The sequence below is a fragment of the Anabrus simplex genome, chromosome 4, assembly GCF_040414725.1.
Source record: "Anabrus simplex isolate iqAnaSimp1 chromosome 4, ASM4041472v1, whole genome shotgun sequence".
In the NCBI taxonomy this organism is placed as follows: Eukaryota; Metazoa; Arthropoda; class Insecta; order Orthoptera; family Tettigoniidae; genus Anabrus; species Anabrus simplex.
In genome coordinates, this window is record NC_090268.1 from 198,420,712 (window position 1) to 198,564,890 (window position 144,179).

At 42.8% G+C, this 144,179-nt stretch overlaps 21 non-coding genes across 21 annotated transcripts; 10 read left to right on the forward strand and 11 right to left on the reverse strand.

Annotated features, from left to right (window-relative positions):
• The first annotated feature begins 34,436 nt into the window (after positions 1 to 34,436).
• On the forward strand, positions 34,437 to 34,508 carry TRNAQ-CUG (transfer RNA glutamine (anticodon CUG)). The gene has a single exon. It is a non-coding gene; the product is annotated as a tRNA-Gln (tRNA).
• An 8,582-nt stretch (positions 34,509 to 43,090) lies between these two features.
• Positions 43,091 to 43,162, forward strand: TRNAQ-UUG (transfer RNA glutamine (anticodon UUG)). The gene has a single exon. It is a non-coding gene; the product is annotated as a tRNA-Gln (tRNA).
• Positions 43,163 to 44,563: 1,401 nt separating this feature from the next.
• On the reverse strand, positions 44,564 to 44,669 carry LOC136872977 (U6 spliceosomal RNA). Its single transcript, XR_010860129.2, has one exon. It is a non-coding gene; the product is annotated as a U6 spliceosomal RNA (small nuclear RNA).
• An 805-nt stretch (positions 44,670 to 45,474) lies between these two features.
• Positions 45,475 to 45,546, forward strand: TRNAQ-CUG (transfer RNA glutamine (anticodon CUG)). Its single transcript has one exon. It is a non-coding gene; the product is annotated as a tRNA-Gln (tRNA).
• A 2,278-nt stretch (positions 45,547 to 47,824) lies between these two features.
• Positions 47,825 to 47,896, reverse strand: TRNAQ-CUG (transfer RNA glutamine (anticodon CUG)). Its single transcript has one exon. It is a non-coding gene; the product is annotated as a tRNA-Gln (tRNA).
• Positions 47,897 to 48,301: 405 nt separating this feature from the next.
• On the reverse strand, positions 48,302 to 48,373 carry TRNAQ-CUG (transfer RNA glutamine (anticodon CUG)). Its single transcript has one exon. It is a non-coding gene; the product is annotated as a tRNA-Gln (tRNA).
• Positions 48,374 to 49,638: 1,265 nt separating this feature from the next.
• Positions 49,639 to 49,710, forward strand: TRNAQ-UUG (transfer RNA glutamine (anticodon UUG)). The gene has a single exon. It is a non-coding gene; the product is annotated as a tRNA-Gln (tRNA).
• A 2,293-nt stretch (positions 49,711 to 52,003) lies between these two features.
• Positions 52,004 to 52,108, reverse strand: LOC136872975 (U6 spliceosomal RNA). The gene has a single exon (XR_010860127.2). It is a non-coding gene; the product is annotated as a U6 spliceosomal RNA (small nuclear RNA).
• A 2,393-nt stretch (positions 52,109 to 54,501) lies between these two features.
• On the forward strand, positions 54,502 to 54,573 carry TRNAQ-CUG (transfer RNA glutamine (anticodon CUG)). The gene has a single exon. It is a non-coding gene; the product is annotated as a tRNA-Gln (tRNA).
• A 1,900-nt stretch (positions 54,574 to 56,473) lies between these two features.
• On the reverse strand, positions 56,474 to 56,545 carry TRNAQ-CUG (transfer RNA glutamine (anticodon CUG)). The gene has a single exon. It is a non-coding gene; the product is annotated as a tRNA-Gln (tRNA).
• Positions 56,546 to 56,988: 443 nt separating this feature from the next.
• On the reverse strand, positions 56,989 to 57,060 carry TRNAQ-CUG (transfer RNA glutamine (anticodon CUG)). The gene has a single exon. It is a non-coding gene; the product is annotated as a tRNA-Gln (tRNA).
• A 1,295-nt stretch (positions 57,061 to 58,355) lies between these two features.
• Positions 58,356 to 58,427, forward strand: TRNAQ-UUG (transfer RNA glutamine (anticodon UUG)). Its single transcript has one exon. It is a non-coding gene; the product is annotated as a tRNA-Gln (tRNA).
• Positions 58,428 to 60,680: 2,253 nt separating this feature from the next.
• On the reverse strand, positions 60,681 to 60,786 carry LOC136872980 (U6 spliceosomal RNA). The gene has a single exon (XR_011018224.1). It is a non-coding gene; the product is annotated as a U6 spliceosomal RNA (small nuclear RNA).
• A 760-nt stretch (positions 60,787 to 61,546) lies between these two features.
• TRNAQ-CUG (transfer RNA glutamine (anticodon CUG)) lies at positions 61,547 to 61,618 on the forward strand. Its single transcript has one exon. It is a non-coding gene; the product is annotated as a tRNA-Gln (tRNA).
• Positions 61,619 to 63,325: 1,707 nt separating this feature from the next.
• TRNAQ-CUG (transfer RNA glutamine (anticodon CUG)) lies at positions 63,326 to 63,397 on the reverse strand. Its single transcript has one exon. It is a non-coding gene; the product is annotated as a tRNA-Gln (tRNA).
• A 459-nt stretch (positions 63,398 to 63,856) lies between these two features.
• Positions 63,857 to 63,928, reverse strand: TRNAQ-CUG (transfer RNA glutamine (anticodon CUG)). The gene has a single exon. It is a non-coding gene; the product is annotated as a tRNA-Gln (tRNA).
• A 4,535-nt stretch (positions 63,929 to 68,463) lies between these two features.
• Positions 68,464 to 68,535, forward strand: TRNAQ-UUG (transfer RNA glutamine (anticodon UUG)). Its single transcript has one exon. It is a non-coding gene; the product is annotated as a tRNA-Gln (tRNA).
• Positions 68,536 to 70,930: 2,395 nt separating this feature from the next.
• On the forward strand, positions 70,931 to 71,002 carry TRNAQ-CUG (transfer RNA glutamine (anticodon CUG)). Its single transcript has one exon. It is a non-coding gene; the product is annotated as a tRNA-Gln (tRNA).
• Positions 71,003 to 72,365: 1,363 nt separating this feature from the next.
• Positions 72,366 to 72,472, forward strand: LOC136872972 (U6 spliceosomal RNA). The gene has a single exon (XR_010860124.2). It is a non-coding gene; the product is annotated as a U6 spliceosomal RNA (small nuclear RNA).
• A 1,102-nt stretch (positions 72,473 to 73,574) lies between these two features.
• TRNAQ-CUG (transfer RNA glutamine (anticodon CUG)) lies at positions 73,575 to 73,646 on the reverse strand. The gene has a single exon. It is a non-coding gene; the product is annotated as a tRNA-Gln (tRNA).
• Positions 73,647 to 82,068: 8,422 nt separating this feature from the next.
• Positions 82,069 to 82,140, reverse strand: TRNAQ-CUG (transfer RNA glutamine (anticodon CUG)). The gene has a single exon. It is a non-coding gene; the product is annotated as a tRNA-Gln (tRNA).
• Between the last annotated feature and the right edge of the window lie 62,039 nt (positions 82,141 to 144,179).

A 144,179-nucleotide genomic window follows, 5' to 3' on the forward strand; every position in this document is an offset into this window, starting at 1 on the left:
CCTTCCTTAGCGAATGAATTTCTAGATCGATGTAAAGTTCCATGTTGTGTTTGACTGATTTACCCCTCTTATACGGACAACCTCTATTACGGACACGGACACACCATAGCCACTAAAAACTCCATTGAAACCACTCCTAAATGGGCAGTAGTTTTCAAAATAAATTGGTATGTGCGCTGATTTTGTATGAAAATACTGTATTAGTACAGTATTCACTTACTTTTTACACAGACGACATTTCCAAGAATTGCAGTTACCGTAACAGGTTGTACACATTCCTGGAAGGCAACGCTAAGCCATGCTCTCACCACTTGCAGTTCAGTCATCTGAAAAGGTGGACAATACTGGAATTCGTACTTTTGCTGTCAGATTATTTTTAAATTGACTCGTAGGTTTTTGATGCCTACTGTGAAAGAAATGGTAGGCATAATAAATACAGTATACTATCATAAACGTGAGAAGTGAGGTGTGCTTAAACTGTCCGAAGTGTTGAAAATGGTTAAGACATAGGTAGCAGAAATTGTGAAAAATCTAGAGAAACTAATGAAAGAATGGCATTGAAATTTATTTATTTATTTATTTATTTATTTATTTATTATGCCTTTGTAGGTGGCGAAGTTAGGACTCTCTACACTTAACCACTGCAGTGATACATCACCGGGAGCAGAGCGTAAGAGTACATAGTAATATATAGTAAATAATAATCTACACAATAATATATTACACTTTTCTAACTCTCAGTCATTCACTCATCCAGTCATTTTCAAAGAGATAGTGGAGCTCTTATTGACAAGGCAACCCTAGAGAGATTCGATAAAGTAAGAAACCATACGTCCCTGTGTCAGGATCAATGATACCAAGCAAAAGCGCAAGAATTCTCGGTAGAATTAAGTATTGGGGATTTCAAAGCCGCGAGTGGTTGACTAGCGTACTGCACATTCCAGATATGTAGTACAGTATACTGAGAATTGTGTACATACTACGATTGTCCTTAGTCCATAACTATATCCACATAATTATAACTTATTTAAAAGGATATCCGAGACTTCGTATACGCCAAATCTTGAAAAAAAAAAAAAAAAAAAAAAAAAAAGTAAAAATGTCGCGAGTGAAGGAGGATTTCAACTTTCGCTGCTGCGATACGCCATGTTCTTAACTGGCTTAATTCCACCTAGCTATCTGAAGCGTGCGTGCTAATGAATTATAATTCTGTATTCGCTAGGCGACTGAAATTCTCGAATAGAAAAAATGTTCATGTGTTACAGCCTTGCGACCCGGTTTAAAGGCTTCGTTGAAATCTTTAAAAACATATCAATGTCGGTGTGACGAGACTGTGTAAGATTGTGGTGAATTGACATGTTTGTAATTGGTCCTAACCCAACAGGTTTACTATGATTTCGGGACTGCTCCTTTTCTCTCAAGAGGAAATGGCCTCTGGACCAATCAGATGCGCACTTCTCCAGCGAAAACTATAGGGGTAGATTTTGTTTTTACAGCACAGTAACAATTCATAAAAATGATCAGAGAAGTGGACCTCGTTGCATATAAAGAGGTAGGCGTACATTATTTTTAAGATGGACCTCATTTACTGTCCCTTGTAACGGTTTGCATTTACGGGGAAGCCTATACTGTCTCAAGCTCTATGCACATAATATTGCTGTAAGTAGTCGCTTTATAAAAGCCTCTGCACACGACCCAATCTGCTTGGTCCGATCTTCAGGGACCGTGCAGATTGGGTGATGAGTAGGCTTGTCGGGACCGGTCGGACGGAGACAACTCACGTCGGGTGGTTGGTCGAGGTGACCACACAATCTCCCAACTCACTACTGCGACACTCTTCAAGTTGGGTCGTGTGTAGGGCGTTTGTACACTCGGGCCGAATAGCCATTGAGCAGTTCATTGAAAGTGCCTATATCCATTCAGAGAAAGTTTCTAAAGTCGAATATTTTATGAGTAAATTCTTTACTATGTAACAACCACTATTTAGGCCAGTATTTACTATTTCGTAATTACTTCATTTGACAACAATGTTAGGGCGATTCGAATTTTTGGAAAAATAGAAATGAGCCATGTTCACGCGTGTTTTCAGAGAAGAGGGAATCAGCCTACTGCAGATTGTATCGTGTGTAGAGCAGCATCCTATTTATCGCGCCAACTGCCCAACAGATCGGGCTCAGCAGAATGTGTCGTGTGGAGAGAAGCACCCGATTTACCGCGCCAACTACCCAGCAGATCGGTCCCAGCAGATTGTATCGAGTGGAGAGCAGCACCCGATTTACCGCGCCAACTACCCAGCAGATCGGGCAGATTGTGTCGTGTGTAGAGCAGCACCCGATTTATCGCACCAGCTACCCAGCAGATCGGGCCGAGCAGATTGTGTCGTTTGGAGAGCAGCACCCGATTTACCGCGCCGACTACCCAACAGATCGGTCCCAGCAGATTGTGTCGAGTGGAGAGCCGCACCAGATTTACCGCGCCAACTACCCAGCAGATCGGGCCGAGCAGATTGTGTCGTGTGGAGAGCAGCACCCGATTTACCGCGCCAACTACCCAGCAGATCGGCCCGAGCAGATTGTGTCGTGTGGAGATCAGCACCCGATTTACCGCGCCAACTACCCAGCAGATTGTGTAGTGTGGAGAGAAGCACCCGATTTACCGCACCAACTACCCAGCGGGCCGATGACCTTCGATGTTAGGCCCCTTTAAACAACAAGCAACTACCCAGCAGATCGGGCCGAGCAGATTGTGTCGTGTGGAGAACAGCACCCGATTTACCGCGCCAACTACCCAGCAGATCGGCCCGAGCAGATTGTGTCGTGTGCAGAGGACCGTAAGTTACGACTAAGGGTCATTTCTAGCGAGTTGCATATGTGCAAGAAAATTTAGGCGCAGGTGATTCATATACAGGTATCACAATGTGAAGCCAAACTAATAATTCAAGAGGACAAAGTGGGGCAAATATTCGTTTATAGGAAGAGGAGTTAGGTATTGGGATAATTCTGCACGGGAGAAGTTCAGTAAATTTGTAACTTCTTTGAAATTATTTGGTTGGTTGGTTGGTTGGTTGGTTGGTTGGTTGGTTGGTTGGTTGGTTGGTTGGTTGGTTGGTTGGTTGGTTGGTTGGTTGGTTGGTTGGTTGGTTGGTCGGTCGGTTGGTTGGTTGGTTGGTTGGTATGTGTGGACAGGGTCTCGAAGGTCATGTAAGCATTTATCACTCTTAAAGTATGAAAATATATCGAAGTTTAGGGGATAAGATGGCGGTGGTGATCATTGTTTTAAGTACAACTAGGTAAGGGTTACCTTCTATCTCTAATCTCAGAGAAAAACAAGTAATCTGACGCCTTGAAGAATAAAGCATCAAAAAAGAAAGGGAAAAGTCACAACTGGGGGGCGAAAACGAAAGACACCGTAGCCTTTACAAATCTAATACCGTCGGGGTCAGAAGAGAACAAATATTAACCAAAGGAGGTTAAGAAAGAAGAACATGATGAACCAGGTACGAGTAAGTGGAAGGAATGCTATAAAAAGCTAGGACCCCGTGGTCGCTCCAAAGTTGAGCGCCTCTGTCGTTTTCCACTTCAATCGTCTCTTATGGCAGGCGGAATATACCGTGAATGTATTCTACAACCCCCACCCGTAGAGGATACTTCAATCAATCAATCAATCAATCAATCAATCAATCAATCAATCAATCAATCAATCAATCAATCAATCAATCAATCAATCAATCAATCAATCAATCAATCAATCAATCGCCTCTAATATTCATTTAGGGCAGTCGCCCAGGTGACAGATTCCCTATCTGTTGTTTACCTAGGCTTTTCTTAAATCATAGCAAAGAATTTGGGAATTTATTGAACATCTGCCTTGGTATATTTTTCCAATCCCTAACTGCTGTTCCTATAAACGAATATTTGCCCCGATTTGCCCTCTCGAATTTCAATTTTATCTTCATATCGTGATCATTCCTACTTTTAAAAATGTATTCGTCTACTAATGTCATTCCACGCCATCTCTCCACTGACAGCTCAGAACATATCACTTAGTCGAGTAGGTTGTCTACTTTCTCTCAAGTCTTCCCAGCCACCCTAACGTACATAAATTCCGCCTCAGGCATACCTCTGCGGATGTTCGGTTTTTCGGACCTGCCTCCGGGCAGAATACACCCTTACCTTACCTACACTTTCGTCGGAAATCATCAAAAACAAATCGAGCTGCTTTTCTTTGTTTTTGTTTTTCCAGTTCTGGAATCAAGTAATCCTGGCCAGCAGGGTCCAATACACTAGAACCATACTCTCATTGGGGTCTTATCTCCTACACATCCTTTACCACAACCCTGAAATACCCTCGTAACTATGTGGAAAGATCTGTAACTTTATTTACAATCCACCGAGCTCGATAGCTGCAGTCGCTTAAGTGTGGCCAGTATCCAATATTCGGGAGATAACGGGTTCGAACTCCACTGCCGGCAGCCCTGAATATGGTTTTCCGTGGTTTCCCGTTTTCACACCACGCAAATGCTGGGGCTGTACGTTAATTAAGGCCATGGTCGCTTACTTCCCACTCAATGCCCTTTCCTGTTTCATCGTCGCCATAAGAACTATCTGTGTTGGTGCGACGTAAAACAACTTGTAAAAAAAATTACAATCTCGATTATGTGATTACCCCAATGACGATCTTTCCTTATATTAACACCTAGATACTTACAGTGATCCCCATAAGGAACTTCCACTCTATCAACGCAGTAATTAAAACTGAGAGGACTTTTCCTATTAGTGAAACTCACAATCTGACATTTAACCCAGTTTATCATCATACCATTGGCTGCTGTCCATCTCACAACATTGTCGAGGTTTTTTGCAGTCCCTCACAATCTTGTAACTATACAGTACAGCATCATCCGCAGAAAGTTCTTTCTCTGATTCACGTCCTTTACTCATATCATTTATATGTATAAGAAAACATAGTTTCAATAATACTGCCTTGAGGAATTCCCCTCTTATGGTCTACCTTGCCGCCTCTGTGGTGTAGTGGTTAGCGTGATTAGCTGCCACCCCCGGAGGTCCGGGTTCGATTCCCGGCTCTGCCACGAAATTTGAAAAGTGGTACGAGGGCTGGAACGGGTTCCACTCAGCCTCGGGAGGTCAACTGAGTAGAGGTGGGTTCGATTCCCACCTCAGCCATCCTGGAAGTGGTTTTCCGTGGTTTCCCACTTCTCCTCCAGGCGAATGCCGGGATGGTACCTAACTTAAGGCCACGGCCGCTTCCTTCCCTCTTCCTTGCCTATCCCTTCCAATCTTCCCATCCCTCCACAAGGCCCCTGTTCAGCATAGCAGGTGAGGCCGCCTGGGCGAGGTACTGGTCATACTCCCCAGTTGTATCCCCCGACCAAGAGTCTGAAGCTCCAGGACACTGCCCTTGAGGCGGTAGAGGTGGGATCCCTCGCTAAGTCCGAGGGAAAAACCGAACCTGGAGAGTAAACAGATGATGATGATGATGATGATGATGATGATGATGATGATGATGATGATGATGATGGTCTACCTTGATAGGGAAGCGCTGTGTTGAAATTATGAAGAAGATACTTGTCCGCAAATGTACATGTTGTGAACGCCAGACTGTTTACGAAAGAGTGCAGCACATGCCCTGATTTGAATTAAATAACTTAATTCAGCGAAGTTCGAATGATAAAGGACATACAAGACAGGTTCCGATAATTTATTTATCTAAACAGATAGCATCGCGAAAGAAGTTGTTCGTTTTGACCTTGATTTCACATTTCTTTGAATTAGTGAAGCATAAACCGTGGCGGGGCATGCCGGACATGCTAAGGAGGCTGCCAGATGACATTGACTTCCGGTGATGAGAAACTACATAATTGGTGGCGGTGTCTTCTGAAGCGTGATTTTGAATTAAGTACTAGTAGCTAGAGGTTCTGATAAATGGACCATCATTCTTTGATCTAAACAGCAACACATTTAACATCTTGGAATTTTTTTGAAGATATAATTATTTGTTACAAAATAATTTTCTAAACAGTTTTTGCTACTTGTTTAACGTCGCACTAACACAATGAAAGATTTCGGCAACGGAAGGAATAATTAAGGTACATTGAATTTTCCTGGCGTGAAAATGAGAAACCACGAAACGTCACCGGACAGGTTTGCTGTCGGTAGGATTCGAACCCACTATCTCCCGAATTCTAAATACTGTATTGATTAATGCAATATATCATGGTATCTCCCTTCTAGTCGTAAGAGGCGACTAAAAGAGGCCCCAAGGTCTCTTAACTTTTGAGCGTGGGTTGGCGACAACGGGGCACTTAGCTGAGTCATGGCATTGCTTCCACTTAATTCTGACACGCTCCTCACTTTCAACTAACCTATCTATCCTCCCTTTGTGAATACTTGTTCTTAAGTGCGGCCAGTTATTCGGGAGATAGTATGTTCGAACCCCACTGTCGGCAGCCCTGAAAATGGTTTTCCGTGGTTTCCCATTTTCAAACTAGGCAAATGCTGGGGCTGTACCTTAATTAAGGCTACGGCCGCTTCCTTCCCACTCCTAGCCCTTCCTTGTCCCATCGTCGCCATAAGACCTATCTGTGTCGGTGCGACGTAAAGCAAGTAGCAAAAAAAAAAGAAAAAAAAAGAAAAAAAGAAATACTTGTTCTCTTCCGATACCGACGGTATTAGATCATTCGAGGCCTATTTTTACGTCCTTCGTGGTCTTTGACTTTCTTAGGACGATACCTTCATTTTTGGAAGTGTCGGATCCCTCCCATTTTCTCTCTAATTAATATTAATAGAATATGGATGCCCCGTTGTACTTCCCCTTAAAACAATAATCACCACCACTTAATACAATTTGTAACAAGTAACAAGCCTGTCTGTGTGTCCAACCCTTGACCCGTTTCTCTACTGGGTCGGTATGGGGTGAGATGAGTCTTCGTGGAGAATTGTTATGACCGGATGCCCTTCCTGACGCCAATCTCATCAGAGGAGTTAATGAGACGAATGACGTGATATACAACAGTAGAAATGAAGAGGGTGAAACACTGTATCGATATGAAGCCTACTTCTCTGGAATAGCTCCAAGGCTTAACGTCACCATCCGGCGGACTAATCACAATCAAGGGCGTCAGATGCCCTCACTGCATATGAGGCTTCGGAATTTAATCTATTCTTTTGTACGCGATCAAGTGATAAGAAATTATATACCACCAGCATTGTGATAGTAAAAATGTTTTCGGCCAACGGGATTCGAACCGACCCACGGTGTCAGACCATATGAGAAGCTTATTTTCAGAAGGTATCAAATCCGAACACAAAATTTTAGAGAAGAGAGGAAAAGTGAAAATGTATTTTAGCACTTTTTCCATCTCCAGATAGAATAAATGCATTATAGAACAATGTGTTTCTGTTAAAACGTTTGCCCTTTACGAAATAGGTTTCTTTCTTTCTTTCTTTCTTTCTTTCTTTCTTTCTTTCTTTCTTTCTTTCTATCCTTCTTTCTTTCTTTCTTTCTTTCTTAATCCGTTTATAGTCCAAGGTGTGTGTTTCCCTTGGATTCAGCGAGGGATCCCTTCTGTACCGCCTCAAGGACAGTTTCCTGGAGCGTGCGACTTTTGGTTGGGGATACTACTGGGCGGGAGGACGAGTACCTCGCCCAGGCGGCCTCACGTGCTTTGCTGAACATGGACCTTGTGCGGGATGGGAAGACTGGAAGAGACAGCCAAAGAGCATAGAAGGAAGCGGCTGTAGTCTTGAGTTGGGTTTCATCCCTGCATTTGCCTGGTGGAGAAGTGGGGAAACCACATAAAAACGCTTTGAGGATGGCGGAGGTGTGAATCGAACCTACCTCTATTCAGTTGACCTCCCGAGACTAAGCGGACTCCGTTCCAGTCCTCGTACCATTTTTCAAATTTAGTGGCATAGCCGTGAATTCACCCGGGCCTCCGGTGGTGGCATCTAATAACAGTATTCGCTACACCACACCGGCGGACGGTATTTGGTACTTACTGGCATCAAACATAATATATTGTTAATGCTCTACTTGAACATGGATTTGAGCAGTTTAGACGATTTCTTTTTATTTCATGTTATGGTGCTTCTTACCAAGGTATGTTTTTCATCATCATCTCAATTTGAAGTTTTTGAATTTGGTACCATTTGGAAATTAGCTTCTCATTTAGACTTGACGCCTAAACGATCATGGCTACGAGGCGGACCTTATAAGTCAATCAATCAATCAATCAATCAATCAATCAATCAATCAATCAATCAATCAATCAATCAATCAATCAATCAATCAATCAATCAATCAATCAATCAATCAATCAATCAATCAATCAATCAATCAATCAATCAATCAATCAATCAATCAATCAATCAATCAATCAATCAATCAATCAATCAATCAATCAATCAATCAATCAATCAATCAATCAATCAATCAATCAATCAATCCTGATCTGCAATTAGGGCTGTCGCCCAGGTGGTATATTCCCTTTGTTTACCCACCGAGCAAGTTGGCCGTGCGGTTAGGGGCGCGCAGCTTTGAGCTTGCATTCGGAGATAGTGGATTCGAACCCCACTGTCGGCAGCCCTGAAGATGGTTTTCCGTTTCCCATCGTTGCCATTAGATATGTTTGTGTCGGTGCGACGTAAAGCAAATTGTAAAAAAAAAAAAAAAAAAAAAAAAAAAAAAAAAAAAAACAGCTAAACTTTTCTTAAATGATTTCAAAGACGTTGGAAATTTATTGAATATTTCCCTTAATAAATTACTCAAATCCGAATTCCTTTTCCTATCAATGAATTTTTACCCTATTTGTCTTTTAAATTCCAATTTTATCTTAATATGATGACTTTCTTCCTTTTAAAATTCCATTTTCAAGCTTATTCATCTGCTGTTGTCATTCCACGCCATCTCTCAATTGACAGCTTGGAACATACCGCTTAGTCGAGCCGCTCGTCTCCTTGCTCCCAAGTCTTCCCATCTCAGAGTTTAATTCAGGAGTTGGTCTGTCATTCGAAATAATATTACTTACAGTGATTCTAAGAAACGTTTCAAAGGAGACCTCTATAACCAAGTCACGATAACGGCAAATTCTTCACCAAGCCAGGCCTGAGATGTGTTGGGGAAAGAAGAAAAACACCGTTTGTGTCTTATCGGCAAATAATAAACGACTCCAAGCACGATACACTCTCACCATGGAACTGTAGTTTACTGACGCCCGGTCTGGGCGAGTTTGCCATTGAAGCGCTACAGGCAACATGTGGCGTGAATCGGAAACTTGGAAGACGTTTTGTATCCGTTCAATTCTTCGCCGCTAGATGACAATCATACTTTTACTGACATGTATTCGTTATCTGATGGATTTAGATTGTTGACAGAAAACTCAAACAAGTGTACAGTAAGGAATATATTACATTTCTACTTTTGCCGGTGGCAACACCGACAACGTAGACGCCACGTCCTTGGATAGGTGTTTATACAGATTTTTTTAAAATATATATTTTCCATCACTGGTGACGTGGTTTCCACATATTAATACACTCTGAGTATTATGGTCTTCGGATTCTCGTTTGACTATGACACGAAGAGAGCTTCTCCTTAGAGTTAGGCAGCACTTCAAACATACCGAAACTGTGAAGTCTTGTTGAGACAAGCTGAACTTCGTGTTACTATATAGTTCTGAAGCCTGCCAATAGATATCACTTTTTGATATAGGGTGCCACCTAAGAGCTCATACTTGAACTTTCTAGTTACTGCCAACATTAAAGAGAATTGTTCTGGTCAGGGTTTAGTACTCCGTTTTCCTTCTTATAGTTCTGCAGTTTCCCCTTTTACACTTTTAAATGTTAATCAATCAATCATTGCTGAGCTCGCCTTTATAAATAAGTCAGTCTTCTGCCTCTCAGGGCCTATCTTGTCTGGTGCTTCGAGAAGTGAGTGTTACTTCTCACTCAAGCCAGTTGGCGTGCTGGGGCAGCGTACAAGGTAATCATGTGATTTCTAGAATCCTTTTGTGGCGACGGAAATATACAGTAACAGCTTTCCCCTCATCATGTAAACTTCAGGGTCGTGCCGAACGTACCGTGTTTGAATGTAGAGAGTTTCTGACATTAATTTCTAGGTTTTCAAGCTGCGAATGTAACCACCCCAATGCGTGAAAATATACTAAAAGAAGCACGATTGTAGACTCTCATTTCCCTTCGTCATTTTGATCTTATCACTAAGTTCCCTGAAAATGCAAATTCTTTTACTAATTTCAGACGTTAGTTTCCTCATTACCTTAGCCACAGTGTAATATGGCTTAGCCTCTGTATCCCTGGGCTTTCTGCCCCTTTGGGTTTTATTGCGCTGTCATGCCATTGCGAAATGTTGTTCTGCATCCCTTTCTACTTGTGCTTGGGCTATTTTAAAAATTCCCTTTGCATTTAACTTTCTTTTGGCCGATTTTGTAGCTTGAGCGTTAGCTCCTGTATCTTTTTGGATGCTTCCGATCCTATATATTTTGTTGGCTTCCCTGAGGAATAAAGGGCAGTGAGTGTCAAACGTGCCTACGAAATTGAGATTTCATTCTCTGTGGTTGTTACTGTTTTGAGAGTATCTTGACAAATTAAGGGCTAATAGGCCCTGTAAACTTGAATTCCTAGTCAGTATCAAAGCTCTGAGAGCACTTGATTTTAACTGAAGATTCCAATTGTTGCTACTGTTATTTAATGTGATCAAGCACAGTTGTGCTCTCCTAATCGTTAAATAGTTGAATTTGATGGTTCCAGTCGTTAAATTATTTAATCAAAAAAGAAACAAGAAAGAGAGGGAGAGAAACAGAAAAGTTGGACAGTCCATTTAATAGCTCATTTTAAAGTAGTAATTTATTTGTCCAGCCCTACGGCTCTGTCTTTTTACCTCCGGCATACCGCCATAACAATAAAACTATTTCCTTTCCTAAATTAAACTGCTCTCCTTGTAATTCGCGAGAGCTATGTACTCAAGAGCACTGTGAATAGGGCATTAAAGTGCACTGTGGAGATAGTTCCTGATGAAGAGTGTCTGTATTAAACCCCCACACAGTAAAAGACTACACTCTGCAGAGACTCACAGATAATGAGATTGTTGGCTTATGACTATTGCTCTCTCCTTCCACGTGTGAGTCTACTAATTGCCAGCCACCTTCACCGTCAACGGAACAGAAATAATAAGGGCGAGTTGAGAACGAATCCTTAATGAGCCCTCATGGAGCGTGACGGGCAGACTTGAAGCACGAACTGCTTCAGCCATCGGCCCCTTTGATTCTACCGATATCTAGAACGTCAATAATTTTTCATTAAAAATGAATGTTATTCGACTGGTTCCTTTACACATACGTAAAATATTGATATACATATAAAATACCATTAATTATTTATGAAAATAATATCTACTTCCATATTGCTGAAAGTAGAGTAGGGTCAGCATTGTAATTCGAGAGCAAGACAGCTCAGCCTAAGAAGTCACTTTCCCCTCACTACCTCTGTCGTCACAACTAATGAGAAATACCCTTAATGACGTCAGAGCATTGGTGACTTATACCTATTTCTTCCTTCCCGTAACTTTGGAATGAGATTCTGTGATTCATTGTATTCAATCGGGAGGTCGAGGCCTGGGACGAAGTCTGTCGTGCTGTGGAATCGATTATTTTTAACAACAAGATCAGTGCAACCTTGCCATACAACCAATTATATCGACAATGGGATAAGCTCTAATGTGAACTGGAGTCCATATAACATCAATAAATTTCACTAACTTTAATCGGCCTAATCTGTTGTCTTGTGGTAGAAGTATGATTTTATCGCATTAATTTATACACGATTTCGCAAAAATGAAACAAATTATCGCTTGAATTTCGCTGTAATCATTTTCTAAAATTATTCATAAAAAGTCTCATTCCTGCGATTTGTGAACTGATTATATGAAAGATAGATATATAAAGAGAAACAATGAAAAAGGAAAACCTACAACCTGTTTTCCAGTCATTGACCGCGTCAGGGATGGAATGAATGAAGCAGATATAGGCCATTAGTACGATGGGGTCGCCACTCCCAAAGTGATTTATTAATGACTGATAGACGCTATGAAATGAGAATGGAGAGTGTTGCTGGAATGAAAGATGACAGGGAAAACCGGAGTACCCGGAGAAAACCTGTTCCGCCTCCGCTTTGTCCAGCACAAATCTCACATGGAACGACCGGGATTTGAACCACGGTATCCAGCGGTGAGAGGCCGACGCGCTGCCGTTTGGGCCACGGACGCTTAAAGAGAAGCTATTGATAATAATTCGTTGTTTCTTATGTAATCTTGATTAGGACTATAGAATGATAAAACGAACAGGTACTTCTGTCGAATTGAGTTCTTATTTTATCTTCCATTTCTCTTCACACACGTAATATTGGAATACAGTTTCAACCTCGCTGTTTTCCATGAATTTCGATGCAGTTTCACACTTACAGCAAAAGAAGGAAATGTCGCTTTAAACTTACCTTATCCCTTTAATTTGCTGTAATTCGCGAAAACGAAATCACTAATTTCTTAACCATAACCATATAATTCGTTATCTAAAAATTGCCTTAAAACGTTTCTGTCGAGTTTATCGCTTATGCGAAAAAAAAATCCCTCTAGCTATAGGTATAAAAGTTGAGTCTAAAAAGTAAGGTTAATGGGCTGATATCTCAATTGGCAACGTGTGGCAACACTGCGTGCATGCACGAGTGACTACAGAAACATCTCGAAAAGCGCCACATAGCGTTGAACACACGGAGTTGAAGCAGGTTTGTCTGCTCCGGCCGGTCGAACGTAGTGCGTGTGGAGACTCGTATCATAGTGCAATGGAACAACGCATCAACATTACAGTTTTTTTTAAAATTGGAAAATACGGAAACGGAGCCACGTGCGATATTGGTGCAAGTGTACGGAAGAAAAGTCGTTAGCATAACGGACCTGGCGCATAATCAAGAGTTTCCTGTCCATGCCGAAAGAGTTTCTTCAACCTCTTCTTCTTCTTCTTCTTCTTCTTCTTCTTCTCCTTAGGACGCAATCTCCCTGTGCAGGTTGGCGATACAATTGATTATGATAACTCGTGAAACAGCGGCTCGAAAGGTTTCAATGGAAGTTGGTCCATTCCAGCGGCGCAGTTCTTTAAGCTAAGAATTTCCCCGCTTCCCCGCACATCAGTTTTCATCCATTTTCCCGTAGATGATGAGTTGGAGACGTTCATATCGTCCAGTTCTCACGATGTGCCCGATTTACCTGAGCTTTCGCTCCTGGATGGTTATTAGAATATCTTTTTTCTTATTTAACAAGTTGAGGACTTCCTCATTTGTCTTTATTTCTACCCAGGATATTCGAAGCATTCTTCTGTACAAAAACATTTCGAAGGCTTCAATCCGCCTCTCCAACAAAGGGCTGAGCGTTCAGTTTGCAAAACCCTACAGAAGGGCAGGGACAGAGCATCGCAACATCCGAACTCGGGGATGAATGTTGAAATCTCTACTGGATGGCCCTCATACTGTTCAACAGATTTTTGGTTTGTCCAATCATGGCTAGGATTCCATTCTTGGGATCGCAATACTCAGTCACTATATTCCAAGGATATTTGAAAGAAGAAGGTGTTTACGAAAATAGAATCAGCTTGGTCTTCCCAATATTCATGAATAGACCAATTGCTTCACTGATCCTTACAATGTTATCTATAATAATAAAAGGAAGTGTTTGTCTGTCTGTCTGTCTGTCTGTCTGTCTGTCTGTCTGTCTGTCTATCTGTCTATCCGTCTGTGCGCGATGCCCAGCATAATCTACAGCACGCAGATATCTAAACTTTTGGACATAGATAGATGAAAGCGGGGTCCAAATGCACCTCGAAGCCAGAATTTTCATTTTCGCTTTCGTTGGTGAGTTATGAACGAAAAACCATCGGAAAACGTGTATTGGGATATGACAATCCAACGTGCTGTCACCAAGATCATATGCATAGAGTCGCTGTCGCTAGGCAACGTACATAAGGTAGGTAGAGAACACAATTCAATGAGCTATTTTACGTCCATGTCGTTTTTGGTTTTATATGGTGTGAGGGCATATGACACTGTTGATGGTGATTCGTCCGTCGGATGGGGACGTAAAGTCTTGATCTATTCGAGAGGAGTCGGCTATGTGCCGGCGCCGGGTTTCATCCTCTTCATTCTTACTATCATGTATCATGTCTTTCATTTTATCTCATTAACTCATCTGATTAGGTTCATGGCTAAATGGTTAGCGTGCTGAATTTTGGTCCAGAGGGTCCTGGGTTCAATTCCCGGCCGCGTCGGGGATTTTAACCTTCATCGGTTAATTCCAATGGCTCGGGGGCTGAGTGTGTGTGTCGTCTTCAGCATTAGAATTCATCAGAGGTAGGGCCCCATTCTCATAGACGCGCAGGTCGCCTATGCGGCGTCAAATAGAAAGACCTGCACTCGGCCTCTTCGGAAACCACACGCCATTATTATCTGATTAGGCTGACGTCATGAAAGATATCTGGTCGTAAAAACTTGCTACGAAGATTCACTCCACTTCATACCCAAACCGCGTAGAGAAAGGGGACATGTATATATTTAGAGGAAATATATAGGGCACAAGATAGACGATAAGAATAAACAAGGAATAATACATCTACATGTCAGTCAATATGCCATTTTAAGTCCGTGGAATAGGAAGCCGTTTTCCTTCGGTCCATGTCTGTCTGTCTGTCTGTCTGTCTGTCTGTCTGTCTGTCTGTCTGTCTGTCTGTCTGTCTGTCTGTGTGCATGTGTGCGATGCCCAGCCAAATCTACGGCAAACAAAGATCTGAAATGTTGGTCATAGGTGAGCACAGGTTTACATCTAAGACGCATGGCTGTGTCTAAGAGCAATTTTTGCACCAAGACATGAAGCTGTCAACGTCATCAATAGGCAACACACACAAGAATTATCCGGTTACCATGTTTTCTTTCATCTAACTCAATCTCATGTTTTATTATTTCATTTAGAGAAAACATAGGCTATAGTAAAGAAGATTAGATTATAATAAACACGCACAGATCTGAAATTTTTAACATTCGTGGCAACAGCATTTCACCAATTATGCATGGCTATGTCAAGGAGCAATTCTTGCTCCAAGAAGTGAAGCTGTCAACGTCATCAACAAGCAACTTTTACAAGAATTACCCGATGTTCCACAAAGTTACAAGTCTATCGACTACACGGCAGAGCTTTTGAAACACTTGGAGGCACCTGGAGTACCCTCCAACATCTTAGAGCGGACGATTGTGACACCGATTATCCTTCTTAAGAATAAGAATCGCGCCTTCTTGCAATGAACACGACTCTGAAAGTGATGACTAATATTATTGCAGCCATTCTCATGATTGGGCATGCCGCGAGCGAAGTAATATTCATTCCTCGGATTCGAATAATTTCTTCGGATTTACAGTTTAAGTTTAGATGTCTGCAGTTCCTATTTTGTTTCAGTTTCGCTATGAACATCAACAAGGCACAAGAGCAATCTCTTAAAGTTGTAGGACTCCATCTTCGAAAAGGCTGCTTCTCCCATTGTCAACTGCACGTGGTTTGTTCAAGAGTTGGAAAGGCAAACGCACTATATATCTTAGCTCCATTTGGAAGGACACTAATATAGTTCAACGGAAGCTCTATAAGGAAAAAAATAGTTTTTTAAATAACAGTTGAATTAATAAACGCGGGCAAACCCGCGGGTACATGCTAGTTAATACTAATTTGAAGTTCAGCAAGATTACAGGCCGACACAACGGTATCATAAGCAAAACGGATGTTATTAATGGCATTGCGACTTCACTATCACTATCAATCAATACTGATCTGCATTTAGGGCAGTCGCCCAGGTGGCAGATTCCCTATTTGTTGTTTTCCTAGCCTTTTCCTAAATGATTTTCAAAGAAATTGGAAATTTGTTGAACATCTCTCTTGGTAAGTTATTCCAATCCCTAACTCCTCTTCCTATAAATGAATATTTGCCCCAGTTTGTCCTCTTGAATTCCAACTTTATCTTCATATTGTGATCTTTCCTACTTTTATAAACGCCATTCAAACTTATTCGTCTACTAATGTCATTCCACGCCATCTCTCCGCTGACAGCCCGGAACATACCACTTAGTCGAGCAGCTCTTCTTCTTTCTCTCAATTCTTCCCAACTCAAACATTGCAACATTTTTGTAACGCTACTCTTTTGTCGGAAATCTCCCAGAACAAATCGAGCTGCTTTTCTTTGGATTTTTTCCAGTTCTTGAATCAGGTAATCCTGGTGAGGGTCCCATACACTGGAACCATACTCTAGTTGGGGTCTTACCAGAGACTTATATGCCCTCTCCTTTACATCCTTATCCAAACCCTAGATTAACATCCTCGACAGCTTCTCTGAACACAACCTTGGAGTTCTGCCAAGTTCTGCTACATTGTCACGAACTCCTGGATGGTGAAGTCTAACATGCTTCTATATTAGAAAGAGTTTTGTGAAACGATGACGTTCGTCTAGGAGTACTAGGTGTTTTTTCTGTCATAGACAAGTCGGCGAATTGCAGTCTTCCTCCAAGTCGAATGAGATCATTCTTAAAAAAGGGGTGATAGGGTCTATTGCAGTGATGAGAGAAGGGCAACATTGTTCCGAAGCGCTGTCAATTCGTTGGTGAAGCATTCTTCTTGGACCTTTCGAATCCAGTAGTTTCGAGCAACTTCCAGTTCGGCAGCTGTCAAAGCGTGGGATGTTATCTTCTTCTTTGCTGCGTCTATAAAGCGAAAGACCTAAGCCATGACGTGAAGTAATTTCCAAGAGGAATTAAACTGTTCAACGTTCACAAGTAGTTCTCTCATTGTTATCTCCAGAACTTGTGAGGAGTATTGATTTTCTTGTGGTAGCATCATGTCGGAGTCACTGATGCTATGAGGCCAGGAAGATTGTTCCCGAACCAGCCAGTCTTGTCCATTCCACTATTGATCAAGTGAGAGAAAATCATAGGCTCGAACTCCTCGGATGAGATGTTCAGATGGTTTCTGGGTTCCCAGACAGTATCTCCATTGATTCGGGGTAGTGTAGTGTAGTATTTCAGTTACCCTATTACACACACACACGTCTTCCATTGTTGGGATCACTTCTTACCCAACCAAGTATCACTGTTGTGTCATTCCATAAGACAGCTTTGCTGACGTCGAAATCAGTCACCATACGGAAGTAGTTCAGTAGACCTGAACCAATTAATGCGGCAAGTAGTTCTAATCTATGAAGTGTGATTTTCTGTACAGGAGCAACGCCAGTCTTGCTGAAGACTAACTGTATCAGGCACGAATTCTCAGTCGTGGTTCGCACATATAGTACAGTTCCGTAGAGACTTTTGGACGCGTTGTAAAACTCTTGAATTTATTCTTGCCCTTTGGAAATGCCAAACTTTATTGGTGCTTGTAACGCTGAAAAAAATGGGCAGTTTTGCCATCCAGGGCAGAATTCGTTGCGTGAGATCTGGTGGTAATACTGTATCTCTTCCGAGTCGATTCCTCTGATCCAAATGTCTTGAAAAAGAATTTTACCGATGAATAAGACTGGAGTGAAGAAACTAAGAGGATCGTAAAATTTGGATGTTGCACGGAGAACGTTCCGCAAAGTTCCAGATTTTTCTAGTAGGATCTCAGTGATATCAGACCGATCAGTAAAGATGTAGTCTTCCATGGTATTCCAGGTCATTCCTAAAGTCTCTGCCTTTTAGTAGTGGCTTTCACCTCGAAGCAGTTCGTGGGATTAGCTGCCACTCCCGGAGGCCCGGGTTCGATTCACGGCTCTGCCACGAAATTTGAAATGTGATATGAGAGCTGGAACGGGGTCCACTCAGCCTAGGGAGGTCAACTGAGTAGAGCCATCCTGGAAGTGGTTTTGCGTGCTTTCCCACTTCTTCTCCAGGCAAATGCCGGGATGGTACCTAACTTAAGGCCATGGCCGCTTCCTTCCCTCTTCCTTGTCTATCACTTCCAACCTTCCCATTCCCACCAAGGCCCCTGTTCAGCATAACAGGTGAGGCCGCCTGGGCGAGGCAATGGTCATCCTCCCCAGTTGTATCCCTCGACCCAATGTCTCACGCTTCAGGACACTGTCCTTGAGGCAGCAGAGGTGGGATCCCTCGCTGAGTCCGAGGGAAAAGCCAACCCTGGAGGGTAAACAGATTAAGAAGTAGTATAAGAAGAAAAGGGTAGGTTCCATAAACTGCATTTAGTTCTACGTTTTATACATCATGTGAGCTACAGTGCGGCCTATACATGACAGAGGCGGTGTTTGTAGCTACATAGTGATCTGTGAGGTGGTGGTGGTGGTGGTGATGTTGGTGATTAATTGTTTTAAGAGAAAGTACAACTAGGTAACAATCCTCTATATAACACTAATCAGAGAGAAAAAGTGGAAGGTATCCGACACTTCAAAAAGTGGAGGTATTGGCCAAAGAAAGACAAGGCCCACGAAGGACGCGAGAATGAAAGAATCCCTAGGCTTCGAGTGCTCTAATACCGTCGGGGTCGGAAAAGAGCAAGAGTTGACCAAGGGAGGCCGGATAGGATAGATGAAAGTGAGGAACCTGGCACAAGTGTTTGGAAACAATGCCAGGACTCAGGTAAGGGCCCCATGGTGGTCTACCCACGCTCCAAACTTCCGAGTTCCTAGGACCCCTTACGACAGTCAGAGGATACCGTGGGTGTCCTTCTACGGCCCCCACCCACATGGTTCTCATCCGCGAGTTCTTATGGTGTAATGGTTAGAACTCCGGGCGCTGAATCCAGCGATCCGAGTTCAAATATCGGTGGGACCTGCTATTTCTAATTTCTAGGTAATGCCAGTTTCGTAATTGAGGCGGTTAGAGGCAAAGGGGTGTAAGTGACAATACTGAATATTTGGAGATATGTACACCACGTTGAAGTGGAAGAACCGATTTGTTTGGTGGCTAAGGACAAAGATGGTTTCAGCTGCTTAGTAGAGATTATTTAAACAACTACTTAGCATAAGTTTAGGTTCCATAAACTGCGTTTATTTCTATATTTTTATACATCATGTGAGCTACAGTGCGGCCTATACATGACAGAGGCAGTGTTTTATGTACATTGTCATCCGTGAGGAGGTGGTGGTGATGATTATTGTTTTGATGATGATGATGATGTTTGTTGTTTAAAGGGGCCTAACATCTAAGGCCATCGGCCCCAAGATTATTGTTTTAAAAGGAAGTACAACTAGGCAACAATTCTCTATATAACACTAATCAGAGAGAAAAATGGAAGGGTTCCGACCCTTGGATAAATGAAGGTATCGGCCAGAGAAAGACAAGGGCCACGGAAAGCGTGGAAATGAAAGACTCCCTACGCCTCGAATGCTCTAATGCCGTCGGGGTCGGAATAGAACAAGACTTGACCAAGGTAGGTCGTGTGGGATAGATAAAAGTGAGGCGCCTGACGCAAGTAAGTGGAAGTAATGCCATGAATCAGCTAAGGGCCTCATTGTCGTCTACCCACGCTGCAATGTTCAGAGCCCCTGGGGACATTTTAGTCGCTCCTATAGCATAATATAGTTCTGAAGTTTAAAGGTGTCATCTACCTCAGAAAACTATACCGGTCCTGTATTCTACCGTACAATCCTTGGGCTGACGTTGCTATGGTTACGGCCTGCCATTTCTTTATCCGATTCCTACAGCGGGGTAGTGTGATGCCAATACATCAAAACCGGTTGGTTTTAGGGCCCGAACCTTACCGAGTTTCGTTTTCGCGTCGTGAGACTTAGAATGAGCTTTATCTCGCCCTTGTACGACAAATTCAATATTTCGCTTATATTAGCCTATGTTAATAATAATAATAATGATATTTGTATTACATCCCACTAACTACTCTTTTACGGTTTTCGGAGACGCCGAGGTGCCGGAATTTAGTCCCGCAGGAGTTCTTTTACGTGCCAGTAAACCTGCCAAGTTGGAGTCAGAAGGCCAGCGCCTTAACCGTCTGAGCCACTCAGCCCGACTAGCCTATGTTAATGCGCCAAAGGGCCTAAATCTAGAGGAAGGACAGGGTTGTTAAAATTTCTTGTAGTTGTAGACAGGTCGTAAAGTGTAAGTATACAATATTCGTTCAGATTGGTGGAACAGTATGAATATGTGTAAGGAACAGACAGACGGACAAACAATTTGCTTTATATAGATTAATTTCTTGGGGACAAGGCAGCGTATTCCCAATATTACTTAACCAAAGGAAAAACACATATCTAGGTTCACTTGGTTACTGAACATATATATTACTTTAGGGCTTGTTCTAAATCAGCCAGTGGCGTATGCTGCAATCAAGACATGGGCTATCACTAGACTTAGGCTACCCATTTTCGATAGTTGGTTTAGTCAACGTCAAGCCTTAAGGGTTTTGAGCTGCAGCTAATAGCCATCAGAGTAGCCTGCTGTGTTAAGGATGATTCACAAGCCCTAGCCTCTGCTACTGCCAATACTCAACACCTGATCAATGTAGATGGTAGCCAACGAATCAGCCTCTTCGTACTCTTAATTCCCCTAGCTCGGGGACTGGGTGCTTATGACGTCTTCACCATTCATTTCATCAGGTCACCATCAAGCCTTTCCAGAGGCTATGCATTATTATTATTATTATTATTATTATTATTATTATTATTATTATTATTATTATTATTATTATTTTGCTAGTTGCTTAACGTCGCACCCACACAGATAGGTCTTATGGCGACGATGGGACAGGAAAGGGCTAGGAATGGGAAGGAAGCGGCCGTGGCCTTAATTAAGGTACAGCCCCAGCATTTGCCTGGTGTGAAAATGTGAAACCACGGAAAACAATCTTCAGGGCTGCCGATAGTGGGGTTCGAACCCACTATCTCCCGGATGCGAGCTCACAGCTGCGCGCTCCTAACCGCACGTCCAACTCGCCCGGTATTATTATTATTATTATTATTATTATTATTATTATTATGTCAGTTGCAAACAATAAGCATGGCCAACAATAAAGTTTGTGAAGTTCACTTGAGCCACATAACCACAAATACTTTTCATACTTAAGTTGAAATACCCTTTGTATGGATTCTAGTTTTTCTCCTCCTGTTCACACTGTAACTGAGTAAGAGGTGGGGTAGGCTTACCATTTTTAATTATCAGCAATTTATCTTCGTATTTCAGTTGCGTGAATGGTTTATCCACCAACTTACACACGGTTTAGCCATTTCACAAAAGTAACATCACAAGGTCACAGTCACTTTAAACACCATAACTTCAGATAAACTAAAATTGTTCTGAGATCAACTGAAATATAACAATAATTTCCAACTATAAGCAAGCCGTAAGATGTCCTGCACATGCAGAAACAAACTCGTGATACTGTAGCACATGGGTGAATCCCATGAATTTGGACGCTTCCGGAGAACTTCGAGTCTTTCGGCCTTCTCTTTTCACCGCTGTCGCTCTCGTTAGCGGTGGCGATTTGACGGACCGAAGCCTAGCACAGCTGAAGGTTAGTATCCCCTCGTTCCCCGCACCATTCCGACATTCGCCAGCAAGCCTCGCGTGGTGGTTCGAGGGGAGTGGGCCGAAAGCTTGGGCTGCGATGTTAGTCTCCGGTGCCTTGCTTTCAGAAATACGAGCGACGTTCTTTCTCAATGCTTTCAAGTTTTGTAAATGGAAGAATATGTCAGATGCTTACATTACAACAAGAATTGGATTTTCATCGTTCTCATTTGAGGCTTGGGCTTCACTGATAGCCTTGGTAGCCCTCAGTATACGCCACTGAAATCAGCAATAAAACATTTTTATGAATCTATAAGGCCGCCTCTGTGGTGTAGTGGTTAGCGTGATTGGCTGCCACCCCCGGAGGTCCGGGTTCTATTACCGGCTCTGCCACGAAATTTGAAAAGTGGTACGAGGGCTGGAACGGGGTCCACTCAGCCTCGTGAGGTCAACTGAGTAGAGGTGGGTTCGATTCCCACCTCAGCCATCCTCGAAGTGGTTTTCCGTGGTTTCCCACTTCTCCTCCAGGCGAATGCCGGGATGGTACCTAACTTAAGGCCACGGCCGCTTCCTTCCCTCCTCCTTGCCTATCCCTTCCAATCTTTCCATCCCTCCACAAGGCCCCTGTTCAGCTTAGCAGGTGAGGCCGCCTGGGCGAGGTACTGGTCATTCTCCCCAGTTTTATCCCCCGACCAAGAGTCTGAAGCTCCAGGACACTGCCCTTGAGGCGGTAGAGGTGGGATCCCTCGCCGAGTCCGAGGGAAAAGCCGAACCTGGAGGGTAAACAGATGATGATGATGATGATGAATCTATAAACGGAGTAGAAAGTAAACGAATTCCGCCATTTGGCCAGATCATTCAAGTGAAGTATTAAAGCACATCACCTCATGGCAGAGAATGACTAAATCATGTTACGATAATGTTTGAGAACGGAAATAAACGCCCCGAGAATTATGAAGCTGGTTATACCGGGAAGTTAAAATTTTAGGTCCCACCGAGATTTGAACTCGGATCGCTGGATTCAAAGTCCAGAGTGCTAACCATTACACCATTTTTTTTTTTCCAACTATTTTTATTTATTCTATACTTCAATATTTACATTCACACATGAAATAAATCTGCACTTGCCAGGTATTGGGGAAATAGTTCATTTGTTCATGCACTGTCTGGTATGTAAAAAAAAAAAAAAAAAAAAATCACTGATACCTTCGAGGTGTTCATTCAAAACTAAAACGTAAAAACACAAAGACACATTATATATCAAGACAGTTCAAGTAATGGCCATATCTATCTTCTAGCTGTCCACTTTCACTCAGTTTCCATCTCTCTTTCCTTAGGTGGTACAAGAGAGCCGGTAGTATGACACCATCAACACTGTCCAACATGTATGTAATGTAGTGACCTAGGAGCCATACAATCGCTTGCTGTTTTATCTGAGGAAAGGCTGTTACAGACAGGCGAATCAGTTTCCTGTCATCGATGTCTCCAAGAGGAAGGTTCATGAGGCGACACACCTGTCGTTTACACCAGCTCCATGTGCGCTCGGCATGTGTGCATGTTGTCAAGCGATGTATCACTGTGTCCATCTGACCACACACCGTACACCAAGGCGATTGTTCCAGATGTATTTGGTAGCGACGTTGTGCTGTTGGTACCAGATTGTTTAGGAAAAGGAATATTTGGGAACGTGCGTGTGACGAGAGTTTCATACGGCTAAAGTTGGCCCACACCGTTGACCAGTGGGCGTAGAGTGCCGTGGACTCAATCCGCGGGGTGAAGTGCACAGCTCGTCGTAACATAGTGTAGACGGTCTTGGTAGTAGCATTCGTTCCAGACGGGAGTTCACTGACGAACTTGTGGAGTTTCAGTTGGTGATCTCTAAAAATTTTCGGCAAGGAACTAGAGTCACAGTTATCTGGGCTCCAAGTGTCTTTGTACAGTGCCTTCGAGAAATTGTCCGATTGTAATAATGTAGAAATATCATTTTTAAGAAGTAGAGCTTGGCATTTCGTTCCGTGTGCGATGAGTCCTAATCCACCAAGTTTACATGGGAGATACAGCTGTTCCCGTTGTACTCTAAATAAATAGCCTTGCCAGATGAACCAGCCAATATATTTTGAGAGCTGGCTTTCAAAGTTGTTGGGTAGCGGGAACACTTGAGCTAAGTACCAAACCTTTGAGAGAGCATAGATGTTTGTGACCACAATCCGTTGAGTTATATTCAAATTTCGTGTACGAAAGTTCATCATCACACCCCTAACATTAGCAATAACAGTAGCCCAGTTGGTTTCCTAAGTACCTATCACAGTCTTTGTCCATTTAATACCAAGGATCTTCACTTCATCAACAATGTTAAACCAGTCCTTCTGTACGATGCCGGGCCCATCGTGTAAGTTCAGTAAAGTAGTTTTCCTTGGATTGGCTTTTGCCCCTGAACCGGCGCTGTATGTGCTGAGAGCTTGAGAGATATGTTGAATGTCCTGTTCACCTCTGACTAATATCGATATGTCATCTGCGTAAACACACATTGAAAAGGTATGGATATTCACTCTGTATCCTTGTAACTTTGGTTGAAGTGTCCTAATAAATGGTTCCAGGCCTATGACGAAGAGTAACATGGAGAGGGGGCATCCCTGTCTTACTGATCTTTCTATCGGTATGGGCGTCGAGAGGAAGCCGTTAACAAGGATTCGAGATATAGAGTGGCAGTTTATCATTCGAATGTAATCGATCACTGTGTCAGGGAATTGGAAGTGTTTTAAAACGATGTAGAGGTACTGATGGCTAATACGATCAAATGCTTTATCAAGATCTATATTCAGGAGACTGAGGTGGTCACTCGGCTGAGAGGCTGTTTTCAGATGGATATCACGTAGGGTTCTTAAATTGGTCAAAATTGTACGTCCGGGAACGCTGCAACACTGTTCGGGTCCAATTATATCTATGAGGACTGTCTTCATACGACGGGATAACACTCTGGTTAGTATTTTATAATCACTGCATAGTAGAGTAATAGGCCTGAAGTCCTCCACCTGAAGGGTTCCTTTCTTTTTGGGGATGAGAACTATGATACCTTCATAGTGGGTTTTACATAGGGAACGACGTCTCAAGATAGTGCGAATAACGTCACAAAACTCTTTGCCAATAATAAACCAGTACTGTTTATAAAATTCATAAGGGACCCCGTCGATTCCTGGAGAGCGATTGGTCGGAAGATTTCTTATGACGGCTTGAATTTCATCATCAGTAATGTCCATGCCAAGCAGTTCTTTACTTGCTGGAGTAAGGTGGGCATCGCAGGACTGAAGCAAAGTATTGACTTCGTGTACATCGATAGATTCCCTGGCATAGAATTGTTGATAAAATGAGGAAATTTCTCTTCTGATGTCTTCTTGTGACGTCACCTCTCTTCCATCGGACGATCTTATTGTATGAATGTACCGGCATTGTTGCTCTCGCTGTGTACGTGCAATATAATAGACACTTGCAACCTCATCAGGTAGTGCCGTTTGATCCTTCAGGGTTACGTTGAATTTTGTGAGCGTCCTCTGCTGTACCGTCAACAGTTTATCTTTAACATCTGTAATCTCATGGTAATTTCGTTCGCCAGCGTTATTCCTCTCCTGGAGCTGTCGGAGAACCCTGTAATAGAAGTCAGCTGTATCGCGTCTCTCTTGGGCCTTTTGATACGCAATATTTTTGAAGAGTCTTCTTATCCCCGGTTTGATTAACTGGTCCCACCATTCTGCACTATCGCTATATTTACATTTCTGAAGTAACCATTTGTTCCATTGTCTTAGAAAAGCTTCCGTGCATTGATCATCCTGTAGCAGTGAGCAGTTCAGTTTCCAGTACCCTCTCCCTATATAGTATACTTTGTGTGGGAAATTTATTTTACATACAACTGCGTGGTGATTGGTGAAGCTAACGGGGATCACCTCGTAAGTTCTAGGGTGAATGAGTGTTTGGGAAACATACATACGGTCAAGCCGGGAGGAGGAGTTATACTGGATGTAGGTATAGTGGGGAAGGGGTACATGCAACTTATCCACAACATCGATCAGTTTTAATGAGGTTATGAGATCATTTAAGGCAGGGTTGGTCGCATAAGTTTGCCCCGTCGAATCTTCTGTTCGTTGAACACAATTAAAGTCCCCGGCGAGGATTGTTTTTTCTTTCATATTATGCAGGTGTTGGAGTATATCGTTCTGAAAGAAGTTCTTACGTTGAACACGGTTGTGGCTCCCTGATGGTGCATAAATATTTATTAGCGTAGTGTCATTAATGTGTCCAGATATGATCCTTCCTGAAGGGTGACTGTGCACATCTTCCAGTTTCAGGTCGTGCCGGGTAAGGAATCCTGTTCCCCTACTAGCATTGCCAATGTTGATATATTGATTGAAGTATGAGGATATGGGTAACACAGGGAGTGCGACTTCTTGTAAAAAAGCAATGTCAATATCAGTAGAACGAAGAAATCGTTCAAACACTTGAAATTTAAGGGGGCTTTGGATGACATTGATGTTTACAGTAGCGAGAGTCAGAATCTGCACCATCAGCAATATAACCAACTCCCTTGTACACAATATCCCATCAAAAGTGCGTCCCATTATCAATCTATTTACGAGCCTCTGGAGATTTGCGGCGGCTTCGGGAATTACTGCGGGGTTGTGTACGATACGGTTTAGCTCCCTCTCGAGCACTATTTTTACTGGCAGCTTTCGTTGTTAGGGTGAACGAATCTTTAGGAACTATAGGCGTGGGTGTCTTATGATCCAGATTTCCAGTAGATAATATTCGTTGTTCTACGGCTACTAAGTCCGTCCTCAGGTCAGGTGTTAGTGTAGACTCAAGTTGCTGTACGATGTCAATATTAGGAGGTGCGACTTCAGTGTCTTTAGTGACATCTACAGGCACTAAGTGGTGTTGGTGTGACGGCATCATATGGTTGGCAGGCTCATGATGAATGTCCACTGGAAGGAGTTTATGTAACTGGGGCTCATTGTCTTCTAGGACGTCCATCTGTTCCGCCCATGAGGAGGATTTCACTACGGTAGCCGCATTAACATTAAGTTTGCTATCCTCTTGTCCCTGTTCAACAGTCTGGCCTGTCACTGTGTTATGTGTGTGTCCCTCAGCGGAAGGTTCTAGTACTACTTCTTCAATATCCTGTGTATGTGAAGCTGGTTCATCTGTGTTAATGTGCTGTACGGCTGGTTCCATGGTGTTGTCTAAGTCTGTGAGATCTGCATGTGAAGTAGTAAGGTCTTCTAAGCTAGGAAGGGGTGGTGAACTAACGTCTCCACCATCCGCAGTAATGTTATTTATATTGCCAGTTCCGTCAGAAGCAGTCAACACAGTGCTGTATGTCGGCTGCCTGACGTTCAAAGCCGGTCGGCTTCTACGATGCGGACAATCTACTTGTAAATGTGTCGTTTCCTTACAGTAAAAACATGATTTCATTTGGCCCTCATACGTTAGGAGAATTCTACAGTCATTAACAGTTAGTTGAGTGGGTATAGGGTACTTAAGTTCAATATTGACAACACGAATGCCGTTACTCACGTCAGAAAATTCGTAGGGGTCACTCCACTTCTCGTCCTGAATGTCCTTGACCAGCCCGTAAGTTGACAGCACGCGGGCAAGCCGTTCGTTGTTTACTTCAGGTGGTAAGTTGAATACACGCACTCGCTTAGTAGAGGTGTCCGCAGCAGTAATTGTCACATTAGTTGAAAGACCAGTAGAAAGACGGAATACTTTCACACCTTCATGCCGGGATAATAAGTTTTCATATAGTACAACAGAGACTAATTTAATATACACTGCATTTTCCCCATTATGAAGTTGAATGGCTATAATTTGGTCCTTGTTAAGTCTGAGTTCTGTTCCTATCCAGCGATGAATTTCCAGTGGAGTAGGCCTATTATTCCTATCCTCAAACACACATTTAATAGTATTTTTTCGTATACTTGCCATATTAGTACTGAGGCTATTCCAAAGATGTAACGAGAACACAAGTCGCAATGACTTTCGCCCTAGCGCACTGTCACCGCTTGGCTGCTTGCCGTGTTACCTCGACCGAGGTTGCGCACGAACTAATGGGACCACACATGCAGTATCGCATCTGCTTTCACTGTCTTTGTCATGTACAGGTCGTACTGTAGGACCACTGACGTCATACAAGGAGGCGAACTGTTGTAACCAAGGTTGAAGTTTACAGAACACAACTTTATTTGCTTCACTTTATGATATTTACACAAATAACTGAAATTTATTTTGAAGCAAAAAGGAATATTGAATCTTGAGAAAAGTCTGTCTTTATACAATATGTACAGGTTTGCAGTCTTTATATACACTTCTATCTTGAAAAGATAGTCTTTGTGAATTGACACTTTGATAGTCGAGAACTATCTGGCACACTAACATAAATGTTATGAGAGTCTTTGTTTGTTGAAGTGCCTGAATTCCTAAAAAGCAAGTTCAATTGATTGAAGAAATTCCACCTAGCGAAACTAAGGGAGCTTGCATAAATTAGGGAATGAAAATGGCTTGTAAAAGAATTACGGAACATAGGCAGCGGAAACAGGTAAGGGAGCGGTGACCAGAGGTGAAACCTCGTACTGCCAGAAATTCAGTCCACCTGGTCGAAGCACATTTTCAAGAGGAGTAGCCTCCGTGCTCGACGTAGGGTGTATTCTGGAGTTGGACACCGGGGCAAGTGGGCAAGTGAGCAGGCCGGGAGCTCCTATTTATAGTACTCTCGATGGTCAGGCACGCGCACTGAGGGCTGCGCGTCGAAGCTAGCAGAATGATACACAGGCGCGCGTGCAGCTGGCTGGTGGAGCGAGAAGGGAGCGCCGGACATACAACACGAACAGTTTCCTCCGACCAACGCGCGCAATGCAAGCACGTGATAAATCTGTGTCTTGTAGTTAATAAATATTCACAAACGTTGCGTTAATGGTAACAGGTGAGATCATTAATAGCCGAAATATCACGAAGGCGCTGCTCTATCTTAGTCTACAAAGACAGTGAAGGTTGTGAGAGGAGTTGAAAGTATGAAGCGTGATCGCTAATCGTTATCTTAATTGTTGTTAAGGCTAAATACTGTCTACTAGCAATAGATAATGTGATTAGCTGCCACCCCCAGAGGCCCGGGTTCGAATGCCACCCAGCGGCGGCTCATGATGATAGAAATGGGTGGGGCACATTCAACATATTAGGAACACTAGGAATCAATTAAATTAATCTTAAATTAATCCGCCATTGAATATATTATTCATTGTACAATTCCTCTGTATGAGCCTTTGGCTCGTTGGAATTAATTATTGAAATAAATATCTATCTATCATCTACCTTCTTATTTCTTGTATATGAAACTGCGATTGTAGGTTCTGTTTTTATCTTTGAACGATTTATGCTAAGCTCTGGTCTTGGTCGGCCCATTTCTTTAGCTAATAATCTGTTTTCGTAATTAAGAGATTTTGTTTGTAAGTAGTTAACTTGATTCATTTTAAAAACACTTATGCTCGCAGAGGAATACACTCAGATACATCACACTAATCTTCACACACTTTTCAGACTTACAATGAACATCGACACCGATGGACACGATTAATCTAACAGACGTACAAGGTAAGCACAGGTTTGCTACAAACACTACTTTTGCGCGCGTTAATAATACATATGCCGATAAGAAAGTATAGCTGGGTGCTATCTAGTAGGCTGTAGGAGAAGTAAGTTCAAAATACGAACTAGCGCTGAAGTGTCACGTCGTAGAAATACTGTGACCGGGTCAATGGAATTTGCCATAACCCCCTTTACCCCTCACAGCTCGCAGAATGAGGGAATGATGTTCAGGTATAAGAACGAGTCGGTCCCATCCGGGATTAGACCTTTACTATGTTGCCTAGTTTAGTCCAGGGCTGCTAGAACAAGAACAACCATGGTGAATCATAGCCTCTTGAACTCACTGAAGACGGTCGTGACAGTAATCGTGCATAATGTTGTTCTGATTTTTATAATAGTTTTAATCGGTGGAGGGGCACACGACCATGTGACCTAAAGGCAGAAACGCGCCTGATGCCACCTCTGCCACGAAATTTGAAAAGTGGTACGAGGGGCGGAACGGGGTCCACTCAGCCTCGGGAAGTCAACTGAGTAGAAGGGGGCTTCGATTCCCTCCACAGCCATCCTCGAAGTGGTTTTCCATGGTTTCCCACTTCTCCTCCAGGCAATACCGGGATGGTACCTAACTTAAGACCACAGCCGCTTCCTTCCCTCTTCCTTGTCTATCCCTTTCAATCCTCCCATCCCTCACAAGGCCCCTGTTTAGCATAGCAGATGAGGCCGCCTAGACGAGGCACTGGTCCTCCTCCCCAGTTTTATCCCCCGACCCAGAGTCTCACACTCCAGAACACTGCCCTTGAGGCGGTAGAGGTGGGATCCCTCACTGAGTCAGAGGGAAGAGCCAACCCTCGAGGGTAAACAGATTAAGAAGAAGTAGTATAATAATGAAGAAATCATTTAGTAGAAGGATAGGTGGTCCGCCTCTGTGGTGTAGTGGTTAGTGTGATTAGCTGCCGCCCCCGGAGGCCCGGGTTCGATTCCCGGCGCTGCCACGAAATTTGGAAGGTGGTACGAGGGCTGGAACGGGGTCCACTCAGCCTCGGGAGGTCAAATGAGTAGAGGAGGGTTCGATTCCCACCTCACCCATCCTGGAAGTGGTTTTCCGTCGTTTCCCAATTCTCCTCCGGGAAATCCCGGAATGGTACATAACTAAAGGCCACGGCCGCTTCCTTTCCGCTTCCTCGCCTATTCCTTTCAATCTCCCATCGCCCCACAAGGCCCGTTTTCAGCATAGCAGGTGAGGCTGCCTGGGTGAGGTACTGGTCATTCTACCCAATGTCTCACGCTCCAGGACACTGCCCTTGAGGCGGTAGAGGCGGGATCCCTCGCTGATTCCGAGTGAAAAACCAACCCTGGAGGGTAACCAGATTAAGAACAAGAAGAAGGATAGGTTTTATAAATTGCATTTAGTTCTATATTTATAAACATCATCGGAGCTACAGTACGGCCTGTATATGACGAAGGCTGTGTAAGCAGGTACTTAAAAAATCTGCGCGGTCACGTGGTGTAATAGTTAGCACTCTGGATTCTGAATTCTTTTTTTTTTTTTTTTTTTTTGCTATTTGCTTTACGTCGCACCGACACAGATAGGTCTTATGGCGACGATGGTATAGGAAAGACCTAGGAATGGTAAGGAAGCGATCGTGGCCTTAATTAAGGTACAGCCCCAGCATTTGCCTGGTGTGAAAATGGGAAACCACGAAAACCATCTTCAGAGCTGCCGACAGTGGGGTTCGAACCAACTATCTCCCGATTACTGGATACTGGCCGCACTTAAGCGACTGCAGCTATCAAGCTCGGTAGGATTTATGGAAAGATTAACTGTACTCATTTGTTCTAGGTGGTAAATGTAAATACCACGAAGTTTTTCTTAATAGGGATATAGGTTCCGAAACGTAGATTGCTATATCTTTGACCACATCAAGCGGTGTCAGGACTGCGTTAATTTGTCACCTAATTTTCTTGTTACAACGTCTCCTAAATCGAAGTTCAAATTGATAATAGTACATTTTCATTTTTTTTTTTGTCGAGAGTTATTCCGGCAAGTTTTGGTATAATTAGGTAAGGAAAGTCTACATTTTGTTATGTCGTTGTGAGTAAAATGGTCTTTAAATTTAAGCTCGTAATGTAAGTAACGTGTGTGTCCGGTTCATTGGCTGAATGGTCAACAGTGAGGCCTTCGATTCAGAGGGTCCCGGGTTCGATTCCCGGCAGGGTAGGGGATTTTAATTGCATGTGATTAATAATTGTATTTACACTAGAAATACTAATAACATTCGGTGAACGTTAAATTATAGTCAGTACAACACTCCTGCCAGTTGGCCAGCCAGCATCCTCTCTGTTCATCATCATCATCATCTGTTTACCCTCCAGGTTCGGTTTTTCCCTCGGACTTAGCGAGGGATCCCACCTCTATCGCCTCAAGGGCAGTGTCCTGGAGCTTCACACTCTTGGTCGTGGGATACAACTGGGGAGTATGACCAGTACCTCGCCCAGGCGGCCTCACCTGCTATGCTGAACAGGGGCCTTGTGGAGGGATGGGAAGATTGGAAGGGATAGGCAAGGAAGAGGAAGCGGCCGTGGCCTTAAGTTAGGTACCATCCCGGCATTCGCCTGGAGGAGAAGTGGGAAACCACGGAAAACCACTTCGAGGATGGCTGAGGTGGGAATCGAACCCACCTCTACTCAGTTGACCTCCCGAGGCTGAGTGGACCCCGTTCCAGCCCTCGTACCACTTTTTCAAAGTTCGTGGCAGAGCCGGGAATCGAACCCGGGCCTCCGGGGGTGGCAGCTAATCACGCTAACCACTACACCACAGAGGCGGACCTCTCTGTTCATACCCGTAATATTAAAAGAAGCATTTCACCGGGCGAGTGGGCCGAACGGTCAGGGGCACGCGCTGTGAGCTTGCATCCGGGAGATAGTGGGTTCGAATCCCACTGTCGGCAGCCCTGAAGATGGTTTTCCGTGGTTTCCCATTTTCACACCAGGCAAATGGTGGGGCTGTACCTTCATTAAGGCCACGGCCACTTCCTTCCCACTCCTAGCCCTTTCCTGTAACATCGTCGCCATAAGACCTATCTGTGTCGGTGCGACGTAAAGCAAATAAAAAAAAAGCGTTTTGACAGATGGGGTTGGAGGGAGAAGCATTGCACGGTGTTGCCACATTCCTTTCTCCTTCCCTTCGGTTTCGGTTCATTTGTTTGTTCGTTCAGACCGCTGTGGTATGTTGTACGTAACTCAGAAATGAGATGTTTGACAACTCCAAGCAACACGAGCAGGCCAGCAGGCTTATCTCCATGGCAACTGCAGTGGGACCGCCCTTGTTTCCATGGAAACCATACCCCCTTCTCCCTTCCCCCCACCCAGGCAGGCAGTAAACGGACCTCCCTCTAAGAACTCCCAGAACTCGTCTTTCAATATTACGCTTATAATTCGCCATAGTGCTAATAATAATTACTGCCGATTGGTCCATTCTTCTTTACGGTTTGATAGCATTTTAGCACCTAGAAGTATCTCACACAATTCACTGCACACGTAGAAACCATGTTTGTAGTATACATTTCACAAACAAATATACCCTTCTTATTAGTAACGCTTTTCAAAAATAATCCTCCCAAATCGGAATGAGATTATTAACAGTTTATACGCCAGACAAACTCCATCGGGTGTACCTGATTGTTATTCAAACTAGTTTTATGAAATGTTACTGGAGAAGCACGCACTTAAAATAGGCTATGATTTATGTGATTATTATTGTAAGCTATCAATATTTACTAACGTCGTTTTGCCTCTTCCTTGAAATAACACCAAGTCCCGTCTAAATCCGTACACCAAAACTAATCAGGGTCTCTAATTTTACTTGGTGAAACACGAAACCGTCAACAGTCACGAACACCGACTCTCCACTGACAAATGGGAGTGACCATTTCCCCTCGACACCTATTATATAATCACCCCAGTGAAGCCTAGATTTGGCTTGTAAACACAACTTTTCTTCAACGGCAAATTCCAGTCCCAAATCTGGAGCATAACACTGCAGTTTATGATGATAACAAGAGTCTTAGTAATTAATTTACTACAAGCGTTCCCAAGATATCACGTTCGCCTCCATGGGATCCATCAGGTGTAACACGTACGGTGTCTTGAGTGCGATGTTCCCACTTGACCTCGTCATCTTTCAATACAGTCTAATGTTCGTAAATTATTTTAAAAGGTATTGGAATTTCTCACGTTGTGACTTAGTTCAATGTCTACTCAATAGCAATCCTCTGAAGAAAGAAAAAAAGTTTCCTACACTGAGAAAAGGCTATCAGAACTGCTGCTATTTCTTGGAGTACCATCAAGGAAAACATATTCTTGTATTGTTAGACAGTCCGAATGAGGGTAGGAATTCTCTCTCTCTCCGTTGCAAATCCAAAGTGATTGGTTCTCTCTCACTTACAGCCCAGAGACAATGGTTACAGAATGTAGGTTCTTCTTATTCTTCTTCTTCTTCTTATTATTATTATTATTATGCAACACGACGATTTTCTTTCTTTCTTCATTTCTTTCTTTCTTTCTTTCTTTCTTTCTTTCTTTCTTTCTTTCTTTCTTTCTTTCTTTCTTAATCTGCTTATCCTCCAGGGTCGGCTTTTCAATGGGAATCAGCGAGAGATCCCACCTCTACCGCCTGACGGGCAGTGTCCTGGAGCTTCAGACTCTGGGTCGCGGGATGAAACTGGGGAGGATGACCATTACCTCCCCCAGGCGGCCTCACCTGCTATGCTGAATAGGAGCCTTGCGGGGGAATGGGAAGATTGGAAGGGATAGACAAGGAAGAGGGAAGGAAGCGGCCTTGGCCTTAAGTTAGGTACCTGGAGGAGAAGTGGGAAACCACGGAAAACTACTTCCAGGATGGCTGAGGTGGGAATCGAACCCACCTCTTCTCATTAGACCTCCCGTGCCTGAGTGGACCCCATTCCAGCCCTCGTACCACTTTTCAAATTTAGTTGCAGAGCCAGGAATCGAACCCGGGCCTCAGCGGGTGGCAGCTAATCACACTAACCACTACACCACAGAGGCGGACAATACGATGATTGCTAGAACTATCACTCTGAATCAACTTTATTAGCCTGCAATCATCAATCATATCATCAATTTTGTATAACGATCTGCGATCTCGCCGGATAATTTTCCCCTCCAATTACAACTTTAGAAACCTTCTTAGACTGAGACAGAACAGTGCTTTGTTGGGTCGGTTGTAATCGGTGAGGTCCCATGGTGTAATGGTTAGCACTCTGGACTCTGAATCCAGCGATCCGAGTTCAAATCTCGGTGGGGCCTTGAATTTTAATTTCGAGTTTCTTAATTCTCGGATGCATTTCTTTCCGTTCTGAAAGATTATCGTAACATTGACATAGTCCTTCGCTGTCATGAGGTATTGTGCTTTTCCTGAACCTGATGGCGTTTCAAACATCAATTTTTTTACACACACAATTCTTCCTGTCCGCCTCTCCGGTGTGCTGGTTAGTGTGATTAGCTGCCACCGCAGGAGGCTCGTGTTCGATTCCCGGCTCTGCCACTAAATTTGAAAAGTAATACGAGGGTTGGAACGGGAACGGCCTCGGGGGGTCAACTGAGTAGAGGTGGGTTCGATTCCCACCTCAGCCATCCTGGAAGTAGTTTTCCGTGGTTTCGCACTTCTCCTCCAAGCAAATGCCGGGATGGTACCTAACGTAAGGCCACGGCCGCTTCCTTCCCTCTTCTTTGTCTATCCCTTCCAATCTTCCCATCCCCCACAAGGCCCCTGTTCAGCATAGCAGGTGAGGCAGCCTCGGCGAGGTATTGGTTATCCTCCCCAGTTGTATACCCCGACTCAGAGTCTAAAGCTCCAGAACACTGCCCTTGAGGTGGTAAAGGTGGGAATCCTCGCTGAGTCCGAGGGAAAAACTGACCCTGGAGGGTTAACAGGAAAAGAAGAAGATGGAAACTGCATACTGATTAACCAAAAATATCTACAACAAGAAATGTATCTTCAAGCACACAAAACTAAAACATTACAATACAGTCAAAAAACCAGAATCTTTCTCCTGAAGATGTCACTGTATGAATTTCGACTTGTTTTTGTTTACTATTTATCTAGAAGTTTGAACATTCTCTCATAGATGTCACTGCCGAAAACGTATGATCATGCACCCTGGTGCGAAGTGAAGGAACTTTATTTGAAGAAATTTTGTATTCATAAGTTTGTTCTTTACTAAATTTCGTTCATTCATTTGTGGGTTGGCAATATTTCGAATTTAGCCAATCCAGAATTTCTGTAATTATTTTTTAGCCAATCACCGGCTTCTTCTTCGATTTGGTGTGTACCTGTAAGGTATCCAATAAAATTGAGAGGGTGTGGCTTAATTATTCTTGAAAAGTCTCGAACCTTCCCCGGGGGTTTATAAACTGCTGATTTTCACATCTCTGGGCCACTTAATCTATGTCTAACTAAATGTGGGGTTGTAAAGCAGGGGGCGGGAGGCGCTTCTTTTATCAGGCAGCAGGTCTTTATTAAGGTAATGGCCATTTAACATCCTTTTTTTCTTGCAAGCTCAGCAGTTTAACCCGCGGGAAAGGTGCGAAACTTTTGCCATGTAACCTATCTTTCTGTAATGTAAATTTCTGCCGGCTTATGTAAATATCTTTAATTGTAAATCGGGGATAGAGAGAGCTTTACCCTCTCGAGCTCCCCTTCATTTTGGTTTGAGGTGACTACGTTTTGGTAACTGATTTTCTTCTCTTCCTCAATGTCTTAAATAATTCTTATACGAGTCACCTCCATACTTTGGGAATAGCCCCTGTTTCATCGGCCTAGTGCCTTTTAGGTTTTAAGAAGCTACATAGAGGAGTGTAAATATTCGCCTCTTCCTTTTGTTTGGGCCATTTATTTAATGGTTAGTCCTTTTACTCGAAGGCCCTGTAGGTTGTGTACGAGATACCCCTGTTTCTATTTGTAAGCTAGGCCATGGAAGGCCAGAAAGTATAAGACATTTTTGGTGTTGCCTTGAATAGGAGTGAAAAACTGAGAGCGTGTCAGCTCTTTTCATGTGTTGTAAAAGTGCAACCGAGAGGCTTGATATTCTAATTGTGAGCAAGTGCTCTATGTATTAGGGGTTTTCTGCCCTTTTGAACAAATTGTTGCTTGGTTAAAGTTGAACTAGGAGCTCAGAATTGTAAAATTAAGGCTTGCTACCCCAAGAATGCTTAAAGGTTGAAAGCTCGGATCCTTATAAGTCTTGGTTCTAAATCGCCATACCAGTGTTATTGTTGATAAAGTTTTGTTATTCTTGTTTATTAAAATTTAGAAAATATAACCTTGTTAAAGTTTTATATTAACTTCGATTTGGTAGTTAGACCCATTCACCCCGGCACCTTCTTTCACCTCTGCTGTTCGACAGATACCTCGGAATAATAATAATAATAATAATAATAATAATAATAATAATAATAATAATAATAATAATAATAATAATAATAACAACAAACAGGCAAAAGTAACTTACGGAACGTTATTAATGTCTGCTTCAATAATGACTTACGCCACTGTCATTCTCAAGGGGTCAATTATGTGTGAATTCAATGTTGCTGGTGTTACTTTACGATACTTCTTCATTCCGTTTATTGCCAATATACACTTTGTCTTGTTTCTTTTTTGTATTTCTGCCATGGGAACGCGTAAAACTTAACACTAGGATCGCTATAAGGTTCTGAATTAAGGCAGTTCACGGCACAAGAGTACGAGGACTTTCCATATTGCCTCTACAGGGCGGTCGGAAACAACGGGCGCCTTAGAGTGTTGCTCATACTGATAAAATTAATTTACAGGATAAAAACGATATCTCGCACCGGTGTCTTTTTGTCAGCTGCACAAGTTAGCCGATCAGAATCGCTGCGTGGGAGAATTAAAACTGGATTTGCGGGGTGGTGTTGCTGAATCTGTACGTGGCATAGAAACAGCTTGAGAGCCATGCCGAGAAATCATCATCAAACACAAACACACCGCCGGTTTCAACCAGTGTTACCGTAGCGTACTCGCTTTGGCGCGATCCTATTAGCTCGGCGAAGTTTCATTCGTCGCCCGGTGCTCCAACACAACCTCGCAAAGCCTATTTGAATTCGCTGTCGATGCGATCTTATTGGCTCAATCCAGCAGCTGATAAAATGCGATATATGGAACTATTTATTTCGAGTCATCTATCAGTGTGAACAACGCTCTAATACTCATATACCGGTTCACGCTCTTTCCGACCGCCATGTAGGCATATGTGTATTTTTTTTTTTTTTTGCTAGTTGCTTTACGTCGCACCGACACAGATATACTGAGAGTCAGCTTAAGACCTTAGCGGTCCCTTTGATGTAAGTCAGACTTCTGGTCGGTGAAAAGGCTTCCGCAGCGCGAAATAGTTCCCTAGGTTTGTTACTTGTTCCTGAAGTCAGGAGCTTCCTTCAGTTTGGTTAGATATTCTGGTGAACTGACTTGATGAATTAAAATTTTTGCCCTGTATAAATATGGAAAATATATCACAGGTTGTATGTTATTCGGGTTCGTTACCAACTCTTATATTTCATACGTAGATGGTTGTGAATAGTTATTGTTCTCAGTGGTGTATGTAGCAAAATAATAATAATTTAATATGATATTGATATCTTATTGCACTGTGTACTTAGTAAGTTTGTTCGAGTTCATTCCACTGTTGATAAGTTCGCATAATATGTGGGACGTTGAAGATGGATCCAAGAAAACTGTTGGCAATACTGGCTGCAACAGCGTGTTATATTCATAATGGCTGCCAGCTGTGAGCAAGACGTGTGTGATGCCGTGACGCTTGAGTCCCCTGTGAAATACTTTAAAACTAACAAAAGTAGAGAAAAATAAAGTAGAAAATCTAAACCAAATTGTTTTAAACGTTTACAGTAGCCTACGAGATTAGAATCCACTGTGGACTGTGGAAGACGTGAAAAAGTCCGCGCAGCTGATCGGCGTTTCTGTGTACAGTGTTTACGCCGCTCGCTTGGAATGGAAAATCCAAGTCTCCAGGGAAAGAAAGATGTCAGCTCAGCACTCGCCGTAAATAAAACAGGAAGGGCCTTAACACGGTATGGGAATAGGATGTTTGGCGTATTCGACGATGATAATAATAATAATAATAATAATAATAATAATAATAATAATAATAATAATGTGTACTTTACTTTATATTCGCAACCGCACTCTACCTACAGAAATGTTGTCATGAGAGGATCATGAGTTCGTTTTTACCTTCCGAATGACGAGACTACAATATTTACAACATTCCTGGAAGCATTGTATTTTGCAATCCCACTCACCGGTGGGTTTTTCAGCTTTTTTAACTATGAGAAACTGCCACTGACAGTCGTTGCAAGAGAGCGGGATCGTATACGTATGTGGTAAGTCTCCATGTGCCTCACACAAATCGCATTATGAAACAAAAATAATTCTTGCTTCTCTTGCCTCGGAATTCGTCAGTAATCTGTAGGTTTTATATGGTCAATGGAGGAATAAATAGGTATGGTACGTAATCAAAGTACAGCTATGTGAAAGGCAATGATTTCGTTTGATGCTTCACTATTTCAGAATGAAGCACTGTACTTGTCAGATGGACGCACGGCGTTAATGATAAGCTGGTTGTGGCGTAGATGGAGAACCACGATGAGACGGGAAGGGGGAACAGGGGACGTGCTCACATGCGGAAGGATACTTTTCCTAAGCTCTTAACTTGAATTTCAGTATAGGTCTTATGGCGACGATGGGACAAGGAAGGGCTAGGAGTGGAAAGGAAGCGGGCGTTGCCTTAATTAAGGTACAGCCCCAGCGTTTGCGTGGTGTGAAAATGGGAAACCACGGAAAACCATTTTCAGGGCTGCCGACAGTGGGGTTCGAACCCACTATCTCCCGAATACTGGATACTGGCCGCACTTAAGCGACTGTCGAGCTCGGTATTATGTGTAATTTACGTGTTCGAATATCCTCTACTATTATACAGACAAATAACAATACATTTTTTGTCAGTTAACACTGCAGTTGTGCGTTACATAAACCACTTTGAGCCTTATTCTTCCGCCACCTTTAGCACTACTAGTCACTTGCACGTTCCTCATAGCTCGACGCTTGCATGTGGACGTATTCCTGGTCAACCTCATTGGGATGGTTTCTATGAAGTAGTTTACTCATCCATTTACTCAATATTTCTTCATTGGTAGAGATGTTTCTTGGGCTTTGATCTTTCGTAAAGCACAAGCAAAGTGAGTTGTGTGCTTTGTATATTACCTCGTGTAATGTTGTGTCTTTCTCATTGAAAAATGCTCTAAGTCCACTCACTTGTTGCGTGCGTTGGTTGTTGATATTCACCAAAAAGGTTTCTGGGGAGTGGTGTTCTTCCTACTGATGTCTTGGGATGATAATCTACTTGCTTTAATCATCAAAACTCTACAATTTCATTATAAAGCATCCATGTCAGTGTTACTCCTATTTATAATACCAAATGAGTATCCCAAAAGCGGAATAGCATAGGTGTTGATCGCATTGATCACACATATTACATCGAAGTTTGTTCTTAGGGTCTTCTGAACACGTTTGCAAAACACGGATAGCTTGCCTCATTCCCAGGTACTTGCATGCATCATCAGCATCCATAGCATCGATTACCCTTCCATCTCCAAATGTGGGGCTTCCTTTAATATTCTCCTGACTACATTGTGGGTCTTGGATTTATTAAGTCCAAGTCTTTGTTGATGTATCTTCAGAAATTTTCAATCAGTCTCAGTAATCAGGCAAGTTGCTCTTTATTCCATGTGTAAATCTATAAAAACACACAACAAGAGGTCATGCAAAGCAAGAATATTTTATCCCCGAGATCTAAATTCGAAGCCACATTTGGTTGAATTAAGGAGGCTAGACAGTTAGTTCGAATTTAAAATTAACCAAGTCGGACTTTGTGCATCTCCATGAAGAATGCTTCCCCTAACTTGAATCTCGATGATTTCAGTATATTACACCGGTGTACGCAATGGGAGCTTTGTCTTCCATTTCGTCATTACGTTTCAGAAATGAAACGACTGTGACATCAGCTTTGCAGAGCTGAAGAATCTTTATCAACCAATGATTGGGCACTTTTTTGTTGTTATTTGCTTAACATCGCACCGACACAGATAGGTCTTAAGGCGACGATGGGACAGGAAATGCCTAGGAATGTGAAGGAAGCGTCCGCGGTCTTAATTAAGGTACAGCCCCCGCATTAGCCTGGCGTGAAAAGGGGAAACCATGGAAAACCATCTTCAGAGCTGCCGACAGTGGGGTTCGAACCCACTGTCTCCCGGATGCAAGCTCACAGCTGCGCTACCTTAACCGCACGGCCAACTCGCCCAGTGATTGGGCACTGCATCGAAATATTTTTGTAGTCAATGTAGGCCATACACAGATGTGGTGTATGCCTGTTTGAACACCACTGAATTATTGACAAGTTGTTCTTTGCGTCCTTGGAGTCCATTCCGCAGCCTTTTATGTTGCCCAGCAATGATGTTACTTACGTCAATATGTTTGAAAACGGAAACAGAAGCACCCCAGAATTCAGAAACTGGTAGCAGCTTGAAATTAGAATTGTAGTTCCCACCACGATATGAATCGCATCGCAGAAATCAGAGTCAAGAATGCTAACCATTACACCATTGGACCGCATCGCGGTTTAATACTACCTTCGTCGTGATTGTATACGGTTCATGCGTTCATGAACGTAACATTTGATGATAATTTTCGCTGTTTTCGGTACCTTTCATATTTCTCTAAATTTAAGTTACATGCTGTTCTTACCTTAATTACTTTTTTCGATCTGGCTACTTTTCGTTGATTGCTTACAAGTTTCCTTCGATGTGCACTCATGTTACCGGTTAAACGAACTCTGTGCACATATTTTCCTTCACTTTGCGCTGCCCTACGTCATTCCTTCTTGGTTTCTGATTGGTTGCAGCACCTTAACATGACTGCTTACGTCACTGGTAACTTTTCTCTTGATTGGTGCCGAAAGTGTATCCTTCCGCGCTTTCTTGTTCTTTTATTGGTTCTTTTCGTTATTTGCATTTAGTATTTATTATATTTATTAATTGTAAATTTTAAGGATATTCTATCTGGGTTTCCCTTTTCTTAGTGTTTGGTTATTTTTTGTTAAGATTTCCATGCACAATTTGTAAATTACTTTTGTTAGTTTTCCAGTACTATGTTGCGTCGCATCTGGAATCTTCCTTTGTGCTATTTAAGCGACATGCCTGCCTGTATGCTTCGCCTTATCATTCCGGATTTGGCCGGAATCGCCGCCTGGTGTTCCGCAGCAGTTACTATGCTGTACCTTCTTGAGAAACATATTCGCTGCACGCATATGTAATAGCAACTTCTCTTCAGCGTGCATCTTTGCTACAGTCAACTCGAGGTTGTTTACCTCCCCTTCATCGCTCAGGTCTTGTTTGCTCTAAGCATGTTAGCCAGCTAGCTGCACCGACATGGCATTGTCGGCCTCGTACTTTACATTTGAACATGATAACAACACCGGCTTAGGCTTGGTCTTCGCACCAGTATCTATTGAATTATTTTTTAATGACTGGTTTTACCTAATTTGTGTGTATAGACATGTTTTGCCCAGATATCGGCTGGTTCGTCTGCAAACTCATTTACTACAGCTCTTAAACGAATAATGAAGATACTGGACAAAAGGTTCCCCTTTTTCTTGAACTTATTACTCCCCGGTGGAGACTTGTGTGTTAAGACTCAATTTCAGCACTGTTGTGCTACACTGTAAATTTTTCAAATTTCTATCTTTAACCTTGTTGTTTTGATAGCTTTACTTTTCAAGTATTTATAATTATTCCACTTATTCGGTCTGGTATTTTAACCAGCCTTCAACGTGAATTAATTATTTGGAGATTGTAATCTCATTTCACAGCTATAGTAAGACACAGTCTTACCTATTTGTTCTTGTTCGCACAGCCTGTGGCAACTTTCAGCTCAAGGCCAAGTGCTGAAATATAATATATAATCATTGTTCGAATTTTTCTAAATTTTCTTGTTATTTCTACATTATTTATTTAATAAACATTGTAACTGATGATTTCCTTTCTTATTTCCCGAGAAACCTTGGAAACACCCCTCCGGCTTTCCATTGTTTTCTCCAGTATAGGACGTAAGGTAGCTCCGATGACGTATAAAATATAGAACTAAATCTTCTATATTAATCTGTTTACCCTCCAGGGTTGGTTTCTGGGATCCCACCTCTACCGACTCAAGGGCAGTGTCCTGGAGTTTTATGCACTGGGTCGGGGGATACAACTGGGGAGGATGACCAGTACCTCGCCCAGGCGGCCTCACCTGCTATGCTGAACAGGTGCCTTGTGGGGGGATGGGAAGATTGGAAGGGATAGACAAAGAAGAGGGAAGGAAGCGGCCGTGGCCTTAAGTTAGGTACCATCCCGGTATTTGCCTGGAGGAGAAGTGGGAAACCACGGAAAACCACTTGCAGGAGGGCTGAGGTGAGAATCGAACCCACCTCGTGGCAGAGCTGAGAATCGAACCCGGGCCTCTGGGGGGTGGCAGCTAATCACACTAACCACTACACCACAGAGGCGGACGTAGAACTAAATACAGTTTATAAAACCTAAATTTGTATTAAATTATTTCTTCATTATTATGCATGCAGTTTAAACAATTATAACATCAAACTATTGCCGGTAGACAGTATTTAGATAACTATTAGTGATCTCACTTCATACTGCGGGCATTCGTCGCAGGATAGTCTTTGACTCTTTGCGTGACGTCATCGGAACGAGAGTACGCTACGCACTTAACGTAATCATAGCAGGTGCTAGTGTGCATGTGAGGTCCCATGGTGTAATGGTTAGCACTCTGGACTTTGAATCCAGCGATCCGAGTTCAAATCTCGGTGGGACCTGCAATTTTAATTTCGTGGTATAACCAGTTACGTAATTCTCGGGGCATGGCTTTCCGTTCCCAAAAATTATTGTAACATTGACAATCATTCTCTGTCATGAGGTAATTGGTGTTTACTGAATCCGATGGCAGCTTAAACTTGAGAAGTGTATATTAACGAGGGTTGGAGCAAAAGTCATTGCAACAACATTTTTCTTTTTACTAGCAGGTATTTGAGCGGATCACAAACTGCTGTTTGTCGCGAGGATACTACGCAGGCATAGTGTGTATTCACAACAACAGATGGCTCTGTGATTGCTGGTTGTAACACAGTAAGCGCTGTGAAATCATTTGTGCGGTGAGCGTCGTGCGAGGTGGAAGCCACGGTCACAATCAATTTCACGTAGGAAGGAATTTGACAGAACTTCTGTCGCCTTGGTGATCTGGTATGTCGCCACTCCGTGCAATAACGTTTGAGTTGCGGTTCGTATGCCCCGGCCCAAAAATCATCAATGGCAATTAGTCGTGACAGGAAGTGGTCGCCGTCCTCTTGTCAGTGCACTAGGTGGTCGGAGCTTGTTGAGTATCGCTTCCACTGTTGAACTTCCGTCAGAGCGTGCGATTGTGCGCATTTTGCGCGTTTGGAGCTCTGTCCGCAATATTGGTGGGTTTTTCGATGCCACTTGCCCTAACTCCACTGGCGTCCATCGTCCTCCTTCCTCCGGAGGGTGCTCAATGACGGCACGTGCCACGTTGGTCCGCACACTGACAGGTCGTTCCGATGCTGATCACCGGTTGCCACACGTCCTTGCTGAAACTATCCTACACACCATGCTACTGTGCTTTATTCCCAAACACTTTCACCAATTCAATGCGACAGTCTCTCGCATTTCCCTCCGGAGAACGACTGTTTTGATGGATGTGCGCTGCTCAACACGAGTTACTTCCATCGCACGACCCTCGCCACGCAAGTGATTTTTTCAGTGCTCTCTGTGCTACTACCAGCAATCAGAGCCATTTGTTGTTGTGAATACACACTATGCCTGCATAACTTCCACGCGACAAATAGCACTTTGTGATCCGCTCACATACCAGAGAGAAAAAGAATAGTTGCAATGACTTTTGTACAAACCCACAATATGTGAATGATCTTGCCAAATTGAGGAATGCGTTGATATTGTGAAAACAAATTGGATTACGTCGCACCGACGCGGATATATCTTATTGCGGCGATGGTAAAGGAAATGGATACAAGTGGGTAGGAAATCACTGAGGCCTTAACTAAGGTACAGCCCCAGTATTTGACTGGTGTGAAAATGGGAAACCACGCAAAAGTTTTGTGGCAGAGCCGGGAATCAAACTCAGGCCTCCGGAGGTGGCAGCTAATTACACTAACCACTACACCGCAGAGGCGGACAAAAAGAACAAGCTGGAACGCTTCACAATTTTCCGTGTCATCCTTGCGCAGGGGCTATGCTAACCTTCTCTGCATCGTTCCATTTTAGTATATGTACCGCTGAAGCGAGTACTACATATTGCAATATTTCTGTCATAAAATCCACTTGGTCCGCCTTTGTGGTGTAGTGGTTAGTGTGATTACCTGCCACCCTCGGAAGCTCTGGTTCGATTCCTGGTTCTGCTGAGAACTTTGCAAAGTGCTACGAGGGCTAAAACAGAGTCCACTCGACCTCGGAAGGTGAACTGATTAGAGGGAGCCATCCTCGAAGTTGATTCCCACTTCTCCTCCAGGCAAATGCCGGGATGGTACCTAAATTAAGGCCACGGCCGCTTACTTCGCTCTTCCTTGTCTATCCTTTCCGATCTTCCCCATCCCCCCCACAAGGCCCCTGTTCGGCATAGCATGTGAGGCCAATTGGGCGAGCTACTAGTCCTCCTCTGCAGTTGTATCTGCCCGACCAAATGTCTCACGCTCCAGGATACTGCAATTGTGACGGTAGAGATGGGATCACTCGTTGAGTCCGAAGGAAGAACAAATCTTGGACGGTAAACATATTAAGTAAAAGAACAATAATAATAATAATAATAATAATAATAATAATAATAATAATAATAATAATAATAATAATAATAATAATGATAATAATAATAATGATGACAACTATGCGCCTCTGTGGTGCAGTGGGTAGCATGATTAGCCGCATCCCGACCGAAGCCCGGTTTTCCTGCCACAAAATAACGATTAGCGATCTCGATTCATACTGCGGGCATTGGTCGAAAGTAGGTCTAACTGTTTGCACCTTTGCATGACGTCATCGGAACTGCAGTAAGGAAACCTTACAAAGGTACTCATAGGTGATGCAAGTGCGGCTGTGCGGTCCCATGGTGTAATGGTTAGCACCCTGGACTCTGAATCCAGCGATCCGAGTTCAAGTCTCGGTGGGACCTGCGATTTTAATTTCGAGGTTTATTACCACTTTCTTAATTCTCGCACGCATTTCTTTCCTTTCTGAAACGTTACCTTAAAACTGACCTAGTCGTTTTCTGTCATGAGTAACTGTGATCCTTCTGAGTCGGATGACGCGTTAAAACTTCAGAAGATCTAGAATTTTACATACATAATACTTCTTGCGAATGATGTAAAAGAATGGGGTAATGAATGAGTTTCGGGAGCACGGGTTGGTGACCTCGGATCCCCTTGGCGAATCTGGGTTTGCTTCCACTTACTTATTTCAGATTCGTCACTTTTATATATCCCGTTTGTCCACCCTTCGTCAACTCTAGTTCTCTTCCAACTCAGGCGGTATTAGAGCCTATATTTGCGAGACCTAGGGAATCTTTCATTTTCACGCCCTTCGTGGCCTTACATTCCTTTCGAGATATCTTTATTCCTCGACACGTCGGACTTCTTCCATTTTCCTTCCTATTAGTGTTCAGAGAGGAAAGTGGTAAAATACGCCAGCCTGTGTTGGTAGGTTTAATGGCACTTGAAATAACTCCTGCGGGACAAAATATCAGCACATCGACGTCTCCGAATACCGCGATAAGTAGTTAGTGGGACAAAACAATATTATGATAATTATTAATTTTATTATTATTATTCATCATCATCATCATCATCATCATCATCTGTTTACCCTCCAGGTTCGGATTTTCCCTCGGACGTAGCGAGGGATCCCACCTCTACCGCCTCAAGGGCAGTGTCCTGGAGCTTCAGACTCTTGGTCGGGGGATACAACTGGGGAGTATGACCAGTACCGCGCCCAGGCGGCCTCACCTGCTATGCTGAACAGGGGCCTTGGGGAGGGATGGGAAGATTGGAAGGGATAGGCAAGGAAGAGTGAAGGAAGCGGCCGTGGCCTTAAGTTAGGTACCATCCCGGCATTCGCCTGGAGAAGAAGTGGGAAACCACGGAAAACCACTTCCAAGATGGCTGAGGTGGGAATCGAACCCACCTCTACTCAGTTGACCTCACGAGGCTGAGTGGACCCCGTTCCAGCCCTCGTACCACTTTTTCAAATTTCGTGGCAGAGCCGGGAATCGAACCCGGGCCTCCGGGGGTGGCAGCTAACCACTACACCACAGAGGCGGACATTATTATTATTATTATTATTATTATTATTATTATTATTATTATTATTATTATTATTATTATTTCAATACACACATATTATAAAATCTTTGGCTGATTGGCGTTTCTGTGTTGAAGTACCCATGAACTTCCTCACCATCCTTGTCGTCGCTGTTACCACCGTCTTCTGCACACTTTACCATAGATATTTCAGCAATTCCCCCTCTCTGAGCCCATCATGCAGGGTCTTTGGTGTTTATCCCGTACTGGAAATGGGGATTGGGTTGATTCTCACTTGTTTTTATGTCCCACTTACTATTTATGACGTCCGACCCCGCGGTGTAGGGTGAAATGAGTCCGCCTGTCACCCGGCGGCCCCGGGTTCGATTCCCGGCCGGGTCAGGGGTTTTCAGTTGTAATTGGTGGTTGTGTGGACCTCACATTCAACACTTTACACTTCCACCATTTACAAAATACACGCAGGTTCCTCACATATGGTGTAAGTAGCGTCAAAATATCTTTCTAGAACGACGCCCCGAACAAATAGCATTTTATTTATTAAAAAACTACTCATGACGGTTTTCGAAGATATCGATGTGCTGATATTTTGTCCCGTAGGAGTTCTTTTACGTGCCATTAAACCTACCAACACAGGCTGGCGTGTTTTACCACCTTCCTCTCTGAACACTAATAGGAAGAAAAATGGAAGAAGTCCGACGTGTCGAGGAATAAAGATATCTCGAAAGGAAAGGTAAAGCCACGAAGGGCGTCAAAATGAAAGATTCCCTAGGTCTCGCAAATAAATTCCCTAATACCGCCGGGGTTGGAAGAGAACTAGAGTTGATGAAGGGTGGCCGAGCGGCAAATATAAAAGTGAGGAATCTGAAATAAGTGAAAGCAAACCCAGACTCGCCAAGGCGATCCGAGGTCACCAACCCGTGCTCCCGAAACTCATTCATTACCCCATTTCTTTTACATCATTCGCAAGAAGAATTATGTATGTAAAATTCTTAAGTTTTAACGCGTCATCCAACTCAGAAGAAGCACAGCTCCTTATGACAGAAAATGACTAGATCAATGTTAAGGCTATGTTTGAGAACGGAAAGAAATGCGTCCGAGAATTAAGAAAGTGGTAATAAAAGAAATTAAAATTGCAGGTCCCACCGAGACTTGAACTCGGATCGCTGGATTCAGAGTCCAGAGTGCTAACCATTACACCATGGGACCGCACACCAGCACTTGCATCACCTATGAATTCTTTTGGAAGGTTTCCTTACTGCAGTTCCGATGACGAATTGCAAATCGTTATTTTGTGGCAGGAAAACCGGGCTTCGGTGGGGATGCGGCTAATCATGCTAACCACTGCACCACAGAGGCGCATAATTATTATTATTATTATTATTATTCTTTTTCTTTTACTTAATATGTTTACCGTCCAGGATTGGTTTATCCTTCCCACTCAACGAGTGATCCCATCTCTACCGTCACAATTGCAGTATCCTGGAGCGTGAGACATTCGGTCGGGCAGATACAACTGCAGAGCAGGACTAGTAGCTCGCCCAATGTTTGAGAACGGGAGGAAATGCGTCCGAGAATTAATAAACTGCTAACAAGCGTCGAAATTAAAATCGCAGGTCCCACCGAGATTTGAACTCGGGTCGCTGGATTCAGAGTCCAGAGTGCTAACCATTACACCATAGGACCGGACACTTACGCTGGCACCTGCTATGAGTAGGCTACCCTGGGCATGTTTCCTTACTGTAGTTCCGATGACGTCATGTAAAGATGCAGACAGTTACTTCCGACCAACGCCCGCAGTATGAATCGAGATCGCCAATCGTTATTTTGTGGCAGTACCCGGGCCTCCGTGGGTGTGTGTCTAATCATGCTAACCACTGCACCACAGAGTCGAGTAGTTATTATTGTTATTATTATTATTATTATTATTATTAATCTGTTTACCCTCCAGGGTCGGATTATCCCTCGGACTCAGCGGGGGATCCCACCTCTACGCCCTCAAGGGCAGTGTCGTGGAGCTTCAGACTCTGGGACGGGGGATGACCAGTACCTCGCCCAGGCGGCCTCACCTGCTATGCTGAACAGGCGCCTTGTGGGGGGATGGGAAGATTGGAAGGGATAGACAAAGAAGAGGGAAGTAAGCGGCCGTGGCCTTAAGTTAGGTACCATCCCGGCATTTGCCTGGAGGAGAAACCACGGAATACTACTTGCAGGATAGCTGAGGTCATCATCATCATCATCATCATCATCATCTGTTTACCCTCTAGGTTAGGCTTTTCCCTCGGACTGAGCGAGGGATCCCACCTCTACCGCCTCAAGGGCAGTGTCCTTCAGACACTTGGTCGGTGGATACAACTGGGGAGTATGACCAGTACCTCGCCCAGGCGGCCTCCCCTGCTATGGTAGGGGGATGGGCAGATTGAAAGGGATAGACGAGGAAGAGGGAAGGAAGCGGCCGTGGCCTTAAGTTAGGTACCTTCGCGTCATTCGCCTGGAGGTGAAGTGGGAAACCACGGAAATCCACTTTCAGGATGGCTGAGGTGGGAATCGAACTCACCTCTACTCAGTTGACCTCCCGAGGCTGAGTGGACCCCGTTCCAGCCCACGTTCCACTTTTCAAATTTCGTGGCAGAGCCGGGAATCGAACCCGGGCCTCTCGGGGTGGCAGCTAATCACACTAATAATTACACCACAGAGGCGGACGTAGAACTAAACGCAGTTTAGAAAACCTAAATTTGTATTAAATTATCTCTTCATTATTATGCATGCAGTTTAAACAATTATAACATGAAACTATTGCTGGTAGACAGTATTTAGATAACTATTAGTGATCTCGCTTCATACTGCGGGCATTTGTCGGTGGATACTCTTTGCCTCTTTGCGTGACGTCATCGGAAAGAGAGTACGCTACGCACTTAACGTAATAATAGCTGGTGCGACTGTGCGTGTGAGGTCCCATGGTGTAATGGTTAGCACTCTGGACTTTGAATCCAGCGATCCGAGTTCAAATCTCGGTGGGACCTGCAATTTTAATTTCGTGGTATAACCAGTTACGTAATTCTCGGGGCATGGTTTTCCGTCCCCAAAAATTATTGTGACATTGACAATCAATCTCTATCAAGAGGTAATTGGTGTTTACTGAATCCGATGGCAGCTTAAACTTGAGAAGTGTACATTAACGAGGGTTGGAGCAAAAGTCATTGAAAACAACATTTTTCTTTTTACTAGCAGGTATTTGAGCGGATCACAAACTGCTGTTTGTCGCGAGGATACTACGCAGGCATAGTGTGTGTGTTCACAACAACAGATGGCTCTGTGATTGCTGGTTGTAACACAGTAAGCGCTGTGAAATCATTTGTGTGGCGAGCGTCTTGCGAGGTGGAAGCCACGGTCACAATCAATTTCACGTCGGAAGGAATTTGACAGAACTTCTGTCGCCTTGGTGATCTGGTATGTCGCCACTCCGTGAAATGACTTTTGAGTTGCGGTTCGTATGGCCTGGCCCAAAAATCATCAATGGCAATTAGTCGTGACAGGAAGTGGTCGCCGTCCTCTTGTCAGTGCACTAGGTGGTCGGAGCTTGTTGAGTATCGCTTCCACTGTTGAACTTCCGTCAGAGCGTGCGATTGTGCGCATTTTGCGCATTTGGAGCTCTGTCTGCAATATTGGTGGGTTTTTCGATGCCACTTGCCCTAACTCCACTGGCGTCCATCGTCCTCCTTCCTCCGGAGGCTGCTCAATGACGGCACGTGCCACGTTGGTCCGCACACTGACAGGTCGTTCCGATGCTGATCACCGGTTGCCACACGTCCTTGCTGAAACTATCCTACACACCATGCTACTGTGCTTTATTCCCAAACACTTTCACCAATTCAATGCGACAGTCTCTCGCATTTCCCTCCGGAGAACGACTGTTTTGATGGATGTGCGCTGCTCAACACGAGTTACTTCCATCGCACGACCCTCGCCACGCAAGTGATTTTTTCAGTGCTCTCTGTGCTACTACCAGCAATCACAGAGCCATCTGTTGTAGAGAATACACACTATGCCTGCATAACTTCCACGCGACAAATAGCACTTTGTGATCCGCTCACATACCAGAGAGAAAAAGAATAGTTGCAATGACTTTTGTACAAACCCACAATATGTGAATGATCTTGCCAAATTGAGGAATGCGTTGATATTGTGAAAACAAATTGGATTACGTCGCACCGACGCGGATATATCTTATTGCGGCGATGGTAAAGGAAATGGATACAAGTGGGTAGGAAATCACTGAGGCCTTAACTAAGGTACAGCCCCAGTATTTGACTGGCGTGAACATGGGAAACCCCGAAAAAGCAACTTCAGGTTTCTCGACAGTGCAGTTCCAACCGCCTAGTTTCCGAATGCAAGCTCATAGCTACGTGACCCAAAACCGCGCAACCATTTGGTGGGTAGTGAAGAATAACCTGTAGACTTTTTCAATAAAGAACTGTATTGCTTGTTTTAAAAAAATGTTGTGTGACGACGTCTGTATGCCTTGTTTAAAATAGGTTATATTTTGATATTCTTTCTTTCTGTCTTAATCTGTTTACCCCCTAGGGTTCGTTTTCCCTCGGACTCAGCGAAGGATTCTACCTCTATCGCTCCAAGGGCAGTGTCCTGGAGCGGGGATATAACTGGGGAGGATGACCAGTACCTCGCCCAGGCGACCTCACCAGCGATGCTCAACAGGGGCCTTGCGGAGTGATGGGAAGATTGGAAAGGGATAGACAAGGAAGAGCGAAGGAAGCGGCCATGGCCTTAAGTTAGGTACCACCGGGCGAGAAGTCCGTGCGGTTACGCGCCCGCGGCTGCGAGCTAGCATCCGGGAGATAGTGGGTTCGAATACCACTGTCAGCAGCCCTGTGGGCTCCCGATTTCACACCAGGCAAATGCTGGGGCTGTACCTTAATTAAGGCCACGACCGCTTCCTCCCATGTCCTAGGCCTTTCCTATCCCCCAGTAGCGATAAGACCTATCTCTGTCGGTGCGACGTAAAGCAAGTAGCCAAAAAAAAAAAAAAAAGTTACGTACCATCGCGGCATTAGCCTGGAGGAGAAGTGCGAGGCCACGGGAAACCACTTCCAGAATGGCTGAGGAGGGAATGTAACTTCTCTCTACTCAGCTGACCTCCCGACGTTGAGTGGACCTCGTTCCAGCCCTCGTACCACTTTTCAAATTTTGTGGCAGAGCCAGGAATCAAACTCAGGCCTCCGGAGGTGGTAGCTAGTTACACCACTACACCGCAGAGACGGACAAAAAAAAAAAAAGAAAAAAGAAAAAGAAAAAAAAGAAAAGGTGGAACGCTTCACAATTTTTCGTATCATCCTTGCGCAGGGCCATGCTAATCTTCTCTGCATCGTTCCATTTTAGTGTATGTACCGCCGAAGCGAGTACTACATATTGCGATATTTCTGTCATAAAGTCCACTTGGTCCGCCTCTGTGGTGAAGTAGTTTGTATGATTAGCTGCCACCCTCGGAAGCTCTGGTTCGATTCCTGGTTCTGCTGCGAACTTTGCAGAGTGCTACGAGGGCTAAAACAGAGTCCACTCGACCTCGGAAGGTGAACTGAGTAGAGAGGAGTTAGATTCCCTCCTCAGCCATTCTGAAAGTGGTTTCCCGTGGCTTCGCACTTCTCCTCCAGGCTAATGCCGGGATGGTACCTAAATTAAGGCCACGGCCGCTTACTTCGCTCTTCTTTGTCTATCCTTTCCGACCTTCCCCATCCCCGCCCCCCACAAGGCCCCTGTTCGGCATAGCATGTGAGGCCAATTGGGCGAGATACTGGTCCTGCTCTGCAGTTGTATTTGCCCGACCAAATGTCTCACGCTCCAGGATACTGCAATTGTGACGGCAGAGATGGTATCACTCGTTCAGTCTGAAGGAAAATCCAATCCTAGACGGTAAACATATTACGTAAAATAATAATAATAATAATAATAATAATAATAATAATAATAATAATAATAATAATAATAATAATAATAATAATAATAATAGTACCGGGCGGTACACCTCCATGCCGCTAATTCAAATATTGCGCCAATTGAATCTCCTCTACAGGAGAAAGGCTGAACCAAAAAAAAAAAAAAAACTTTATCAACTCACTGTTTCTCCGAAGATGGCTCTGTGTAAATTTTGATGTGTTTTTGTTTGGCATTGATCAAGAAGTGTGGACGTTCTCTACCAGATGTCTCTACAAAAACTATGGTAATGCACTATGGTGCAATGGAATGAACTTTCTTGAAGAAATTTTGTGTTCATAAGTTTTGTCTTTACTAAATTTTGTTCTGTCATTTGTGGGTTGGCAATATAAACCCTTTCTTTCCGCCTGTTTTGAATGTAGTCAGTCAGGAAATTCTGTAATTAATTTTCCACCAATAAGGTGTTTCTTCCTCGTCTGGTGTATTAGTTTTTGCTGTTATCCAATAAAAGTTTGTGGTCGGGTTGTTATCATTCATGAAAGGTCTCGAACTTTCCACGAGGTTATAAAATCTGCTGATTTTCTTGTCTCGGTGCCACTAGTATAACATCTTACTCAGTGTGTAGATATATAGCAGGGGGCGGGAAGCGCCTCTTTCTTCAAGCAGCAGCTCTTCAACAAGGTAATGGCCGTTTAACACCTTCATTTCTTGCTAGCTCAGCAGTTTAACTCTCGAGGAGGGTTCGAAACCTTTAGTATGTAACCTACCTTTTAAAAAGTAAATTCCTTTCTGTCTATGTAAATCTACAAATCTCTTGTACTGTAAAGCGGGGATAGAGAGTGCTTTACCCTCTCGAACTCCCCTTCATTTTGCAATTGAGGTGACTACGTTTTTATAACCGTTTCTTCTCTCCTCCTTAGCTTGGGATTAGCCCCTGTGTTTCGGCCTCGCGCCACATAGGTCTTAAAACAAAAAACTTTAGTGTAGGAGGGCAAGTTATCGCCTCCATTCAAGTTTGTATTTTGGGCCATTTATTTAACTCGTTTTGTTTTCCTTTCTGAGAAGGCACAGTAGATTTGGTACGAGGTACCCCTGTACCATTATATGTGTGCCCTGAGGGCAGTTAGGAGTAAAGTTTGTGGTGGCCTTTGATAGGCTTGTAAAATTGAGAGCGGATCTGCTCTTTCCTAAATTGGTTTCTGCGTGCCTCTTGGAGGCTTAACAGTGTAATTTGGAGCAAGTACTCCTTGACATGATGGGGTTTTCTGCCTGTTTGTTCGATTTTGTACTTTGGTAAGGTTGGGCTAATAGCTCAAGGATTGTGATTGTGGGGCTCGAAGCCCAGACCTTGTAACTATCCCCTAACACTTGTAAATTCTTTGTATCTGTTTTTGGCTTGTTGACTTGTTCAGTTTTCAAATTCTATGTCACCATTGTTAAGTTTTGAAAATATAACCTTTGTTGAAAATTTAATTCATCTTTCGAACTTTGTATTTGAGACTTATTCCAGCCCGCACCTTCTTTCACCTCTGCTGTTCCACCAAACTCCGTAACAACAACAACAACAACAACAACAACAACAACAACAACAACAATAATAATAATAATAATAATAATAATAATAATAATAATAATAATAATAATTACAACAACTATGCGCCTCTGTGGTGCAGTGGTTAGCATGATTAGCCGCATCCCCACCGAAGCCCGGTTTCTGCCACAAAATAACGATTAGCGATCTCGATTCATACTGCGGGCATTGGTCGGAGGTAGGTCTAACTGTTTGCTTCTTTGCAATTCGTCATCGGTACTGCAGTAAGGAAACCTTCCAAAAGTACTCATAGGTGACGCAAGTCCCGGTGTGCGGTCCCATGGTGTAATGGTTAGCACTCTGGACTCTGAATCCAGCGATCCGAGTTCAAGTCTCGGTGGGACCTGCGATTTTAATTTCGAGGTTTATTACCACTTTCTGAATTCTCGGACGCATTTCTTTCCTTTCTGAAACATTACCTTAAAATTGACCTAGTCGTTTTTTATCATGAGGAACTGTGATCCTTCTGAGTCGGATGACGTGTTAAAAGTTCAGAAGATCCAGTATTTTACATACATAACCTTCGTGGCCTTACCTTTCCTTTCAAGATATCTTTATTCCTCGACACGTCGGAAGGTGGTAAAACACGCCAGCCTGTGTTGGTAGGTTTAATGGCACATAAAATAACTCCTGCGGGACAAAATATCAGCACATCGAAGTCTCCGAATACCGTGATAAGTAGTTAGTGGGACAAAACAATATTATGATAATTATTAATTTTAATATTATTATTCTTAATCTATTTGTCCTCCAGGGTCGGTATTTCCTTCGGACTAAGCGAGGGATCCCAACTCTACCGCCTCAAGGGCAGTGTCCTGGAATTTCAGACTTTGGGTCGGGGGATACAACTGGGGAGAATGACCAGTACCTTGTCCAGGCGGCCTGCTATGCTGAACAGGGGCCTTGTGGAGGGATGGGGCGAATGGATGGGACAGGCAAGGAAGAGGGAAGGAAGCGGCCGTGGCCTAAAGTTAGGTACCATCCCGGCATTTGCCTGGAGGAGAAGTGGGAAACCACGGAAAACCACTTCCAGGATGGCTGAGGTGGGAATCGAACCCACCTCTACTCAGTTGACCTCCCGAGGCTGAGTGGACCCCGTTCCAGCCCTCGTACCACTTTTCAAATTTCGTGGCAGAGCCGGGAATCGAACCCGGACCTCCGGGGGTGGCAGCTAATCACGCTAGCCACTACACCACAGAGGCGGTCATTATTTCAATACACGCACATATTATAAAATCTTTGTCTGATTGGCGTTTCTATGTTGAAGTACCCATGAACTTCTTCACCATCCTTGTCGCTGTTACCACCGTCTTCTGCAGATTTTACCATAGATATTTGGGCAATTCTCGTTCTCTGAGCCCATCCAGCAGGGTCTTTGGTGTTTATCCCGTACTGGAAATGGGGATTGGGTTGGTTCTCACTTGTTTTCATGTCCCACTAACTAATTATGACGTCCGGCCCCGCGGTGTAGGGCGAAATGCGTCCGCCTATCACCCGGCGGCCCCGGGTTCGATTCCTGGCCGGGTCAGGGGTTTTCAATTGTAATTGATTAATATCCGTGGTCTGGGGGCTGGGTGTTTGTGTCTTCCTCACATATGGTGTAAGTAGGGGCAAAAGATCTTTCTAGATCGACGCCCGGAACAAATAGCACTTTATTTATTAAAAAACTACTCATGACGGTTTTCGAAGACATCGATGTGCTGATATTTTGCCCCGCAGGAGTTCTTTTACGTGCCATTAAACCTACCAACACAGGCTGGCGTGTTTTATCACCTTCCTCTCTGAACACTAATAGGAAGAAAAATGGAAGAGGTCCGACGTGTCGAAGAATAAAGATATCAGGAAAGGAAAGGTAAAGCCACGAAGGGCGTGAAAATGAAAGATTCCCTAGGTCTCGCAAATAAATTCCCTAATACCGCCGGGGTTGGAAGAGAACTAGAGTTGATGAAGGGTGGCTGAGCGGCAAATATAAAAGTGAGGAATCTGAAAGTGACAGCAAACCCAAGGGGATCCGAGGTCACCAACCCGTGCTCCCGAAACTCATTCATTACCCCATTCTTTTACATCATTCGCAAGAAGAATTATGTATGTAAAATTCTGAAGTTTTAACGCGTCATCCGACTCAGAAGAAGCACAGCTCCTCATGACAGAAAATAACTAGGTCAATGTTAAGGTTATGTTTGAGAAAGGAAAGTAATGCGTCCGAGAATTCAGAAAGTGGTAATAAACCTCGAAATTGAAATTGCAGGTCCCACCGAGACTTGAACTCGGATCGCTGGATTCAGAGTCCAGAGTGCTAACCATTACACCATGGTACCGCACACCCGCACTTGCATCACCTATGAGTACCTTTGAAAGGTTTCCTTACTGCAGTTCCGAAGACGTCATGCAAAGATGCAAACAGTTAGACCTACCTCCGACCAATGCCCGCAGTATGAATCGAGATCGCTAATCGTTATTTTGTGGCAGGAAAACCGGGCTTCGGTGGGGATGCGGCTAATCCTGCTAACCACTGCACCACAGAGGCGCATAGTTATTATTCTTTTACTTAATATGTTTACCGTCCAGGATTGATTTTTCCTTCGGACTCAACGAGTGATCCCATCTCTACCGTCACAATTGCAGTATCCTGGAGCGTGAGACATTTGGTCGGGCAGATACAAATGCAGAAGAGGACTAGTAGCTCGCCCAATGTTTGAGAACGGAAGGAAATGCGTCCGAGAATTAAGAAACTGATAAAAAGCGTCGAAATTAAAATCGCAGGTCCCACCGAGATTTGAACTCGGATCGCTGGATTCAGAGTCCAGAGTGCTAACCATTACACCATAGGACCGGGCACTTACGCTGGCACCAGCTATGAGTAGGCTACCCTTGGCATGTTTCCTTACTGTAGTTTCGATAACGTCATGCAAAGATGCAAACAGTTACTTCCGACTAACGCCCGCAGTATGAATCGAGATCGCCAATCGTTATTTTGTGGCAGTACCCGGGCCTCCGTTGGGGTGTGTGGCTAATCATGCTAACCACTGCACCACAGAGTCGAATAGTTATTATTATTATTATTATTATTATTATTATTATTATTATTATTATTATTATTATTATTATTATTCATCATCTGTTTACCCTCCAGGGTCGGTTTATCCATCGGACTCAGCGGGGGATCCCACCTCTACCCCCTCAAGGGCAGTGTCGTGGAGCTTCAGACTCTGGGACGGGGGATGACCAGTACCTCGCCCAGGCGGCCTCATCTGCTATGCTGAACAGGCGCCTTGTGGGGGGATGGGAAGATTGGAAGGGATAGAGAAGGAAGAGGGAAGTAAGCGGCCGTGGCCTTAAGTTAGGTACCATCCCGGCATTTGCCTGGAGGAGAAGTGGGAAACCACGGAATACCACTTGCAGGATAGCTGAGGTCATCATCATCATCATCATCTGTTTACCCTCCAGGTTCGACTTTTCACTCGGCCTCAGCGAGGGATCCCAACTCTACCGCCTCAAGGGCAGTGTCCTTCAGACTCTTGGTCGGGGGATACAACTGGGGAGTATGACCAGTACCTCGCCCAGGCGGTCTCACCTGCTATGGTAGGGGGATGGGCAGATTGAAAGGGATAGACAAGGAAGAGGGAAGGAAGCGGCCGTGGCCTTAAGTTAGGTACCTTCCCGGCATTCGCCTGGAGGTGAAGTGGGAAACCACGGAAATCCACTTCCAGGATGGCTGAGGTGGGAATCGAACTCACCTCTACTCAGTTGACCTCCCGAGGCTGAGTGGACCCCGTTCCAGCCCTCGAACCACTTTTCAAATTCCGTGGCAGAGCCGGGAATCGAACCCGGGCCTCTCGGGGTGGCAGCTAATCACACTAATCACTACACCACAGAGGCGGACGCAGAACTAAATGCAGTTTATAAAACCTAAATTTGTATAAAATTATTTCATTATTATGCATGCAGTTTAAACAATTATAACATGAAACTATTGCTGGTAGACAGTATTTAGATAACTATTAGTGATCTCGCTTCATACTGCGAGCATTTGTCGGAGGATACTCTTTCCCTCTTTGCGTGACGTCATCGGAACGAGAGTACGCTACGCACTTAACGTAATAATAGCAGGTGCAACTGTGCGTGTGAGGTCCCATGGTGTAATGGTTAGCACTCTGGACTTTGAATCCAGCGATCCGTGTTCAAATCTCGGTGGGACCTGCGATTTTAATTTCGTGGTATAACCAGTTACGTAATTCTCGGAGCATGTCTTTCCGTCCCCAAAAATTATTGTGACATTGACAATCATTCTCTATCATGAGGTAATTGGTGTTTACTGAATCCAATGACAGCTTAAACTTGAGAAGTGTATATTAACGAGGGTTGGAGCAAAAGTCATGGAAAACAACATTTTTCTTTTTACTAGCAGGTATTTGTGCGGATCACAAACTGCTGTTTGTCGCGAGGATACTACGCAGGCATAGTGTGTGTGTTCACAACAACAGATGGCTCTGTGATTGCTGGTTGTAACACAGTAAGCGCTGTGAAATCATTTGTGTGGCGAGCGTCTTGCGAGGTGGAAGCCACGGTCACAATCAATTTCACGTCGGAAGGAATTTGACAGAACTTCTGTCGCCTTGGTGATCTGGTATGTCGCCACTCCGTGAAATGACTTTTGAGTTGCGGTTCGTATGGCCTGGCCCAAAAATCATCAATGGCAATTAGTCGTGACAGGAAGTGGTCGCCGTCCTCTTGTCAGTGCACTAGGTGGTCGGAGCTTGTTGAGTATCGCTTCCACTGTTGAACTTCCGTCAGAGCGTGCGATTGTGCGCATTTTGCGCATTTGGAGCTCTGTCTGCAATATTGGTGGGTTTTTCGATGCCACTTGCCCTAACTCCACTGGCGTCCATCGTCCTCCTTCCTCCGGAGGCTGCTCAATGACGGCACGTGCCACGTTGGTCCGCACACTGACAGGTCGTTCCGATGCTGATCACCGGTTGCCACACGTCCTTGCTGAAACTATCCTACACACCATGCTACTGTGCTTTATTCCCAAACACTTTCACCAATTCAATGCGACAGTCTCTCGCATTTCCCTCCGGAGAACGACTGTTTTGATGGATGTGCGCTGCTCAACACGAGTTACTTCCATCGCACGACCCTCGCCACGCAAGTGATTTTTTCAGTGCTCTCTGTGCTACTACCAGCAATCACAGAGCCATCTGTTGTAGAGAATACACACTATGCCTGCATAACTTCCACGCGACAAATAGCACTTTGTGATCCGCTCACATACCAGAGAGAAAAAGAATAGTTGCAATGACTTTTGTACAAACCCACAATATGTGAATGATCTTGCCAAATTGAGGAATGCGATGATATTGTGAAAACAAATTGGATTACGTCGCACCGACGCGGATATATCTTATTGCGGCGATGGTAAAGGAAATGGATACAAGTGGGTAGGAAATCACGGAGGCCTTAATTAAGGTACAGCCCCACCATTTGACTGGTGTGAAAATGGGAAACCACGCAAAAGCAACTTCCGGTTTCTCGGCAGTGCGGTTCCAACCGCCTAGAGTCCGAATGCAATCTCATACCTCCGTGCCCCAAAACCGCGCAACCATTTGGTGGGTAGTGAAAATAACCTGTAGAGTTTTTCAATAAAGAACTATATTGCTTGTTTTAAAAAATGATGTGTGACGACGTCTGTATGCCTTGTTTAAAATAGGTTATAATGTGATATTCTTTCTTTCTGTCTTAATCTCTTTACCCTTGGACTCAGCGAAGGATTCCACCTCTATCGCTTCAAGGGCAGTGTCCTGGAGCGGGGATACAACTGGGGAGGATGACCAGTACCTCGCCCAGGCGACCTCACCAGCGATGCTCAACAGGGGCCTTGTGGAGGGATGGGAAGATTGGAAAGGGATAGACAAGGAACAGCGAAGGAAGTTTCAGTGGCCTTAAGTTAGGTACCACTGGGCGAGTAGTCTGTGCGGTTACGCGCCCGCGGCTGTGAGCTAGCATCCGGGAGATAGTGGGTTCGAATCCCACTGTCGATAGCCCTGAAGATGGTTTTTTGTGGGCTCCGGATTTCACACCAGGCAAATGCTGGGGCTGTATCTTAATTAAGGCCACGACCACTCCCTTCCAAGTCCTAGGCCTTTCCTATCCCCTCGTAGCCATTAGACCTATCTGTGTCGGTGCGACGTAAAGCCACTAGAAAAAAAAAGTTACGTACCATCCTGGCATTAGCCTGGAGGAGAAGTGCGAGGCCACGGGAAACCACTTCCAGAATGGCTGAGGAGGGAATCTAACTCCTCTCTACTCAGATGACCTCCCGAGGCTGAGTGGACCACGTTCCAGCTCTCGTACCACTTTTCAAGTTTTGTGGCAGAGCCGGGAATCAAACTCAGGCCTCCGGAGGTGGCAGCTAATTACACTAACCACTACACCGCAGAGGCGGACAAAAAGAACAAGCTGGAACGCTTCACAATTTTCCGTGTCATCCTTGCGCAGGGGCTATGCTAACCTTCTCTGCATCGTTCCATTTTAGTATATGTACCGCTGAAGCGAGTACTACATATTGCAATATTTCTGTCATAAAATCCACTTGGTCCGCCTTTGTGGTGTAGTGGTTAGTGTGATTACCTGCCACCCTCGGAAGCTCTGGTTCGATTCCTGGTTCTGCTGAGAACTTTGCAAAGTGCTACGAGGGCTAAAACAGAGTCCACTCGACCTCGGAAGGTGAACTGATTAGAGGGAGCCATCCTCGAAGTTGATTCCCACTTCTCCTCCAGGCAAATGCCGGGATGGTACCTAAATTAAGGCCACGGTCGCTTACTTCGCTCTTCCTTGTCTATCCTTTCCGATCTTCCCCATCCCCCCCACAAGGCCCACGTTCGGCATAGCATGTGAGGCCAATTGGGCGAGCTACTAGTCCTGCTCTGCAGTTGTATCTGCCCGACCAAATGTCTCACACTCCAGGATACTGCAATTGTGACGGTAGAGATGGGATCACTCGTTGAGTCCGAAGGAAGAACCAATCTTGGACGGTAAACATATTAAGTAAAATAATAATAATAATAATAATAATAATAATAATAATAATAATAATAATGACAACTATGAGCCTCTGTGGTGCAGTGGTTAGCATGATTAGCCGCATCCCCACCGAAGCCCGGTTTTCCTGCCACAAAATAACGATTAGCGATCTCGATTCATACTGCGGGCATTGGTCGCAGGTAGGCCTAACTGTTTGCACCTTTGCATGACGTCATCGGAACTGCAGTAAGGAAACCTTCCAAAAGTACTCATAGGTGCTGCAAATTCCGGTGTGCGGTCCCATGGTGTAATGGTTAGCACTCTGGACTCTGAATCCAGCGATCCGAGTTCAAGTCTCGGTGGGACCTGCGATTTTAATTTCGAAGTCTGTGACCACTTTCTTCATTATCGGGCGCATTTCATTCCTTTCTGAAACATTACCTTAAAACTGACCTAGTCGTTTTCTATCATGAGGAACTGTGATCCTTCTGAGTCGGATGACGCGTTAAAACTTCAGAAGATCCAGAATGATGTAAAAAGAATGGGGTAATGAATGAGTCTCGGGAGCACGGGTTGGTGACCTCGGATCCCCTTGGGTTTGCTTTCACTTACTTATTTCAGATTCGTCACTTTTATATTTCCCGTTTGTCCACCCTTCGTCAACACTAGTTCTCTTCCAACCCTGGCGGTATTAGAGCCTATATTTGCGAGACCTAGGGAATCTTTCATTTTCACGCCCTTCGTGGCCTTACATTCCTTTCGAGATATCTTTATTCCTCGACACGTCGGACTTCTTCCATTTTCCTTCCTATTAGTGTTCAGAGAGGAAAGTGGTAAAATACGCCAGCCTGTGTTGGTAGGTTTAATGGCACTTAAAATAACTCCTGTGGGACAAAATATCAGCACATCGACGTCTCCGAATACCGTGATAAGTAGTTAGTGGGACAAAACAATATTATGATAATTATTAATTTTCTTCTTCTTCTTCTTATTTTTATTATTTCAATACACACATATTATAAAATCTTTGGCTGATTGGCGTTTCTATGTTGAAGAACCCATGAACTTCCTCACCATCCTTGTCGTCGCTGTTACCACCGTCTTCTGCACACTTTACCATAGATATTTCGGCAATTCCCGCTCTCTGAGCCCATCATGCAGGGTCTTTGGTGTTTATCCCGTACTGGAAATGGGGATTGGGTTGGTTCTCACTTGTTTTTATGTCTCACTAACTACTTATGACGTCCGACCCCGCGGTGTAGGTCGAAATGCGTCCGCCTGTCACCCGGCGGCCCCGGGTTCGATTCCCGGCCGGGTCAGGGGTTTTCAGTTGTAATTGGTGTTTGTGTCGACCTCACATTCAACACTTTACACTTCCACCATTTACAAAATACACGCAGGTTCCTCGCATATGGTGTAAGTAGGGGCAAAATATCTTTCTAGATCGACGCCCCGAACAAATAGCATTTTATTTATTAAAAAAGCTACTCATGACGGTTTTCGAAGACATCGATGTGCTGATATTTTGTCCCGCAGGAGTTCTTTTTCGTGCCATTAAGCCTACCAACACAGGCTGGCGTATTTTACCACCTTCCTCTCTGAACACTAATGGGAAGAAAAATGGAAGAGGTCCGACGTGTCGAAGAATAAAGATATCAGGAAAGGAAAGGTAAAGCTACGAAGGGCGTGAAAATGAAAGAATCCCTATATCTCGCAAATGAATGCCCTAATATCGCCGGGGTTTGGTAGAGAACTAGAGTTGATGAGGGGTGGCCGAGCGGCAAATATAAAAGTGAGGAATCTGAAATAAGTGAAAGCAAACCCAGACTCGCCAAGGGGATCCGAGGTCACCAACCCGTGCTCCCGAAACTCATTCATTACCCCATTCTTTTACATCATTCGCAAGAAGAATTATGTATGTAAAATTCTGAAAATTTAACGCGTCATCCGACTCAGAAGAAGCACAGCTCCTCATGATAGAAACGACTAGGTCAATTTTAAGGTAATGTTTCAGAGAGGAAAGAAATGCGTCCGAGAATTAAGAAAGTGGTAATAAACCTCGAAATTAAAATCAGAGGTCCCACCGAGACTTGAACTCGGATCGCTGGATTCAGAGTCCAGAGTGCTAACCATTACACCATGGGACCGCACACCGGCACTTGCATCACCTATGAGTACGTTTGGAAGGTTTCCTTACTGCAGTTCCGATGACGTCATGCAAAGATGCAGACAGTTAGGCCTACCTCCGACCAATGCCCGCAGTATGAATCGAGATCGCTAATCGTTATTTTTGTGGCAGGAAAACCGGGCTTCGGTGGGGATGCGGCTAATCATGCTACCCACTGCACCACAGAGGCGCATAGTTATTATTATTATTATTATTATTCTTTTACTTAATATGTTTACCGTCCAGGATTGGTTTTTCCTTCCGACTCAACGAGTGATCCCATCTCTACCGTCACAATTGCAGTATCCTGGAGCGTGAGACATTTGGTCGGGCAGATACAACTGCAGAGCAGGACTAGTAGCTCGCCCAATGTTTGAGAACGGAAGGAAATGCGTCCGAGAATTAAGAAACTGGTAATAAGCGTCGAAATTAAAATCGCAGGTCCCACCGAGATTTGAACTCGGATTGCTGGATTCAGAGTCCAGAGTGCTAACCATTACACCACAGGAACGAACACTTGCGCTGGCTCCAGCTATGAGTAGGCTACACTTGGCATGTTTCCTTACTGTAGTTCCGATGACGTCATGCAAAGATGCAAACAGTTACTTCCGACCAACGCCCGCAGTATAAATCGAGATCGCCTTTCGTTATTTTGTGGCAGTACCCGGGTCTCCGTGGGGGTGTGGCTAATCATGCTAACCACTGCACCACAGAGTCGAATAGTTATTATTATTATTATTATTATTATTATTATTATTATTATTATTATTATTATTAGATGCGAAAAAGAACAGAAAAATGATCACGCAAAGCTCACTTAGAAGTTGCGCATTTCCTTCTTTGCCACGCAGCCTTCAGTTTTTCTCTCATCGTGGTTCTTCGTTCTTCTGTCCACTTAGCTCCTGTCTTCTTCTTGTGGTTTCTCTCTGACTCTACTTCCCACTTGTTGATTTTCGTTCTGTAGCAGGTTCGGTTAGCGATGTCGGCCACTTTGATTCCTGATTTTTCCAGGTCTTGGCGGATTTCCGTTGTCCACCTATTTGTTTTGATGTTTTCTGTTGCCTCAAGTAAGATTCTTGTCAGTCTGTTTTCTGGAAGGCGTTTGATGTGTCCGTAAAATTTCAGGGGTCTTTTTCTGATGTCGGCCGCAAGGTTTGAGAGCTCCTCGGTTTTTTTTACGAGATTGCAGTCTATATCCTTCGTCATTCAGTTTTGGGCCGAGAATTTTTCTGATGATTTTACGTTCCTCTTTCAGGATGTCTTCGAGTACTGTTTTCCTGTGGAGATCCATTGTTTCACTCGCGTATAGTATTTCAGGTTTGATCACAGTGTTGTAATGTCGAATTTTGGTGAAGATTGAAAGGCATTTTTTGTTGTGAATGTTTTGCGTTCGGCCGAGGGCTCTCTTCATTTTCTGCATGCGGACCTCGAGGGCCTTCTGTTCTTTTCCTGTTGGTACTATAATTTCTCCGAGATATCGGAACTCAGTTACTTTTTCGATTGTGCCAAATTTCGTGTTCAAATTCTGGAGGCTGCAGTGGTTGCACATGACCTTGGTTTTTGAGAAGGAGATTTGTAGGCCGAATTTTTCTGAGCATTTCTTGAGAGTTTCGATTTGGCTGATTGCCTGTTGTTCGTTTGTTGCAAGGATCGCGAGATCATCTGCGAAAGCGAGACAGGAGATTTTTACATGTCTTCTTGTCATACTTAATGGTTGCCAATTTCCTTGAGCTTTTAGAGCTTGTTCCCATTCTCTCATGATTTTGTCCAGGGCTATGTTAAAAAGTAGTGGGGAAAGTTCATCTCCTTGTCGGACACCGGTTTTTATCTGAAAATTTTCAGATATATTTCCCATGAATTTTATCATCAGACGATTTTTTGAGTCTTGTTGTCCAGTCCGTACTCACTCAGTGTTTGGAAGAGAGATTGCCGGTCAATGGAGTCGTATGCTTTCTGGAAGTCCACGAAGGTGCAGATTGTGGGTTGTTTTCTTGTGTGTCGTAGTTTCAAGATGGTTTTCAGGTTGAGTATCTGTTCTGCACAGGATCTGTGGGGCCTGAAGCCCTCTTGGTATTCGCCTATGAGTGGTTCTAGTTGTTCCTGTGTTCTTTGGAGGAGGACTGCAGAGAGGATTTTGTATGTGACTTGCACCAGGGAAATTCCCCTGTAATTGTTCACATCTGTTCGGTCACCTTTTTTGTGAAGTGGAACGAGGAGGGCGTTTGTCCAATTTTCTGGTAGTTTTTCCGTTGTCCAAATTTCTTGTATGATTTGTGTGAGTTCTTGGAGAGAATTCTTTCCTACATGTTTAAGAAGCTCTGCTATGATGCCGTCGTCTCCGGATGCCTTGTTGTTTTTCAGTCGTTGTATGTGTCGGTGTATATCCTCTTGTGTAGGTGGGGATGAGTCTGGGTTTGGGTTCGGGTGGGGTTTCAGTGAAAACCTCTCCGTTGGTTCTGGGCAGTTGAGTAGTGACTCGAAGTATCTCGCGAGTTCCTTGGTGTTTTCGTCATCTGTGAGTGCCAATTTTCCGTTTTGTTTTCTGAAGCAGAGGTTCTTGGGCGTGTACCCATTTAATCTGTTGCGGAAGACGCTGTAAAAATCTCTGGTGTTGTAGTTGCGGAAGTCCTGTTCGGCCGACTTCAGTTGGTCCTCCAGGTATTTCCTCTTGGTTTGTCTGATGAGTTTAGAGGTCTGTCTGCGGACTTCGCGGAATTTTTCTTCGTTTTCAGGTGTACGGTTGCTGATGAACTTCTGGTATGCGTTTTTTCTATTCAATATGGCTTGGTCACATTCGGTGTTCCAAAACGGGTGTCTGCTCTTTTTCTGTAGTGGGATTTGCTCTGATGCACTTCATGATTTTTTCGTGGAATTCGTTCCAAGTTTTAGCTGGGATTTTTTCCCATGTTTCCCTGAGATTTGATGTTTTTATTTGTGCTGTGACCAATTTTTTGTTTGCCTTGGATTTCTGGTAGAAGCGTTTTGGGGTAAATTTCACTTTGATTCTTGTTAGATGATGGTCCGAGTCAATGTTGGCTCCTCTGCGGACTTGAACGTTGTGTACTTCTTTTTGTGCTGGGAAGAAGATGGCGACATGATCGATCTGGTGCTTGCCGCAGCAGGTGTTGGGTGATTCCCATGTGAAGAGCTTATTGGGGTTTTTCCGTAGGAATGTTGACATGATTTTCAGGTCGTGTTGTTGACAGAGCTCGATGAGGCATTTGCCATTTTTGTTGGTCTTTTCGTGTGCTGAGAATCTTCCTGCGGTTTTTCTGTAGCACTTTTCTTTACCAATTTTACCGTTGAAATCGCCGAGGAGAATGATGGTGTCTTTTTCAGGTATTTTGATGAGTGTGGTTTCAAGTTTGTTCCAGAAGTTTTCTGTTTGCTTCTGATCTTTGCAGTCGTTGGTGGGTGCGTGGGCATTTACAAAGGTGTAGTGGCGAAGGTGTAGTCGTAAGGTCATTAGTCTGTTGTTTATGGGTATGATCTCTTCTAGGGAGTTCACGATCTTTTTGTGTACGAAAAAGGCCATGCCTAACATTGGTGTGGCTTTTCCTACTGTTCGTGTAGTTTTGCTCTTGAAAATGCGGTAGTTACCATATTCAGATGTCTCCGACTCAGTGAGTCTGGTCTCTTGTACGGCGAGTAGCTGGATTTTTTGCTGATCTAATTCTGATGTTAATCTGAGAAGTTTTCCTACTTGTAGGAGTGTGTTTACATTTAGCGTGCCGATGTAGAAGGGCGTTTTAGTGGGAAGTTTGCCAGAGAGCTCTTTCGTGTCAGCCCGGCTCCTCCAGAATCCGAGTGGCCGGTTGCCGCCTTCGTTTTCAGTTGGCGGGTGGATTGGTTACCACCTGGAGTAATGTTGTTCTTACTTGCACGAATCATGGTGTGCTTATTCTCAAGCGACTGGGTTGATCCCGAGGGATCGGAGTACAATCAGGTGGGTGAGTTCCTGAAGGTTTTCTGAGGCAGCCGCTCCAACTCGGAGTACAGACGCTGACCAGTTGCCGCACGAAATAGATGAACAGACGCTACTGGATTTATTATTATCCTATGCCGTTGGCCATCTAGTGGCTCTTCCGCCTTTAGGCGCAGTTTCCCACCCCAAGGGCAAGAGAGTGCCCTGAACCTCTACCCGCTCATCCGCCCTCCAAAGAGGCCATTGGCACTTGGTAGAGGAGGACAACTTATACCGGTGGTCACTCGGTTTGTGGACGCAGTTTAACGTCATGCCCGAGACAGATTATTATTATTATTATTATTATTATTATTATTATTATTATTATCATTATTATTATCATTATTATACTTAATCTGTTTACCATCCAGGGTCGGTTTTTCCCTCGGACTCAGCGAGGGATCCCACCTCTACCCCCTCAAGAGCAGTGTCATGGAGCTTCAGACTCTGGGACGGGGGATACACTGGGGAGGATGACCAATACCTCGCCCAGGCGGCCTCTCCTGCTATGCTGAACAGGCGCCTTCTGGGGGGGGGGGGATGGGAATATTGGAAGGGATAGACAAAGAAGAGGGAAGTAAGCGGCCGTGGCCTTAAGTTAGGTACCATCCCGGCATTCGCCTGGAGGTGAAGTGGGAAACCACAGAAATCCACTTCCAGGATGGCTGAGGTGGGAATCGAACTCACCTCTACTCAGTTGACCTCCCGAGGCTGAGTGGACCCCGTTCCAGCCCTCGTACCACTTTTAAAAATTTCGTGGCAGAGCCGGGAATCGAACCCGGGCCTCTCGGGGTGGCAGCTAATCACACTAATTATTACACCACAGAAGCGGACGTAGAACTAAACGCAGTTTAGAAAACCTAAATTTTTATTAAATTATCTCTTCATTATTATGGATGCAGTTTAAACAATTATAACATTAAACTATTGCCGGTAGACAGTATTTAGATAACTATTACTGATCTCGCTTCATATTGCGGGCATTTGTCGGAGGATACCCTTTGCCTCTTTGAGTGACGTCATCGGAACGAGAGTACGCTACGCACTTAACGTAATAATAGCAGGTGCGACTGTGCGTGTGAGGTCCCATGGTGTAATGGTTAGCACTCTGGACTTTGAATCCAGCGATCCGAGTTCAAATCTCGGTGGGACCTGCAATTTTAATTTCGTGGTATAACCAGTTACGTAATTCACGGGGCATGGTTTTCCGTCCCCAAAAATTATTGTAACATTGACAATCATTCTCTACCGTGAGGTAATTGGTGTTTACTGAATCCGATGGCAGCTTAAACTTGAGAAGTGTATATTAACGAGGGTTGGAGCAAAAGTCATTGCAACAACATTTTTCTTTTTACTAGCAGGTATTTGAGCGGATCACAAACTGCTGTTTGTCGCGAGGATACTACGCAGGCATAGTGTGTATTCACAACAACAGATGGCTCTGTGATTGCTGGTTGTAACACAGTAAGCGCTGTGAAATCATTTGTGTGGCGAGCGTCGTGCGAGGTGGAAGCCACGGTCACAATCAATTTCACGTCGGAAGGAATTTGACAGAACTTCTGTCGCCTTGGTGATCCGGGATGTCGCCACTCCGTGAAATGACTTTTGAGTTGCGGTTCGTATGCCCTGGCCCAAAAATCATCAATGGCAATTAGTCGTGACAGGAAGTGGTCGCCGTCCTCTTGTCAGTGCACTAGGTGGTCGGAGCTTGTTGAGTATCGCTTCCACTGTTGAACTTCCGTCAGAGCGTGCGATTGTGCGCATTTTGCGCATTTGGAGCTCTGTCCGCAATATTGGTGGGTTTTTCGATGCCACTTGCCCTAACTCCACTAGCGTCCATTGTCCGTCTTCCTCCGGAAGCTGCTCGATGACGGCACGTGCCACGTTGGTCCAGACACTGACAGGTCGTTCCGATGCTGATCACCGGTTGCCACACGTCCTTGCTGAAACTATCCTACACACCATGCTACTGTGCTTTATTCCCAAACACTTTCACCAATTCAATGCGACAGTCTCTCGCATTTCTCTCCGGAGAGCGACTGTTTTGATGGATGTGCGCTGCTCAACACGAGTTACTTCCATCGCACGACCCTCGCCACGCAAGTGATTTTTTCAGTGCTCTCTACCAGCAATCACAGAGCCATCTGTTGTTGTGAATACACACTATGCCTGCATAACTTCCACGCGACAAATAGCACTTTGTGATCCGCTCACATACCGGAGAGAAAAAAATAGTTGAAATAACTTTTGCACAAACCCACAATATGTGAATGATCTGGCCAAATTGAGGAATGCGTTTATATTGTGAAAACGTTTTTTACAATTTGGATTACGTCGCACCGACGCGGATACGTCTTATTGCGGCGGTGGTATAGGAAATGGATACAAGTGGATAGGAAATCACTGAGGCCTTAATTAAGGTACAGCCCCAGCATTAGACTGGTGTGAAAATGGGAAACCACGCAAAAGCAACTTCAGGTTTCTCGACAGTGCGCCTAGTTCCCGAATGCCAGCTCATAGCTACGTGACCCAAAACCGCGCAACTATTTGGTGGGTAGTGAATAATAACCTGTAGAGTTTTTCAATAAAGAACTGTATTGCTTGTTTTAAAAAAATGTGTGACGACGTCTGTATGCCTTGTTTAAAATAAGTTATATTGTGATATTCTTTCTTTCTGTCTTAATCTGTTTACCCTCCAGGGTTGGTTTTCCCTCGGACTCAGCGAAGGATTCTACTTCTATCGCTTCAAGGGCAGTGTCCTTATTATTATTATTATTATTATTATTATTATTATTATTATTATTATTATTATTATTATTATCTGTTTACCCTCCAGGTTCGGTTTTTCCCTCGGACTCCCTCTACCGCCTCAAGGGCAGTGTCCTGGAGCTTCAGACTCTTGGTCGGGGGATACAACTGTGGAGAATGACCAGTACCTCACCCAGGCGGCCTCACCTGCTATGCTGAACAGGGGCTTGCGTGGGATGGGTTAGATTGGAAGGGATAGGCAAGGAAGAGGGAAGGAAGCGGCCGTGGCCTTAAGTTAGGTACCATCCCGGCATTTGCCTGGAGGAGAAGTGGGAAACCACGGAAAACCGCTTCCAGGATGGCTGAGGTGGGAATCGAACCCACCTCTACTCAGTTGACCTCCCGAGGCTGAGTGGACCCCGTTCCAGCCCTCGTACCACTTTTCAAATTTCGTATCAGAGCCGGGAATCGAACCCGGACCTCCAGGGGTAGCAGCTAATCACGCTAACCACTACACCACAGAGGTGGACTATTATTATTATTATTATTATTATTATTATTATTATTATTATTATTATTATTATTATTATTATTATGCGCCTCTGTGGTGCAGTGGTTAGCATGATTAGCCGCATCCCCACCGAAGCACGGTTTCTGCCACAAAATAACAATTAGCGATCTCGATTCATACTGCGGGCATTGGTCGGAGGTAGGCCTGTTTGCATCTTTGCGTGAAGTCATCGGAACTGCAGTAAGGAAACGTTCCAAGGGTACTCATAGGTGATACAAGCGCCAGTGTGCGGTCCCATGGTGTAATGGTTAGCACTCTGGACTCTGAATCCAGCGATCCGAGTTCAAGTCTCGGTGGGACCTGCGATTTTAATTTCGAGGTCTGTGACCACTTTCTTCATTATCGGGCGCATTTCATTCCTTTCTGAAACATTACCTTAAAACTGACCTAGTCGTTTTCTATCATGAGGAACTGTGATCCTTCTGAGTCGGATGACGCGTTAAAACTTCAGAAGATCCAGAATTTTACATACATAATACTTCTTGCGAATGATGTAAAAGAATGGGGTAATGAATGAGTTTCCGGAGCACGGGTTGGTGACCTCGGATCCCCTTGGGTTTGCTTTCACTTACTTATTTCAGATTCCTCACTTTTATATTTGCCGCTCGGCCACTCTTCATCAACTCTAGTTCTCTTCCAACCCCGGCGGTATTAGGGAATTTATTTGCGAGACCTAGGGAATCTTTCATTTTGACGCCCTTCGTGGCTTTACCTTTCCTTTCCTGATATCTTTATTCTTTGACACGTCGGACTTCTTCCATTTTTCTTCCTATTAGTGTTCAGAGAGGAAGGTGGTAAAACACGCCAGCCTGTGTTGGTAGGTTTAATGGCACGTAAAAGAACTCCTGCGGGACAAAATATCAGCACATCGACGTCTCCGAATACCGTCATAAGTAGTTTTTTAATAAATAAAATGCTATTTGTGAGGAACCTGCGTGTATTTTGTAAATGGTAGAACCATTACCCCATTGGACCGAGCACTTGCGGTGGCACCAGCTATGTGTAGGCTACACTTGGCATGTTTCCTTACTGTAGTTCCGATGACGTCATGCAAAGATGCAAACAGTTACTTCCGACCAACGCCCGCAGTATGAATAGAGATCGCCAATCGTTATTTTGTGGCAGTACCCGGGCCTCCGTGGGGGTGTAGCTAATCATGCCAACCACTGCACCACAGAGGCGCATAGTTATTATTATTATTATTATTATTATTATTATTATTATTAATCTGTTTACCCTCCAGGGTCGGTTTTTCCCTCGAACTCAGCGAGGGATCCCACCTCTACCCCCTCAAGGGCAGTGTCCTGGAGCTTCAGACTCTGGGTCGGGGGATACAACTGGGGAGGATGACCAGTACCTCGCCCAGGCGGTCTCACCTGCTATGCTGAACAGGCGCCTTGTGGGGGGATGAGAAGATTGGAAGGGATAGAAGAGGAAGAGGGAAGGAAGCGGCCGTGGCCTTAAGTTAGGTACTATCCCGGTATTTGCCTGGAGGAGAAGTGGGACTCAACTTCCAGGATGGCTGACGTGGAATTTGAAACCCCTCTAATCAGTTCACCTTCCGAGGCCGAGTGGACTCTGTGTTAGACGTCGTACCACTTTGCAAATCTCGCAGCAGAGCCAGGAATCGAACCAGATTTTATGACAGAAATATCGCAATATGTAGTACTCGCTTCGGCGGTACATACACCAAAAATGGAACGACACGGGGAAGATTAGAATGGCCCCTGCGCAAGGATGACACGAAAAACCGTGAAGAGTTCCATATTTTTGTCCGCTTCTGCGGTGTATTGGTTAGTGTAATTAGCTGCCACCCCGGGAGGCCTGGTTTTGATTCTCGGCTCTGCCACAACATTTGAAAAGTGGTACGAAGTGGATAGGATAGTTTCAGCAAGGACATGTGGCAACCAGTGATCAGCAACGGGCCGACCTGTCAGTGTGCCGTCATCGAGCAGCTTCTGGAGGAAAGGGCAATTGGCATCGAAAAACTCACCAATATTGCGGGCAGAGCTGCAACTGCGCAAAATCGCATCTCAGTAAACGGTGGAAGCGATATGCAACAAGCTCCGACCACCTAGTCCGCTGACACGAGGACGGCGACCACTTCCTGTCACGACTAATTGCCATTGATGGTTTTTGGGCCAGGCCATACGAACCGCAACTCAAAAGTCATTTCACGGAGTGGCGACATACCAGATCACCAAGGCGACAGAAGTTCTGTCAAATTCCTTCCGACGTGAAATTGATTGTGACCGTGGCTTCCACCTCGCACGACGCTCGCCACACAAATGATTTCACAGCGCTTACTGTGTTACAACCAGCAATCACAGAGCCATCTGTTGTTGTGAATACACACTATGCCTGCATAGTATCCTCGCGACAAATAGCAGTTTACCGGGCGAGTTAGCCGTGCGCGTAGAGGCACGCGGCTGTGAGCTTGCACCCGGTGGATAGTAGGTTCGAATCCCACTATCGGCAGCCCTGAAGATGGTTTTCCGTGGTTTCACATTTTCACACCAGGCAAATGCTGGGGCTGTACCTTAATTAAGACCCCGGCCGCTTCCTTCCCACTCCTAGCCCTTTCCTGTCCCATCGTCGCCGTAAGACCTATCTGTGTCGGTGCAACGTAAAACAACTAGCAAAAATTAGCAGTTTGTGATCCACTCAAATACCTGCTAGTAAAGAAAAAATGTTGCAATGGCTTTCGCTCCAACCCTCGTTAATATACTCTTCTCAATTTAAGCTGCCATCGGATTCAATAAACACCGATTACCTCATGATAGAGAATGATTGTCAATGTTACAATAATGTTTGAGAACGGAAAGCCATGCCCCGAGAATTACGTAACTGGCAATACCTCGAAATTAAAATTGCAGATCCCACCGAGACTTGAACTCGGATCGCTGGATTCAGAGTCCAGAGTGCTAACAATTACACCATGGGACCTCTTATGTATAATAACACCTGCTAAGAGACAAACAGTTCCCTCCGACGAATGCCTGCAGTATAAAGCAAGATCACTAATAGTTATCTAAATACTTGATACCCCTAAATACTGTCTACCAGCAATAGTATAATGTTCAAATTGTTTAAACTGCATGCATAATAATGAAATAATATAATACAAATTTAGGTTTTAAAACTGCATTTAGCTCTTCATTTTCACACATCATCGCAGCTACCTTACGGCCTAAGCCGTTAACCCCGGTGCGGTCCGAAGGTGTAATGGTTAGCACTCTGGACTCTAAACCCTGCGATGCTTGAGCATGTCTCGGTGCGACCTACAATTTTAATTTGAGTTGTTACCAGTTTCTGAATTTTGGGGTGCTTTTATTTCCGTTATCAGACATAGTGACCTGAGTAACATCATTTCTGGGCAACAGAAAGCCTGCGGAATGGACTCCAAGGACGCAAAGAACAACTTGTCATTGATTCAGTGGTGTGCGAACAGGCGTATTAAAGACACCACATCCGTTTATGGCCTACATTCTTCATCTCTACTAGCTGATGTCACAGTCGTTTCATTTCTGAAACGTAATGACGAAATGGAAGACAAAGCTCCTATTGCGCACACCGGTGTAATATACTGAAATCATCGAGATTCAAGTTAGGAGAAGCATTCTTCATGGAGATGCACGAAGTCCGACTTGGTTAGTTATAAATTCGAACTAACTGTCTAGCCTCCTTAATTCACAAAATGTGGCTTCGAATTTAGATCTCGGGGATAAAAGATTCTTGCTTTGCATGACGTCTTGTTGTGGTTTTTATAGATTTACACCCACGTGGCGCGTCCCAGGTGGCGGATAGGGGGGTCCTAACCGGCTTGCCGGCGGACTTGAGGGAAATAAAATACCTCTCGCGGACCAAACACACACCCCCTGTGGGTGGGGGAGGCTGACGAATAATACACCCACGGTATCCCCTGCCTGTCGTGCGAGGCGACAAAAAGGGGCGACCAAGGGATGAATGAATTAGAACCATGAAACGACTCTTGATTCGTACCATCATGCGGGGAACACCATGGGTTGCATGTACTTGCAGTAGTATCACCAACATTGTACGAAGTATGTTTGTGATTCGTTGCAGTAAAAAGCCTGGCCTGGTGGATTCCAGTACCCGTGCGTTGTACCCATGTGGGCAACACCGCGGGTCTGGGCGTAGCCTGTGAGTTGTACCACTATATGAGCGACATCGTGGGTCTGCGTTGCCTGTGATTAGCACTCACTATGTGCGGAACACCACGGGGCCCTTGGGACCGGCACCCGTGACTAGTACCCTAGGTGAGGAAACTCATCGGTTTGCGTTGGCTGTGGGTGGCGCCATTGTGTGCGAAACACCATAGGTCTGCGTTACCTGTACGAAGTACAATACTTGTGAGTAGTACCATCTTTTGTGGAACACCGTGAGTCCTCGCTACTTCTGATTAATACCCCAACATGACACATACCATGGTTCTATTTTACTCGCGACATGTACCATTCTGTGGGGCCTTAGACGTGGATTTTGCACCCCCTTTAGACACCAGGCATCATTGTGCTTTATGAGTGGTTCCTTGGTCGGTAAGACCTATCTGTGTCGGTGCGACGTAAAACAACTAGCAACCTTGGTCGGTAATAATGTTATTTTCGTTCTCTGTTGAATCCGATCCACTGGTTTTTGTTTTTGTTTGTTTGTTTTGTGTTTTGTTGGGTTCCTGTCCATCCATTCATTCTTCATGACATTTTTTATTTTTATTTTGGTCAGTGGATGCCTTTGTAATTTTTGTTCTTTCATTTCGTACCATTAGGGGCCGATGACCTTCGATGTTAGGCCCCTTAAAACAACAAGCATCATCATCATCATATAGATTTACACATGGAATAAACATCACCTTGCCTGATTACTGTGACTGATTGAAAATTTATGAAGAGACATCAAGAAAGGCTTTGGACTGTATAAATCCAAGACCCACAACGTAGTCAGGAGAATATTAATAATAATAATAATGCTACTTGCTTAACGTCCCACTAACTACTTTTACGGTTTTCGGAGACGCCGAGGTGCCGGAATTTTGTCCCGCGGGAGTTCTTTTACGTGCCAGTAAATCTACCGACACTGGCACGTAAAAGAACTCCTGCAGGAGAATATTAAAGCAAGCCCCACATTTGGAAATGGAAGGGTAATCGACGCTATGGCTGCTGAATGTACATACAGTACAAGTATCTGGGAATGCGGCAAGCTATCCGCCTTTTCAAACGTGTTCGGAAGATCCTAAGGACAAACTTCAATGCAAAAAGTATGATCAATGCGATCAACACCTATTCTATTCCGGTTTCTGGATACTCATTCCGTATTATAAATAGGAATAACACTGACACGGATGCTTTATAACGAAATTGTAGAGTTCTGATGATTAAAGCAGGTAAACATTAACCCAAGACATCAGTAGGAATAACACCACTCCCCAGAAACCTTTTTGTATAAGACATATTGTATATCAACCACCAACGCACGCAACAAGTGAATGGACTTAGAGCATTTTTCAATCAGAAGGGCACAACATTACACCAGGTAATATGCAAAGCAGACAACTCACTCTGTTTGTGCATTAGGAATAATCAAAGACCAGGAAACATCTCTACCAATGAAGAAATATTGAGCAAATGGACGAGTAAAGTAATTCATAGGAACCATCCCAATGAGGTTGACCAGGTATACGTCCACATGCAAGCGTCGAACAAGAGGAACGTGCAAGCGACTGTAGTGCTAAAGGTGACGAAACAGTCTGGTATTTTGTAGCCCATCCTTGTTTAAGTAACGTACAACTGTTGTGTTAACGGACGGAAAGATGTTATTGTTATTTGTCTCTATAATAGTAGAGGATATTCGAACACGTAAATTACACAAACATGGCGGTCGGAAACAACGTGATGAGGTACATAAAGCGTTAGAGTGTTGGTCACACTGATAGATGACTCGAAATAAATAATTCCATTTATCGCATTTTATCAGCCGCTGGACTGAGCCAATAAGATCGCATCGCGGGCGAATTCAAATAGGCTTTGCGAGGTTGTGTTGGAGCACCAGGCGACGAATGAAACTTCGCCAAGTTAATAGGATAACGCCAAGAGTACGCTACGGTGACGCTGGCTGAAAGCGACGGTGTGTTTGTGTTCGATGCTGATTTCTCGGCATGGTTCTCAAGCTGTTCCTAAGTCACGTACTGATGTAGCAACACCAGCTCGCAAATACAATTTTAATTCTCCCACGCAGCGATTCTGATTGGCTAACTTGAACAGCTGACAAAAAGACACCGGTGCGAGATATCGTTTTATTTCCTTTAAATTGTTCTTATCAGTACGAGCAACACTCTAAGACGCACGTTGTTTCCGACCACCATGTAGAGGCAATATGGAAAGTCCTCGTACTCTTGTGCCGCGAACTGCCATAATACAGAGCGTTATAGCGATCCTTGTGTTAAGTTTACGCGTTCCCATGGCAGAAATACAAAAAGAAACAAGACAAAAATGGATATTTGCAATAAACCGAATGAAGAAGTATCGTGAGGTAACACCAACAATATTGAATTCACACGTAACTGACCCCTTGAGAATGACAGTGGCGTAAGTCATTATTGAAGCAGACATTAATAACGTTTCGTAAGTTCCTTTTGCCTGTTTGTTATAATAATAATAATAATAATAATAATAATAATAATAATAATAATAATAATAATAATAATAATAATATTTTATTATTATTATTATTATTATTATTATTATTATTATTATTATTATTATACGCGAATAAGCCCATTAGGAATGCGCAAGGTACATGCACATTAAGTGCATTTGCCTTCCTTTGTGCAGATATTTCCTTCATTCTTTCACTGTAGGTTTCCTTTCTGTCTTCAGACCACGTTGTTCCGGTCTTCTTCTTTGATCTTCCCTCTTATTCGACTTGCAATTTGTGAATTTTGGATCTGAATATTACCCTGTTTTTGACATCTGCTGGTGTAATTCCTGCCTGTTTCAAATCGGATTTGATTTCGCCGATCCATTTCGTTGTGTCTGTTTCGGCTTTACTCCTGTTTTCGTGGAATTCAACTAATTGTTTGGTTACTCTGTCTGGATGCATTCTTTTGATATGACGACAGAATCTTAACCAGCGTGCTTTAATGTCACTGTCAATATTGATTTCTATATTGTTTGATTTCCTTTCTGCTTGTCAGTCGGTATTGTCCATCGGCGTGTTTTGGGCTTAAAATTTTTCTCATGAATTTGCGTTCTTTTTTCTTAGTGTTTTCAATGTCTGCTTTCCTGTTCAAAATTAGTGTTTCTAACCCACAAAGACAGTCTGATTTATTGGCTGTATTGTAATTGTACCGGGAGGTACACTTCTACGCCGCACATTTAAATCTTGCGCCTAAAAGAACTCCTCTACTGGAGAAATCGTGAACTTGAAACTAGTCCTACTTCAACCTTTACTCAAAAGATGTCACTACAGTAATTGGACGTAATTTTCTTATTGTGAAGTTTCATGTACTGTATGAAATTCTACGTGTTTTGTTTACCAATCATCAAGAAGTTTGGACCTCTTTCAACAGATGTCACTGCTAATAAACTATGATCATGCACCCTGGTGCGAAGTAGAAGAACCCATTTTGAAGAAGTTTTGCATTCATAAGTTATTTTTTTACTAAATTATGTTCATTAATTTTTGGGTTGGCAATATTGATCTTTTCTTTCCGCCAGTTTTAAATTTAGCCAATCATGAATTTCTGTAATCAATTTTCAGCCTATCACACGCTTCTTCCTCGATTCTGAGTGTCACTTTTGATGTCAACCAATAAAAGTGAGAGGGTGTGGCTTGTTTATTCGTGAAAGGTCTCGAATTTTCCCCGAGGGTTTATAAACTGCGGATTTTCACGTCTCTTGGCCATTTGAGCAACATCTAACTAAGTGTGTGTGTGAAGCAGGAGGCGGGAGGCGCCTCTTTCATCAGGCAGCAGTTCTTCAGCAAGGTAATGGCCTATTAACATCTTTATTTCTTGCTAGCTCTGCGGTTTAACCCGAGGGGGAGGTCCGAAACTTTAACTATGTAACCTACCATTCTGAAAATGTAATTTCTGCCGGCTTATGTAAAAACTTCATAATATCTTTAACTGTAAATCGGGGATAGAGAGTGAGGTTCCCTCTCGAGCTCCCCTTCATATTGGTTTGAGGTGACTACGTTTTGTAACTGGTTTTCTTCCTCTCCGTAATGTTTTAAATTTCTTTCTTATACGATTCATCTCCATAGTTTGGAAATAGCCCCTGTTTCATCGGCCTAGTGCCCCTTAGGTTTCTAGAATGCATTTTTAGGAGTGCAAGTACTCGCCTCCATTCAATTTGTGTTTCGGGCCATTTACTTAACCTGTTTCTTTCCGCAACGGCCCAATACGTTGGGTACTAGATACCCCTGTTTCAAATTTGTAAGTTGCGCCTTGATGGCAAGTGATTGTAATTTTCTGATATCGCCTTGCATAGGCTTTCAAAAAACTGAGAGCACGTTTGCTCTTTTCTAGTGTTGTAAAAGTGCCTCTGGGAGGCTTGATATTGTGTGTTGGGAGCAAGCGCTCCTGGTATTTTGGGGATTTCTGCCCTTTTGTACATTTATGCCCTTCTGTAAAGTTTGAGCTGGAAGCTTAAACATTGTAAAACTAGGGGCTTGTAGCCCAAGTGTGTTAAAGGTTTGAAATCTTGGATTTTTCTAAGTCTTGTTTCTAAATTGCTATGTTATTGTTATCTCACTAAGTGAGAATTTGTTAACTTGTTGCTTTTTGAAAATATAATATTCCATTTCAGTTTAAATTCTTTCTTGACATAGTAGTTAGACCCATTCACCCCGGCACCTTCTTTCACCTCTGCTGGTCCACGGGTAACCCCGTAACAGTAATGTTTTAGTTTTGTGTGCTTGAAGATACATTTTTTGTTGTAGATACTTTTGGTTAATCGGTATACAGTTTCCATCTTTTTGCATCTTTTTTCATTGGCATTTATTTTGAGTACATTTTCCTGAATTGTTTTACGAAAATACTTAAATGGTGATACACGTTTAATTTTGTCATATTTTGTCTCCATGAATTTTGACGCATGCTTGTTGTAGGCCATGTATTCTGCCTTTTTAGAAGATACCTGCTGGCTAACTTTTTTCGCAATTTCTTTCAGGCGTTCAGTGTGATTTTGGGTTTTTGAAAAGTTTTGAATTAAGATTGCTGGGTCGTCTGCGAATGCCAGGCAAGCTATCGCTAATTTTCATTTGCCGAAAGTGATTGCTTGGTGAACTTTGTGGACTTTTGCTTATGTTTACAGTCCAGCGTTGATTTCTCCCTCAGATTCAGCGAGGGATCCCACGCTAACAGCCTCAAGTTCTGTGTCATATGGAGCGTGAGAATTTGGGTGGAGGGAATCACCTGAAACGTAGGACCAGTACCTCACCCAGGAGACCTCACCTGCTATGCTGAACAGGGGCCTTGTAGGGGGATGGGGATATTGGGAGGGATATGAAAGGAAGAGGAAAGGAAGCGGCCGTGGCCTGAAGTTAGGCGAATCCCTTCTACTTAGTTGACCTCTCGAGGCTGAGTGGACCCCGTTCCAGCCCTCGTACCACTTTTCATCGTGGCAGAGCGTGGAATCGAGCCCGGGCCTCCGGGGGTGGCAGCTAATCACACTAACCACTACACCACAGAGACGGACATGAAGTATTATGTGTGTAAAAAAATTGATGTTTGAAGGGCCATCTGGTTCAGGAAAAGCACAATACGCCATGACAGAGAAAGACTATGCCAATTGTACCGGGCGGTACACCTCCGCTCCGCTAATTCAAACATTGCGCCAGTTGAAACTCCTCTACTGGAGGAAGCCTGAATTTTAACTACAGTGTTAATTCCCTAGTTTCTCAGAAGATGTCCCTACTTGTAAAATTTGAAGTGTTCTGAACGGTGTCGTTTTCGATGTATTTTTGTTTTGCCTGTAGTAAGAAGTGTGAACATTCTCTTCTAGATGGCACTACTGAAGGACTACAATTATGCACCCTAGTGCGAAGTGAAAGAACTGTGTTTTTGGAGAAATTTTGTGTTTATAAGTTTGTTCTTTGTTAAATTTCTTTCAGTCATTGTTTAGGTTGGCTGTATAACCCTTCACTTTCCGCCAGTTTTGAATTCGACCAATGAGTAATTTCTGTAATTAATTTTCCACCAATCCTGGTTTTCTTCTTCACTTCTGACATGTAATCTTTTGGTCGTCCAATAAAAGGCTTGTGGGCGGGTGTTCTCATTCCTGAAAGGTCTCGAATATTCCGCGAGGGTATATAAACTGCTGATTTTCGGGTCTCTATCAGTGTGTAAATTATGTAGCAGGGGGCGGGAAGCGCCTCTTTCTTCGGGCAGCAGTTCAACCACCAGGTAATGGCCGCCTTATAACTTCTTTCTTGCTAGCTCAGCCGTTTAACCCTCGGGGCGGGTTCGAAACTTTTATCATGTAACTTTCCTTTAAAATGTAAAAGACTCTTGGTATAAATTCTATCTCTTTAAACTACAAATTGGGATAGAGAGTGCCTACCCTCTCGAGCTCCCTTTCATATTGTTCTTGAGGTGACTACGTTTTCTCAACCATTTTTCTTCGTTTCGAAATGTAATAAGTTTTCCTATCGTGTCACCTCTTTAGTATGGGATTAGCCCTTGCATTAACGGCCTAGTGCCAAGTAGGTTTTAAACAAAATGTATTAGGAGTGCAGTTTCGCCTCCTCTCAAGTTGCGGTATTTTTGGAGGCCATGTAATTGTCCTGTTTCTTCACTGAATAGGCCTCAGTAGGTTGGGTATTTTTACCCCTGTGTTATTGTAATTGGAGGACAGCTTAAAGGTGGAGTTCGGGGTGGCCTTTGATAGGCTTGAATTTTGAGAGCGGGTTTGCTCTTTCTTAAAAGTTGATTTTGTGCCTCGAGGAGGCTTTATTAGGTAATTGGGAGCAAGTGCTCCTGGGCATGATTGGGGTTTTCTGCCCCTTTGTCGAATCTTGTATTTGGGTAAAGTTGGGCTTACTGCTCAAGAATTGTGTGTCTGGCTCTCGGAGCCCAAATCTCGTAACACTGTAATTGAACATTCTCGATTTGTTGTTAGGCTACTGTGTACCTGTTATATTTGTTATTTCTTGATCTTGAAAAGAAAAATATAACCTTGTTAAATTTTAAAATTTAACTTTAATTTCGTAGATTGAGTCCTATTCATCCCAGCACCTTCTTTCACCTCTAACTACCACGGATAACTCCGCAACACCAATATTAGATAATCTTTCAGAAGGGAAAGAAATGCATGCGAGAAATTATTAAGAAACTCGAAATAAAAGTTCTAGGCCCCACCGAGATTTGAACTCGGATCGCTGGATTCAGAGTCCAGAGTGCTAACCATTACACCATGGGACCTCACCGTTTACAAAGTGCCCAACAAAGCGCTGTTCTGTCTCAGAATACGAAGGTTTCTAAAGTTGTAATTGGAGGGGAAAATTATCCGGTGAGATCGCAGATCGTTATATAAATTGATTATATGATTGATGATTTCAGGCTGATAAAGTTGATTCAGAGTGATAGTTGTAGCAATCGTCCTGTTTCATAATAATAATAATAATAATAATAATAATAATAATAATAATAATAATAATAATAATATAATAATAATAATAATAATAATAATAATAATAATAATAATAATAATAATAATAATAATAATAATAATAATAATGTCCGCCTCTGTGGTGTAGTGGTTAGCGTGATTAGCTGCCACCCCCGGAGGCCCGGGTTCGATTCCCGGCTCTGCCACGAAATTTGAAAAGTGGTAGGAGGGCTGGAACGGGGTCCACTCAGCCTCGGGAGGTCAACTGAGTAGAGGTGGGTTCGATTCCCACCTCAGCCATCCTGGAAGTGGTTTTCCGTGGTTTCCCACTTCTCCTCCAGGCGAATGCCGGGATGGTACCTAACTGAAGGCCACGGCCGCTTCCTTCCCTCTTCCTTGCCTATCCCTTCCAATCTTCCCATCCCTCCACAAGGCCCCTGTTCAGCATAGCAGGTGAGGCCGCCTGGGCGAGGTACTGGTCATACTCCCCAGTTGTATCCCACGACCAAGAGTCTGACGCTCCAGGACACTGCCCTTGAGGCGGTAGAGGTGGGATCCCTCGCTAAGTCCGAGGGAAAAACCGATGATGATGATGATGATAATAATAATAATAATAATAATAAGAAGAAGAAGAAGAAGAAGAAGAAGAGCCTACATTCTGCAACCATTGTCTCGGGGCTGTAAGCGAGAGAGAGCCAATCACTTTGGCTTTGCAAGGGAGAGAGAGAGAGAGAGAGAGAGAGTATTCCTACCCTCATTCGGGCTGTCTAATAATACAAGAATATGTTTTCCTTGACGGTACTCCAACCAATGGCAGCAGTTCTGATGACTTTTGTCCGCGTAGGAAACTATTTTCTTTCCCCAGAAGATTGCTGTTGAATAGACATTCAACTAAGTCACAACGTCAGAAATTCCAATAATTGTTGGACATTACACCTAAAATGTTCGTGGATTACATTAAAAGACGACGAGATCAGTTGGGAACTTAGCACTCAAGACACCGTGCGTGATACAGCTGATGGATCCCATGGAAAGCGAACGTGATGTCGTCGGGACGCTTGTGGTAAATTAATTAGTAAGACTCCTGTTATCATTATAAACTGCAGTGTTATGCTCCAGATTTGGTATTGCAAATTGACATTGAAGAAAATTTTGTTGACAAGCCAAATCAAGGTTTCATTGGAGTGATTAAATAATAGGTGTCGTCGCAAGGGTGCCCATACCCGGGGGCAAGGTGGGCCCGTTTCCCCCTTCTAGCTCTCAGGCAAAGGCAAAAATCTAGTGTAGTCAGGCTTTTTCCTTTCAAGAAAATGATTTAAAAGTCAGTATTACGTAGAAGCGGTAGTACCGTCCCCCACCAACAGGCAGGGGATACCGTAGGTTATTCTACCGCAGAATAAAAGTTGCCATTTATCTTCCAAAATATTAAAAATACTACGTACCCCCAGGTCTCCCCCCCCCCGTCCCTACAAACTGTCATATAAGTGCCTATGGTGTCGTGGGGGGAAAAAGTCACTAACATTTGTCAGTGGACAGTCGGTGTTCGTGACTGTTGACGGTTTCGTGTTTCGCCAAGTAGAGTTAGAGACTCTGATTATTTTTAGTCTACGGATTTAGACGGGACTTGATGTTATTGTTGTATGTCCGGCGCTCCCTTTCTCGCTCCACCAGCCAGCTGCACGCGCGCCTGTGTATCATTCTGCTAGCTTCGACGCGCAGCCCTCAGTGCGCGTGCCTGACCATCGAGTGTACTATAAATAGGAGCTCCCTGCCTGCTCAATTGCCCACTTGCCCGGTGTCCAGCTCCAGAATACACCCTACGTCGAGCACGGAGGCTACTCCTCTTGAAAATGTGCTTCGACCAGGTGGACTGAATTTCTGGCAGTACGAGGTTTCACCTCTGGTCACCGTTCCCTTACCTGTTTCCGCTGCCTATGTTCCGTAATTCTTTTACAAGCCATTTCATTCCCTAATTTATGCAAGCTCCCTTAGTTTCGCTAGGTGGAATTTCTTCAATCAATTGAACTTGCTTTTTAGGAATTCAGGCACTTCAACAAACAAGGACTCTCAAAGACATTCATGTTAGTGTGCCAGATAGTTCTCGACTATCATCGTGTCAATTCACAAAGACTATCTTTTCAAGATAGAAGTGTATATAAAGACTGTAAACCTGTACATATTGTATAAAGACAAACTTTTCTCAAGATTCAATATTCCTTTTTGCTTCAAAATAAATTTCAGTTATTTATGTAAATATCATAAAGTGAAGCAATAAAAGTTGTGTTTGTAAATATTCAACCTTGGTTACAACAGTTATTTCAAGGAAGAGGCAAAACGACTTTAGTAAATGTTGACAGCTTTCAACAATAATCACATAACTTGTAGCCTATGTCAAGTGCGTGCTTCTCCACTAATATTTCATAAAACTGGTTTGAATAAGCATAAGGTACACCCGATGGAGTTTGTCTGACGTACAAACTGTTAATAATCTCATTCCGATTTGGGAGGATTATTTTTGAAACGCGTCACTAATAAGAAGGGTAAATTTGTTTGTGAAATGTATACTATAAACATGGTTTCTGCGTGTGCAGTGAAGTGTGTGAGATACTTCAAAGTTCTAAAATTGTATCAAACCACAAAGACGAATGGATCAATCGGCAGTAATTATCATTAGCGCTATGGCGTATGATAAGCGTAATATTGAAAGATGAGTTCTGAGAGTTCTTAGAGGGAGGTCCGTTTACTGCCTGCCTGGGTGGAGAGAAGGGAGTAGGGGGTATGGTTGCCATGGAAACGAGGGCGGACCCACTGCGGTTGCCATGGAGATAGGACTGCTGGCCGGCTCGTGTTGCTTCGAGTTGTCAAACATCTTACGTACAACAGAACACTGCGGTCTGAACGAACAAACAATTGAACCGGAAGCGGAGGGAAAGAGAAAGGAATGCAGGAATGTGGCAACACCGTGTAATGCTCCTCCCTCCAGCCCAGTCAAAACGTTTCTTTTAATATTGCTGGTACGAAGATAGAGGATGCTGGCTGGTTGGCTGGCTGGAAGGAGTGTTGTATTGACTGTAATGTAGGGTTCACCGAAGTTTTATTTGTATTTCTAGTGTAAATGCAATGTTTCTTAATTAGTGGTAAGATTAGTTGGTACTCATTTGTTATATTGGTGGTAACTGTAAGTGGCACGAAATTAGGGATATGTAGGTTCCGAAACGTAGATTGCTATATCTTTAACCGTGTCAAGTAGTGTCAAAATTGCGTTAATTTGTCACCTAATTTTGTTGTTACAACATCTCCTCCTTACCGGGCGAGTGGAGCGTGCGGTTAGGGGCGCGCGGCTGTGAGCTTGCATCCGGCAGTTAGTGGGTTCGAATCCCACTTGTGGCAGCCCTGTTGATGGTCTTCCGAGGTTTCCCATTTTCACACCAGGCAAATGCTGGGGCTGTACCTTAATTAAGGCTACGGCCACTTCCTTCCAACCCCTAGGCCTTTCTTATCCCATCGTCACCATAAGACCTATCTGTGTCGGCGAGACATAAAGCAAATAGCAAAAGAAAGAAACCAACAAAAAACATAAACACTGAAAGTTATGACAGTCGTTAATGAAGAAATATGTATGTATGTATGTATGTATGTATGTATGTATGTATGTATGTGTGTATGTACGAGTATGTATCAATGTTTCCCTTCGTAGCTTATAATTACTCCTAAATAAAAATTGATCACGGAATATCTCCCGAGTGTTTCAATGGAAAATAAATAAGAGCCCGGAAGATGTTTCGCAGGCAGCCGTAAGTTTACTTACAGGATGTAATTCGTTACTGATCCTTTTGTCTCATGGTTATCCACTTGAGTCATTTATGTGAGGAAAAACAGGATGCATATGAAAGAAATGTTCAACTTCCTGCACGTGAACAACCAAGCGTTACCTAGAGCTGATACGGTGACACAAAGCAGCTTCTGTCATGGTCTCTATCTGTTTACAGCAATTGTGTCTTACAGCTACGCAAAGACGGTCAATTCACTTGAATCAAACGGAAAGAGGCAAATTTGTAAATATACGTGATTGTCCTTTTTGTGGCCACAGCGACGGGACCTTCAGTTTTATGAGACAGTTCATATCGTGATAGTTGCCACCAAACATTTAGTTACACGTGATTGTTGATATCGTGATATTTGCCACCAACCTTCAGTTCTACGTGACTGTTGATATCGTGATAATTGCCACCAAATCCTCAGCTCTACGTGACTGTTGATATCGTGATAATTGCCACCAAATCCTCAGTCCTAAGTGATCGGTGATATCGTGATAATTGCCACCAAATCCTCAGTTCTACGTGACTGTTGATATCGTGATAATTGCCACCAAATCCTCAGTTCTACGTGACTGTTGATTTCGTGATGATTGCCACCAAACCCTCAGTTCTACGTGACTGTTGATATCGTGATAATTGCCACCAAATCCTCAGTTCTACATGACTGTTGATATCGTGATAATTGCCACCAAACCCTCAGTTCTACGTGACTGTTGATATCGTGATAATTGCCACCAAACCCTCAGTTCTACATGACTGTTGATTTCGTGATAATTGCCACCAAACCCTCAGTTCTACGTCGATGTCGTGATAATTGCCACCAAATCGTCAGTTCTACATGACTGTTGATATCGTGATCATTGCCACCAAATCCTCAGTTCTACGTGACTGTTGATATCGTGATCATTGCCATCAAATCCTCAGTTCTACGTGGCTGTTGATATCGTGATAATTGCCACCAAATCCTCAGTTCTATGTGACTGTTGATATCGTGATAATTGCCACCAAGTCGTCAGTTCTACACGACTGTTGATATCGTGATAATTGCCACCAAATCCTCAGTTCTATGTGACTGTTGATATCGTGATAATTGCCACCAAATCCTCAGTTCTATGTGACTGTTGATATCGTGATAATTGCCACCAAATCCTCAGTTCTACGTGACTGTTGATATCGTGATAATTGCCACCAAATCCTCAGTTCTATGTGACTGTTGATATCGTGATAATTGCCACCAAATCCTCAGTTCTGCGTGACTGTTGATATCGTGATGATTGCCACCAAACCCTCAGTTCTACGTGGCTGTTGATATCGTGATAATTGTCACCAAACCCTCAGTTCTACGTGACTGTTGATATCGTGATAATTGCCACCAAACATTTAGTTATACGTGACTGTTGATATCGTGATGATTGCCACCAAATCCTCAGTTCTACGTGACTGTTGATATCGTGATAATTGCCACCAAATCCTCAGTTCTACGTGACTGTTGATATCGTGATAATTGCCACCAAATCCTCAGTTCTATGTGACTGTTGATATCGTGATAATTGCCACCAAATCCTCAGTTCTGCGTGACTGTTGATATCGTGATGATTGCCACCAAACCCTCAGTTCTACGTGGCTGTTGATATCGTGATAATTGTCACCAAACCCTCAGTTCTACGTGACTGTTGATATCGTGATAATTGCCACCAAACATTTAGTTATACGTGACTGTTGATATCGTGATAATTGCCACCAAACATTTAGTTATACGTGACTGTTGATGTCGTGATGATTGCCACCAAACCCTCAGTTCTACGTGGCTGTTGATATCGTGATAATTGTCACCAAACCCTCAGTTCTACGTGGCTGTTGATATCGTGATAATTGCCACCAAATCCTCAGTTCTATGTGACTGTTGATATCGTGATAATTGCCACCAAATCCTCAGTTCTATGTGACTGTTGATATCGTGATAATTGCCACCAAACATTCCGTTCTGCGTGACTGTTCATCGTGGTCATTGCCACCAAACATTCAGTCCTACGTGATTGTTGATATCGTGATAATTGCCACCAAACCCTCAGTTCTATGTGACTGTTGATATCGTGATAATTGCCACCAAATCCTCAGTTCTATGTGACTGTTGATATCGTGATAATTGCCACCAAATCCTCAGTTCTATGTGACTGTTGATATCGTGATAATTGTCACCAAACCCTCAGTTCTACGTGACTGTTGATATCGTGATGATTGCCACCAAACCCTCAGTTCTACGTCGATATCGTGATAATTGCCACCAACCTTCAGTTATACGTGACTGTTGATACCGTGACAGTTGCCACCAAACCCTACGTGACTGTCGATATCGTGTTAATATCCACCAAGCTTCAGTTTTAAGTGACTGTTGATACCGTGACAATTGCCACCATACCCTCAGTTCTACGTGACTGATGATAAACGGGGTTAACATCAGGTTGTAAGTTTCACAAATAGGAAAAATTCTTTCAGTTTTAATTACTGCGTTGATGGAGTGAAAGTTCCTTTTGGTGATCATTGTAAGTATGTACCTAGGTGTTAATATAAGGAAAGATCTTCATTGGGGTAATCACATAAATATAATTGTAAATAAAGGGTACCATGGCGCATGGTATTGAGGAGGTTTAGGTGTTGTAGTAAGTATGTAAAGGAGAGGGCATACAAGTCTCTGGTAAGAGCCCAACTAGAGTATGGTTCCAGTGTACGGAACCCTCACCAGGATTACTTGTTTCAAGAACTCGAAAAAATCAAAACAAAAGCAGCTCGATTTGTTCTGGGTGATCTCCGACCATTTCGTACTGTCCATCTCACAACATTATAGAGGTCATTTTGCAATTGCTCACACACATATAACTTATTTATTACTCTATACAGAATAACATCATCCCCAAAAAGCCTTATTTCTGATTGAACTTCTTTACTCATATCATTTCATTCATTCATATCATTTTTACCCTTATGGACTGTGTTTGAACTCGAATATCTCATGATGACACAATTTTCACTTATTTCCCTTCTTCCTCTTCTCTTCCCAAAATCTCTTCATCCTTTGGCTGTGCTCCTATTTCCTTTGTTCTGTCCACAATGTTCCTGTCTTCTTCTTCTCATTTACTATAAATTTTGTATTCCTAATTTTGTTTCTGAATTTTTTCTATCTCCTATCGTTTTCCTGTTGATTCCCACCTGTTGATTCCCAGTCTTCCTCTATTTCACGATACCAATTTGTTTTCTTGCTTGAACTGTTTACTACATCAAATATTTTCTTCGTAAGTCTATTGATGTCCATTCTCTGTATGTGCCCATAGAAAGTTAGTCTGCGTTTCCTGATCATGTCTGCGAGTCCGGCAGTATGCTGGTACAGCTCTTCGGTAGGTCGTTTCATCCATATGCCATCTCTGTGTATTGGTCCAAATATTTTTCTGAGAATTTTTTCTGTCTCTTTGATGCCTGATGCTCCAATTGTGGTCATTTCTGACGCATACAATGCTTCCGGTAATACGACTGTGTTGTAGTATCTAAGTTTGGCCTGTCTTAATAGCTTTTCTTATTATAATGTGACCATGTGAGTTTGTATTCTGTCTGGAGTTTTTCCGTTCGTTCTGTGTTAGATGCCTTGTTTGATCCTTCCATTTGTATGAATTCCCCTAAATATTTACATTTTTCGACTCTTTTTACAGATCCGTATACAGTATGCATGGTGTTCACATTGCTGTTCTGTCGTTCCATGTATTGGGTCTTCTCGTAAGATATCTGTAGACCTCTTTTGGCAGCTATTTCATGCAAGCATACCAGTGCTTCCTTTGTCTCCTGTGTATTATTGCTGAATATGGCTATGCCATCTCCAAATGCCAGACATTTTATGATGGTTTTTGTTTCACGTGTTCTTCCCAGCTGTATTCCTTCAACTTGTTCCTCCCACTGCTTGATAATTTTGTCTAAACACCATGTTGAACAAGATTGGTGAGAGCCCATCTCCTTGTCGGACATCTGTTTGTGTCTGGAAGGGTTTCGAAATTTCACCCATGAACTTGATCTTGGAGGTGGTGTCTGTAAGCATCTGTTGTATGAGTGCTCTGGTTTTTCTGTCAATGCCATATTCTTCCAGGACGTCAAAGAGCGTCTGTCTGTCTATAGGGCCGTACACTTTTGTTCAAATCCACAAAGGTTACTACAGTGTTTCTTGTTTGAATGACTTTCAAAAGTGTTCTCAAGTTCCAGATCTGTTCGATGCATGATCACCCTTTTCTGAAACCTGCCTGGTATTCCCCTATTTGTGGATCTGCTTGTGGTTCTAGCCTGTTTAATAGCACCTTAAAGAAAATTTTGTACGCAACTGGTACTAGCGAAATTCCTCTGTAATTATTTGAATCTGCCTTATGACCCTTCTTATGTAATGGATGGATTAATGCACATTTCCATTCCTCTGGCACTTTCTCTGTGACCCAAATTTCTGTGATAATATTATGGATGTTTTTGGTGATGTTTTCATCTTGGAGCTTCCAGATCTCGGCGATAATACCATCCTCTCCTGCTGCTCTGTTATTTTTAATTTGTTTTATGATTTCCTCTATCTCTTCTATTGTGGGTGGATTAGAATCGGGGTTGGATGTAGTTCTTTGGAATGTTAGTTTTTCTGTGGGTTTCTTGAAATTAAGAAGTTTATCAAAGTAATGTCTGAGAATTTTACAGTTTTCTTTCGTGTTTCTTTCCAGGGATCATCTGTTCTTCGGAAGCAGAGGCTAGGAGGTTGACAGCCCTTAATATTTTCTTTGAAAGTCCTGTAAAAATTTCTTGTATTATTTCTCTTGAAATCTTCCTCAATTTCTTTTAGCCTGTTATTGTCGTATGCTCGTTTTTCTCTTCTGATTTCCTTTGATGATTGTATCTGAACTTAGTGAAATTCCTTCCATGTTTCTGATGTTCTATTACTGCTGAACTTCTCCCATGCTTGTTTTCTTCTCTCAATAGCTTGATCACAAATTATGTTCCACCATCCTTTTCGTTTTCTAGGAGGTTGTCCCCAGCGTATTGCCTTCTGAACTGCCTTCGCAAGGTCTGTCCAAGTGTCTGTTGAATGCCTATGAATTTCTTCAACGATTTTATCCCTCTTTATCTTCAAGTATTCCGGATCAGGTTTGGCTATTTTGTTTTGCGCTATCTTTTTCTCTCCTGGGGTTGGCCAATCTTAACTTGTAGTAAATAATGATCAGACTCTAAGAATTCTTTACGCGTTCTGACATTTAAAATTTCCCACGTATTTCTTGGAAATGGCCACATGGTTAATCTGGAATTCTCCCCACACTGCGTTGGGTGCTTTCCACGTTGTAAGTTTTTGTCTTGGCTTTTGAAATTGCGTTGACATAATTTTGAGGTTAAAATTTTGACAATATTTAATGAGGTGTTCCCCATTTTTATTTGTGCGGATGTAGCCTCTTACAACATGCAGGGGAACAGATAATGCATCCTTTGACTCCAACCACAAAAGAAAATATGGATTTCCGATAAATCATAAGGAAAATCAGTGTATCCGCAAAAGAATGGTAAGGTTCAGAGATTCTAAGGAAATGATAATGGCGTATGGCCTCCGGAGAGACCTGGTGCAGGTCTTTTTCTAGTAGACGGTCTATTAGGCGACCTGCATGTGTGTGAAGATGCAGGCCCTACCTAGGTTAATTTCTAATGTTGAATACGCCACACACACCCAGCCCCCGAGTAACTGGAATTAACCAATTAAGGTTAAAATCCCCTACCTGGCCGGGAATCGAACCTGGGACCCTCTGAACTGACCATTCAGCCAACGAGTCGGACTTCTAAGGAAATCAAAGGCATTCTATCGTAAATATAATACAAATATAATTACTATTAGCCAGCCGTGCCGTGTAGAGGTAGCGTCCCTATCTCTTATTCCAAAGTCCTGGGTTCGTTTTCTGGCCAGATCAAGCAAGGATTTTAATTCTGGACTGAGGAGTAGAACGGGGTTGACTTGATACAAGATTTTCTCAAGCTTTCAGTTATAGAAAGAAAGTGCACAGTGAGAAGATGGCGCTACTGACCTAGTAGTAAAACATAAACACTGGTTGGCATGGTGTCGGGAACTTGATGATGCTAATTCCAGATAGACCCCGAGCCCAAAATACAGTATAACAATGTTTCGGAAAAAGCCATTCATAGAATTTCTAACATATCCCCCTGAGACAAACGTTTCCTGTGTGGTCAATGGGATATTTCTTGCCGTTTACCAGAGAGTCATGTAGCAGCAGTGTTGTTTCACTGACCCGCTTTGTTTCGTGATCACTATACACTAGTTTAAAATGTGCTATAGATTTTATTCCCACAATATTTCTCTTGCCTAAGAAGTGAATAGTTTCCGGACGTGACTTCAGAAGTGATGAACTGTGGTTGACAGAGTAATGCGGGAGCACTTCCTCTACACGGTCGTCAATGTGCAGCCACCGTAGAGGACCGAACGCTCAACCAATATTTATCCATACTCAGCTCTCTCCAAACAATTCTAACGCAGCTACTGAAGACTCTCAGGGCTTTCCAAATGTCTCTGTTGTCCATATGAATGCGTGGGATTGACAATAAACAGAAGTTCTTTCTTACAGTGCTATTTTCGAAAGAGGGGATGTCCAGACTGGTGCCTAGAAACAACAACCATGTTGCGAATTTAACGAAGTGTATCACGTGGTGAATGAATGTGACCAGTTGTTTGCCTGTCGGCCGTGCTAGGCAATGTGTTAACTACGCGTCATGCTTCATCCTTTATTAGCTTAATTCTTTCTCGTCTTTCGCATGCGTATTTCAATTTTCGTCTGCCTCAATGGTGTAGTGGTTAGTGTGAATACCTGCTACCTTCGGAGTCCCGGGTTCGATTCCCGGTTCTGCAACGAAATTCAAGAAGTGGTACGAGGACTGCAAAGCCGTTCTCTAAGCCTCGGGAGGTCAACTGGGAAGAGGGGGTTCGATTCCCACCTCAGTCATCCTCGAAATGGTTTTCCGTGGTTTCCCACAGGAATATTAGTTAGTGGGCCGTAAAATTATTATTATTATTATTATTATTATTATTATTATTATTATTATTATTATTATTATTCTGCGTATTCCATGGATTTCAGAGGGATAAGAAGCGCCTGGGTTGAATGGGTAGACAAGGAATTAACCAGGCAAAACTTAACACAATAAATTTTGAAATTTTACTACCTTCCTTTTTTTCTAACTTAAAAATTGACAAATAGAAAATCTGAATGAATATCCACAATATGAATGAGCTCGTCTGCTCTAGCAATAATAAGGACTAAAACGTCCGAGAATCAGGTACAAAATTGATTATTGTTAACAATTTAATTGATTTAGATAGAAAAGAGCGTTATTGCCCTTGACAGGAACAATATTTTATACAGTGCATGTTCTGCTCCGACCATTTATACGACATAGGAGTCTCCACTCCAAGAAGTACCATAGTCCAGCCTCGCAGAGGCATCAGTTTCGTATGGTGCGCTTAATTTACATCTAACAACCTGTCGGTTGTCCACAATTGAAGTATTTACATCAAGTAGCTCCGATGTGCGCTTATCTTTTGCTCAACAGTTTATAACTAACTGTTTCTAAAGGGAACTAACACCAGAAACAATTATCGAATAAATCGGTGCGTGATTGTCCATACTAAATGGCCTTCATGTAAAAAGAACAGATTGAACATGACAGGACATAAACAACGGGCCAAGAGGCGAAACACTTGACCTCCTTATAGAAATAGTTAAAACCCTAAGTAGGCTTATGGCCCAATGATACAGAGGATAAACCTATTCTACACCGGGGTGACTAAGTAAGAAATATTAAAGCCAAGTATGATTAAAGAAATTTAGAGGTTGTGAAAACTGTAGTCACCCTATGCCAAGTTGAATGGGAACCTTACATTACATATTTCCCAGTAGGGATTAGGATAGAGTCCTCAGACTTGCCAAAAAATTCTACATTTAAACCACCAAATTTGGAAATTTACATAAATAAAAATAGGTTGAAACCTTCCCCTCAAACTACACGCAGGAGCTATCACATAGCTATGAAAATGCTGCCATTACCTTGAGTTGCTTGGCCTTCCTAACGCCACCCGCGCCCCTGACTCCTGGTTCACATCAATTCACCCTCCTCACAATGTAGCAATTCAGACAATGCGGCCGTAAGTGCCCAGATATTATAGTATTTTTAAGGGGAAGCTTCCAGAACTCTTTACTGATAGGATGAATTCCTGCACACACCCCCTATTTTAATTGGCTAGAGAAAATATTTGCAAGTTTCTGATAGATTGATTACTATTGAAAAAGGAACCAGCTGAAGTGTTGACAACTTTGACACATAAACAAAACATTCCTCAAAACCGAAGGTTTACCGACAGCAAAAATAAACATTCCTTCATAAAGTATTTAGAGTTCGTCCCGCTAGAGGGAGCAATTAAATCGATGATAGAGACATCGAACAGTTGAATACCAAAGTATCTTGTAATACACCAGTTCAAGTTTGTTCGCATAGATGGCCTTACAGAAGGCGCATAGTTTAACCGGCCAGGGATGCTACAGTTATTATTACCAACTTATTTCCGCGGAGCAGAGAGCGGAAAGAAGTGCGAGGAAGTGAATTGTTGGGCAACGGGGAATCAAAATTTAATGAATGCTAACAAAATCCCATTTGAAGTTTTTTCTTTTCTTTCATTGTATTTAAAATTCTGAATGTAATTACTCTTAGACGGTTACCTTCAATTCGTTTAACAAGGAGCTGAGGAACTTGAACATTTACATTGGTTTATTCAGAACATCCGGAGCACGTAGGCTCAAAGTATTTACAACATAGAATACGTATTTACAGAATCGAACACAACTCACTTTTTCAGAGAAACAGTCAAAAGTTTTGACTCGCAAGGCTTCAGAATTTTGCAAGTGGACGGAAACCTCTTCGGAAATTTACAAATTCAGAAAAATAAGCCTTGGTTTCCAACAAGTTTTACAACACCCAGGTTTTTAAATCACTGGGAATTCACTTTACACTAGAGTACAATTTACCGGGCGAGTTGGCCGTGTGGTTAGGGGCGCACAGCTGTGAGCTCGCATCCGGGAGATAGTGGGTTCGAACCCCACTGTCGGCAGCCCTGAAGATGATTTTCTGTGGTTTCCCATTTTCACACCAGGCAAATGCTGGCTGGGGATGTACCTTATTTAATGCCATGGCCACTTACTTCCCATTCTTAGGCCTTTCCTGTCCCATCGTCGCTATAAGACCTATCTGCGTCTGTGCGACTTAAAGCAATTAGCAAACGAAAGAAAAGAGTACAATTTGCCCTTCTATGGGCTATGAAATTTTTCACAGGATCGCATCGGTCAAATGACAGTTGAAAGCAGTAGGTACACTGCTGCACAATTACCCCCATAAATCTAATTGCATATGTTACCCTCGAAGGCAATATAATAATTTTTTTCAGCGGCATAAGACCTGTACTAAGCGGCCGTAGAAAGAGAACACTGAGGTCAAGCTTACAAGGCCGAAAATACACGGAGAAATGGAGGCGGAAATACAAGCACTCCGAATTAGTGAAGCAAGTGACCTAAGTGACCGCAAAGCCCTACGACACAGAGGGTAATCCCATACTACCGTCTGATTAAGTAAAATAAAATTTAAAGCCGAAAAGCGAGTAGGAGTTTAGATGGTTGGAAAACTTAGTCACCCCACATTAATTAAAAGAAGGTTAATGAGGGCAACCACTCGTGCTTCCTTATATTTCAACTATTTCAACTCTTTCCTATGGAGGAAAGAAAATCTGAAGACTGAAGTTACATTTGATATAGAAAGGAGAAACCTTACATTTTGGTTTTTTTTAGAAAAAGTAGTCGGTGACCTAGCAATTACACAATACGAGGAACTTAGAAATCTCTCCTAGCTTCACACGCCGTAGTTCACTTAATAAAATTGACCGCCATACCTTGTTCATAGTGCCGAAGTCCCCGCCTCTCATCTCGCGAAGGAGATTTCCTCTCTACTTAGTACGTAGAACACACAAAAATGCTGCCACAAGATCAGACGACATATGATCTAAATTCGCTACTTATGTAGAGATTTGTCAGAACCATCTAGATATTTTAGTGAAAACTTTTTTGATTGGGTTTAAAAAATCATATCAGCGTTTAGGATAGGTGAATCAACTTATTATCACGCCTCTAGACGGTTGGGTTAAATTAATCGCAGTTTAGCTAACTTCGGAGAAAAAATAAATGATAGAAGGTCCATAGTATGTACAGCATGTAAATACAAACATTCTCTCTGACTGTTAATGGGATCTGAACCCCAGATTTTGCCAACATATTGATGTCAGAGACACCTAGTTCTCAAATGAAAAAATGACTATGGGTTCACAAACTTCACAGTTTTTACTAGAAATGGATGCACAGGCGGCGAAGAGACAACTTAAACTTCACCGGGAGGCCTTACTCATGGCACGACTCTTATTATTGTTACGGGGATACCCGTGGAGCATAAAGAGGTTAAAGAAGGAGCCGGGGTGAATGGGTCTACATACAGCATCAAGAAGGGAATTAAAATCGTAAAAGGTTATATTTTTCTTTTTAGAACTTCAAACTTTCTTTCACTGAGTGAACACAATAATGTATCAGGTACATTGTCAAACTAGAAACAAGAGAAAGAACCAAATTTTAGTGACTTTTACAAATCCTGGGCTTCAAACCCCTCGCTTTACAATTTCTGAGCTCTCAGCTCAAATTTACAAGGAGCACAAATTTATTATAGGGCAGAAATTCCATAATTTATGGAGCACCTGCTCCCGAAATACAATTTCTAGCCTTCTAGAGGTACTCTTTAGAATTACAAAATTTGAAAAATAGCTAACAGGCTTTCGGTTCCATACTGCCTACTCAAGGCAACATTACATCAATCTCGGGTCTCTCAAACCACCATTTACAAATGGAACTAATTTTTACAGGGGTATTAAATAGCCAACCTACTGGGCCTTCGTGGAATAAGAATAATAGGTTAAATTAATGGACCGAACACAAAATGAATGGAGGCGTATACTTGCACTCCTAGATATGAATACTAAAAAAAACTTAAGGGGCTCTAGGCCGATGAAACAGGGGCTATTTCCAAACTACTGAGGTGACTCGTATAGAAATTACATTAACACATTACGGTAGGAAAAACAGCTAGAGAAAAACGTAGTCACCCCAAACCAAGATGAAGGGGAACTCGAGAGGGTACTTCACTCTCTATCCCCGGTTTACAGTTAAAGATTTTATGAAGGTTTTTACATTAGCCGGAAGAAAGTTACATTTTAGAAAAGCTTGTTACATAACTAAAGACTCGGACCTTTCCCTTGGGTTAAACTGCGGATGTAGCAAGAAAGAATAGAGTTATGTGGCCATTACCTTGTAGATATTCTAGCTGCCGACGAAAGAGGCCGTCCGCTTCCTGCGTAACACACACTCAAATAGACGTCGATCAGTTGGCCAAGAAGCGAGAAAAGCCGCAGTTTATAAACCCTCAGGGAAGGTTCGAGATCCTTCAAGACTAAACCAGCCACACCTCTCAATTTAATTGGTCAATTTCTAAGTTCCACTCAGAATAGAACAAGAAGCCTGTGGTAGGTTGAAAATTAATTACATAAATTTTTCATTGGCCAGATTCAAAACTGGCGGGAAGGAAAAGGAAATATTGTCAACCCAAAAATAAATGAACATCAATCAGTTAAAAGAACCTAGAAATACAAAACTTTAAATTATAAGTTCTTTCACTTTGCACCAGGGTGCATGATCATAGTCTTTTGGTAGTGTCGTCTGTGGAGAAATGTTCAAACTTCTTGATGAATGTCAAACAAAACAAGTAGAAATTCACTCAGGTTAGGAAACTGCACAATAACAAAATTACTCAATATTTTAGTGGTGACATCTTCTGATTAAAGTTCCAAGTTGGTGTAGTTTCAGTTTCACTGTTTGACAAATAGAGGAATTCATTTAGGCGCTGATTTTGAATGCGCGGCGTTGGGGTGTACCTCCTGGTACAATTATTATTATTATTATTATTATTATTATTATTATTATTATTATTATTATTATTATTATTATTATTATTATTACTTTACTCAGTGAATTTACCGTCCAGGTTTGATTACACAGCAAGGGATCTCACCTTTACCGCCTCAAGGGCAATGTCCTGGAGCGTGAGACGTTTGGTCGGGGGGATACAGCTGATGAGGAGGACCAGTACCTCGCCCAAGCGGCGTCAGCTGTTATGCAGAACAGAGGCCATGTGGGGAATGAGAAGATTGGAAGGGATTGATATGGAAGACGGAAGGAAGCGGCCGTGGCCTTAAGTTAGGTACCTTCCTGGCATTTGCCTTGAGGAGAAATGGGAAACCACGGAAAGCTATTTCCAGCAACAGCTGAGGTGGGAATCGAACCCACCTCTACTCACCTGACCTCCCGAGGCTTTTCAAATTTAGTGGCAGAGTCGGAATCGAACCCGGGCCTCCGTGGGTGGCAGCTAATCACGCAAACCACTACACCACAGAGGCGGACATAAAGATTATGATTTAATAAAGAAGTATGCCTCAAGTAATTCTATGGCCATACGCTTTACTAATTTTACTAGGTTGAAGCAAAAAAAAAAGTTCATTATTAAAATTGATCTGTTTCTTAAATGTAATTTTCAATAATGTGTGCAAAATAAAATCACGAAACATTCAATCGAATGAAGTTATATATATCTTGCAATCTAATACCTCAATGAAGTCAACAGAGGGTTTACGTGATGATTTTAAAAGAAATCAACCGATGGCTCGCTAGACAGTAAAAAATACCTTAATTGACACGCTAGTCGGTAATGGTTTCCCATCCCTGCCTTGTCCAACCATTGTCAAAATATCCAGAAAAATATGGCATGGGGCATGCACAATGCTGGTAGGAACTTAGGAGTTAAACGTATCTTATCCAACAACATCGTACTGTCTGCCTTTTCACATCATTTCGATTCGTCTACGGCCGTGTATCTAGAGAGTGTTCATTCAATTACTGGAAGTGATACATTCTGCATATTGAACTCTATGCCGGCACAGTGAGCACGAAAATGTAATCTCGTAATAATAGCCTGTAACAGAAACGAAATTAGTGACAACTGGTTCATTGTTTGAGACTTTATTTCATAAATTCTCGAGCGCACCTTATTGAATTCGTAGGTATGATCCGAGGCGAGAGGCGCTAATTCAATAAATTACGACTGGAAACTCCGCTGTTGAATAAAGTTATATCGCTGTAGGATTGTACTGCTGTTATTGAAGCCCTAGAAGAGTCCACTTTAAGAATATAATGAGCAATCTGCTTATAAAACAAAAGGAGATTTTTATTCATTTAGGGTAGAAAACCTTGTCTTCTGGGTGTGCATAGTACGTACGTTGATAACTTCTTTTTTTCTTTTTTTTTTCAATTTGCTTTACGTCGCACTGACACACATAGGCCTTATGGCGACGATGGGGTAGGAAAGGCCTAGGAGTGGGAAGAAAGTGGCCGTGGGTTTAATTAAGGTACATCCCCAGCATTCGCCTAGTGTGAAAATGGGAAGCCACGTAAAACCAACTTCAGAGCTGCTGACAGTGCGGTTCGAACCCACTGTCTACCGAATACAAACTCACAGCTGCGTGACCCTAACCACACGGCCACTTGCTTGGTCGTTGATAACTAAACTGCGGAACTTTTACGCCAGGCCTACTTGAAATCCAGCAAAAAGAAAGGAATTCAACTACAATTATTTCGTAGTAATTCCATGACTCATACTGCAGGTATAATTACATATGTAAGGTCCATCCTTTACAGTATATCTCTGGTACGATAACTTTATGTGTTCATTCTTTCACTTACATTCCCGAGATGATAACTTTATGGGTCTATACTGTGCCTGTCCGGGGCTTCAGTGCACAATAATAATAATAATAATAATAATAATAATAATAATAATAATAATAATAATTCGTAATAATTTGGGCAGCGTCTGCTGAAAGTACAAACGTGGATGTGAGTTATCTTACATTGTGAGGGGATGTGAAATAAGCAAGTTAGTGACCCTTAACGTTGGATTACAGTGCAAGTGAATACGTGATAGTTCAGCAATATTGGGATAAATTTAACCATGCCTGAATGTAGTGCGTGTTGCAAGTTGACCCAATTATAACCATAGTGTTTTCCCCTTTGCATATTGGAACGAGTGATCGCTGGTCTGGGAAGAGAATACACGAGTCACTTACCTACCCAGCATCTCCTTGTGTTGGATACCTCCAGGATTATTACGCGTGGTGAAGTCTACAAGATGAAGTTCATCCCGGAAACGAACCAAGGACCTCACGACATCAAAGGCAGCAAGATGATGGCTTAAGCTGTTATGAGTGTGCTTCCTCGGACAAGAATGATCACCCTAGATAAGTGCATTTTCAAATTTACTATGTTTGAAAGTCATTTTCCCTCCTGTACATAGTTAGAATTAGCATGTCAAGTAGATTAAAAATGTGAATTACGATCGCGGGCTGTTCGAAGGGATTAACACTTTTAGCTTGTGTAGTAGGAAGTTTGTACTGGCATGATGACCAGCAGTTAATTTAAACCCCTTGGAAAGTAATGCATGTTAGTTATAAGATTCCTGTAATGATTTATTTTGTCTTCAAGAAGTGTTATGATGGATGGAAGTGGTATCCATCTAGGTAATCCCAAATCTTATGATAAAATGAGATGTTCTGCCTCTTCAAAGAATACGAGGATGACTTGTATGTCATGTATAAGACGGAGCATATGAGGAGTTAAAATGATGTTTTTAGATGCGAGTATAATTTCTAGATCGTGAATTTAATATGTATTTTTTTTTATAGAGTGGCATGAATTAATATCCCTTATGTAAATATATGCGAGTGTTCGTGGTATTGAGTTGGAAGTGATGGTCGGTGAATATCTGTCAATTGATAATCAAGGCGATATAAATATGTGCCAGAGATAATTTATACAAAGCGTGAAGAATTGCACCACGCTAGTTATATTGAGATTAGGTTGAATAGAACCATGTGAGAATTAACATGTTAGCGTTGAGCTTGAGGAAGCCGTGTTGGCCCGAATTTATATCGAGGCAGCTTATTAAAGAGAGATACCTTCCCCCGACTGTATGAAAGGGAGGCGTGCGAAAGTACCGTTACGCTAGAGAAAGTGCCAGCTGGATACAAGGGCTGAGGAAGCTGTGGGCACGTTACAAGCCTTGACTGTGAAGTGTTCGATGGCCATTTACTTTCTAACAATATCCGACGAACATTTACGCATAGAGTAGCCAATTGTCACCGCAATTGAATTAATATATTAGGAACAATAGACTTCCTCCCAATTTATTTTGTTCATTCCATCCGATCTAGAAATTCAAAACATGCATCCTGCAGTGAGAAGACCATGAGTTCGACCCCCATCTAGGGCAACGTGTATCATTGCTATTATTTTTGGTAATGGAAGGACCATTCCCTCCATATAATCTTGTATATATGATAAAGGGTCATATTATATGTTTGGTAGTAATTGAGTGTATTATTACATGTAAAATGTCGTGTTATTGTCCACGCGTCATCCATAAGCCCAGTATTATTTTATGTTAATTGATCAAATGGTATTTTATTTTAATCCCGGCGAAATATGCCTATGCGATTAGTTACACCTTTGTAAATAATAATGAAGTTAGTTATTAGGGCTGAACATAACTTTCAGATATCTTGGAATGTGCTTGTCATAATTAACATACTGTCTTAATCCTTGATAGCGTAATAATATGATCACAAGAAATTATAATATTTCAAAACTCCAGTTCATGTATAGAAAGCTGGGATGATATCAAAAGGGTGATCATTATAGTGCCGATTATTATGTATAATCAATTAATTAAATTAATTAATTAATAAATGCCTAACAATGTTGTGAATAATAGAGGTAGTAACAAGTGAAAGGCCTCTAAATATCGGGATTATTGGTGTGGAATACTAAATCCACAAGACAATTAAATAATAATTTCATTAATATGAATCCCGCCTTTTTTTAAAAAATTTTTGTGATCAAATGATATACGGCACATTTCGTTTTAGTTATGGATGTTCTTTCTCAGTTGATAATAAATCTGATATTCATAAAACTTTAAGACATCATTCTTCTGATTTGTAGTGACGTTGTATTCCTCTTCTATATTGAGATCCCTACTTATAAATAATTTATTAATACCTATTAGTCCGAACGTACCATTGACCTGAATGCTCTAATATTATAGCCGTGGTTATTCTGAAGTAGGGATGATGATGAGAATTCGATTCTAGGGCCGTTCGCCGAAGATCTCATCACGTATTTTCCATTCGGCCGATGCACTCACGAATTATTATTATTATTATTATTATTATTATTATTGTGCACTGAAGCCCCGGACAGGCACAATACAAATTGTATTACGGTACCTACACTCAATGCATAAATTCTGTCACTTACATTTCCATTATAATAACTTCATATATCACTTTCATTACTTACATTTTGTGATAATCCAACACGTAAACTCCACTATTTTTATTTCTGATATAATAAGTCTATATACGTAAACTTCTGAAAAAAAGGAAAATATTACCGGAGGCGATGAATTACGGTTAAAAGACTAATCTTTCGAATACGATATCTTAATGATATTCAGATTCAATAATACGTAGGCAAATCCCGCAAAATAGGATTTCAGATAACAATAAAATCACAATTTAATCTTGCTTAGAAACTTCTTCTTCTTCTTCTTCCGAGCGTTTTCGCGCTGATGCACGGTCCGCTGTTGTAATCTTCGCTCGCCACTTTGCACGGTCTTGGGCATTATGTGGTCTTAAGTCCAGTCTTCATATCAGCATTTACTGTGTCATGCCCGCGCTGCTTTGGACTTCCGCGTGGTCGTTGCCCATTAATTTCAAAGGAGTGGGTGAAATTGGCTACTGTTCCAGGTGCAGCACGCAGGACGTGACCATACCATTGCAGACGTTTTTCCCGTGCCTTCTCAGTGATGGGTGCAATGCCCAATTGCTGGTGGACGGTGTCGTTTTTGACATGATGCAGGAGTGTGAGGCCCATCGACCAACAGAGCATGCGCAGTTCCATGGTGTGTAATTGGCGCTCTGGAGCTTTGCCAGCTGGTCGACATTCAAAACCGTATAAAGCAATAGGACGTACTGCCACGCAGTATATTTTGGACTTTAGATGTACTGGCAACTTTCTGTCGCAGAATACACCTGTGACTTCCCTCCATCTCATCCATGCTGCCTTTGTCCTACTTCGCACTTCATCATCTATCCCACCATCAGTCTGTAGGTGAGATATTAGATACCTGAAGCTTACGGTCTTCGTTAAGGTCTCTCCATCAACTTGAATTGAGCCGTTCCCTGGGATGGTTTCCAGGCATTCGGTCTTCTTTTTGTTCAGTCTAATACTGTATTGTGAGAGACGGTTCTTCTAATCTTAAATTTGACGCTGCCATCCACTTCCGGTGGTATCAGCAAGTGTAACATCACCTGCGTATAAGAGCGTCCAAGGGACACTCCTCTGCAGGTCACGTGTAATTGTGTCCTTGACAAGAACAACTAGCAATGGGGACAATGTGGAGCCTTGGCTTACACCGACTTTCACTGGGATGCTCTCCGAGATCCCGACAGCGCCACGTACAGGACTTGTGGTGTTCGTGTAAAGCAACTTGATCCAATAGATAAGCATTTCTGGTACACCACGGTCATAAACTGCATACCAGATCACACGATGTGTAACACGGTCGAAAGCATTTTCAAGATCAAGGAAGGCAATATGTAGTGGCCGTTGTTTCTCTCGATGCTTTTCAATGAGTATTCTGGCAGCAAAGTTTGCGTCGGTTGTTCCAGCACCCTTGACGAACCCGTACTGCCTGGTACTAATGCTGACAGTATCGCGCAGTCGTCGATGGAGGATTCTCTCAAAAATCTTGATTGTGTGCGACAGGAGGCGAATTGGACGGTAATTTGCCCATTCTGATGGGCCACCTTTTTGATTAAAGATAGCCACAGTGATGCCTGTAGCCCAATCAATGGGAACAGAACCAGAGTCAACTATGACACTGAAAAAGTTGGCCAGCCAGGTGACCGCGGGTTCTTTTAATTCCTGCAATTTCCAGAAATCTGACGGAAGGTCATCGGGTCCTGGCGCTTTTTGGTTCTTCATACTCCTGATGGCGTTGGTGACTTCCTCTGGTGTTATGCATGAGATAGGACCTGCTGTTGGGTTACTCTCTGGAACAGGAGGATGTGGAAACTCAATGTTGGAAATCTCTTCAAAGTGTTGCTGCTAATGTTTGAGGATGTCCTGTTTGTCTTGTAATCGCTGACTATCTTTGTCTTTTATGCACAGATAGTGCTCAATATCCTGTGCAGACTTTGTTTTAGTTTTGGCCAGCCGGGAGATAGTTTTCTCTCCTTCCTTTGTATCCAGTGTTGCATACAGGTCGTTATAGCGAAAGCACCTAGCTTCAGCGACAGCTTCCTTAGCATCACGTTTAGCTATGACATATCTTTACCTGTTTTCTGGAGTCTTTTTTGAAATTCAGTTTCTATATGCTTTCTTATTTTCATGCACCTTTTCTTGGACTTGGGCTGTCCATAACCACGTTTGCTTGTCAATACGGTGGGAACTACAGTAGGTTTTCTTGTACCCAAGGTTGGTGTGGCGATTGCAGTGACAGATTTAAAGATTGTGGTCCACGTGTTGTCAGTCGCATTCAGGTCGATGGGAGAAGAATTTATGCTGCCTGCTAGGGTCTCCTTTTGATCTTTAAGCTTCCAGCACTTAATATTTTCTGGGGCATTAATCCCTCCACTTCTTTGATGTTTACAGATCCTTAAGTCTGCCGTGAGCAGCTTATGTTACGGGTGTACACGGTCAGGTGGTATGACCTTCACATCAAATACTAGACTGAGATGAAAAAATGAAATGGCGTATGGCTTTTAGTGCCGGGAGTGTCCGAAGACAAGTTCGGCTCGCCAGGTGCAGGTCTTTCTATTCGACACCCGTAGGTGACCTGCGCGTCGTGATGGGGATGAAATGATGATGAAGACAGCACATACACCCAGCCCCCGTGCCATTGGAATTAACCAATTAAGGTTAAAATCCCCGACCCGGCCGGGAATCGAACCCGGGACCCTCTGAACCGAAGGCCAGTACGCTGACCATTCAGCCAACGAGACTAGACTGAGATCACAACGTTGAACAAGGATAAAGTCAATTTGGTTGCTATAGTCACCACTAGTGTAGGTGATGATGTAGTTGATGCGCTTTTTGTAAAATGTGTTACCAATAACCAAGTCATTTGCGTCGCCAAAATCCAAAATTTGAGTACCATCATCATTTCGGATACCGCAACCATTACCACCATGGCAGTTATATAACCATACTTGGTGTGACCAACATTCCCATTAACACCAGAGAGAAGTAAATACTCATCTTGAAGCCACGCTGAAATATTGTGTTTGAGCTTCTGCCAAAACTGTTCCTTTCCTAGGTCGCCACAGCGAGATTGTGGGGCATATGCAGAGAAGAGACGGGGTCGAGAAGACAGAGTGTCGATAGTAATTGACATAAGGCGGTCTGAATAGCGCTGAACCTCAGCAACTCGATCTCCCAGGCTGGCGCAGACGATGATGGCAACATCATTCCTGTTGGATGTAACATGGTAGATCAGTTTATAGCCATCTCCGATGGCATGAGATTTCTGGCCTTTCCAACCTGTTTCTTGCACACATACAATGCCCACTTTCCGTTGTTTCAGCATCGCTGCTAGTTCATGACTGCGTCCAGTAAGAATCCCAATGTTGAGCGTGGCGGTGCGTAAATGTTGTTTGCGTTGAGCTAACTTCTTTGGCTGGTTCCGACCTTGAACCAGTAGCCCTGTCCATTTGTCACGGCGGTCAGGCGAGGCCGACGCGCGTCTCTTCTGGGGGACATTCAACAAAATTGACGTAGACATGATTCATGTGTTGCGACGGAGTTACCGACAGGCTTGTCGCCATTTTAGAGCTACTGCCAGCAGAAATAGGCCGTCCGTAACATGGAGAGCAGACGCCTTTCGTAGCCGCTCCTAACATGGAGAACAGACGCTAACTCTGATATATGCCCATAGTTATGGACAAATACCTTTTCTTCTTCTTATGATGCCGTCTCCCTCCGAAGTTTGGCGAACTAACTGATTGTGATTACACGCGAAAAGGCAGCACGGAAGATTTCTATCGACGTCTGTCCATACCACCGCCGCAAGTCTTTCAGCCAGGAATGTATCCGTCTACCCACAGATCTTTTCCCATCAATCTTCCCTTGAATGATCAGTCGGAGAAGTTCATATCGTTCACCTCTCATGATGTGCCCGAGTGTTGAGGACTTCTTCATTTGTCTTCTTTTCTACCCAAGATATTCGGAGTATTCTTCTGTATAAGTATATTTCAAAAGATTGAATCTCCAATAAAGGGCTGAGCGTCCACCCTTCGAAACCATACAATAGGACAGAAAAGACATAACAACTTAGCATTCGAACTCTGTGCTGGAGGTTGAGTTCTCGGCTGGTGAATAAGGTCCTCATGGTATTGAACATACTTTTTTCTTGTCCAATCCTGGATATTTCACATTTTGAATCACTATGCTGGTTCACTAGAGTTCCAAGATATGTGATGGAAGATACTTGTTGGACGATGTTGTTGTTGATGTAAAGGGAGGCCTGTTTTGGTGTTTTCGATAATACAACCAGCTCGGTCTTGGTAATATTCAAGTATAAACCGTAGGTTTCACTGGTCCTCACGATGTTGATTATAATGATTTGAAGATCACTAGGATTGCTGGCTAGCACAATCGTGTCATCAGCAAATCGGATGTTATTAATGGCATAGCCATTGATCTTGATACCTAGATTAACATCTTCCATAGCCTCTCTGAACAGAGCTTCAGAGTAGATGATGAAAAGGAGTGGGGACAAGACACATCCCTGGCGGACATCTCATCGTACAGCTATGTCCTCAATAATAGTTCCTTTTATTTTGACTCTTACTAATTCAGAGTACTAGGATGCCAATTCCGTCAGCCGCATTGTTACGAATTCCAGCTACTCCACCGTTGCTACCGTTGTGGACTTCACTCATAACCCTGGAGAGAGGGTGTCCCAGTATTATAAAACCCCCAGGAGTAGGGCGGCCTGTTGGCCCGCGGGTAACTTCACCAGCCTACATTTCTGTAGGCTCCCTATCCGCCACCTGGGGACGCGCCCTCTAGGGGTTGACAGGCTCCAACCTTTCGCCCCAGTGTAGCAGTGGGCTCATCAGTTGTATTGCTACAACTCTCCAAGACGCTAGCGGCTGGGACACCACTACAAGTCTCCTTTGTAGGACAATGCAGTGACGGTGCACAAGGGAAAACATGTGCCTCCTCTTTTATAAATGCCTGACTTCGGCCTTTATATCAAAAATGAAGTTCCCAGAAGGAAACCATAATTTAATTTCATCGACTGCAAATGTTAAAAAAAATTTAGGCCGTTGTATCAACGGCGCACTAGAAGGGAACTCACACAGAGAGAAGACAAAAGTTAAATAGAGTACTAAACGTGTGTAGTATGAATAGTTTAGTCCTTAGATTAATTTAGATTTAAAATGTATATTTTAGGATAAATTAAAATATTAAGTTGAAACGCACACTTAACCATTGTCCATGGTTCATACGTATAGTATTAGGGTTCAAATTTAATTTTCATTGCGTATTATTCATGGTTCATGTTTGTGGGTTACTGTAGTCACGTCCTAGTTCTTGAACCATGGGCAACGGCTGAGTGGCCTACTAAGTGGTCCTGAGAGTCGGGATACCAGTTGCTATGGAATGGGAGTGGGCATCTCGGACATATTCTGAGTCATGGCCCTCCTTGTGCTCAGGCGGCTAGGACTATACAATTCACCGGTGGTCCATAACCCGTTAGAGGAGAGATCCTCACTTGGACTATGTGCAAGTAGGGTAGCATCCTGCTTCATGAATTTACCGAGCTCAGAACATTTTAAGCAGGCCTCGGACCTATGGGAGTAATGGAGTCCCACTCCCATTTGACAGACGAGGGATTCCTTGGAAACAACTTGGCTAACGAAATGGAATTCGATGGGGAGCTATCAACATTAATGGGGCTTATGGAAGAAAGAAAGTAGAACTGGCTGAGTCAGCAAAGAGGATGTATCTGGATGTGCTAGGAGTAAGTGTTATTCGGCTAAGGGGAGTTAATGAGGAAGAGATAGGAGATTACAAAGTGTACTTGACGGGTGTTAGAAAGGGAACGGCAGAGTCTGGGGTAGGGCTCTTTATCAGGAATAACATTGCACGCAAAATAGTTTCTGTTAGGCACGTAAATGAGCGAATGATGTGGGTAGATTTGTCAGTTGAAGGAATTAGGACAAGAATTGTGTCCGTGTATTCACCATGTGAGGGTGCAGATGAGGATGAAGTTGACAAGTTTTATGAAGCATTGAGTGACATCGTGGTCAGGGTCAACAGTAAGGATAGAACAGTGCTAATGGGCGATTTCAATGCGAGAGTTGGGAATAGAACTGAAGGATACGAAAGGGTGATTGGTAAATGTGGGGAAGATATGGAAGCTAATGGGAATGGGAAGCGTTTGCTGGACTTCTGTGCTAGTATGGGTTTAGCTGTTACGAATACATTCTTCAAGCATAAGGCTATTCACCGCTACACATGTGAGGCTAGGGGTACCAAATCCATAATAGACTATATCTTAACCGACTTCGAATTCAGGAAATTTGTTAGGAATGTACGAGTTTTTCGCAGATTTTTCGATGATACAGACCACTATCTGATCTGTAGTGAACTAAGTATCTCTAGGCCTAGGATAGAGAAAGTGAAATCTGTCTGCAAACGAATAAAGGTAGAAAATCTCCAGGACGGGGAAATTAGACAGAAGTACATGGATATGATTAGTGAGAAGTTTCGAACAGTAGACAGTAAGCAGGTTCAAGATATAGAAAGTGAATGGATGGCATACAGGGATGCTGTAGTAAAAACAGCAAGGGAATGCCTAGGAACAACTGTGTGTAAAGATGGGAAAAGGCGAACATCTTGGTGGAATGATGAAGTGAGAGCAGCTTGTAAACGTAAAAAGAAGGCTTATCAGAAATGGCTCCAAACAAGGGCCGAGGCAGACAGGGATTTGTACGTAGATGAAAGAAACAGAGCGAAACAAATAGTTGTTGAATCCAAAAATAAGTCTTGGGAAGATTTTGGTAATAACCTGGAAAGGCTAGATCAAGCAGCAGGGAAACCTTTCTGGACCGTAATAAAGAATCTTAGGAAGGGAAAGAAAAAGGAAATGAACAGTGTTTTGAGTAATTCAAGTGAACTCATAATAGATCCCAGGGAATCACTGGAGAGGTGGAGGGAATATTTTGAACATCTTCTCAATGTAAAAGGAAATCATCCTGGTGGTGTTGCAAACAGCCAAGCTCATGGGGAGGAGGAAAATGATGTTGGTGAAATTATCCTTGAGGAAGTGGAAAGGATGTTAAAAAAACTCCATTTTCATAAGGCAGCAGGAATAGATGAAATTAGACCTGAAATGGTGAAGTATAGTGGGAAGGCAGGAATGAAATGGCTTCATAGATTAGTAAAATTAGCGTGGAGTGTTGGTAAGGTACCTTCAGATTGGACAAAAGCAGTAACTGCACCTATCTATAAGCAAGGGAACAGGAAGGATTGCAACAACTATCGAGGTATCTCATTGATTAGTATACCAGGCAAAGTATTCACTGGCATCTTGGAAGGGAGGGTGCGATCAATCGTTGAGAGGTAGTTGGATGAAAACCAGTGTGGTTTCAGACCACAGAGAGGCTGTCAGGATCAGATTTTCAGTATGCGCCAGGTAATTGAAAAATGCTACGAGAAGAATAGGCAGTTGTGTTTATGTTTCGTAGATCTAGAGAAAGCATATGACAGGGTATCGAGGGAAAAGATGTTCGCTATACTGGGGGACTATGGAATTAAAGGTAGATTATTAAAATCAATCAAAAGCAGTAATGTTGACAATTGGGCTTCAGTGAGAATTGATGGTAGAATGAGTTCTTGGTTCAGGGTACTTACAGGGGTTAGACAAGGCTGTAATCTTTCACCTTTGCTGTTCGTAGTTTACATGGATTATCTGCTGAAAGGTAAAAAATGGCAGGGAGGGATTCAGTTAGCTGGAAATGTAGTAAGCAGTTTGGCCTATGCTGACGACTTGGTCTTAATGGCAGACTGTGCCGAAAGCCTGCAGTCTAATATCTTAGAACTTGAAAATAGGTGCAGTAAGTATGGTATGAAAATTAGCCTCTCGAAGACTAAATTGATGTCAGTAGGTAAGAAATTCAACAGAATTGAATGTCAGATTGGTGATACTAAGCTAGAACAGGTCGATAATTTCAAGTATTTAGGTTGTGTGTTCTCCCAGGATGGTAATGTAGTAAGTGAGATTGAATCAAGGTGTAGTAAAGCTTTTTTTTTTTTGCTATGGGCTTTACGTCGCACCGACACAGATAGGTCTTATGGCGACGATGGGATAGGAAAGGTCTAGGAGTTGGAAGGAAGCGACCGTGGCCTTAATTAAGGTACAGCCCCAGCATTTGCCTGATGTGAAAATGGGAAACCACGGAAAACCATCTTCAGAGCTGCAGACAGTGGGATTCGAACCCACTACCTCCCGGATACAAGCTCACAGCCGGGCGCCTCTAAACGCACGGCCAACTCGCCCGGTCGGTGTATTTTGGATTGCCAAGAGATGCACAGCGAATACCTACCTTCGACCTCTTCTACACAGTAATGTGGAGAACGGCGCAGAGAATGCATCACTTCCGATACACAATACCATCTACAGCAATTTAATATTATTATTAAATAATAATAATAATAATAATAATAATAATAATAATAATAATAATAATAATAATAATAATAATCTTTCATTTTCCTATAATAATACCGTTTTCCTACAGATGGCCATTTTTTCTTTAGGAGTTTACCTTTCTCTTGCTTACGTTGACAATGCTGTTCTCCTAGAACTATTCCCCCGATTCTTCGTGACGTTTTCATTGCGAAGTTTTCTTATGAACTTGTTGTTGCTGCAGGTACATTGTTTAAACAAAAGACCTTTTGTTCACTTGATGAAAATTCCCAGTCCGTTTGTGCTTCTAGCCTTTATTGGGAAAGAGACTGCAACTTTCGTACTCTGGATATAGTGATCTGTCACAAATAGAAATACGCGAAGGAACGGTCATAATTCAGACACCTCCGAACTAGATTAAGAAATATGGCAAATCAAGACATATCATATTTTCTTGTATAAGATTAAAATGTTAGTATTGTTATTTCAGATAATAATTATTTACGGTAGTGGTGGAAAAGTGCCGACCCCGCGGTTTAGGGGTAGCGTTCCTGCCTCTTACCCGGAGGCCCCGTGTTCGATTTCCGGCCAGGTCAGGGATTTTTATCTTAATCTGAGGGCTGGTTCGAGGTCCAGTCAGCCTACGTGATTAATTAAAATCGAGGAGCTATCTGACGGTGAGATGGCGGCCGCGTTCTAGAGAGCCAAGAATAACGCCCGAGAGGACACCTCGTAATATGCAGGCCTTCGGGCTCGGCAGTGGTCGCTTGGTAGATCATGGCTCTTCGGAGCTTTTGTCCCGTGGGGTTTGGGTTTAGTGGTAGAACAGTAGACTGAAAAACAACGCTTGAAAGATAACCTTCCGTGACTGTACGGAAGGTCATCGCTAGTGTACTGACGTTGGCTGTTCGTGAGTCTAGCCTGCACATCCCAGCTGTAGAACAACGCTGCATGCTTATGGGTTAACGGTGGACGCAGTCCTGAACTGTAAGATAGCACTTCGTAGAACGTACGCAAATGAGGCTACAATTAGTTTCTACAGGAGAGTAAGGAAGTCAATATTTGAAGTAGCGACTGCTCTACGTGTGTATTGTGCTCAGGGAATTAAACACATTGAAGAGCACTTGCTTCTGCTTGACTCACGCACTTGTCTGGCTCAAGCAGGGCTCTTCTCTTCTCTGCCCCAGGGTATCCAGTGATTAGCTCGGGCCAGGCTTAAGCTGTTTATCTTCATCCACCCTGCACAGCCTTCGTTATCCGCGGCCTCGTTTTTTCTGCCCTAGAATGTAAAATGATACGTAACACATTGGGAATACTCTAACCGTGATCATCAATATCACTATATCCTAAAATGAAAGTCGCTGTATCCAGCGAGTGGTTGCGGGGTTCTACGTAGCTGTCAGCTTGCATTTGGAAAATAGTGGGTTCGAAACCCACTGTTGGCAACCATGAAGATCGTTTTCGTGGTTTTCCCATTTTCAGAGCAGGCAAATGACGGGATTGTACCTTAATTAAGGCCATGGTCGCTTTCTTCCCAGTCCTAACCCTTTCCTATCGCATCGTCGCCAGGAAGAAGAGAAATAGTCCTACGTTACGAGTTCCATGTTGAAATATTCGAGGATCAAATTTCAGAGTGTTCGTTTGGCATTAATGAGTGTCATAGTGCGAGTGCCCCACACTGGCACGTTAGGGGCAAATATCTGGCACTCTGTCAGGTTTCAAAATCGATAGCATATGAATAGACATTAACCCATAACTTGATTGCAATAATGATTACACAAATGTGGTACGATTAAATAATTATGATTATCTGTTATGAAAGGAGGAAACCTTTATAAAAATGTATTTATTTCGAAATGTTATTATTATTATTATTATTATTATTATTATTATTATTATTATTATTATTATTATTATTATTATTATTATCTTATCTCTTATCTTAATCTGTTTACTCTCCAGGGTTGGTTTTTCCCTCGCACTCAGCGAGGGATCCCACCTCTACCGCCTCAAGGGCAGTGTCCTGGAGATTCAGACTTTGGGTCGGGGAATACAACTGGGGAGAATGACCAGTACCTCGCCCAGGCGGCCTCACCTGCTATGCTGAACAGGGGCCTTGTAGAGGGATGGGGAGATTGGATGGGACAGGCAAGGAAGAGGGAAGGAAGCGGCCGTGGCCTTAAGTGAGGTACCATCTCGGCATTTGCCTGGAGGAGAAGTGGGAAACCACGAAAAACCACTTCCAGGATTGCTGAGGTGGGAATCGAACCCACCTCTACTCAGCCGAGGTTGAGTGCACCCCGTTCCAGCCCTCATACCACTTTTCAAATTTCGTGGCAGAGCCGGGAATCGAACCCGGACCTGCGGGGGTGGCAGGTAATCACGCTAACCACTACACCACAGAGGCGACTTATTATTATTATTATTATTATTATTATTATTATTATTATTATTATTATTATTATTATTATTATTATTATTATTATTTAATTAATTAATAGCGCACAATTTGCAGTATCATTTAGATGTATGCATTTTGTTTAAACTTCCATTATTCGTTTGCATTATTTGCGTTGCATCGATATCCACAGCACAGTTTCCAAACACAGTCAATATCTGTCTCATAAAATTCTTTGCTCATGCATATTTTGTAGAGTAAGCCACGGATTGCAAAGCGTATCACATTCTGTCTCAGATTATGCTACTACTGTAGTATGTTAGCTTCCAGTCTATCGTTACATGGATTTCTTTTTGAAGTACTCCCTCCACATTACTGTCCTCTTTCGTTGTAGTTCGTCCAGAAGGTTCATTGAGTTGGTTGTAAAACCGGGGGATTTTTATCTGAAGTCCACGATTACAACAGATTCCCTCGTAATTCTCAAGTTAGTCCTAAAGAAATGCATTTTGATAGGTTTCCGGTAGATTTTCGCGGTGTAGGGGTGCAATTCCCACCTCTTACCCGGAGACACCGTGTTCGATTCCCAGCCGGGTGGGGTTCGAGGTCCATCTGATTACAATCGAGGAGATATGTGAAGGTGAGATTGTGGCACTGGTCAAGAAATACAAGATTAACGGCCGAGAGTATTCGTCGTGCGGACCACACGACACCTGTTAACCTGCAGGCTATCGGGCAAAGCAGCGATCGCGTAGTCCATGAACATTCGGAGCTGTTGCATCGTGACGTATGGTTTTCAGGGGTATCGTTTAGGAAACGGGTTTTGACTTTCTCTAAGGGCAGAGGTAATTCAGCAGCAATTTAGGCCACATGATCTCAATTCCAAACGTCAGAAACGGCATTATGCTGGCTGTTTCTATTTATGATAGTTCAAGAAATAAAATGGATTAAAAATTCACCTCACCTTAAGAGCGATGTTTATTATTATTATTATTACCATATTGTGGGTTTCTCAGCACAATCCAGAGATTGGCCAGTACAGATGCAGGCGCCTCGGAATGCCCGCGTCATTGTTGAGACTATGTCTCGGTTTGCTCCAAGGTCTCGGACTCCCCGCTGGCCATGCCCCAAGTCTCAGACGGAATCCAGGAGATTTGGATCCGTTGAAGATTCTAGCCCTCCGACCGTGTAGGTCTTGGGTGCTATCTCTTAATTGGTTGAAGGAGACTGCATTGATGTATGGTAGGGGGACCTGGAATCAACGAAATCAGTACTGGTCAGAATGTGACCTGCGCCCTTTTTTTAGGGGCGACTAATCTAAGACAACCTTGGGTCGCTTATAGCGGAGACCAAGGGTATCGTAGTTGCCCAGCGTCGAGATGAGGGGGTTGGGCTTAGTAGTCAGACCAGAAAAGAATTTCCGGGATGTCTTCTTTATTCTGGTTCTGATCTCATCAATCCTAAGGGATTGGTGGATATCCCGATTTCGTTGAAACCATTGAGCACCAGAGATGAGGCGCAGCGCACGATTTTGGAGGCGCTGCACCTTATCCAGGTGAGTTTTGGCTGCCATTCCCCAGACCGGACTGGCATACTCTAGAATAGGTCGAATGTGTGTCTTGTATAGCGTGAGCCTGTTTTCTAGATTTAGGCCTTCATAAGTGGGATAATTTCAGATAAGCGTCTGCTCGCTTGGGCCGAAATCGAATTGATATGATCTTTGAACGTAAGTCCTCTGTCTAGGATAACACCTTGGTATTTAGTTGCATTTCTCCACCGGATCACTTCGCCGAAAAAGACCAGTGGGAGAGGGTTTATCATAGTACGTTTAGAAAAGAGTCGCGTGCGGCTAAATATATACACACCAGGCTACTCGAAGAGCACATACGAGTGATAACAAGTAAAGTCAAGTATCAAGTGTTTACGGCAAGTTTGATGTCATTTGTTACAAACATATTGTTTCACGTAATTTTATACACCAATCACCTCTCGCCTATGATTGTGTTTTATTCAGGAAGCCACGCATTTCCTAATGAATATTCCCAGGAATTCCCCACTATTTTTAAGATCGAAGGTTTGAAGCACGGCTGCTGTTAACAATTGTTTCTAGACAAATACTTCGCGCTGAAGGACTGTCGTTGCCCAACACTTCTAAATGTTGCTCTTTGGGTCATCAGAACATTGCTTTAGTTGCAGCTGTCCACGGTTCCCTGACCTGTACTAATATTTTAACTCCTGTATGGCTAAATGGTTAGCGTGCTGGTCTTTGGTCACAAGAGTCCCGGGTTCGATTCCCGGCCGGGTCGGGAATTTTAACCATAATTGGTTAATTTCATTGGCACGGGGGCTGGGTGTATGTATCGTCTTCATCATCATTTCATCCTCATCACGACGCGCAGGTCGCCTACGGGAGTCAAATCAAAGAGACCTGCATCTGGCGAGTCGAACCTGTCCTCGGACACTCCCGGCACTAAAAGCCATACGCCATTCCATTTCATTTCAACTCCTGTGTAAATTAACTACTGCATTTTTCTACACTGATTTCTTCTTCATATTCATACCATTTCGTTTCTTCGTCTTCTTCTTCTTCTCCATCTTCTTTATCTGTTTACCCTCCAAGGTCGGTTTTTCCCTCGGACTCGTCGAGGAATCTCACCTCTACCCCTTCAAGGGCAGTGTCCTGGAGCGTGAGACGGTCGGGGGATACAACTGGGGAGGATAACCAATACGTCGCCCAGGCGGCCACCTGCTATTCTGAACAAGGGCCTTGCGGGGGATAGGAAGATTGGAAAGGATGGACAAGGAAGAGGGAAGGAAGCGGCCATGGCCTTAAGTTAGGTACCACGGGCGAGTTGGCCGTGCGCGTAGAGGCGCGCGGCTGTGAGCTTGCATCCGGGAGATAGTAGGTTCGAATCCCACTATCGGCAGCCCTGAAGATGGTTTTCCGTGGTTTCCCATTTTCACACCAGGCAAATGCTGGGGCTGTACCTTAATTAAGGCCACGGCCGCTTCCTTCCAACTCCTAGGCCTTTCCTATCCCATCGTCGCCATAAGACCTATCTGTGTCGGTGCGACGTAAAGCCCCTAGCAAAAAAAAAAAAGTTAGGTACCACTCCGGCATTTACCTGAAGAAGAAGTGGGAAAACACGGAAAACCACTTCCAGGATGGCTGAGGTGGGAATCAAACCCACCTCTACTCATTTGACCTCCCGAGGCTGAGTGGACCCCGTTCCAGCCCTCGTACCACGTTTCCAATTCCGTGGCAGAGCCGGGAATGGAACCCGGGCCTCCGGGGATGGCAGCTAATCACACTAACCACTATACCACAAAAGCGGACATTTTTGTTTCTTACGCCCTGCATTTTTTCTCACAAAAGTTGTGGCTGTCTTCAAGACGCGTCCAACCAGTCTCCCTTCTTCAGGTCAAATATGACCAAATCGTTCTCGATTCATTCTGTCATTAGCTTCAATAACGCAGTACACAATGTCAATTGAACCTTGGGGTAGTCTAGTCTCAACTTAGTGTTGGCATATTTCAAAACAGAAACACCGCGGCAATATGACAAGAATTCTTCATTTGAACAACAGTTACACAATTATAACCCAACTGAATAAATTTTTAGCCCAGTGATTTTTTTGTTCTATATATGTTTAAAATGAATAGCCTCCGTGGCTCAGGCGGCGGTGCCCCGGCCTCGCACCGTTGGTTCGGTGGTTGAAATCCCAGTCACTCCACTTGAGATTTGTGCTGGATTAAGAGGAGGCGGGGCAGGATTTTCTCCGGACACTCCGGTTTTCCCTGTCGTCTTTCATTCCAGCTACACTCTCCAGCATCATGTTTTATTTCATTTGTCAGTCATTAAACATTGTCCCAGAGGAGTGCGACAGTCTTCGGCAGACGGCACAATTCCTATCCTCGCCGCCGGATAGAGGCTTCATTCTCCCATTCCTGGCCCGGTCCAATGACTGGAAACAGGTTGTCAACATTTTTCCATATGTTTAAAGTGAAAAAAAGGACTTACAAATAAAATATTGGTAGATTATTTGTATGTAGAATTTAATCAGTCCACCTCTGTGATGCAGTGGTTAACTTAGTGTGAAGCCCGGGTTCGATTCCCGGCTCTGCCACGAACTTTGAAAAGTGGTACGAAGCTGGAACGGGGTCGACTCAGCCTCAGGTCAACTGATGAGTAGATGGGAGTTCGATTCCCACCTCAGCTATCCTCGAAGTGGTTTCGATATGGCTCCTAAATTCAAGCCACGGCCGCTCCCTTCCCTCTTCCTTTTCTATCCCTTTCGATACTCCTATCCCCGCACAAGGCCCAGCACAGCAGGTGAGGCCGCGTGGGCGAGGTACTGAACCTCCTGCCCAGTTGTAGCCCCTACCAAATGTCTCACGCTTCAGGACGCTGCCCTAGAGGCGGTAGGGGTGGGAAAAACTTACCCTGGACGTTAAACAGACGATGAAATGAAAATGAAAAATAATATTCCAGGATCCTTCACCTCATTTACGTTTCGTAGATCGCGCACCTCTATTTTGCACCTGAAAAACATATGCTCTTTTCTTAATGTGAAAGTCGTGAAAACACTTTTTTGTTTTGCTAGTTGCTTTACGTCGCACCGACACAGATAGGTCTTATGGCGACGATGTTACAGGGAAGGGCTAGGAGTGGGAAGGAAGTGGCCGTGGCCTTAATGAAGGTACAGCCCCAGCATTTGCCTGTGTGAAAATGGGAAACCACGGAAAATCATTTTCAGGGTTGCCGACAGTGGGGTTCGAACCTACTATCTCCCGAATACTGGATACTGGCCGCACTTAAGCGACTGCAGCTATCGAGCTCGGTAAAACACATTTAGAGACGTTAAAGTGTAATTAATTTTCCACAGACCGCTCTTAGAGGTCACCATCACTACTGGAAGAAATAGCTTTGAGTATTTTGAGACGTCAAGTTTAACTGATAAGCGACTGAGCCGAGATATAATCTGTGAACTTTGAGTACTTAAAAAAAGTACACCAACCCAATCCACTACGATATTTGGAACTGCACTCTTACTTTCCCGAAGTTCTTGTTCCATGATTCCTATAGTGCTACTTGATGGCCTGAACCGTTTATCATCGATCAGAATTAACAAAAACAGTTCCTGGTCGTGAATCTGTTATTGTAGCTGTCACAGGTTCATATTTCTCTCCCTTATTAAGTTATCAGGTTGTCTAATGTATCTCTTCCTGCTCTCAAAACTTTTATATTCTCACGCCATTGCAGCCTGCCCGCGTATAACCTCTATTTGCATAGTCCGTGAGCTTAGGAAGACACTGACCCTTGTACATCACCCACACTCAACCCCCGAGGCCACAACACCCCCATCTCGTATTACAATACACTGCAATGGCGATATTGATATATTAACAGGGCCCAGCAGGTTGTGATGCAATACTGTACTCGAGATACCGCGAGCTATAATTATGTCTGTCATAGCGTGGCTTACTCTGTTATTACTAAGGTGATTTATTCTCTGTTGCTCGCGACCAGCAAAATGAACCAATATAAGTTATTATTATTATTATTATTATTATTATTATTATTATTATTATTATTATTATTATTATTATTATTATTATGCGTGAATGGTCCCTTTCGGAACATACGAAGCTTTATTTATTCTTTCGCTTGCGGAGAATCCATGATGCTTTCATCTGTTGACTAAAGATCCTCTTCCTTTCTTCCGTCCACTTGGCACCTGCTCTTTTTGGTACTTCATTCTCTGGAGTAACTTCCCACTTGTCAATTTTCTTTCCATATATATTTCGATTCAAAATTTCTCCAGTTTGAATTTGTGCGGTCTTCATGTCCGCTTCTGTTCGTTGTATCCAAGGGAAATTCTTCAGTTTATCAACACTTTCAAGAACTTGGTGGGATAGTCTGGTTTCTGGAAGCCTCTTAACATGTCCATAAAATTTTAGCCTTTCTTTCCTGAGGTCTGCCGCAATATTAGATAATTTTTCTGTGGATTTCAGGGTTTGCAGGTGGTACCCTTCTTCCGTGTGTCTTAGTCCTAAAATTTTCCTCATGATTTTTCGCTCTTCTTTTAGGACATTTTCCAATTCGCCCTTTATATGAAACGTTAGAGTTTCCCCTGCATATAAAACCTCAGGTTTGATTACAGTATTGTAATGTTTAATCTTAACTTGGAGAGACATACAATTTTTGTTGTAGAATTCTCTTTTTCTCCCATATGCTCTTCTGAGTTTTTGGACACGGTTGTTTTGCGCTATTTTTTCTTGTCCGGTTTGTTTGAGGATTTCGCCCAGTTATTTGAAGTGAGGGACTCTGTTGATTTTTCCGTATTTTGTATTGAGACTATGAATGCCTAGTTTTGAAAAGAAAACTATTATTATTATTATTATTATTATTATTATTATTGTTGTTGTTGTTGTTAGGAGGTATCTGTGGAACAGCAGAGGTGAAAGAAGGTGCGGGCTGGAATGGGTCTAAGTACAAGTCCGAAAGATGGATTTAAAATTTAAATAAAGGTTATATTTCAAAACTTAACAATGGTGACATAGAATTGTGAGCGTGCAACAAATAACAACAAGTTAAATCAGGTACACAATCAAGAAGTCCAAGATTAGATAAAAACTTAAACCAGTTTCCACAATGAGAAATAACAAAATCAGGTACCGGAGTAGATTTACAAGAAAAGCCCGAGTTTCGGGTTCTTACAAGTTCTGGGCTTCGTGCCCCAAGTTACAATTCCTGAGCTCTCAGCTCATAACCACAAATTACCAAAGGGCAGAAAACCCTTAATTACATGGAGCATTAGCTCCCAGCAATCAAAATGTCACGCCGCCCCGAGACACCTTTCAAAATACCAAAAAGAGCTGACCCGCTCTCGATCTTTCAAGCCTATTTAAGAGGCCATAAACTGACTTTACACTAACTGCCTTCAAGGCACACTTATAATGGCACAGGGGTACCTCGTACCCAATCTACTGGGCCTTCTCAGGAAGGAAAAAAACGGGTTAAACCATAAACTAACTTTACACTAACTGCCTTCAAGACACACTTATAATGGCACAGGGGTACCTCGTACCCAATCTACTGGGCCTTCTCAGGAAGGAAAACAAAACGGGTTAAACAAATGGCCCAAAATACAAAATTGAATGGAGGCGACAACTTGCACTCCTACACTAAAGTTTGTTAAAACCTATGTGGCGCTAGGCCGATAATACAGGGGCTAATCCCAATCTATAGAGGTGACTAGTCTGCAAAATAAATTTTAATACTTTAAGAAGGAAGAGAAAAACGGTTACGAAAACGTAGTCACCTCGAATTCCAAAAATGAAGGGGAGCTCGAGAGCGTAAGGCACTCTCTATCCCCGAATTACAGTTAAAGAAATTGTCGTTTATACACAGAGAGAGAAGGGATTTACATTTTAAAGAGATGGGTTACATATTAAAGGTTTTGAACCTTCCCCGAGAGTTAAACTGCTGAGCTAGCAAGAAATACAAATGTTAAAAGGCCATTACCTTGTAGAAGAACGGCTGCCTGAAGAACGAGGCGCTTCCCGCCCCCTGCTACATATTCACACACTGAGAAAGATGTAATACTAGTGGCCCGGAGACAAGAAAATCAGCATTTTTTATACCGTCGTGGAAAATTCGAGACCTTTCAGGAATGAGTAGACACACCCACTCAATTTTTATTGGTTGACAGCAAAAACTTGTACACAAGGCAATGAAGAAACACCTCATTGGTGGGAAATTAATTACAGAAATTTAGGATTGGTTAAATTCAAAACAGGCGGAAAGAAAGCTTAATATTGCCAACCCACCAATGACAGAACAAAATTTAGTAAAGACAAAACTTATGAATACAAAATTTCTTCAAGAGATTTCATTCCATTGCACCAGAGTGTATTACCATAGTTTTTGGTAGAGACATTTGTTAGAGAATGTCCACACTTCTTGATCACTGAAAAACAAAAACAAATCAAAAACACACAGTGACATCTTCTGATAAACAGTCGAGTTAGTTCAGTTGTTAAAGTTCCGGGTTTCTCCAGTAGCAATTGGCGCAAGATTTGAACTTGCGTCGTAGAGGTGTACCGCCCGGTACAATTATTATTATTATTCGTATCGGCCTACTAAGGACCATGTTATTTGAGCTGGGCCCAGTGCTCCTTCATTCGTTGCCGGTGTTGCTCTTTTCTTTCCTCCGTTCAGGTCTTTCCTGTCTTCAACTTTGGCCTTTCTTGAAAATCCTGGCGGTCTTTTAGTTTCCTCCTGAGTAGGTTACGTTCTTGTATATCTTCATAAGTGATCCCCAATCTCCTGTAGGACCCTTTTCATCTCCTTGAACGCTGACGTCTATATTAATCTTTGTTTTTTTTTTATTGGGCAAGAATTTTCCTTCTTCCTTTGATTTCCAATTTTTCTACCAGGCCTTTTTTGTTCATGGCAAGGCATTTTGCAGCATACGAAGCCTCTGGTCTTACGACAGTGCAATAATGTCCGAGTTTTGCGTTAAAGGATATGGACTTTTTGTTGTAAACGTCTTTGGTGAGTTGATAAGCCATTTCCATTTTATCCATACGCAACTTCTTTTTCAGAGATGTTTGGTTCTATCCACTCTGTTTTTGGTGGGGAGGGGGGTGCAGTATGTGGTACGCAACGGTACGCAGTACTGCCACCTTTATCTCGAAAGAAACAAAAAATGCATTGGATATTATTCTGAATATTTGGAATATTGTTTGATTGCCATACTTGTTTTTTTTTTTTTTTTTTTTTTTTTTTTTTTTGCTAGTTGCTTTACGTCGCACCGACACAGATAGGTCTTATGGCAACGATGGGACAGGGAAGGGCTAGGAGTTGGAAGGAAGCGGCCGTGGCCTTAATTAAGGTACAGCCCCAGCATTTGCCTGGTGTGAAAATGGGAAACCACGGAAAACCATCTTCAGGGCTGCCGACAGTGGGATTCGAACTTACTGTCTCCCGAATACTGGATACTGGCCGCACTTAAGCGACTGCAGCTATCGAGCTCGGTGGTTTACTTTTAGCTCTCTTGATGCTCGTTATGAACTGCGTTTTCTCCAAAGAGATCTGACGGCCTGACTTTGCCGCCTGTGTCTTGAGGTGATTAAGAATCAGGGAAAATGCTAGATCATCTGCAAAGTCAATTGAAAGATTCATGTTCTTGTAATCCAGTCTCACACAATTTTGGAGCCCATCGTAGTTAATTTCTTTGCGCCACTAGCGGATGACATTTTCAAGGACGCAATTGAAGAGAAGGGGCAAGAGACCATCTCCCGTCCTAACTTCTGTCTTTATCTTGAAAGCGTCTGAAATTTCTCCTCTGTATTTAACTCTGGAGGTTGTGTTACCTAGGGTCCATTCGATGATTATCATCATCATCATCATCATCATCATCATCATCATCATCATTATTATTATTATTATTATTATTATTATTATTATTATTATTATTATTATTATTATTATTATTATTATTATTATTTTTATTATTATTATTATTATTATTATTATTATTATACAAATTGGTAATTCAAGGGATTCCTTAAGCTTGGTGGTATCTTCCGCAACCGTGCCTCCAGACTGAACATTCCTAATAAGTAATTCATAAATTAATTCCTCCTTGCGCAAGTAGCCGGGACGGAGGACTTCGCGAGGGCCGAACATGATGACAGAAGTTTACAAATTTAGAAAATAGGAAAAGAAAAATTCCAGCGACTGAGAAAATTTTTAAAGTACAAATCGAATCCTATGTTTAGCCGTCAAAAGGGGCTTAATTGAAACCCATTCAACCACGTCTGCTACCACTTGTTCCGGGGTTACCCGTGGAACGCAGAGGTGAAAGAAGGTGCCGGGGTGAATGGGTCTAACTACAATGTCAAGAAAAAACTTTAAAACTCAAACTGAAGGTTATATTTTCTTAAATAACAAAATTTTCATAACAATGAAATGTCAGGTACACTGACGAGTTCTAGACAAGACAATAAATCCAAAATTTAGTGACTGTTTAAAAAAACTGGATTTCAAGCCCCTCACTTTTCAATTCTTGAGCTCCTAACTCAAATTTACAAAAAAGCACACATTTACACAAGGGCAGAAATCCCTCAATACATGGAGCGCTTGCTCCCAACTCACAATATCAAGCCTCCCAGAGGCACTTTTACAACACTAGAAAAGAGCTGACGTGCTCTCAGTTTTTCCACGCCTATTCAAAGCGATATCAGAAAATTACAATCACTCGCCATCAAGGCACAATTTACAACCTATTGGGCCGTAGAGGAAAAGAACCGGTTAAGTAAATGGCCCGAAACACAAATTGAATCGAGGCGTGTACTTGCACTCCTAGATATTAATTCTTAAAACCTAAAGGGCACTAGGCCGATGAAACAGGGGCTATTCCCAAACTATGAAGGTGACTCGTATAAGAATAAATTAAGACATTACGAAAAGGAAGAAAACCAGTTACAAAGCGTAGTCACCTCAAACCAATATTGAAGGGGAGTTCGAGAGGGTACATCACTCTCTATCCCCGATTTACAGTTAAAGATTTCATGAAGTTATAACATAAGCCGGCCAAAGTTACATTTTCAGAAAAGTAGGTTACATAGTTAAAGTTTCGGACCTCTTCCTCGGTTTAAACTGCAGAGCTAGCAAGAAAAAAATGTTAAGTGGCCATTACCTTGTCGGTGTACTGCTGCCTGATGAAAGAGCCCCCCCCCCCCGCCTCCTGCTTGACAGACACACTAAGTTGGATGATGATCAATTGGCCAAGAGACGAGAAAATCCGCAGTTTATAAACCCTCGGGGAAAGTTCGAGACCTTTCACGAATAAACCAGCCACACCCTCTCAATTTTTTGGTCAGTTTGAAAGGTTACACTCCAAATCGAAGAACAAGGCTGTGATAGGTTGAAAATTAATTACAGAAATTTGGGATTGGTTGGTTTCAAAACTGGTGGAAAGAAAAGATAAATATTGCCAACCCAAAAATAAATGAACATCAATTAGTAAAAAAAAGAATATGAATACAAAATTTCTTCAAATTAAAGGTTCTTTCCCTTCGCACCAGGGTGCATGATCATAGTTTTTCAGCAGTGACATCTATGGAAGAATATCCAAACTTCTTGATGGAGAGCAAACAAAGCAAGTAGAAATTCACAACAGTAAACTTCACAATAACAAAATTACATCAAATTTCTGTGGTGACATCTTCTGAGTAAAGTTCTAACTTGTTGTATTATTGGTTTCACATTTGGGAGATAGAGGAGTTCTTTTAGGCGCTCATTTTGAACGCGCGGCGTAGAGGTGTACCTCCCTGTAAAATTATTATTATTATTATTATTATTATTATTATTATTATTATTATTATTATTATTTGTGCTTTTTGAGCGGTACGCAATGGTACACAGTACAAGCATCTTTTTCTCGAAGGAAACAAAAAATGAATTTTATATTATAAGGAATATTGTTGTCACATTTCCTATAAAATGAGCACGAGCACAGGATTGAAGTTTCTGTAAACTGCAGTTCTAAAAATCATTCTTGACCTATTAACCATTTCGTGTCGTCAGTTCGGAGTTAAAAAGATAATTCTTCGTCTTGCTCGTTCTTGTCCTTCCACGTTTTTGGCTACTGGAATACAATAGAGTAGGGGGTTGGTTTTCTCACCCTTCCGTGAAAAATCTGTTGTTGTCAAGGACAATCTAACAGTGTCCGTATTGCGCCAAGTGCCATTAATACCAACGTAACAGCAAGCAACTACAGTAAATAGCTAACCGTCATGGTTAATCTGGGTTAGTGGATATTCATATTTAACTGCTTTCGCCACTTTTAAATAATTTGAGAAACATAAAACAATTGTTTTGTGCTGCCGAGACAAGCGAGTGAATACGTATTTTCTAGGAACAAGGGGCACACGTGGTTCGCATGTTAGAGAAGTGAAATGAATAAAATAACCAATTAGTGTTGTACTGAGCCCAATAAAAGCAAACATGACGATTCATTTAAAGTACCTCCTGAACCTGCGGACTGTGAATCAAGTGAATGCGAAGAAAACATCGCAAGTACCGATAGATTTACTGCAGTTCAAGAAGGAAGCAATTCTGACCATGATGGGCCCGATTGCTCAATATTCACTCAGAGAAATGACATATTCCAGAGAAACGATTGGTTTTATGCGAAAAGTAAAATGCTAGGTTGTAAGGTGTGCCAAGATTTGACAACGGGGTCAACTGAATTTTCGGAGTGATTTTTGTTTTTCCTATCCAGGATCTTTGAATTTAATTTATTCGCATTTGACGTTTTTGTGAGAGTTTTCGGAGTGGATGGATGATGTTCTGTTCTTTGAAGCTGTTATGACGTCGAGATTTCATGTTTTTAATATTTTTTGTCGTGGATGTAGATTTGTTAATTTTGGTTTTTTTGAATTTTCCTATTCTGAAATGTTTTGAATTTGGAATTTCCGATTTTGGAATTAGGCTACCAACGTATTTTATTTTATTGTTTGTTTTTTTCGAATTTTGAAGTTTCGAATTTGCAATATTCGAATTTAAAATTAAAGTACTAATCTATTTTATATTTTGAAATTTTTAATATTTGGAATTTTGATGTTTGATCGTAATTTCTCCCATCCTAATTTGAGGCGGACGCTGCGCTCGAATGCCCAAATAACACCTACTCAAGACTTTTAAGCCTTTGCAAGAATAGACTCCATTTAAATTGTCCTCAGGGTGAATATGCTCCCAAATTTTAAATACCTTTCAACGTTTACAAGATTAGAATCTGTTCAATTAATAATCCATGGGGAGAACGAACTCTCAACGTTCAAGACTTTAAGATCCTAGTATCAGAATCAAGGCACCTTCTTGATTTATTCCCAGAGGGGAAAGAGAAACATTCAAATCTTACGAGCCTTTTCCTGAACTACACACTCTTGACGCTCGCTGCCCTTATTCCACGGGGAAGCAACGAAATCTAAACCCGGATCAGAAGGATCCAGAACAAAACAGGAGCTAAAGCTCATACTACTTGGCCAAGAGAAAATTAATCTAAATATTCAACAGAAAAATTGACCAAACACAAAGAGAAGAAGATGCTGAACCCATTCAAGCAACCCTATGGTATGATCACAATTAAATCTAATGGGGCAGAAGGCCCGGTGCCACAGTCGATAGTCCATACTACCTTCTGACTAAGAAGGGGGAAAATTAACGACCTAAAATACAAGAAAGAATATAAATTTTGAAAATCTGTCTCAAAAAATAAAAAATGAACTAGGAAAACGAGGGTCCACACTCGTGCTTCCTTATCACATGACACCAGCTTGGGTGGTTATATTCGTAGCTTGAAAACCTAGGAACCCAACATTTTACAAAACTAAATAAAGTTACCAAACCCCACATTAAATTAATTAGACACGGCACAATCCTAACCGTTACATGCTGAAGGGAACGCTAGTATCTTCCCGTCGCCACACGCAAATCAGTTCATTGATTAGGATGAAGGAGCCGCCTACCTTAGATGATGCCCCAGCATGCCCGCTGCCTTAAGTGAGGGAGATCCTCACACGTGGATCCACCAATCAAGATCACCCTGAGAGGCCGGTCACACTGTTATTTAGAGAGCCAAGCTGGGTGGTGATTAGCTAATTTAATGTTAAAATTTCAGTAGGGACAACCTTAGAACCAACCAACAGTGAGTATATGGGGTTGTCAACCCCATAACCATTACATATCCTCACTAACGAGAGTTCAATCCACATTTCATAGGTGGCACCCCTAATCAAACCAGAGATATCTACCGACAGGCTTTAGAACTGCACACTGATGTAAAGTTCAGTGTTTATCCGTAAGATGTCACTCAAGTCTGAAGGTTGTTTTTACAAGTTGCTTTACGTCGCACCGACACTCAGATGGGTCTTATAGCAATGATGGGACAGGGAAGGGCTAGGAGTGGGAAGAGGGCAGCCGTGGCCTTAATTAACGTACAGCCCCAGCATTTGCCTTGTGTGAAAATGGAAAACCACGGCAAACCATCTTCAGGGCTGCCGACAGTGGGGTTCGAACCCACTATCTCCCGAATACTGGATACTGGCCGCACTTAAGCGACTTCAGGTATCGAGTTGGAAGTGCTGCCTAGTTCAAAGTAGAGGCCCTACTGGTATTATTATTATTATGATTATTATTATTATTATTATTATTATTATTATTATTATTATTATTATTATTATTATTATTATTATTATTATTATTATTATTATTATTATTATTATTATTATTATTATTATTATTATTATTATTATTATTTGAGGACTTGAGCATTTCAGCGTTCAGTCTGAAGGTTTGTGTGAACTAATTAAATGCAATCAATTGAATACCGTGAATCGGTCAAAGATCTAGGGATAATCGTGCATAAACATCTTTCTTGGGCTCAACACATTGTGAATGTTTCGAGGAAAAACATTTACATCTCTAAACTCACTACGTGGATTCCGGACGATTTTTCTCAAGTGTTTAAGGAGCGACTTGTCTGTAATTTTGATTGTGGTAATGTAGTATTCAATTACCTGACTGCCACTATTACTTACAAATTACGAAGTGCTCAAAATGCTTGTGTGCGCTATAGCCTACGCGTGACTTTCGGTATCGTACTTTAAGCAAGTCATCCCGGCCTACGACGAACTTCGCTGGTTAAAACTAAAACGTTTTAATCGAGGCTAAGCTCAATTTGTGAACTGTTCAGGCCGTTAGTTTTTTTCGAAACTATCCTCAATAATCACCATCTTCCTTCACCGTGGCCTACCGCCCAAAAGAGAAATTCGCTATGAGAGGCCCCATGGCGCGAAGTGTTAGAATCCACGTTCTCCTTGATGCTTCTACGGAGCTGACAGCATGGTCATTCGGACGGAATGCTAATTGGGAGAGACAAGAAAACGACTAAAACCGTGCCGTAGGCTTCATGACTTACGATTTCCTCCCCGATTTTTCTCTATATCCTCTCCACCTTATATTGATTCTCGGTTTAATCAGTTGTCTGACCACTGGTGTATAACACGACCAAAAAGACATACTTTTATCTATACTTCACGATACACAACACGTCTGTCGTTTCTGCAGCACGGAAATGAATAAGCTGCGTAGCTCTGTCAGGGAATCCACACGAGCTATATTCAGGAAACTTTGCAAGTAATATCTCCTCAATAATAATTGAAATTTCTTCGTAACATGAACGAAAATTGAAACGTAAATTGTAATATTAGTCTCATCTCAATACTTATTCTCATGTCCTAAATTGTAAAATGTTAGAAATAGTGATTACGTACTCACTTAATTATTTTTTAGCTACTAGGTGGTAAGGATTCAGTGGTAATAAGTTAACATTTTGACATAAATATGACTCAGAGCTGGGGATCATGCGAAATTTTGTGTAACGAAATAGTGTCATGTAACAACATGTGTAACCTGGCAACAGTACCTTCAGATCTGCTGGCCATGTACCTGTATGTCATGGGCATCCAACATTACTTCACATCACAGCCTGCACGATTGCTCTGTAACATTGCGTCACACATTTTAATGAAAACGTATTTATGATCATTTGATTTTCCCAAAGGAAAATGTAATAACTAGAGCCCGCAATTTTATGCATTAATAGGTTAGAATGCAAGCGAGAAGCAAGTATAGTCTACCTTCACAACGATTATGCTATGGGGTTTGCATAAATTGGGGGCACAGCCCATCAGAACCCCTATAATTTATGTTACCCTTTCTACATTATGGAAGAGCGGGTGGCTGGCATTTCCTACTAACCAAATTAGTTTGCAATCTAACCTATTACCGCATGAAAATCCGGGCTTTAGTAATAACATTTGTAGATCCCGATCTTTCACTGCTTCGTGATAACGAAATGGAAATGGCGTATGGCTTTTAGTGCCGGGATGTGTCCGAGGACTTCGGCTCGCCAGGTGCAGATGTTTTGATTTAACTCCCGCAGGCGACCTGCGCGTCGTGATGAGGATGAAATGAAGACACATACTCCCAGTCCCCGTGCCAGGGGAATTAACCAATTATGGTTAAAATTCCCGACCCTGCCGGGAATCGAACCCTTGTGACTAAAGACCAGCACGCTAACCATTTAGCCATGGAACTGCTTCGTGATCATCAACATGATCACTGTCTATCATTTCATGACTGTCATTATCTGAACTGGTATTAAATTAAGTTAATAGTGGTAAGTCATTTATATTTTCTATAACTGTTGTAAACGACGTAAACGGAGTTGCAGTCACCACACTGTAATTTATATAGGGTACACCACTTTTATTTTCTTTACAGACGTTGTCCTTTGTTTTCGATCATTTAAAAGAATAAGAATTACATTTAAATGGATACAGAACCACAGCGAGGAACAGTTCAACCAGGTTATGTCAGGTGTTATTTCCACCAAAAAGCACGCAATAGTGATTGCATCGCTACACATAGGTTTGCCGTCAGGAAGAGCATCCGGTCGCAAAAACAGGGCCAAATTCACATGTGCCTCACAGTTCCTATCCGCGACGGTAGAAGAAGGAGAATAAGAAGAACTTCGGTGTTCTCTGATTATTTCTGACTATCTGTGTATTCATTACTGGGAAGCGGAGTTCAACCGATCTGAGACGATTTCTAATAAACTGTGCGGAAATAATTACAGTACGGTAAAGTGTCACTTTCCCCACTCTTTTGAGTACGGGACGAAGACAGTTACGTCATCGTATGAAATAAAAATAATTTTCTGTAACTGCAATATTAATAACATTTAATTAATAATTGGGTAGGTTTTTCACTGAGTTATGACAACATTGGATTGGGTTGCTCAGATAAATTCGGGCTCCAAATAATGACCGACTTTTCAAAGCTGTCTCAGCTTCCGTCATACACTTTAGAACATTATAAAACTGCATACTGTCGCTATAGACTAAAATACAATTCCCCAGCCAGGATAAAAACAAGAGCGTTTTACATCGTTAAAAAGCAATCATTTTCCCATCCCCTTACTAATACGAGAGCATCCCTCGAGTGTAATTAAGGATATTTTCTCCCATTGCATCGTTTGATAACTTATCCGTGGTATAATTAACTACTTTGAGCTCCTTTGGTTTATAGCTCAGACGAAGTGTACAATTGGTCATCAGTTACAAAAGGCGATCTGGTATCTTGTGTCTGTTATGGTAATAATAATAGGGAAAACAAATGGAAACTAACTAATTAATAATGTATGGTATATTTATGAGATGTTTGATTCTCAAGATTGAATCTTGATCGAAGAAGTAACTGAAGCATATAATGAAATTGTATAAAATGTTACAAGTTTCGCTAGGTTGGTTTCAAAGTTAATACCTAACAGGATTTCAAAAATAAATGTTTGATCATTATATTTACATTCTATTTTTATTTAATAATCCGGCTAAAACTGTGCTTTCCATTAAGACACAGAATAACAAATTTTGTTTTTCGTTTATAAATCTGGTTCCAAACACAACTAAGTTGTTATGCCATGAAGATGATGTCAAAGAATAACAACAGGATGCTTTGTAATGGCGACCACGATTTTATCCTATAGACTCTGTTCCAATTTGTAACATTTCCTCTAATCAACAACAACAAAAAACGTGGAATTGTACATCGATAGAATGGTTTTCTGACCCCCCCACTCTCTGGAACGACATTATATTGTAACTTCAGGGCTTCCGTCCACTCGACAAACCATGTAGAGCAGAGGTGCTGACGCTGGACTTTCCGTCCCGCGGGGATCCCAGCACTGTACGGAGAAAGTCACACAATACTATAACACTGTGAAAAATCAAGCAGTAAATGTGTTGAATTATTTAATAATAATGTTATTGGCTTTACGTCCCACTATCTACTTTTTCCTGTTTTCGGTGACGCCGAGGTTCCGGAATTTAGTCCCGCAGGAGTTCTTTTACGCACCAGTAAATCTACCGACACGAGGCTGACGTATTTGAGCACTTACAAATACCACCGGACTGAGCCAGGATCGAACCCGCCAAGTTGGGGTCAGAAGGTCAGCGCCTCAACCGTCTGAGCCACTCATCCCGGCGTGTTTAATTATGATATTATATTACTTTTTGCTTAATGAATAACAGGAACTTTACTTTCTTTAAACAGTCATACTGCCATGTCCATTCAAGGAGTTGTAAATCGTAGCTTGTACTCTTAAACCCTGTACCTTTTTAGATTGTAACAAAAATATTATAACGTGTTAGTTTTCTTTAAACGAATAAATATAAGAAAATGAAACGAACTGTTTATATCGAGCGCAGTACAAAATCTATCCGGAATATCTTGAAAAGGTCAGTGTTTGTTTGCGATTATAGCGCTTTATTTTAAATATTGCACGCCAATCATTTCCTTGAGTAGTGGAGGAGAGTTTCGTAATCGCAATTGAACGTCAATGCTCCCTCCCATCCATGCAAAGTGTGTCCGCTCTCCCGCTTCACTGTGACGTATGATTGTTACGCAAGCTGCCCGCATTTACGTCATGACAGCCCGGCCACACAGGGCTAGCCTCAACGGGCGCCCAGCTGAGCACCTCTGGTCTAGAGTCTCAATCCAACGGTTCGATGGTGTATGTTCTTGATAAAGTGTAGCTCCTTTCTCGTGAACACTCAGTTCACACCATTTATCGTATTCCCGCTTTCTTAACAGCCCTCTTAATTATTTGCTGCTTTGGTATGTTCCTGTGCTTCATTGGTCAGACAAAGTTTTAATTTCTTGACTTTCTGAGAATCCCACATATGTTTAGATGTTGTAACATTGCCTTCCATTCAGCTCTACAAACACCTAGCCCTTTTAGTTTCCTACGAGAGTACCATACGCAGCCTGGTGTGTCAACAGGAAGATGGAAAATATCCTTAACGGCACTTTTGATTAATTTATCCATTTATTATTATATATTTATTCCATTTACCGTCCAGGGTTGGTTTTATCCCTCGGACTCAGCGAAGGATCCCACCTCTACCGCCTCAAGAGCAGTGTCCTGGACCATGAGACATTTGGTCAGGGATACAACTGGGGAGGAGTACCTCTCCTAAGTGGCCTCACCTGCTATGCTGAACAGCGGCCTTGTGGGAAATGGGAGGATTGGAAGGGATAAGCAAGGCAGAGGGAAGGAATCGACTGTCACCTTACGTTAGGTAGCGTCCCGGCATTTGCCAGAGAAAAAGTGAGAAACCGCTGAAAACCACTTCAAGAATGACTGAGGCAGGAATCGAATCAGCTCTGCTCACTTGACCTCCCGAGGCTGAGTGGACCCAGTTCCAGTCCTTGAACAACTTTTCAAATTTCCTTACAGAGCCGAGAATCGAACGTGGGCCTCCGGGTGTGGCAGCTAATCACACTAACCACTACACCGCAGAGCCGAACATAGATTAATTAATTACTTTATTTATTTATTTGCGGAATGGTATCATTTTAGTTTTCAACCAGCGTTTATTTTAACCAATGACACCCTGCTTAGAGAATCCACAACTGGACCTGGCGACTAGAGGTGAGAATCGTTTACAAAGATATTTGCATGAGGTCACAGCACGACATTATTTATACGTAAAGTTAACGCCCAGCCTTTGTTTTGCAGATGACAGTATGGTAATGTACACTCAAGTACGCAAAAAATTGGTCATCTCAGAAGATGACTTTCTCTTGTTTTAAAAAGGATAGACATACTGTGCAGGTGGTAGGATTCCATGGATCATCTCTTCCGCCACGGCTATCCACAGTTTACGAGTATCCTCGCGTTTCAAGAATGTATAAAATTAAATATTTCTTTGCAGGTTAATTTTTTTGTGTGGTTTACTGTACATTCCAGTCGTAAATGGAGATTTTTTAAAAGTAACACCACAGTGATGATAATGAATGTTGGTGTTTGTCTTTTAAGAAATCTAAGATCCTTGACGTCATCCTCTCATTCTAATGATGATATTGGTACATTGAATGTCTGTCTGTTAGGTCATCAGCCCAGAGGCTGGTTGGATCCTCAAATAGCACCACCAAAGGTTATGTGGTTATATGGAAACCCGAAAAACCAAGGGCAGCACCAAAATGAGACGTACTAGGCAAGATGAGGAGTAAGGTAGTTTGCCATTGCTTTCCTCACTGGGTCAGAAAGTACTATTACAGCACGAGTGACCCTATGAGCAGCACCTTTCATAACACTCGGATGCACTAGCCGGGTACATTGAATAGCCTATTCAAATTTGCCAATTGAGCCACTACTTGGCTAGACCCGGCCATTCCTGGCCATATGTAACTTGTACATGTTCAGTGTAGTTACAGATTTTAATATTGATGGTAAGGGCATTTTATGAAATAATTCTTATATATATGATAATAAAAGTAATTGGACATTCCTCTTTCGTAAATAACTACCAAATATTCCCATTCGGCGTTTCTCGTATTATCGTCTGCCTTGTTTGCGTAGCACATGTTGGTTATTCACTTCATAATGGAATGAAAAATACAAATCTCTCACGTGAGAATAAGGAGAATTTAAGAGATAGGTGTGCAAAATTTATACAAAAAGAGAGTTACAGAAATTCAAAATCGACTGCCTGGTAACATCAATATCCTCCGAAAAATGTCACTAATAAATGTGAACGGAGCCTTAAATTATTTTTATTATTATTAATTAATCCGTTTACCCTCCAGCGTCAGTTTTTCCCCGAAAGTCTTGGTGTTCAATTCCAAACCTCTTGGCAGTGTTTGTATGGATTGAGGTCATATGACGCTGTTGATGGTGATCCGTCGAACCCGGGGATGACAGCTAATCACACTAGCCGCTATCAGCGCAGGTCGCCTGTAGTGCGTCAACTCGAAGGACCTGCACCACGTCTCCGCGGAGGTCACCTGTCATTATTATTATTAAGATTGCTATTTCTTGAACACATTTATAGAATGGATGACAATAGACTAACTAAACGAATCTTCAAGTACCTTTGGGAAAATAAATCAACCACCAACAGGATTCAAGAAGTCAAGAAAGACCTGGAAAGGAACAACATATGATAAGAAGAATTATTAGAAAGAAAGATTCTTAGGAAGAAAGTCTCACAAATGGAAGGATTCCAAGGGAGGAAGGAAATGAAAACAGGCACAAAGTTGACTGAAGACAGGAAAAAGAAGCACAGTGAAACAATGAAATAATACTGGAAGAAAAGGAAAGAAAAACTAAGGAAGAAGAATTGAAATTGTAACGTGGTCCTTAGGAGGCCGGAACGCAAGAAGAAGAAGAAGAAGAAGAAGAAGAAGAAGAAGAAGAAGAAGAAGAATTGCCTACTTCTAAAAGTCGACATCTGATTTTTAAAGTTATTTAGAAAAACGAAAAACCTCTTAAAATTCATCGTAACGGTGAAATTCAGGAAATTTGATGTTACTTTGTCACAAATCGTAAAATTGAAATTGCAAATGTCAAATTTTGTAAGTAAGTTAATGGAAAATGGTATTTTGAACGAAATTCTAGGGCATGTCGAGTTTTGGAACATAACATTGGATGTTGCTTAACAAGGATAATTATAGCCACATAATGTTATCATGCACTCGTAATTTAATAAAACATACTGAATTCATATTTAATACACACGACTGTGGTGTTTACTTCTGTCACAGCCAGTCTTCTTTCAGACACTGAATACCTGACCTTATTTCTTCTCTCAGACTGCCCTTGAACAAAGAAAAAATAACTCATTCACAAAAGAGATTGCTTCGTTATAGAGCGTGAGGAAAACAATCCTGGCATAGTTTTACTTACCGGTATAGCGCCCTTTAGCGAGGTGGACATTCTTAACATTTTAGTTACAGCATTCTCTTCGGAGACGAACTGACACATGTTCTGAGTTCAAATCAAGTCCTCATTGTCTCCCCGTGCCCGTTATCTTCCAACGAAGACAAAGACCATTGTCTCTCACCGACCCCATCAACCAAGTTACTCGACTGACTGACTGACTGAATTCTCTTTTGCTATCGACATGATCTGCTGTATCCTGGCAACACGCAGCACCATGGATCTGTGTGTATTCAGACTTTAGAAGGCATAGGAGCACTCCACTATTTATATTTGAAGGTTAACATGATTATTTGATAACTAGAACATTGATGATTAGGCAGTAATAGGTTAGAATGCAAATTAATTTGCCTATTACGAAATGTCTAGCTCGCTCTTTCGTAATATAGCGAGAGTAACATAACTTCTAGGGGTTACCGGTATACGAAACCGGGCCCCTAATGTTTATGCAAATCTCAGTGCAGAACTGTTGTCCGGTGTAGGGTATAGGCTACTTGTTACTTTTTTAATAAATTTGAATTCTAACAGAAGTAAATATCCGGGCTCAAGGTCTGTCGATTACTATATGAGTAGGTTGAGGATATAGACCTAAATGCCTATTCTGTGTTTAGTCAAAGAAATCGTGAGTGGTGATTATTGTTTCAAGGAGATATATAATTATTAACTGCGTTTTTATAGCCAGCGTTCGTGTGTGAATTCAATGATTTCCAACTTAGTTTGTTGGGGTGGCCTTCTTGAGAACTTTCTTTCTTGCACTTATCTCTTTCAGTGTTGGGGTTTGTTGTTGTTTAGTTTCTTCTGATTTCTTCCGTCTCAGTTCTTTCCTAAAATCCACTGGTGAGTTTTCTGGTATCATTTTTTTGGAAAACTTTTCTATCATTTATTGTTTCAACGACGATGTAGATGTTAAAATCTATTTGACCTGTTTATACCAAATGTATTCTGTTTCCTTGCTTGGGCTGGCCTTGTGGTGGACATGAGGCAGATGGGCATGCACCTCCGAAAATATGTCGTCATAATTTTGTCTCGAATATGCTACTGTCTGGAAGTGAGACTTCGGACTCTTGGAGAGACAGAAAAGAAGATACTGAGGGCATTCGAGATCTGATGTTATCGTAGGATGCTCAAGATTCCCTCGGTATGGAATAATGAGGTACTGCGAAGAATAGACGAAGAATCGCCGTGCCTTTGAAGATTCATCCCAACCAGAAGAAACAATTGGATAGGACATCTGTTAAGACTGAGCCAGGATGGTCTCATTAAAACAATCATCGAAGAAGAAGTTGAGGGTGGGCAGGCCTAGAAATCAGATTATGGAAGACACCAGCTGCCTGACTCTCAAAAGGAAGGCTGAAAGCAGAGAGACGTCACGGGCCACTGCCAACCAACTTGCTGGTTGACGAGAAGAGAAGTGTTATATTGAAGAAGACATGCAAACCGGTACAGTGGATATGTAATATTTTATCACTGTACCAAGAAACAAGGACACTTCATGAGATTTTTAGAAAAATATCTAAATTATTCGCCGACCGGAAGTATAATATCTGGATACATAACAACAGGAGTGGTATCTAATCAGTTTATCCTGCTAACCTTATACAGGGAGGACAAAATAAAACTGGCCGGAAAATATTTATAACAGTGACGAGGAATTGTCTCTTATTAACGAACAGGAGAACTGTCTGTCACAGGAAATGCTGGAAACCGTGATTTTGATGCACCAATCGGTTGCTGTCGCATGTTTGCGCGTTCGAATCTCCCGAGTACGTCGCTGAGTCATTACGTGTGAGTGGGAAGACGTGTTTACTGACCAGTTGAATGCAACACAAAATGGTGCTCAAGACAAAACAGCGCATGTTCATTGTCGAGTGATATGCAAAGCACAATTCGTAGAAAACCTGTGCAGAACTGTTTGCGCAAGAGTTTAATACTGGAAGTGTTTTAGCAAAACATCCAGCAAAGTCTGCAATGTAAAACTTAGTAGCAAAATGGCGTGAAAGGGGCTCTGTAGCGAATTAAAAGAGTCCATATGAGAAAAGAGTTCGAACACCAGGAAACATTGCTCGAGTGAAGGTAAGCCTGGGACGATGTCTGACGAAATCTCAACGCTGTTTATCTGTGCAAGTGGGAATTAAGAGAGCGTCGTGTCGAAATTTTGTAAAAATGGACCTGCTTCTGTGTCTTTGTAAATTTGCTGTTTTGCATGTGTTAAAGCGTTCAGACGAACCTTCGTGTGTTAGTCTCTGAGTGAAGTGGAGTCAGGACTTCTGGATCCTCAGCTTTTCATTTCTTCAGATGGGGCCATTTCTAGCATCTTCTGTGATGTTCAATAACAAGGGTCAATGCCGCGTCAGTCCTATTGTAAATATATTTTTTAAAATAAAGTGATTTGCTTTACGTCCAGCTACGTTTACGGTTTTCGGAGGCGCCGAGGTGCCAGAATTTAGTCCCGCAGGAGTTCTGTTAGGTGTCAGTAAATCTACCGTCACAAGGCTCACGTATTTGAGCGCCTTTAATTACCACCGGACTGAACCAGGATTGAACCTGCCGAGTTGGGGCTCAACCGTCTGAGCCACTCAGCCCGGCTCAATTTTTGCCTGCCTGGTAGTTTTATGTTGTTCAGTAACTCGTCAACGGCGGATGGTACACCTAACTGAAACGTATACTCGAGTTTGTTCAATTCTGCTGCCTTTTAACATGCGCTTGGTCTTCTCGCTCAGTACAGTGTTTATTGAAGGCCACTGGCGGCTGACACATGTCCGACTCGTTGGCTGAATGGTCAGCCTACTGGCCTTCTGTTCAGTGGGTCCCGAGTTCGATTCCTGGCTGAGTCGGGGATTTTAATCACTTCTGATTAATCCTTCTGGCTCGGGGACTCGGTGTTTGTGTCCGTCTCAACACTCTCCTCTCCATATTCACACAACACACTACACTACCAACCACCACAGAAACACGCAATAGTCATTATATCCCTCCATATAGGGTTGGAGTCAGGAAGGGCATCCAGCCGTAAAAACGGGCCAAATCCACATGTGCGACTAGTTCCCACCCGCAACCTCACAGGTGTGGGAAAAGCGGTAGGAAAATAAGAATAAGACTGGCGGCCGACACATACGGTCACAGGGTCACGTGCTCTCTCAATAAAAAATAATATTTCAATATTTTACCTCTCAGTACATCATATACAGGAGGACACAAGTTTTAAGCTCATAAACAAGGCGACTAATACTTCTAAACTGCGAAATGTGGCTTCAAGATAGAGCGTAAAATCTTTTATATCAGCTCCCGGTCACAACACCCATGTGACCGCAGAGCACACGTTTAAAGAACATAGTCTCCAAACGTTGCCGTTGGCTATGTTGCTAGGAGAAGGGGCCTGCTGTAATGACAGAGCCTCGATCACAAGCAAACTGTGACCGAAGAGAGTAGCAGGTAGTTTCCTGGAAGAAAAAACGAGCTACACAGTTCACTTATTTGTACTTCCGAATGTCCTGTTGAAAATAATACTATAACCATACAAATGTTTCTCTACATTAAGTAGAATAAATACATTTCTGAGAAGTTCAATGTCAATTGAAAGGCAAAGAGATGCGCTGGCTAGAGAAAGAGGAATGGATCTGACATAAGTATTAATGATAAAGGTGTGTTTTGACATATTGTTCTTTAACGTTTATAGTTGCATGTGTAAATATGGGTGTGTATTTTAGACTTAAATTATCCGTGTAAACCATAACGTGACCCTCCTATACGAAACTTCACGAGCCGCCAGTGTTGAGGGCAGAACTCGAATGTCATTAGTTTGCAGCTCGACAGTAGAAGATCTCGCGATCTATTCACTGTAGTCACAATGCCGACGGGAGAATCACTTCCTTGGTAGCTTTTTAATGCTGAGCACGTTTTAAGTTCATCTGACGGAATAAAGGGTACGCATATCAGAGAACTACCTGCCATGCTACTGAAAGGAGCGCTTCAAAACTATGTGTCACGGTTCTGTATTGGCATAATACTTCCAATTTACAGGTCGGGAACTCTACAATAGACACACACAACATCCCGAGCGAAACAGCGCCTTTCTTCTCAGAACTACCTCAAAGCTCCTTCAACAAAGGAACAAGGATCAGAGAGTGCTGTAATCCTGCGGCAACCAGATTAAAGTTGACACGTCTTCGTGGTGCTATTTTCTACTTCATAACAGAGCTTTAGAACTGGCTTTGTCCTGTTGCCAACAATGGATGTGCATCTCATAAAAAAACTGTATATTAAGATTATTTTTTTAGGAGGCTTTCTTTGCTACCTGCTCGGAGATTAAATCCCAGAGATGTTCTGGAAGCGAGAATCGTCTGATAGTGTAGATATTTGTCACATTAAGGAATATGTGGTTGTTTGCCCTTCATATTTATTTATGTATTTATTTATTTAATTTTATTTAATAGTTTCTTTGAAAGTTCACAGGCATAGCTATTATATCATTTTCCTTTCTTAATCCGTTTACGCCGTGCGCGTAGAGGCGCGCGGTTGTGAGCTTGCATCCGGGAGATAGTAGGTTCGAATCCCACTATCGGCAGCCCTGAAAATGGTTTTCCGTGGTTTCCCATTTTCACACCAGGCAAATGGGCTGTACCTTAATTAAGGCGACGGCCGCTTCCTTCCAACTCCTAGGCCCTTCCTATCCCATCGTCGCCATAAGACCTATCTGTGTCGGTGCGACGTAAAGCCCCTAGCAAAATAATAATAATAATAATAATAATAATAATAATAATAATAATAATAATAATAATAATAATCCGTTTACCCTCCAGGGTTAGTTTTTCCCTCGGACTCAGCGGGGAATCCCACCACCACCGCCTCAAGGGCAGTGTTCTGGAGCGTGCATGCTGGTGGTACTGGTGATAATTGTTTTAAGAGGAAGTAGAACTAGGCAAGCATCCTCTATACAAAACTAATCAGAGAGAAAAAATGGAAGGGGTCCGAAACTTCGAAAAATGAAGGTATCGGCCAAAGGAAGACAAGGGTCACGAAGAATGTGAAAATGAAAGACTTCCTAGGCCTCGGAACCGAATACCGTCGGGGTCAGAAAAGAACAAGAGTTGACGAAGGGAGGTCGGATAGGATAGATGAAACTGAGGAGCCTGGCACAAGTAAGGGAAAGCTATGTCAGGACTCAGCTCAGGGCTTCATGGTCGTCAACCCACACTCCCAAGTTGAGAGCCCCTGGGGTCCGTTTTAATAGCCTCTTACGACAGGCAGGGAATACCGTGGATGTAACATTACCATCCCCACCCAAAGGGGGTCCTGAAGCGTAAGACTTTGGATCTAGGGATACAACTGGGGAGGAGGACCAGTACCTGGCTCAGGCTGCCTCTCCTGCTATGCTGGACAGTGTCCTTTTGTGGGATGGGAAGATTGGAAGGGATAGACAATGGAGACGGAAGGAAGTGGCCGTGGCCTTAAGTTAGGTAACATCCCGGTATTTGCCTGGAAGAGAACTAGGAAACCACTGAAACGACCTCCAGGATGGCTGAGGTGGAAATCGAACGCCCTCTAGTCAGTTGACCTCCTGAAGCTGAGTGGACCCCGTTCCAGTACTCGTACCACGTTTCATATTTCGTGGCAGAGCCGGGATTCGAACCCGAGCCTTCGGGAGAGGCAGCTAATCAAGCTAACCACTACACCACAGAGGCGGATTACTATATGCTGCACACATTATGTGAATAACCTTTGATACAGGATGGTCAGAAAAACGTGAACCGGGTATATGTGCGTCAGAGGGTTGGACATACTAATAAATAATTACAACACTGTGGGCATCCCTGAATATGGTTTTCCGTGGTTTCCCATTTTCACACGAGGCAAATGCTGGGGCTGTATCTTTGTACTCGCTTCGGCGGTACATATACTAATTAAGGACACGCCCACTTTCTTCCCACTCCTAACCTTTCCTATGCCATCGTCGCCGTAAGACCTATCTGTGTCGGTGCGATGTAAAGCAACTTGAAAAAGAAATTGAAAAATAAATCGATATCTCGTGCTGTTGATATATTCTGAAGTTAGCCTATCAGATCGCTTCGCGGGCTAATTTTAATCGGCTATGCGAGATGGTTGTTGCTAAATCTGCATGTCGATTAAAACCGGCTTCAGATCCAGCCCGAGAAATCAGCAGCAAACACAAACACGCCGTGGGTTTCAACTTGTGCCACCGTAGTGCACTCGCTATTGCGCGGTCCTCTCAACTCGGAGGTCCGTATTTCAATTCCTCCTGGGTGTAGTTTTCCTCTTCCATTGGTGCTCTCAAGCCAATCTTAAGCCATGTTCATATTTAGCAACACCTCACAAAGCGCATTTGGATTCTCTCGCGGAGTGACCTGATTGGCCAAGTTCAGAAGCTGATAAAATAACAGCGCAGTACTGCCAACACAAGCACGAAGATATTTCTGGGGTCGGGTATAAAGTGGGATGAATATTCGTATAGAGATTCTACTACCGGATGCCCTTCCTGACATCAACCTCATCAGAGGAGTTCATGAGATGACATGAATGACGTGGTATATGTTAGCAGGCAGGAAGGGAGTGGAACCTGGTGCCGACACAGAGCCTACTCCGGTCGAATAAAAGCAAGGGGTCTGCTTAAGGCTTAAAGTCCCCATCCGATGGATGAATTACCATCAACAGCGTCATATGCCTTCAGTACATATGAACATGCGAAGGGCTTTGTAATTGATTCGAGGCTTTTGACGCGCAAGATTAGATATTGTATAACCACCACTTCTCCTACCCTGTCGGCCAACATTCCGATGGTGTTATTTTTTCCACGAAGGGGCTCGAACCTGACGCCTTGACTATTATGGCCACCAGTCGCGCCTTTCGTAGCAAACGTGACCCAATATTGTGAAGACTTTGGTGCCACCTGGAAGACGTTCAGCATTTCTCCCCCAGCATCCGCTCAGTCGAGCTTGCCTTCACAGGCAAAGTTGGCGGAAGACGGAAGGTAGACCCCACCTTGCGAGCCTCTGGCGAAGTGTTTTATTTGAGTTCAATGAGTATGATCTATGAAGAACTGCTCACTGAAGTCGTAAAATGACATCCTGATATCATGATATGGCAAGGAGAAGATCAAGTCAATCGGCAAGAAGTGATAATGATGCAGCAACTCTGTGCACGGTTTCTATGCAAAGAAAGAGACGTACCTCTGTGGCCAATGTGTTGGACAATTTTTTAACTGAAAAATATGCAAAAGTGGATAGAAAGCCCGCGGATTGCCGACAAAAAGGTTTATGAAACCGTGGAATAAACAGTGCGATATTTTAGTCCTCTGCTACAAATTGAATTTAAAACTAAAATAACTACTCTAGTGACGGAATATGACAGACTGTAGCCTATACTGACTTGTAGTATTATACAATTCTAATTACTTTGACCATGTAGTATTGTTAAATAAAATATGAAAGGAAATCAATAGTTACTTCATTGTTACTGCTTGTCGCTCAAAAGGTGAAATTGGTTTTCTGAAAGTTGATTTTTTTTTTTTTTTTTAGGTAGAACACTTAGCAACTCAAAAACTTGAGAGAGTAGTGTTCTGAAATATTTAAAGAAGTTGTGCTCATCAAGTAGCAAGTGAAGGTAATATTCACCGCAGTGTTCCCTTTTTAAATGTTGTTCATGTATACAAAATCTTATCGTTTCCCTCTTCTTCTTCTTCTTCTTATTTTTCTTCTTCTTCTTCTTCTTCGCAGTCTATAATTTCTCTGTCTTCGAACGAAGAGCTCGACGTTACTACAGGCGCTGTTCCAAGCCGGGTGCACTGACAGCTTCCGAAAGAGACGGAGGGAATGTTCAGACGACCTGATGCGAACGGATACGGAGGAAACTGAACTGAAGTGAACCGAGCGGGACGGATGCAATGTGCTCCCTGCTTAAAAGTGTTAACAGAAACTTATTCCGTTGTATCCATGTAGAAAATGTTGAAGCGTTAAGCGATTACCATCTTTCATTTGTATATATATAATCCCTATTCTCTCTGTCATTCACAGTGATATTGAGAAACTAACAATTTTCAACAGCTGAAACTGGTATCATCCGCCTCTGTGGTGTAGTGGTTAGCGTGATTAGCTGCCACCCCCGGAGGTCCGGGTTCGATTCCCGGCTTTGCCACGAAATTTGAAAAGTGGTACGAGGGCTGGAACGGGGTCCACTCAGCCTCGGGAGGTCAACTGAGTAGAGGTGGGTTCGAGTCCCACCTCAGCCATCCTCGAAGTGGTTTTCCGTGGTTTCCCACTTCACCTCTAGGCGAATGCCGGGATGGTACCTAACTTAAGGCCACGGCCGCTTCCTTCCCTCTTCCTTGCCTATCCCTTCCAATCTTCCCATCCCCCTCCAAGGCCCCTGTTCACCATAGCAGGTGAGGCCGCCTGGGCGAGGTACTGGTCATACTCCCCAGTTGTATCCCCCGACCAAGAGTCTGAAGTTCCAGGACACTGCCCTTGAGGCGGTGGAGGTGGGATCCCTCGCTGAGTCCGAGGGAAAAGCCGAACCTGGAGGGTAAACAGATGATGATGATGATGATGATGAAACTGGTATCAGTTATAACTTTTTATGTCTTATTTAGAAGAGAAATGGAACCTCTTACGATCACGACTTTTGTACTTTTTAAAGAAAAATACGTTTCTGTCAGAGAAGTTATTGTCACATATTCGCCATGACGACGTAGGTACACGGCTATATCTAACGGCACGAGTTCGATCTAAGTACATTCTGACTTCTGTTGCCTT